This window comes from Meriones unguiculatus, chromosome 1 (assembly GCF_030254825.1).
Source record: "Meriones unguiculatus strain TT.TT164.6M chromosome 1, Bangor_MerUng_6.1, whole genome shotgun sequence".
NCBI classification, from domain to species: domain Eukaryota; kingdom Metazoa; phylum Chordata; class Mammalia; order Rodentia; family Muridae; genus Meriones; species Meriones unguiculatus.
In genome coordinates, this window is record NC_083349.1 from 185,826,818 (window position 1) to 185,970,996 (window position 144,179).

Sequence of the window (144,179 nt, forward strand, 5' to 3'; positions counted from 1 at the left end):
CATTATCCCTCACTCATCATAGCTGCCTCTGTTAACAGAAACACAACACCCAAGCCCCCTCAAAAAGTAGCTACAATTTACTAGGACTCAAAGGAATAACAATGGTGTGCTGTTGTTTTTTTCTTAATGCTCCGAGTCTAAGCGTCCGCATCAGCCATTAGAACGAAAATACAGGCGACCTCATCAAGTGGTTGCGAAACAATGCAGCCTCCTCGGGCTGCTGTCAGAAGTGGGAGTGTTAAAACACAGCCACACTATGACCCATCCATCCCACCCCTAGACACTTCACAGAGGACGTGAAAACAAAGCAGGAAGGATTTATGTGAGTGTCCTTTGTAGTGAGAATTCTAGTGTCTCTAAAAAACCCAGTTATGTTATGAAAACATGGTTCCATCTTAATCACAGGTGTGAGGGATGGGGCTGCTTCAGACTGTCCACAGCAGTGGACTATTTGCCTCGTGAGTGCTCTGGCAGAGGCGTGATTCTGCCAGCTGAAGATAGTTTAAGTCTGGGAACTCTAGAGGGAGTATAAAAACACCAGAGCCCCAAGAGAGGAGGCTAGGCTGTTCCTAATTCTCCTCTTCCTCCTGCTGTTTCTCATGCTGCTGCTGCTGTTGCTGGTTTGTCTATTGGTCGACAGAAAAGGAAACAAGAAGTTGGAGACAGCCTGATGAGATGAAGATTGGATTCGTCCCAAGGAACTCAATGCCCCTAATCAGCAGGAAGTAAGTCTAAAAAGATCTCAACACTCTCCCCACTAACCCATCTCTCCTACCTGGTGTTGGGGTGATGAAAGGAACTGGGGTGGAGAAGGGTGCTAGAGATATAAGAACCCAAATAAAGTAGCTATTTAAAAAAATAGCACCTACAGTTCTTAGCAGCTGCACTCGAATGCTCCAAACTGCAAACAAATGCAATGTCTTTCAGCAGCTGAATGGCAAAGCCAATTCGATGGCAAAACATAAAATGGACTACTATTCTGTGAGGAAAGAAAGATAAGAATCATTAATACATGTATTAATACATGGGCAATAACACAGGGGCAAAACAACATAACCATACTGAGTTCATGAAACTAGACAACATGCTAGTAGATCCAACTTTTATGAAATTCGAGGCAGTGACAAATATTTATTAATGGAAAAAAAAAAAAGCAGAGCATTTCCTGACTGGAAGCAAAATAGACGCTTAAGGGACAGGAAGGGATTACAAAGAAAACACCAGGAAACTGGGAGTGTTTCACGGGGGAATGGTCATGTATGTTTACGATCGTGAATGTAATGATGGTATTATGGGTGCATACCTATATCAAAACCTTGCAAATTCTACACTATAACTATGTGTGACTCCTATACCTTAATTTAAAAAGAAAAAAAAATCTAAATGGCCTTCCAGAGAGAGCTTGGCCCCATCTGAGGAGAAAACAAGTGAGCTAAATGCTGTCATACCGTCCCATTGGACCCCCACCAGCCAGCAGGTGGCTCCAGTCCTGACTGTGGATTTAAACTCCATTTTAACTGTCCTCAGCTCTAAATGAGATATCTATACCACACCCCTCCCCTCGGGGATCAGAAATCTATAGAGAAGTGGGTGGAAAGGTTGTAAGAGCCAGAGGAAGTAGATGTCTAATAGGCAACAATTTTTTTCCAGACATGATAGTACAGTTGCAAGCATGAACTCACGCCCAGCAGCTGGGACCACGTGCACAGGACAGCACACAATCAGGCTAGCAAAAATCTCAGCACACATGCGGGGAGGGGGTTACCTCACAAAATCCCACCCCATCTGAGGAGCTGTGTGGCAATGGGTGGCTTCTGGGGCAGGGACAGTCAGTTTTCTTCGGGAACACAGACCCTGAGAGGCTGTGCTTGCTCCAGCAGGGTTCCCACAGCCATGTACACAAAAGTGGTAATTAATAGACTCGGTGGGCATTTGAGAAGAAAAAGAGAGCACGTGAATCTGGAAAGAAAATTCAGTAAGGGGGGTACGGATGGAATTGCAGGGAAGGGCTTGGGAGGTAAACCTGACCAAAGCACACTACACACGTGTGAAATTCTCAAGCAGTCAATTGCTAGGGTTTAAGCAAATATGCAAAATAAACACAGACTCTTAAAAAATAGATTTATACTAATTATTTTGGTTCTGGCTTTCTCAGCAGATGCTGGTAACAAAACCATGGAGAAAGTCTATTGCTAGTCTATCCACGTGTATTGCGCACCTACAGGAAAGGCACAGGGTGATTCTCTGGGAGTAGAGGGACAAGGGAAAGAGACGAAGAAAATGAATGCACACAACCCGTGTGCCCTCATGGCTGGCAGTCTGGGCTCGGCATTCTGAGAGCTTAATCGATTGTGTGGTAGGGGGCGAGAAAGGCAGCGTGTGTTGGCGGAATTTTTTACATTTCAGATAATTAGATGGCGTCCAACGGACAAGCAGAGTTTGGCACAGGAACTTAAACTGACGTGGTGTTCTCTGAGGGAATAAGCTGAGCAGAAAGCAAAGCCTGTGGAATGGAGGCCATGGCTGGAGAGCCGCGTGTGGGTGGGGAGCGCCCATCGGAGACCACCGAAGGATGTTCTTAGGAGATGTCTGATGGTAGAGAGACAAAGCAGTAGAAGAAAAGCCTTCCGAGGGAACGTGGAGCTTTAAAGGAGAAGGGTGTGGTCACAAACAGTATAGAAAATCGGCATACTCGGTGGGTTGGATCTGCGTGAGACTGAGCTCAGGCCAAGGATTAGGCGGGTTCACGGTCGCTTGGGACACGGCCTGTGAAGCACAGACCTCAGAGACTAACCATGTGGAAATAACAAGCAACCAAGTGTGGCTAGCACTTCCAGGTCCCCTTGGGGGACAGATTAAAGCTGCATTCACCGGGTATTTCGGGCATTTGAGTCAAGAATAAGTTACCAATATTATCCAATAAACATACTTGAAATGTCATCAGTGAGGGTTTGGCATGGGCGCGGAGGCCTGCAATCCCAGAATTTGAAAGCTGGACGAAAGATTCAAGGTCAGGCTGAGCCATATAGAATCACACGCTCACACACACCACCACCAACAACACCACTACCAGTACTATCACTCCACACCACTGCCACTGCTAACACCATCATCATCACCACTAACACCACCACCACCACCACACCACACCATCACTGCCATCGCCACCAACACAGTTGCCACCATTGCAACCACCAGCATCAGCAGCAACAGCAGTCAGGGGGAGGAGGGGAAGTACCATTAGATCATAAGGTGAAAAAACACGGAAACTAATAATTATTTTTAAGCAAGTACAAGAAAGAAAAAGATTGAAGGGATCCTATAGACTCTAACCTTTGGAGAAAGTAGTAATGCATCTCTCTCTCTCTCTCAATATCTCTGTGTGTGTGTGTGTGTGTGTGTGTGTTTTCCAAAACAAAATAATTAAATGTGAAAATGGACCAAAATCTAGAGTTGACTCTAGTCACAAGGTCGGTATTCAATGGGACCAGAAATGCGAAATGGATGCTAAGATTTCAGTCCTGTAGGATAGGAACAAAAAACAACTAAAATGACTGGAGATCATCTTTTACTGAAAGCTGAGACTGAAAGGCAAGGGCTGAGTTCACACTGAAATCTAGAAACTTGGATATGGTTTGTTTTTTCATGTAGAAAAAGAGAGAAAAGTTTGGAAACTAAAATTCAGAAACAGAAAAGTCAATGATTGGTCAGACGTGGCTGCTTAAATCTGTGAATTTATCTCTTTGCATTCTCAGTACCTCTACTAAACTGAGAATAGAGGATTAAAATATTGCAAGCCTACAGGGACAAAGAAGGTAGGCAATGAGAAACGGCAGCAGATGATGAATGATGGGAAGAGAAGGCATTAGCAGACCAAAGAGAGATGAATACCAAGTACACAAAGGAGGGCGTCAATGTCATCTCAGGATGCAGAACACTGGGAAGACCAGGACATGGCTAAAAGATGAAAAATAACAAAGGGGGGAAAGCAGGCATCTTAGGACTCCCCTACCTCTTATGCAGCCAGTTTTGTATGTGATGGTGGGTCACCTCCATCTTCAGGGAGACCAGGCCAGCCATAGACTGAAGAACAGATGTTTAATTGAATCAGGATCTTGTGTTTCTGGCCTCCTTTTATTGTTCACTCTAAGCTGTAATGCTAGGTGGACAGGTCTCAGACAGAAATGAGCAAAGGGCTCTATGAAAGTTTGTAATTTATAAAGTTTGTAAATTAGAAAATAAAGCACACATACATGCACACGCACATGCACACACACACACACACACACACACACACACCACAGGCCCTCTTGTCATCCCTGAGGCACAGTGAGTAAGCACAGCTCATAGGACAGTAAGTAAGCACAGCTCATAGGAAGGGCCAACCAAGGATGTCAAAACCTTGGAAGAAATCTTCCAGAATGAAAAAGGAGATGTGTTGAATCAGGGTGGAAGGAGGGGGAAACAAGGAAGAGAGTAAAACCCAACTCTAACATTTTTAGAGGAATAAGAGCAGATTATATGCATGACACAGAGCAGACAAAAATAGGTTGCTATAAAAAGGAACACTCGGGGAATAATAAAAAGGTCATAAAATTTAAAAATATACATACAGAATAACTGAAATAAAAGAAAATCAATAGACCACTTGAGAGATAAAGTTGAAGAAATGTCACAGAAAGCAGAACCAAAGTGCAAAGAAATGAAAACAAGGCAGAAGAGATGGGATCCAAAGGTTCAGTAATGAAATATCCAAGGGGAGAAAACTAGAGAGAAAATGATTATTTAAATAGTAGTTAAATTCTTCAAAATGGGAAACTGGAGCTTCGAGAATAAGGCGTTTGCATCTCGTGGAGGTTCTTTTGACGCTGTACCAACTGAACCCTAGTGCTAAGGGGAAACTTTCTTGTGCTTACATAGAGGGGTGTGGAAATAGGCCAGGTGTCCCCTCCTGGAATTAGCACCAGTGACCACTAGAATGCAACAGAAAAAGGCCTTCCCAGATGTAAGGGGTAATTATTTCAGCCTAGAATTTAGGCAGATCACCAGTCACACTTGAAATAATAATAAATAGGATCATCAAGTAAATTCCAGGAAACACGTAAATGATTTGCTTTCCACAAAACGCTTCCTAAGAGGTAACTTGAGAATGAACCCAAGGCAGAATCCCTAAGATCCAGAAAACGGAGACTTTGTACTGGAAGAGAGGCAACCAAGGGAAGGACTCGCTTTGGAGGATGCTAAAGAGAGAGTCAAGGGGACTGGACTTGGCAGGAGTCCACCAACTGTGTGATTTACAGTTGTGGAGTATCTGGATAGAATCAGCGACAAGTGACAGACAACTGAAAAAACAAAATTACAGTCAGAGGCCAGCAAGATGGACCAGCTGATATCGGCATATGCCTGCAGCCTGGAAGAGAAGAACTTGCTCCTTAAAGATGTCCTCCGACCTCTACATGGGCACCAGGATACCTGTGCACACACATACACACACTAAAATAAAGGCGATAATAATAAATTATAAAAACACAATCATCATAGCTTGACCTGAGTTGTACTTAAAAACAAAATACAGCTTAGAAGCCAGATCTGATAATTTGTGGGCAGATGTGGAAACTTCCTTGCCATTTTAAACACAAAATTACTACCTGATGTTTATCAATATGCGTAAGTGAATAAAGGGATTAAGAACAGACCAAACAATATGAACTCCCAGTCAGCATTTATCTGCCTGTAAGTACAAAATAGGAAGAATGAACTGAAGTTTGGTGGAGTTTTTTGTTCATTTGTTTGTTTATTTAGATAGTGTCAATGTGCTAAGTGGTCAGGCTGAATTTGAAGTTTGACCCTCTTGACTCGGCTTCCTAAGCACTCAGATTATGGGGGTGGAAGACAGCCTGGTATTTCCTTATATAGCTGAATCTAGCCTTACTCATAAGTAACTGCAATCCTTGTTTTTGGGCCCACAGTTCCGTCTGCTGGTCACTGTGCAGTCACTGCTGTCCTGCTAGTCGACACAGTGTCCTCTCATCGCTGCCGTCTTGGATCCTCTCACTGCAATCCTTGTTTACCTGTCCCTCTAGGTTTCCAGTTCTTGCTTACTTTTTTTTTTTTATTTATAAGAGTATACACTTACCAGAAATCTGTTTATAGGCTTATCGGAAATAATAATAATTGGAGAGAAATTTTAAAAATGGAGAGGTTGAAAAGAAAGAACACAGACTAAGATTCCAGGTGTTCCATGGCAAAAGAATACATACAAGATAAGAATTGTTTAAGATGCACAGGGCGTGTTTGTCTCCCAACTAAACTCACTGGCAGTGAGGGCACACAGTTCTGTGTTGAGGGGAGGAAGCTGAGACTGTGCACAGAAACCCACGAACAATACCTCTCCCTGCATCTTCTCAGCATCCTAAGAGCCATTTCCCTCAGAGAAGTCTCAGCTCTGATTCAATATCCCTTTATGAATGTAATTCCTGTGGAATGAGCTGAGAGCCATCATGTCCAATCCACGAGACCACAGTTCACCCTCTGACCACTATATTCTACAACATGACACTAATCCATCGGTAGGTAAAAACACAGTTCATGCTGCTTGTCTCATTTGGGCATCATAGAGTTTGCATCTTTCTTAAAAAGTTGTACAGTTTGCAATTAAAATCCCAAACTAGTTACCTTGGCTTGTCCCAACTTTTCATATCCAAATAGAGAATTGGCCATGCCCCAAGGAATATTTTGTAGGAAACAGTTAAAAAAAAGCCTAAATGTGCTAACTAGATAAGTAGTCTATTGTTTCCTATAATTACCTGAGGCAGTTTGGTGACAGTATAAATTGTCATCTAAAAGGAGAAAGGAAGAAAAAACTGAGGGGCTGGTGAGATGACTAGGCCGGCAAAAGCACATTCTAGCAAGTGGAAACCCACTTCCATCATTGGGACCTGCATGGTGAAAGACAGAACTGACTCCCAAAAGTTGCCCTCTGACCTTGTACACTGTAGCATGTGTGTGCACACATATACACGAAATAAATAAATATGTAACTAAATGTAATCTAAGAAGCAAGAGAATGAGAAGGCTGGAGAGACGACTCAGCAGTCTTGAGCACTCACTGATCTTGCAGAGCATCAGGGCTGATTTCAGCACCTTATCTAGCAGCTCACAACTACGTATAACTCCAGATCCAAGGGATCTGATGCCCTCTTCTGGACTCCATAGCTACCCACATACATGTGCACATACACATACTCAGAAACACACATACACATACATATATAAATAAAAATAAAAATCTCTCTTTTTAAAAATGAAACAGGGTTTTTGTCAACATTTTCAGTTTCTCCTTATCTTTACTAATTTTCCTCTTTTTTTTTCTATTGAACTACCAATTTACATAGTCTCATGCCAAACCATTGGTGCAAATTATACTTGTGCCGTCAAATTTAAATTTTCCATTTTCTTACTCTTTTTTTGAGAGGTGTATGACTGTTTTGCCTGCATCAATACATGTGTACCACATGTGTGCCTGGTGCTTATGGAAGTCAGAATAGCGCATCATAGTTCTGGAACTGGAGTTTGAGGTGGTTGTGAGCTGCCATGTGGGTGCTAGGAAGTGAACCTGGTCCTCTGCAAGAGCAACGAGTGCTTTTAATTGCTCATCCGTCTTTCTAACGCTATTCTTATTCTCTCTAGCCCTGACCCCAATCTTGAAATTGGCTGCAAAGTGTACACACTTATTGACTGCCCTCTGTCAATGCTACTTAAGCACTATCAAAAAAGGAAAAGGTATTCACATTCTCCCTGCAGAGACCTCTGGAAAAATAATGTAGGCATCATATACCATGATTTCTCCTAAATAAACAAACAAACAAACAAACAAATTAAATAATCTCAAGTAACACATTGAAATGACCATAGAAGGTGGGGCACAGATAAACGCCAGCTTCATTTCCCAAGTATTATACCAAACTCAGTGCCAGGGACAGACCCCAGAGTATCCCTTCCAAGGTTCAGGAATGAACAAAGAAGAAGGGGTGTGAAGAATGGAAGACCCAGAGGATGGGCAGGCATGTTACAAAGAGACATCTTCTGTATATAAGGTGGCCATTGCAGTGTGGTACCTTATAAGCTCTTCACAGCACTGGACCCTCAGCATTTCATCTTGGAAGATGGGAGGGCTCATGAGAGCCCATCCCTCCCTGAGGAACCACTGACAGTTTATGACTGGTAAGTTACCCATGCTTCAGTTTTTGTTTGTTTGGGGGGTTTATTTGTTTGTTTTACTCTGTGCCAGTCCAACAATTCAAGAATAACAGAAAAAAAAAACCTTCAAGATAATATCATAAAATGAAACTACAAAACAACCAAGACTCACAACTAGCCTTTCAACTTTTCCCAGTGGTGTGAGTGAAGCCCAGCATTCATAGGTGTGGAGTGTCCAGTGGGTGCCTCAAGGGCAGATTCGACAAGAGGCAGAGTTCGTCTCCATTCCTGCATTGTAATCACATTGCATTCTCATAACATCTACTGTCAATTCCAGTAACAATCAAAACATGTTTGGTCCATTTTGAATTTACAGCCAGCAAGCCAATTACTTACAGGCAGTTTGAGGCTCATCAGAACCACACACCCACCAAAGAGAAGGAATTTGAACATTTTCATTGATTTCACCCATGGCTAGGACTGAATAGATCCACAAAATATGAGGTATTGTTTTGCCAAACCTAAACAGCTCTAACAAGTATTCCATTGTCTGCTTGGACCCTGGCAAGATTCGATCCACTCTGCACTGTTTTTAGGAGAATATCCTTTCATATGGTGCCTGAACACTTGATTATTTCAGATAAACTGTCTCCTAGGAGGATAGTAATGAGAACATTCAATGTCTTGTAATCAAGAAGCTGTAAGTAAAGATAGCATCTACTTACCAGGTATCACTTCCTCAAACAGCACCAATGCCTCGGAGTAGGAGACCCACTGATCTGAACTGACTTCAGGAGCCTTTGGGGTGCACCCAGCCTCCCCTTGTTGGGCCTCAACTTTCTGAGCAGCTGCTCATCCAGACCATCACTGTGTCCCATCACTTTACCTCTTTCAGCTCAGACAAGGCTAGGCCCTGGAGGGGCAGCTATCTGCTACTGGCCTGCCAGAAGCCGCCCAGGAGAGCTGCCATCCTTAGTGCATAGAATTACAGGTGGGATGCCCCAGACCACATAAAGAGGGGTACAGGACCCTCCCCAGACCACACAGCGCAGAGCAGTGAACTTGTCCAGAGTGTGGTCAATCTCCTACTGCTCTTCTTTAGTAGAACGTTCATCTTTTCCTAGCCAAGTTATGGCCGAGGGAAACTACTCAAGACTTTACGTGAATGATCGTGAGACTGTTTTGATTTGGAATTGTTAATATTGGACTTAAAAGTCACCTTTCTGAAATATAAAATTATCCCTGAGATATTTTTTTCCTCTGAAAGAATTAAAAAACAAACAAACAAAAAAAAAAAAAAAAACACTCATTTCATTTGGCTTGTGTGAACAGTAAAAGCCAAGGTTACAACTCTCAAAAGGGGTTTCTACAAAAACAAAGGTTGACACAGGCATGTTAAAGCAATACACAGCACTGCACATTCAGGTTTCCCTTTGGAGTCAACCCCACTTTCCCAAGCTGCTCCTACAGCTCAGTGCAATGACTTTGATTAAATATCCTCAGAGCTGAGCTTTTGGCTTCCAAAACCTAAACCTTGTGGTGGTTATTTGGTTTTGTTTTTGGCACCTTCCAAACCTTTTGTATATGTGTGTATGTATGTATGCAGTGGGTGTACATATGTATGTTCACATATGTGTGAAGACATACATGTATATGAAGATTACATGTGCACATACATATGTGCGCATCAAGGTGTCTTCCTTGATCGCTCTTTCACTGAACCTGAAGCTCAGTAGTTAGGCTAGTCCAGCCAACCAGCTGTCTCAAGGGATTCCATATCTCTTTCCAAACACCATAATTATAGACAGGCTGTCATGCCCACTATGATAGTTTAAATGGCCCCCATAGACTCATATATTTGGACCCATTGTCCCCACTTGGTAGAACTATTTGGGCAGGATGAAGGGGTGTAGCCTTGTTGGAGAAGGTATGGCTTTATTGGAAGAGGTGTGTTACTGGGTGGTGGGCTTTGAGGTTTCAAAATCCAACCTGTAGATCAGAGTATAAGCTCTTACTTGAGTTACTGTTCCAGCAACATGCCTGTCTGCCTGATGCCATGCTCCCAACCACAACTTCTGAAGACTAGCCTTCTGAAACTGTAAGCAAGCCCTCGATTGAATGCTTTCTTTTACAAGTTGCTTGGTCATGGTATCCTTTCACAGCAGTAGAAAAGTAACTAAGATGTCCACCCAGAATTTACATGGGTTTTGAGCATCCCGTCTCCAGGCCTCACTAAGTCATCTCCCCAGTCCTGTACTGTTTGTTTGGTTTAGGGGCTAGGGATGGGCTCAAAACTAGAAGTCACACCATAAGGTTAGATTAAAGTATTTAAACATATCTTACCAAGGGTACAAAATCATATCAGAAGTGGCCACACAGAGCTAAAACAAGTAAAACAAATGTCAGTCTGGTTTCCTTTGCCCTCATATGTCTTTAATGAGCAATGACATGAAAACACTGGAGCTAAGGCCTCATTAGATGTGAAAGGCTTTTTTCTTGCTTCCTTTCAGCTACTATGCTGTATTTTTCTGACAGTCTGTGCCTATTAGCAAGTTGTTGTCTCTCAGCTGCACATTTGCCCTTCTAAATTCTGCTTAGTAACGGGACTGGGGCCCTGCAAAGCACATCTCTGCTCTGCCAGATGTGGAGCACTGTCCTCTGGGAGTAACATGGCTGCTGCCATCTTGAAATCAGAACAGCTGTGGCTATCCCCATGAGACTCTCATACAATCAGACCTATGAGTGTTCCCTCATAGAAGGGAGTGTGTGGAAGGTCATTAGACCTTCCTGTGGCTTTTCAGCCACTCTTGTCTCTCCTGCGTGCCCCAGCTGCCCATAATCCTTCCCCAGATACATGAAATGTCCGGAGGTGACAGACCCCACAGGCATCAGGAATTTATAAAGCTGCCCTTTATAAACAAAGGACGGCTCCAGCATGAATTGTTCAGGAGGTCATCATCAACACTGAGATGAGCTTTTTTGGTTATGTAGCTGTTTGGGGACACATAAGTAAACAAGCCAAACTCTAAGTTATCTCTTTGGCCTGTCACTGGTACCTTGTCTGGGGTGAACAGATGTTCGCCCTCATCTCCTCAGGGAAAAGTGAGTGATACCATCTAGCCACTTGTTAGGTTCTGCCAACAGGAAGAGCTAGAGAGACTCCAGAAGATGGGAGGAAGAAGGCAAGATCCCCCCATACTTTCCAATTCTTTCCAGGGTGACCCCAGGAGCAAATACTGGTCCCCTCCCCATGGGGGACCAGTATCTGGTTATAATAGGAACCAGCTCCACTTTTCAGCTTCTTCCGTATTCTGCCAGCCAGCCTCCCCATACTGCTCAAAGGTAGCACCACTGCTGGGCACAGATGCTTTCTCAGATCTCAAGATCTGCAAGGTGGAGGCTCTTCTTACAAGCTCTTAAAGCAGTGGTTTTTAATCTGTGGGTCCCTACCCCTTGGGGGTGGGGATCAAATGACCCTTTCACAGGGGTCACATATCAGATACCCTGCATATCAGATATTCACATTAAGGGTCATAAGAGTAGCAAAATTATAGTGATGAAGTTGCAACGATTTTATGGTTGGGGGCAGGGGTGTTATCAGACCTTGAGGAACTGTATTAAAGTGTCATAGCATTAGAAAGGTTGAGAACCGCTGACCTAAATTATTAGCATCAGGCAGCCAGAGTCCCCTCCTCCAGAAACCTGAGTCTCAAAGTATGGCATATTCCCAAAACTCCTGGTTTCAGAGACACACACACCCCACCAACCACTTCTTTTGTTTCCCCAGACCTAGGACGCTATGTACGTCACATAATCGGTGTCCCTGTGTTGCTCCAGCATTTCCTTATTTTTTTTTTTTTTCAGTCCTCTACATCCACCTCTCCCTATGGAAATAACTAATACAGGTTTTGCTTTCCAAGCTCAACACTGCTGGAAAAGCAGTTGGTTTCAAGACTCACCCTCGCCAAGCGTCATGCCACTCATTGTTTCATAGAGTTGAGCTGAGAATCAATGAAGGAGAAAAAAAAGATTGTTTCAGTCATCCCAACCCAGAGATACTAGATACTGCTCAGCTGGCGGGGAAGTGACTAACTGCACACACGCCTAGGGCAACGCCTAGACTGAAGCAGAGGCCATGGAGGACGGTAGCTTAGTGTCTTGCTTAGTCTGCTTCCTTATACAGCCTGCCGAGGGGCGGCACCGCCCACAGTGGGCTGGGCCTTCCCACATTGAGCATTAATCCAGTCCCCACAGACTTGTCTATTGGCTCCTTAGGTTGGAGGCATTTCTCAGTCAAGGTTCCTCTTCCTGGGTGGCTCTGGCTTGGGTCAAGTTGAAAAACTGCCCAGGACACTCTGTAAAAAGCACTTGGGTGGGGGTGGGGTGGAAATAAGCAGGTCCTGGAGCTTGCGGGTCATCAAGCCCGGCCTACTTGGCGAGTTCCAGGCCAGTGAGACACTCTGTCTCAGTGCACACACACACACAAGCACAAACACACCCATACACATATACACATGTGCATACGCAAACACACAGTGACAGGGCATTCAGCTAACAAAGAACTCCTGAATTATTGGGAAATATCCATAAGCAAAAAAATGCCCAACATCTCACCTTCCTTCTGGGGATGCCTTTGCCACCTTGTCCCCACACATGCAGCTCTCTTCCCCAGCAGCCCCAATGTGTTGACCTCAGAATGAGGTAAAGTTTGTGAAGGCCGCAGCTATAACCGCCCAGCAGGCGTGCCTTCTGACTAAAATGAAATGAAATGCAACGTTTCTGGAAAAACCAATTATTTCCAACCTGTTCCATTAGAGCCAAACATGCTAAATGAGCATGTAACATATTGACTTCTGTGCCCCGTGGCATCCGGGGGCCGTAAAATGCCCTGCTTATCATAACACTCATCTCCACAGCTCTTGCCAATCAAGGCCCTCCCTGAGAAGAGCTTCCATGGTCCATTCATAACTTAAGAAGGAGACAGGCTGCCTAATGTGGCTGGAGGGCCTGATCCCTCACGCCCTCAACACTGCCGCACACATGGCTGGACCTGCTGCTTCGACCCACATGACCCGGAGTCAGGGCGCTCTCCCACCTGCATCTAAACAGATGGCAACTGTCCCATGTGGGGAGTCATCCTCTGTGAGGAGGAAATCAGGCTGTCGCCAGGATTGCTTCAGGCTGGAAGACAGCCAGAGGAGTCCCAGCGAAGTGATGGGAAGACTAGTTAGTGTATTTGAATCAGAATGACCTGAGTTTGAAGCTACACTCTGTCTTCATAAGATGCTGGATGAACTCTTTAACTTTCCCAAGCCACATTTTCCTTCTCTTAAAAAAATAAAATAAAATAAAATGAATAGTGCAGCTTCAAAGGCTTATTGCAATAGCTAAATGATGCGAGAGGTATGTGGAGCTGTTTATGTAGTGACCTATATGTCATAAGGACCTGAGAAGGGGACATTATTATTATTATGGTTTTCATTTTATAAAGTTGCTCATATGACCAACTTTTCTGTTTTCCTGTTTGAGGGGATTGGCCTGTCAACAGGTCATTTCCCCACCTCTGCTCTGAATATAACATAAGGAAAAAGGCAGATAGATAAATTTTACAAATGCGAGCTTATTATGGGACCCTTGAACAGATGCACACCTGACACCCTCTGCTCCCTGCCCCAAGCTCCACACCATTCTTTTCCTCCCCTTCCTTTCCTCCGAGCACAAATCCAAAGAGCATGCTGATGCAAGGATGTGAGCATCCTGAAGTCCTGCTATCATAGTACTCTCTGTTCCTGCCAAGTTTCCTTCCACTTCCCATTGCTGGCTGGCTGAATCCTAATGGACCTGCTTCTAATGAGCACCTAAGGACAGAGGCACAGCTTTGTGTAGATCCAGTAGGGGAAACCCTGGGCATCCTGACGGGGTGTGTGCTCAACCCTGCTCTCCCGCCCTGAACTTTCACACAGGTGTGGCACTCGGGATTAGCCGGGAAAGCTGCGTAATTACTTAGAAAGAGTCCCATCTGATTGTCCCTTTCTCTGCAAGCGCAGTCTCTCCTAATAGCATCATCCAACTGAATGCCTCCTAATTCCATCGGAATGCATTTTAATTATCGTCGCTTCTTAGGTTGGTGAGCTGTTGCTGGAGTTTTTGATTTGTGATGGAAAATAGGGAAGCCATAAAGTATTTTGGTGACAGCTCCCTGATTAGGCAGCATAGCAGCAAAACAAGTTGTCACAATAAAACTGATTAATCAAGTTGTCAGAGTAAAACAAATTAATGCCACAAAAACCTTTGCTAGAAATTACCTCCATATCTGGGAGTCTTTGACGGATGGATTCCTTCTATTGGCAGAGACTTTCATCTCATGAGCTACTCTTGCAAGTCTGTGCTTGAGATTTGAGGTGGTCCAGATGCCCTGCAGCAAGGGAGCAACAGAGAACCCAGAGGCCTAGTTACAGCATAGCTACTTACTAGACGTCTAGAGATGCTTTATTTCTGCCTCACTGCTTTGGAAACCATTAGTACCTGCAACATAATCCAATGGCCATTAAATTTTAATGCAAAATAAATACAAATGCTCTCTACCTGCATTCTTACCAAGGAGGCTGCAGTTAGTTGCCAGCGTATTAAGATGTTTAATCCTAATATTCCGGTTGGAAGGGCACTCTGCAATTCTTCTTATGTATTTTTCTGTCTCAAGGAAAGATTTTTACTCACACGAGAGATGACAATGATAGCTCTGTCTCCTACTATAGTTTATCATAATATAGATGATGACATTTGACTATGCAGAATTCTATCCCAATGGTGTCAGCCGGTGCCAGCATGACTTTCTCAAGAAACTCACATCTTTTTTTGTTTGTTTGTTTGTTGTTTGTTTTTCTGAAACACCATGTTTTGTAGCTCAGGCTAGCTTTAATTTACAATGTAACCAACCTTGAATGTGTACCTGTCTCTACTTCCTGAGTGCTTCAGTTATAGGGTTGTGTCACCATGTGGGGTTCACATGAGGCTGGAGATCAAACCCATGGTTTCATGGATGCTAAGCTTCCAACTAAAGTGTATATCCCAAGGGAGTCCCACAGCAATGTCAGCTTTTTCAAATTACCTCCACTATAGAAGAAAGGGAGTTAAAACACCAGATCAAGGAACTATCAGCACAATGGAGTGCAAAGATATTTGTTGCAGAAAAAAAACAGAGTCCAATAGTGGGGTTCAGGTTTTAAAAGCACTAAGCATATTTACCTCCTCTTCTGACACCACTCTTTAAGTGGGCTATGGCCACACTGCTCTTGAGGACAGAAACCTACATATTAGAGGAAAGGAATAGTACAGACTGGGTAGAGATGATGCCATTATGATTAAATCTATCCCAAAATAAAATCCTAGGGTTCTACTTCACCCTTTCAATTTTCTAAAGAACGAACAGCTGATGGCTATACAAATGTGTAGTGAAACTCAGTAGGTGAACAGGCAAGTTCAAAAAGGATGATTATCTAATCTCAAATGCTCAGGTCATCCTAAGCAATGTCCTTTGCAGGGAAAAAGAAAAGGAAGGCATGAGTTTTACAGTCCTCAGGAAAATGAATGCTCTAATCTGCCTCTGCACTGACGAGCAACGTAACACAGAGCCCTGAAAGTCTGTTTGGAAACTGAAAGGTGCAAGGTTAAGCCAACCCTAATTTCAGTAGTAAATCAAGCTCGCTGCCTCCTTCAGAGAGGTGGTAGGAGCATGGACTGGGAAGGTCCAAAGCAGAGGGAAACTGAAAATAACTCTGGTCTGCACAGCTCATTCTACTGTCTCCCCAATACAACTTCATTTTTAGTCCTCTCAACATAACCTCAAGAACCAGACACAATGTTTGTCATCACTTCCACTTTATGGCCAGGAAACAGGTTCTGAGTGATCAACAACTTTTCATCAGAGAAGGACATCTTTTGTGGCACCCAGAGCCTCCCCGAGCCACCTGAGCAGGAATGCTCTCAAAGTCTCATCCTTCCGAGATACTGAAGCCTGCCTCTCACATGCCATCTAGGACCCTAAGCAAAAGCCAGCAGCAGCAGCAGGCCAGACAGGCAGCTCCAACACCCACTGTGGGCAGTGCCCTCAGCCAGCCTGGCAAGCTGGCTGGATCCTACTTGCCTGATTCTACTACTCCATGTTCAGCTCTTACCAAAATGTGGCTCTCAGTCCCTATCCTCACTCCCAGTGCTCCTCCAGCCTCTTCTCTTCCCTTCTCCAGCTGGCCTCCAACAAGCCTGGTCCTCTGGGCCTTGGTTCCATGGTGAAAACCCAACCCTTTTGATGTCTCCTCTTCTTCACAGAGCTAAATGTGTTCCTCCTGGGATGATGACTCCCCATCATACAGAGGCACAAGCCTATTCTGTTGCTTTCTAAACATGGCCTACCTCTGTCTACAGTGATCATCCTGACTCTAATTCTATCTGTAAGCACCAATTCCTTTGTCAAGATGGATACCTTCTCTGGGTAACCCCTTCTGTCATGACTGTGCCCTACACAGATTTCTCTTTTTTATCTTTTTAAGCCTTTGTACTGTTACATGTTAATTATGAGAAATATAGGGTTTTGTTGTAACTCTTTAATGCATGTGTATAATGCACTTGGATCACATTCCCTTCATTACTCTCTTGTTTCCTCTCCCTTTCCTCATGATCTCTTTTCTCTTCCCTAATAACCTCTTTTTGCTTTCATGTCTTTTATGTTCTCTACATTCCACAGATAAGAGAAAATGTGATATTGCCCTGTCCAGTGGGGCTTCAACATGGGTTTCTAAGGGAGGAGAGTGGAAGGAATGGGGGGAAGGGACGAGAAGCGCAAGGAAGGAAGCCAAGTCTGTCTTATCAAAGCTTCATTTATTAGAAATTTTTACCCAACTTATACAGGGAGAAGGCAGGAAAAGGGGGAAGGTAATTAGCTGCTGCAGGAGACAGGAAGAGTGCTTTCATGTGTTAAATAGGGTGCCTGCAAGATACCATAGGGATGTTTTCTCACGGATGCTCTAACAAACGGATGTCCTCACAGTCTATCACCCATGAGTTACGGTCCTAGATAACTTTCATTAAATAGCTTTAGGTCTCCACTAAATGACCTTTGCTCACTATTGGGTTTTGGCCTAGTAAACACCTTTTGTCTCCACTAGATAGCTTTGACTCACTAATTGACTTAGGCTTCAGTAGATAGCTTTTTCTTCACTAGATAGCTTTAGCTCCCGGCAGTGATAGCTATCTTTCTGAGTCTGGTTTATTTTGTTTAACATGATGGTTTCTGGTTCATCCATTTTTCTGCAAATGTCATGACCTATGTAGAAGTATTTGATAGACAAGCTATTCTATCAAAGTCATTTGCTAATGAGCCTCTTCTCCCCTACTTCCAGGCTTTGCATTAGACACTTCCAGAATGCAAAGACTATCCCATCCATCACTGTATCCCCTAGCAGTGCCCAACACATAATACATTTATGATCAATACTCAGTAAATAAGTAAAAGCAGAGATGAATGAATGGATGTTATAATGCAGGAGTCACATGAAAATCTTTTCATGAAGATTCAGTGGTCTTTCCATCACTTCTCTTGGGCTGAGATGCCAGAGACTGAGGAGAATAACCAAGCAAGGAGACACCACTGCTGTTCTTCCCCAAATGCTCACCAGCCTCTGCTGGGCAGTGTCAAAGGCCTAGAAACTGTAGTGCCAACACTGTGGTGCCAACACTGTAGTGCCCCTGCCCCTGACTTCCTATGTCACTCCACATTTCCTGTGCATTGGGCACCTATTACAGAGACACTAGGTGTTCAGAAAGAGAAGAAATGATGAGACATTTGGTACCACCTTCTTGTTTGGAAGATGACTCAGATAAATGAAGGAACCTGTACCAGAACCACAAGCATCTTATGAGAAGATGCTGAAACCTAGTCACTAGCCAATTGGACCGTTAGTCCATCTTCTGTGTGAATGGTCTTTCATGATGTTAGATGTGGGAGGTCATTATCCTAGACTTCTTTCAATCTGCATACCTGTACCATGCACAATTGTCACAGAATGGAACTTTTGCTTTTCCCCAGCCAGAAGTGGGAGTTAGACAGCCTCAGGGTCTCAGTCAGTACCATCTACTTGTTTAGTGATGTGGTACTAATGAGTTAAGCTTTTTGAGCCTCAGACTCCTCACCTACATATACCAGGAGTTTGCTCTTGGTTAACTAATTCGTTACTTCTTCTTGTTGTGATAAAAATACCCTGACAAAAGCAACTTCAAGTAGGGTCTTGGCTCATAGTTCAAAAGGATACAGTGACAGGAAAGGCATAGTGGCAGGAACTTGAGGGGGCTAGTCACAATATGACCACAGTCAGGGAGCAGAAAGCCATGGATGCTCATGATTAGCTAGCTTTCTCCTTTTGACACAATTCAGGACCAATTCTGGGCCAGCTCTAAGTGTGCCTCTTCGCACACACCCCCATTAACCTAATCAAGACAATCCCTCACAAGGGTGCCTAGAAGCTTGTCTCTTCAGAGATTCTAGATTCTGCCAAGTTGGTAATCAATATTAGCCATCAATAGTTAATGCCAAAGCTTTTGGTAACACTTGGCATACACTAGATGCTGAATAAATAAGCATCTTAAATTGATTTTGAGAGATGAGAGTAATCACTTTGAAGCATTCCTTCAAAGGAAGTTTAAAGTCTCCCTTGACGATATTCTGCCAAGAGACAGATATTTCAGAACTTTCTAAATTAGAAAGGTCTCCCATTTTTTACCCCCCAAGTCAAAGAGGTTTTTTTTTTTGTTTTTTTTTTACCCCGATGGTGGCACACACCTTTAATCCCAGCACTCAGGAGGCACAAACAGGCAGATCTCTCAGTTCAAGACCAGTCTGGTCTACAGGGAGAGTTCCAGGACAGCCAGGGCTACACAGAGAAACCCTCTCTCTGGAGGGGGGGGGGAAGGAGCTTCTTCTTTAACATAACAATAATGAACTTTAATAAGTCCCTTCATAAGATCTACATTATCGAAAATAATTTTCTCAATGAAAGCAGAAAAAATCTGTTTCTTGCAGAATAAGAGAGAGGTTTCATACTTTTTAAATATTTTTTCATGTTAAATCAATGTTTACAAACCACTATTTATAAACTAGCCCCCCTCCTCTCTCTTTGCTTCTGCCTGGTTTATTTTCCTTTTTGTAATTTAGTTAATTATTTTATCAAATAAGTACTTGTGCATTGTTTAAGGATTAAATCATTCTACAAAGCTGAAAGTTAAAATCAGCGTAGACCTGCCACCACCACAATCTCCACTGAATCTCCCTTCTCTGGAGGTAAGTGTTTTCCATTCTCTAACCTGGTTTTCTCTTTCTATGCCAGTAAATAACACACTGGTATTTCTTTTTTTTTTTTTATGTATTTTATTGGCATGCCTGGAAGGTGAAGATGTAACCTTCCCCTTTCTCCCTTACAACATGCATAGTGCTCTTCCATCTCCCTGTCCCCATAATGCCAGGAAGCAAACTTGGTTAGGTCAACAAACACTTTCTACAAGACTTTTATTATGTAAATGCTCTTTGCAGCAAACCACTGCTATGTTTTTATTGCTTTTCTATTCTTGCACAGTTTGTTTCCCCTGTGTTTAATAACGGTCTTCTTGGTTTCTACATACTTATCAACAATGCAGCACAAACACACCCCAGTTGTGTAAATCTCTTCTCCAAAGAGCTAAACACACTAGATGTTCCATCAGTGTTGATTTGAGAGAATCTCTCAGGGATCTCATCCTAGATCAGGTATTCTCAAGGCCAGCTACACAATGATCATTTGGGAAACTTCTTTTCCTCAAAGTACTGTGTATCTCCTCCACCTCTGGCTTCTGTTCAAGCTGATTCCTTAGATACTTTCTTTTTCTTGGCTTTTGTCACTCCATCTTGGTACAGCACATCAACAAGGTTATTTATGCCTAGCAAACAAATTGCTTGAGATCTCAAAGTCTTAAGACACCTCTCTTCTACCCTCATGATCAGTTGTTTGGAGATAGAAGTCATGGTTGGGAATTACTTTCCCCTTGGATTTTGAAAGCATTGCTCCATCACCATCTAGCTTCCAGCACAGCTGCCTTTAATGTTCTGAAATCTTATCATGATGCGCCTTGAGGTAGGTGCATCTTTCCCCAGTTTGCTGATCTTAGAAACTCAAATCATTCATCCTGGGGAGGTTTTACAACATGTTCTTCTTCATTCTTTTTCCCTGCTGATTTCTCTATCCCTCTCTTCTGGAATTTCCACACTTTGAATGCTGGATTTCCTGGAGGCTTTTTGGTTAGCTCTGTTTTTTCTTTTTTTCCTTCTTTTCTATTTTTATTCTCTGTCTTTTTGTTCTATTCCAGGAACATGGACTAGAGAAAGTCTTTATAACATGCTCAGTCATTTATTTAACAAATTTTTGAGCACTAATTGTGTGCTAGATAATGTGTAAGGTCCTAAAAATGTCACTTCAAAAGAAAAAAGATAACATGGCTGATCGAAGGTTTTGAATTCAACTATTGAGAATATTTCTCAATATTCAAATTCAAAATTCTGAATTTCCAGGAGTTGCTTAGGGGCTCTAAGTATTCTTTCTTCATATATCCTATTCTAGGTTTTCTTATCTTCTCAGAGCTCTCTTCTCTGGATATTTTGGTGGATTTCTTTGGAACTTTCTTCATCCTATACAAGTTCCAATTCTTGTAAGTTACCTTTGTTTGTTTTGGTTCACATGTTTTATTTTCCTTCCTCAAATATATGAGTATCTGTTTGGTCTTGACTCGAATTTATCACCCCAAAAAGTCATGTGCTAGATAGAAGCTTTGTCTCAAGTGTGGTGACATGATCATGTTATGAAACCTTTAAAGTATGTGGCCTCATCCTAAGTACCAATGTCAGCAGCAGCCTCGGAAGGGATTAATGGTGATCATGCAGGGTTAAGTTAGTTCTTGCAAGCATGAGTTGTTAAGAAGAAGATGAAGAAGAAAAAAAAAAAAAAAGGAAGAGGAGGAGAAAGTTAGTCTGGCCCCTGGATCCCCTTGCCATGATTTTTTTCCCACGTATTCTCCCTTCCATTGTGATGTCATCTGCCATAATACCCTTGTCAGAAGCCAAACAGATTGAGCACCTGATCTTGGGCTTTATTTAGCTCAATACTGGGGCTAACTAGCATCAGAAAATGGACTGATACACTGCTCATATTTAGACATATGAGTGCTACATCATTGGTTAGAGGGTCTGAGCTTATGGCTGGGACCAAATAACCTTGGTTTGTGCAATAAGTATGTAATCAATGCTGTGAGTGTTATCCTTGCAGAGCTGCTTGATACCAGTCTTGTTAGGTCTCTCTTGGACTGGTCAGGTTTCTCAGGGCTGCAGCCTTCAGCCTAGTAATTTTTACTTGATCCTTGGTTTCAATTCCACGGTGCCACCTTCAGCTCCTTGGATCACTGATACAGCAATTGTGTCATCTTACGGTGGTGCTGCGTGGGCACTTCTCTGTCTGCATAGATGTTGTAACAACTATACCGATGATGCTTTTAACAATTACATTAGTTATCTAGTACCGGACAATAAATTTTCCAAAAATGTTATAGCTTAAAACGATGAACATCATCTGTTATCAGGACCAGCTATCTAGACACAGCTTAGCTGCCAGCCTCTGCCTCCGCTTTCTCACAGGCATCCAACAGGTTCTCCCTAGGGCTGTCGTCTCCTCTGAAGGCCCACCTGGGAGAAGACACTAGCAGTGCCCCGGATTTGATTTTGTTTGGAAGTTATTTCTGAAACTGTAGCATTGTTTGCCCTATCCAGAGACTGGACCAGTTTTCAGTTTCAGTACACCCTGGCTCCTCTCTGTTTAGCAGTCCTTCTATTTATCTCTCTCCTCTCTTCTCTCCTCTTACCATAGCAAGATGAACCCAGGAGGCACCTTCAGCAGCCTGGGAATCCCCTTAGCCAGATTACCCAGTTCACTAGGCTCATCTCCTACTTTTCATATGACTTTAGGCAAAATGTTAAGCTTCCACCATGACCTAACAAAGATCACCCTTTGTCCAGGTATCTCTAAGGCTTATATTTCTAGTAGCCATCTGTTCAACTTAAGTTTTCTCTAACTCTTCTGTGCCTTCATCTCCCGACCTGATAAAGTATTCCACTTTAGATATTTTTTACAGTGTCACCCACTGGTGGAAACAAAACTTATACCTGGTTTATTGCTATATAAAACACTACCCTAAGTTTAGCTACTTAAAATATCAAAAACTTACTATGTTAAGTCATGCTTTTGGTCCAGAATCTAGATTTGAATTTTCTGGATACCTCTGCCTCAGGTCTCTCACAAGGCTGAAATAATCTGATGCTATGGTCCCACTGTAAAGCAAAATTAGGAGGAATTTCATTCACGCTTTCTCACATGGTTGTTGGTAGAATCCACATTTCATGACCTATTGAAGCAAGAAAATCCTCTGTTATTTGCCTGCTGCTGGTTGGGTGGGTCCTTTGGCTCCATGCAAACTGAGTTTCTCCAGTGGGAAGCTCAGAGCATGACAGTGAATTAGAGAATAAAATAGGGAAGCTTCAGACAGAACCACCATCTTCTTTATATTACCTAAGCTAGTGTTATCACTTTTGCCATATCCTATTAGTTAACAGCAAGACAAAGTCCAGTCCTTTCTCAAGATAGATGATTATTAGAAAGTAGCATGATATCAAGAGGCAGTGATCACTGGAGATTTGCCTGGAGGCTGTCTCCAAATATATAACGTAATTACTGTAATAGAGCAGAGAGACAGATGACCCAAAATATTGGCAAATCAAAATAACAAGAACACAGAACACAGGACAAAAATCTTTCTTGGGATGATATTTCTAGTCTTTCATTCCACTGTTGAGGTATTTATCACACTGAACTGCTTTGAAGAATGCTGATGTAAACTTCCCTAGAACTTTAAAGATCTAATTATAATACTTATGCAATAATTTTCTGATATTAAATTTGTGTAAGTCAAGTATTATGCAACCAGGAGAATTACTATAATTTGGAGGAGAGGAGAGAGATGCTGGAAAATGTGACCACAGCATCCGTGAACAGGCAGCATTAGAAGAACCTCTGTTTCCCACAGCAACCAGGACAGGTCCTGCTGTGGCTCCTCTGGCTTCCCTGTCTGTCTCTCTTCTTCACAGTGATGCTGGATCCATCGCTGGTTAGCATATAAGCCGTTCATCCGTTCATCGCTGGTTAGCATATAAGCCGTTCATCCGTTCACTCCTCAGCACAAAGCACCAAGTGAGCACCTGCTGTGTGCCAGGCTCTGCCCAGAGCCCCAAGGGAGTCAGTTATGGTCCCTTACCTATCTGGAGCACACAGTTTGTTAGGCAGAGGTAATCAAGGACGATCCTACTCAAAAATAAATAAATAAATAAATAGAAATAAAAACTGAGCTGGTCTCTAAATGTAATTACTGAGTCAACAGGGCTAAGAACAAAGTGTGTATGTGTGTGACATGTTGTGGAAAATTGGTCATTAATATCTACTAATAAACCATATAATTATTACAGTGGTTAATATTTATCCCATTGTCAATCAATAAAAGACATAGAAACCTGTTATATTTTAACATGCCTTATTTCACCTGGTCTTGGCAGATATTAAGTTACCTTGTTACTTCCTAGCCCCATATCCCGTGTCATTTGCTTTAATCATTTCTATCTGGGATGCTTCCCATCCATAATTCCATAAATACTTGCTTATGGCTTTCATCTGGGCTGCTTATCTCCAGCCATGCCAATCCTCAGAGTAAATTCCTCCCAGCCACATGGTTCTTCTCTGCTAACCCATCCTGGTTTCTGCTTCCTTCTTCTCTATGTATGTAGCAAACGTACATAGCAGACAACAAACAAGATGTCACTCAAATCTATTTTGTTTCTTTTTTGTCTTCTTGAACAATGGAAAAGAAAACACTCATTGTGTATTTGTGTGTATGTGTGTGTTAATCAATCTCATAAGGCTTTTGATTATATGAGAATAGATGCCATAGCTTAAAAGGCTTAGATAAAATGTTAAAAGAAGAGTTGTCAGAAACAAATTTCTGACTCAAGCTCCCAAAACATCAAAGCAGGCCTCCATAGACACCACCTTTCCTTTCCCTGTTTTGTTGTTTGTCTGAAACACATTAGTCTACTCTCATTGCTTCCATTAAGCTCTTGTCCTTTTCTTCTGTGCTTAGATCCTTGAAAACACCTATCTTCTACCTGTCCCACCCTCTTCCTCCACTCTCCCTTCATCTCGATGGTTCACACACATCCTCCAGCTCAGCTTGGATGTCCCTGCTTCTGCAACATTTCCCTTGAACACTGACACCCATTAACCAGAGTACCCCATTATCCCCAGAGCTCTTCCTGATATAATACATGTTTGACATTGCCCTTCTGGGTTTCTAGTTTATGGGCTACCTAAAGACAAACACATTGTTTAGCTGCTCACTACCACAGCTCCAGAACAGTTTCTAGTGTAGGCATGTGAGGGGTGTAGGTCAATGTATGAATAAACAGTGTAGCCAATACCCAAGGAACAGGCTACAAGGTCTCATGACAGGACTGTTATACAGAAGATTCTGGATAAGGCAAGAAAAGTGACAGCTATAAATGGAACCCAAGTATTCATAACTGCATTCCAACTTGACAATGTTAGGAAACAGCAAGGAGTAAATCAATAACAGCAGCATCCATCTGGCAAAACCCAAACATTTCTGCAATCTCAGAGAAGGTGTGACAATTTAACATATTCTGTGCAAACCAACCCCCAAGTACTGCTAGGTATCTCTGAGAGTAGGGGCCACAAAAAGCATTTTCTCAAATCTTTGGGGCGGTGTGACAAAAACAGACCTGGTAGCACCAGCCATGAGCATAAATTAAACAATATGGAAAGACCCAAGTGTGATCTCCCAACTGTAAACTTGTGGAGCTCGGGGTGTGTGCTGACTCTATTTGCTGCAGGAACCCAAATAAATATCAGAATGAGAGGGCAATACTTGAGAAAATTTTGATTTTAAAAGGAGGAAAGATAAATGAAGAGAAAGATGGAGGCTTACAAAAGAGAGAGAGAGACTATCCATCCACCACGGGGAGCTGGGACCAAGACAAGCTTAGTTCACCTCAGGCGTGGCCTCCCTGTGATTAGCTGCATGGCAGCCATGGGAGACTAAGCTGGCTCACACTAAAGCTGTTTAACTTGTTAGGATTTTAATCAATAAGAACCAGAGTAACATTTGTGCTTCGTGTTCCTCTTATTTACACAGAAGACAAACTCAAGAGAAGCTCTATTTTTTTCCAGCCAAAAAAACATGTCCTCCGGGGAGCCTTGCTTCTTCAAAGTCAACAGCAAAATGGTGGGGGGTGGGAGTTAAGCACTTGAGCAAGGCTTTTACTTAGCTCCAGCCCAGAGATGGTCTCTTCACTTGCTCCTTTCCAGCTGGTTCCAATCTCAGCATACTCAATTAAATTTCTACCAATTTGTAGTCTCCTGCTGAGGTGTCTGGCTAGTGAGAGAAGGGCAGTAACCAGGGGACCCAAGGTCACATCCAATTCCACACAGCCTGGGCAGACACCCCTCAGGTAATACCACCTTCCGACATTATCCTTCAGGGCCCAGGAGCCTCCTCTAGGCCGTTGCTGGCCGGATAAGAGAAAAGGACACACTCTCAAAGACCTGGCTTTGGATCCCGGGTCTGCTTCTTCCTGTCAGTCACTTTCCTCATGATTGTGACAACTACACCCTGACAAGAAGCGACGTAAGACAGGAAAGGTTTCTTTCCGCTCATCACCTAAGGAGATATACTCCATCGTGGACCGCCAAGGGGTTGGGGGGTGGGGGGAACAACGCACACTGCATTCACAGCCAGGAGGCAGAGAGCAATTACTGTTAGCTCGCTGCTCACTTTCTCCTTCTCCTTCAGTCCAAGGGAACAGGGCTGCCCATAGTTCTTATGGATCTTCTCATCTTATCTAGCTAACCGCTCACAGGTGTGTTTGGACAAAGAGGCATGAATGATCATACATGACATGAACACAGCCATGTTAAGAACACCAGTGCCTCAGACTCATGGAAACGGCAAGACTGGTCTCTTGGACCTAGTTCAGGAGCTGACAGTGTGTGCAGAAAATACAGCTACCTCTGCCCAGATGGCTGCAGGCTCACACTGCTCTCCTGCAGAGACCCCCGACTGAGACTGGCTGACCTGCCTCCTCTCTCAGTTGTGTAAATGAAGTGCTGAGCCTCCCAGCTGCCAGTGTCCCACTTCCATCAGCCCATGGCCCACCCGACACAACTCTCCTGCAGTGTGTCTGTCCTTTCTTCATCCCCTGTCACCCCGGCCAAGTCAATCCCAAAGGCGAGCAGGTTGCAGCAGACATGCTGAGGAGGGTCTTGTGTCCTAGGTGATTCTAGATCACGCCAAGCTGACTGACAATCAGTACTAACCACCATACTGCCTATGCCCCCCCATTAATCTCTCTAAACCCCAGCTCTGTCCTCTGTAAATGGGAGTGTCCAATGTGACAGGTAAGAAGTCTGTAAATACCAGCAACTATGCTTAAACTATCCCCTCCCACCCCAGCATCCACAGAACACTGAGCTATGCACATGGCTCAAGCACTTAGCACATCCTTCAGATAATCTGACAAGCATTTATTTCGTCTCTGCACAGAAAAGCCTGGTCTCTCACTCTGTACCCATCACATTCTGGGTGACTGTAAGAGTTTGGCAAATAATCCCAGGTGAGAGCATGCTACAGGGTCAGCTCATGCTATCAGCATGGGCCCGTGAGAGATCCATGGAACCTACCCAGACTTTGGGAAATGTCTCTGTGCATGATGTTCTTGGTGCTCTGTTCTCTCCTTGATTTGTTTCTTAACCCCCCCCCGGCACTTTAAAATCAAATCAGTCACTTAGTGGGAGGAGCCCATACCCCATTTTAGGACTTGTAGACTATGCAAAAGCTTCAGCAGCCTAGTGGATGAGAAATTAACATTCACAAGGATAACGACTCTCAAGCCAGTGCTCCTGGTGCTGTCCTCATCTGCATGGGCGATAACACACCTCGCATTGTCTTCCAGGAAGGAACAGCCCAAAGAACCACCCAACCGGCCCTAGAAAATGGCTAAATGGCAGGTCAAATTACCCATAACTTTGACAAGGAGGATGGCTGGATGATTCCAGCTCCTCTTTAGGGAGGAATGAAATACAGAATTCGAGCATCAAGAAAAGGAATCATAAAAAAATAATAACAACCCACCCCCATGTGGGATTTATATCCTGCCATAAAATGGGAAGGACTTGGGCTTCAAAGGCATTTTGTATTAGCAGGAAACAAACTTCCCCACAGCTGGACCAAGATGTTTTCCTCCTGACCAAATAACCCAGATTTCTGCAATTGTAGCATACCGGCTTGTCCTTTAAATTATAAATCTATCAGGAAGCATTGTCTTCTGGCCAGAACTATGCTATGTGATGTTCAGTGGCAGTGGCTATGAGATGTGGTAAGATCTCCATCCTGCCTGGGCTCAGGACACAGTGCAGTCAAAGGCAGTATGGGATATGCCTGGAGGACACAGCACAATCCAAGGTAACATGCCCAGATACTCAGTTAAAGCTAGACAGAGGAGGAGAGTGGCCTGACCCTGACCCCAACCCCAAAAAGACACTGACTCTCCCAGTGCCTTTCACAGCCTCTTCTCGGCATGCATACAAGTTGCTAGTGTTTCCTCAAGGAATCCTCACTAAGTGTTTGTGCCAGGCCGTGGGCGAAGCTTCGTGTCTGCTTGAGCCACAGGGCAAGATTTGTGTTTGGATTTGAAAACAGTATTAGTTACTTGTCTGTTACTGTGACAAAATATCACAACCAAAGCAACTCAGAAAACAAAAGGCTTTATTTTGGCTTATGGTTACAAGGGATAAAGTCCTTTGTGGCAGGGAAGCATAGCAACAGAGATGTCAGGCCAGCCTGGCAGTCAGGAAGCAGAAGAATACCAATCCATCCACACACAGGAAGCAGAAAGAGAAATAAGAAAATAAGGCTAAGGCATAAAACCTCAAAGCTCACCCTAATAAACACACTTCCTCAAGCAAGGCTCTAACTCTTAAAGGTTCCATAGCTGCCCCCAAACAGTGCCACCAACTAGGAACCAAGCATCAAATCCCTTATCCTATAGGGGTTATAACTCATCCAAACCACCACACACATGAAGGGCTGGATGAGGAGATGGGATCCAAGAAGCTGGCCTCCCAGTCTCTCAGGTTAGGAAGTGCTTCGTCTCACTGGGAAATCTATCTTATCTTCTGCCCTGCCTTTTCACTCATGCTTCAAGGGCATTGTTTTGTCAGATGGAAGAGCAGGCCTTGCTCCATCACCTAGAGATGCAACGGTTCTCCCACTGAAGTGTCCGTAGACTGACCAGCATTTTGATTACAATCTCATGAGTGTGCCGAGCCTGAAGCATTCCTCAATTTGTATTCCTAGGCACCGTGAAGTTCAAGTATTTATTGTTGTTTTAAGTCATCACACTTTAAGAGTAATGCGCTATAACTAATACACAACAAAATCAATACCCATTTTTCATAGGCTTTCTATCCAGTTATCTATCTGAATGTTTGTTTTTTTTTTTTTTTTTCTGTAGCTGAATATCTCAGAGACTGATCAAATTCAGCACTTCTGAACTAAATGCCCTTTTGACCTCCATGGGTCTCTTCCCAAACATGTCCTTCCATTTGCTCCCTATCTCACTGGATAGCAACAACAGCTCTCCATTTATGGAAACCTGAACCTCTACCACCATCTTTGCCTCCTTCCCTTCTCTCCAAATCCTGTTCATTAACTTACCCTTCCTCATCAGGCCATTGTTATCTCCCTCTTATCTTACCACAGAGTCTCTGCTTTTACCTCACACTTATCAGGATGATTTGAATAAGAGAATAAATCAAACATGTCACCTCCTCTGTGCGAAGCCCTTCAATGACATCCCAATGTCTTTAAAGGAAAGCCCAAGCCCACAGTGGTTGATAAGAACCCCTAGCCTTGTGTTTTGTTTTGCCATGCCCTATCTTGCTCGTTTCTTTACCTGTTGAACTATATGGATTTTCTTTCTCTCCGTTGGTACAAACTCACAGCTATCACCAGACTGACTTGGATTTCAGCCTGAGGAGCACTGCCTCATGCAAGAGTCTTCCCTAAACAACATCAACCTCTGAGGTCCTGCTGCAAGCTGGGTTCCCCAAGATGCAGAGCCCAATACCAAGGTGTACACGTTTCTAAACAAGCAAAGTGTGAGCAGTCAGGAAAGTTAAATTTAACATGCATAGAGAACCAGAGAGATGGTGTGGTGGTTAAGGGTAAGTAGTACTCTTGCAAAGGGTCTAAGTTCAGTTGGCAGCATCCATTTCAGACAGCTCATAACCACCTGTAACTTCAGTTTCAGGGGATTGGATGCCCGCTTTGAACCTCTCAGATACTCACACTTAAGTGTATGATCATGAACATGAGCACATGCACACATGCGCACACGTGCGCACACACAATTTCAAAAATAGTAAATTACTCTTTAAAACAATAATTGTTGCCACCTCTGGAAACTTCTCAAAAATGTCAAGAAGGAGACTTATTACTTTCTAGTTCAACCTATGAGACCAATGTTACCTTCATACCAAAGCCAAGGACTCTGCAAGAAAAGCTGTTGGGACCAGTAAGCAGGCACTTCTATGGCCAGCCACCAAGGGATCTAATAGACCGGTTATCAGGCATTTGTGAAGACACCCTGACCACCTGGAATTACCTGTGCATGCCCTTGATCACCCTATAAGAGAACTGGAGCCCTCCCCTACCTCTCTCTCTCCTCTTCCTCTTCCACTCTCTGACTCTCTCTCTCTCTCCCCCTCTCTCTGTAACCCCCTTCCCCTAATAAACCTCCCACGTGAAACTGATCTCGTGGTGTGATTTGTGGACCCACGTGTAACCTCCACATCAGTGCTTTGGTCCTAACATTGTTGCATTGGGGCTGGGGTAGGTCCCTCCAGTTAGATCACCGAGCGGGTAATGCCGGCACCCACCGGACCTTCTGGAAACCTATTTTTCTCCAAATCCACCCAAGATCTCCACTTTCCTGCTTCCAGTTCGCTACAAAGTCATCCAACACCGACTACACTGGTAAGTTTCCCCTTGGGTCAACATATCCCTATTGCTACACCCCATCTCTACTAGGGCCTCAGTTTCCCTTGGGAGCCTTCTACACACGTTTTTTCTCTACGTGCTCTTGCACAAAGCCCTAGCTAGGCAAAAAAAAAAACCAAAAAAACAAAAACGTATCTTTTCGGCCGTGCCACGGGACACCGGGCCCTCAATCCCTGGCCAAAAATCTAACGAGATATTGACCAGACCAGATCGCTCTCTCCAGAGACTCGCCTTCTTCTGGGACGCCATTAAAATGCCCCATCTCTTTCAGCTCCCGATGGATAACACCCATACGCCGCAGTCTATTCCCCCGACTTCTCCGCTGGGATGTCTTCTACAAAATTTTAAAACTTTGGGTCTATACCCCCAGTTAAAGACTTCCAGACTCATACGCCTCTTTAATAAAACTTGTCCTACATACTCATTAGGTAAGGGTCCAAATTGGCCGATTAACGGCACGTTAAATCCCGGTATTTTACGGGACCTTCTTAACCACTGTCAGCAAACTGCAAAATGGAAGGAGGTGGCCTACATCCAAGCTTTCCTTTTCCTTCGCTCTAAAACTCCTCTCTGTTCCTCCTGTTCTCCTACTAAACTCCTTCTAACCATTAAACTAAATCTAAGGAGTTCTGCCTTTGACCCAGCGGATAAAGTTCCACCCCGCCGCCGCTGCCACCGCCTCACTCCTCCTGCCTCCTCTTCGCCAAGGTAAACAGCCTGAGTCGTGCCAGTCCCGGTGGCCGACAGCGCTCTGAGACATGGAGACACACAGCGCCGTAATTGACTTTTCAAAACTTGGTAGGGAGTTTTACAAAATTTAAAATTCCCACAAAAATCCCTGGGCACAGCCATCTTGGCTTTGATCAGAGGCTTCCACGTGGCCGGTGCCTGGGCGCAGCCATCTTGGCCTTGGTAAAAATGGGCGGGACCTTGGTTACATCAGAGGCTTCCACGTGGCCAGCGCCATCTTTAATTCGGGCAAAGAGGCCCGCCTCCCGTGTGCCTCTCTCCAGAGCCATCCCTCCGCCCCTTTCCCAAGCGGCTTCTATTTAAAAGCTCTCATCCTAATTCCTATATTCCACTCATATATTTTCAAATGCTTTATATAATCTTTATAATTTTCTCATTGGGTTTATGTTCCTGGTCTTTTGGGGTTCGTAAACTGGGCACAATATTTTGGGGGCTCATCTCAGGACCCCAGGACTCCAGAAACCTGACCCGGAAGTTTTTATGCCAGCTGTAAGTGTAATGTTTCTGTGCAATGTTTGTATGTGTAGTACTTTCTGTTCTCTGTTCTAAAAATTCCTCAGAGCTCGAGGTGTCTGTATCTGGGTAGCAAGACGTGATCAAGGTGGTCACAGCTGCCAAAGTTCAGGAGGACACCCCTAACTTCATCAGTATTTTCAATAAATTTGGCCAGCTGGTTAATGTTTTTTTGTCTTAATGTCTCTGTGCAGTATTTTTTTTTGTGTCTACCTTCTGTTTTCTGTTCTAAAAGGCCTCATGAAACTTGTTTAAAATGTGTGCCTATGTGTTTATAAGGTATATGAACGCATATGTATAGGTTACCACGTGGTATGTAAAGTGCCTCAGTGCCTCACCGCCATCTTGACTTTACCATGTAGGTTATAATGTAACCGACATCTTGGTATGGGTAAAAAAATAAAATAAAATAAAATAAACCTTGGTTAAATAATTCTCATTTCCTTCTAGGTTAAAAGGATGAGTTATTTTAAATTGGTATTGGTTTTAGAAATTAAGTTGTTTGCATTGGTAAATTCTGGTTTTAAAATCTGGTTTTGTTAAGATTATGGTTATGCCTTGTGACTTCTCTCCTACAAAAGGGGTACTTTATTTTGATATTGCAAAAACGGGTTTTAAAAATTGTTTAAACGTTTAATGCTATAAAATGTTTAAAGTTTATCAGGCATTTGGGTATGACAATGATCTTGGGCAGTCTAACAGAAAAATTTAAAAGTTTCTCGCTAACACATGGTTAGCCGCCATGATGGTTCAGGGATAGAGAGCACATGAAGCTGTATTTTTGCTGCCATATTTGTTTAGGGCTTCCAGCTGAGTTCAGTTACACGTGGCCAGCCGTCATGCTGGTCCGGAGATAAAGAGGGTAGTGCCATGAGTTTGCGATCACCTTTGTTTAGGTCTCTGAGTTACGTTCAGTCGTCTGATTAGTGCTAAATGCAAAGCTTTTTACTGTTCAATTTTAATGCAAGTGGTAAGATCAGCAAGATTTGCTAGCCTCTCTATAAGCTGTATCTGATTAAAAGGTTTGCTTCGGTTTTAGTTCAGAAAGAGCAGATTTAAAGTCATGCTAAATACTGCAGTTGAGCTATACCTAGTGTCTTTGTTTAGTTTTTTTTAAGGTTAAGCCTAGGATGGGTAACTAAAGTTGCCTTTGTAAATCTACTTAAAATATATAGTCCTAGAACATGCATCTCAGAAATATGCTAGAACTGGAGAGTATAGCATTCTGTTTTTATAGGACACAGTTTAGAGCAGATGATAAAAACAGTAACTCAAATGTGCTGGCCCTCAAGCTTGTCAGAAATCTAAATATGGCATTTTAACATGTGTAAGCTTATTGTGACAGAAAGTCCCAAAATTCTGGCAGTAGCTCTCCAAGGTCTCCGAGAAGATTTGGGCACAATGACAGATGACTTCGACTCTGGATTGTGGTATGCTAACCACTGGGCAATACTGCCTCAACTGGCCCACTGCTAGGGCCCAGCCTAAACTGTGGACAAAACACCTGGAAAGTCAATGTTTCACGTTGCTAAGGGTGAGGTGAGGCCATTCTCTCATTTTTTTCTCCACAGAAACAGTCTCATCTTCTGTGCCTAGCTGGACCACCTCTGCCCATGACGTTATGAGACCCCAGGAGCCAGGGACACTGCCTAGGTGATGGACTAACTAGTCATCTCTGTCATTTTGATTGGCACATGAATTGGTATATTTATTTGGCTCATAACTTATCCTTCTCAGGTCTCTGATCACCTTGACGGCTATGCTAAGCTAATGGTAGCTTTGCAACTAAAGAGCAGACAATTAGATCCACTGTTAGCTCACTAATCAGTTTAAGATATATCACTAAATAAATAAATAAATATATATATATATATATAGCTTATGTAGGGTCTAAGGATAAAAGGAGTTTAGGTTATAAAAATACAAGTTATACATATATGAGAGTCTAAAAATGTGTCTTAAGGTTGGTAATACAATTTATAAATACTTAAAAGTTCTAAAAATGTTTTAAGGTTGGTAAATGCAAATTATAAAGGTTACAAGGTCTAAGGTGATTTAAGATATCTTAAATAGGTAAAAAGGCTTAATATTTCTTCTTGTTGTTCTGCTACTGTTGTATTAACTGTCCAGGGTTTTGACCTTTATCAGTAAAACTCTAATTTATTAATTTGACTTTGATACAAAAACATTCCACTATACCACTATTCCACTATTATGGTCCTAAGCTCAGGATTGCAAGCCTCCATAATGTGTATGTTTATACTAAAGGTTAAGATCAAGTGAGTTTCCCTTTTAATTAATAAAAGGCTTTTGCCTTTTCAGAGTTCACCTTAAAAAATACTTATGCCGTTAACACACACACACACACACACACACACACACATATATATATATACTGCCTTTTTCTCAATGCACAATACAATTGTGATACTAACATGTTTAAAGTTTTATCTCTTTCTTAAAACTTAAAAATAATTCCTATTAGTTGCAGAAAGTCCACCTAAATCTACTACTCAGGACAACTAGATTCCAGATAAGTACTACACTTATTGCCTATCTCAAAAAGTGGGACTCCTCCCCTTTCCTGGTTTGGGATTTCTTTTCCTGGCTACCAGACTGCTATTTACTGCATACAACCACTGGCTGGATTGGTGAGTTCACTCCATTTTCTCAGCATACATGCCTCTCTTGGTAGGGGAAGCTTGACCACAGAGCTCTGACAACTTCCTACTATCTTTTGAGATGGGGGACCCCCCTCAGCCGTACCCCCCCCCAGCCATAGCCTCAATTGTCTAGGTTTGACCCTCTGCTGACTTTCACTTTAGGGCCACACTATCCCTTGGGCAGTACACCCCCTCTACGGGTTCCTTCCCCCTCCCCTCACTCGTGCACGAGCTCGCTCGCTTGCTCATGGGAAGGTCCCCTCTCCCACATGGCTCCTCTACTTCTCTGCCCCCAATGGGAGACGCCCAGACACCCGTCCCTCCAGACAGGCTGGAGAATTTCAGGTTTCTACACCTAGTGCCAGCTGGCACCAGGGTCTCTAAGTTTACAGGCTCCTGTAACCAAACCTCACCTCAATGACAGATCAAAAACAAAGCCTTCTTTAATATTGCCAGTGATTGGGTAAATAAAGTCCTGTCCAGGTAGACAGAGGTTCCCATGTACAAACCTCATCGATCCAAACCTTTCAATGCCTACCTACAGGATTTTCTCTGTGTTTCAGTGTCCTGCCAGACACAGATGTTTCCTACAGCCACAACAGCACCAAAGCAGCTACAGGTGTTCAGCTCTGACCTCACGGACTTCCAACAAGATACAGCTGTTCGGCTCTGACCTTACAGACTTCCAACAAGCTGGACCTGCACCTTCCCTCCCAGCCATGGGCATTCTCACAGACCTGGAAAAGCATCAAAGCAGCCTATTCTTCCTGGACTTGGTCGACACTTCAGCCTTTTGACCTCCCTACATCGCCCCCAGTGTCAGCAGGATGTAGCCAGAAGAGAATCTATGCCTGTTATTCACTTGTTGTTAACAAAAGGCTGAAGTGGTGTGTTCAGGACCAGGACAAGCAGCTCCAGGTTCTCCCAGTGTTCCCCAGTCCTTCCCCGCCACCTTGCATGGCTGGCAACTCTCTGTTCACAACCCTCTACCCTAAACCCTCTACCCTAAATTTTCCAGGGCAGAGACTTCTCTTATTCTTAACCTTGCAACCTGACCATTTGTTACTATAACTCTTCTCTCTCTCAACCTCTTGCATGACAACCAAGAGCTTCTTCCAATGAGCCTAAATTTATATACTTTAACTTACCTTATAAAAGGCAGCCCAAGCTCCCTATTTTTAATTATAGAAAAAGGGAGGAATGTTGGGACCAGTAAGCAGGTACTTCTATGGCCAGCCCCCAAGGGACCTAATAGACCGGTTATCAGGCATTTGTGAAGACACCCTGACCACCTGGAATTACCTGCGCATGCCCTGGGTCACCCTACAAGAGAACTGGAGCCCTCCCCTCTCCCTCTCTCCTCTTCCTCTTCTACTCTCTGACTCTCCTTCTCTCTCTCCCTCTCTCTGTAACCCCCTTCCCCTAATAAACCTCCCATGTGGAACCGCGTGGAACCTCCACATTGGTGCTTTGGTCCTAACAAAAGCAAATTTCAATATTTACTATGAAGAAAGATATAAAAATTCTGCAAAATAATGGCAAACTACATCCACAAGAAAAAGAAATTACAACTTGATGAAACAAGAGACATGAAAGAAATGTAAGGTTGGTTCAACATCTAAACGTCAACCAATATTATATTAAGGTACAAACATACAGTCATCTCAACACAGATAGGAAAGTCATTCAACAAAATCCAAGAGCCCATCATAAAAATTTTTTTTAAAAAATTAAAAAATATATATATAGAATCAGCAGGGAGTGCCTTTGCAATCAACACCAATGGGAGGGAGGAAGCAGGTAGCAGCAAAAGAAGGTAAGCTAGGAGGTAACCTCCCCCTTCAGAAGGGTTCTGAGTGTTCAGTTAACTCAGACCCCAAATTGGAAGAAAACAGATGGCCCTTTTGTTCCCTGAGTCACAGAAAGGTGACAATTTGAGAAGGAAGTCTTCATGGGGCTCTGTGGGCTAAAGGCACTCCACCCATCTCCGACAGCGGCTCTACAAAATCTTCCTTCTAAAGAGGGCTCTGCGGACCTCCAGAGGCTGATATCTGATTCTTGAACCTAACTACAAAAGCAGAAGTCTAGCCTGCGCGTTCTTGAAGTTCAGTTCAGTGCATTTCTCTCTCTCTCTCTCTCTCTCTCTCTAGCATTTAACACTGCCTGGCTTACAGTAAGTGCTCAGTAAGTCTGCTGCATGAATCTGATGGCCCACAAGTGAGCATCGGAGACCTTAGCTCCCACCTGAACCATGATGTGTGGACCCCCCAAAGGAGGGAGTGTTAGAGTAAAGAAACAAGGGAGGGAGCAGGCCACACCCACTGGGTAAGCTCTTTGCTGCTGGAAATACAAAGCTGGAATTACTGGTCTAGAGCAACCGGATGTCCCAAAGGAATTTTTTTTCTTCCTTATTTTATTCACACTTATTAAATTTTAAACAGGCCTCAAAGATTCCAGCCTAACGTAGAAATCAAACACAACAAAACAAAGGGCTTGTTTTCAATTAATATGGTGGAGCAGACAGTCCTACTGCTGCAGAGCTGTGAATTATGGTGGAAATTAACTGTCTGGCTGCTCTGTGTAGATCCTGAACTCTACCCACAGTGGTCCCAGCTGGGCCGGGCATTCCTCTCAGGGGTCAAGAATCCAAATCCCAGGAGCCTGAGATGCCTGCAAATGTACTCCCATACAGGCAGCCCTCAGAGAGATGTTGGCTGCCAAGGAAAGCCAACTGGGTCAAGAGACTGTCCCCAGAATCGCTGATTGCCAGAATAAGTTTCCTGATGCCAGCTATATGCCCCGGAGACTCGAGAGCCAGAGAGGGTTCTTTAAGATTTTCTTATAGGGGGCTGAAAAGATGATTCAATAGGTAAAAGTGCTTTGCTATACAACAGTAGGACCTGAGTTCGGATCCCTCCCTGGGTGTGGCACTATACTCCTATAACCACAGCACTGGCTGGGTGGAGGGAGTCTCTGGCCAGCCAGTCTAGCTGAAACAGTGAGGCCCAGGTTTAGTGAAAGACCTCATCTCGAAAACTGTGGTGGAAGAGTGATAAGAGAAGATATGTAGCATTGGCCTCTGGCCTCCGTGTGTCCACACATAGACACACTCTCATACATGTGCACTGTGCATACATCACACACACAAACCACCACCAGTGACAGCAAATGCCAATAAACATGTAAATAATCCATGAACAGAGAGTCCCTAAAAAAGAACCAGAGAGGGCCTACCGGGATGTCTCAGGTTCATGAGTACCTGCTCTCTACCTTCCTCGCCTCAGCTACACCCTAGCCCTGGATAGGAGGTTATCCAAAGCAGCATTTCAGACAGACTTTCTTAGGAAATATGACAGCAAGTTGGACTGTACTTTTTGTGTTTTGTATTTGGTACTTTTGGGGCTTCAGAGAGTCCATGCTAGCCTCCAACTCACTATGCAGTCATAGCTAGCCTTGTTCTGTTACAGGTGTAATAATGTGCATGCTTGTGCATTTGTATGTGTGCTTGTGTGTGTTCACTTGTATGTATCATAGTATGCTAGCATGTTTGCATATGTACTGATGTGCATGCTTATTTGCTACTGTAAGTGTGCTTGTATTTATGTGCTTACATGTGGGCTCCTGTGTGTCTAATCTATACGTGTTAGTGTTGCGTTATGCTTGTGATTGAGCATCCATGTGAGGTGAGTCTTGATTCTTGCTACAAACACCCAAGGGAACCAGCTTTAAAGGGTAAAGGGTGGCTTTAGCTCACTATCTCAAGAGATTTGGGTCCAGGGTCAGCTGGTCCCATGGCTAAGGTAAATCTGAACATCAAGGCTGGGTGTATACACTAGAAGACACCTGGAGAGACTGTAGTGAGGATTTTGGTTTCTTTAAAAACCCAGCTATGTTAGGTAACTATGTTTTCGTTTTCACCCCAGGTGTGGGATGTGGGGCTGTTTCAGACTGTCCACAGCAGGTCACTATGATTTGCCTCATGCTCTCCTGCAAAGGGATGGCCTTGCCAACTGCTGATAGTTTCTGAGAGTGTGTGACCTTCAGAATTCTGGGAACTTTGCAGAAGGAATAACTGACAGAGCACTGAGGAGGGGCAGGGGTGCTGGGAAGAGAGGCTGTTGCTGTGGCTTTTGTTGCTGTTGGTTGGTTGCAGCTTGTTGCCTTTGGTTTCAGTTGTCACGTAGTCTCCTGCAAAGAAGAAAAACTTGAATATCCTGACTTCTAAGGTCAAACTTGCCCTAAGGAACTTGACCCCTGAACAGCAGGAAGTAATCTAAAGAGGTCTACATCTCCTTTCTCTTCTAACCTTCTTTCTCTCCTACCTAGTGTTGGGGGATTGGGGGTGGTGAGTATGGAAGCCCAAATAAAGTAGCCAAAAAAGCCCAGCTCCAGAGACAAAGACAGGTGGTGACATGGGGCAAAGTAATATCTCCAGGCTTACGCCAGGGACCTACTTTCTCCAACTGGTGCAACCTGGTTTTCCCACAATTTTTGAAAGTAGTGCCACCAGTTGAGGGCCAAACTATCAACATGGGACTTCCTCAAGAGGGTGGGGACATATGAAGTCAGCCCAATGAACAGAACAAAGACAGGGGCTCCTATTAGTAGACGGAGAGAGACTTACCTGAAACAGAGTTGAACAACTTATGTCTTTCAATTCTTTTTTATTGTTTAGGTTAGCATAGATAGTAATGAACTTCATGATGGCATTTTCATACCATGGGTCCTTTGTTCTCCCAGAACCTGCTCTTTCTCATCAGAAACACCTGAAGTCAAAGCATGACCACAGCACTCACCAGCTGAGTAATATTATCCAAGTTCTTTAACCTGTGTGCCTTTAATTCATCTCTGAACTAATCATCATGGCCCCAGGGTCACCAGGTGGTCACAAGGACCAAATCAGCTAACACTGGTGAAGAGCCACATCCAGCACACATAACAGCAGCACTGAATATTAATTCATTAATTCCAGACATTTCACTAAATTGTCTTGTCCTTAACTCCACGCCACCTCCCTTCTGATTCTCAGCCAGTCAGTGAAAGGCAGACATTTCGGCAGAGCCAAACAATGATTGACTTCCACTTCCTGTGCTCAACATCCCTCTCCCTGGGATTGATGATATGGAACTTAAACAAAAACTGAAGTCAGCATACAGATCAGAAAAAGGCATACATGTGCATATGCACACATATAAGCTCAGGCATGCTCATGCGTGCACTCACACAGACACACACACACTCCTCTTTATAAAGAAGGTTGCCATGGAGATGAAACAGAGAAACAGCAAAGACAGAGCCACCGAAATGGCTATAATTAATTTAAGTATTGAAAACAATTAAAATTGTATTAAAGAAAGTTCATTTGAACAAGCATAAATTGGGTGAGAGGATCACACAAAGCATGAACAGAACAAAAGCATTGCTTTGGGGTGTTGGGACAGATACCCTGGCTGTCTTCAAAGAAGAGAGATAAAGTATTGCACAACATTCAGGCACAATACAATATGTAACCTAATTTATCTAATGTTTCTAAAAACAAGGCTGTTGTCCAACAATTCTCTCTCCTCTATCGTCCTATGCCAGGTTGAGAAACATACCTCTTACCACATCTGGGCTACCTTATCAGTCACTGTGACCACAAATTACTCAGCCATGAAGATGGGGAAAGAGAAGGGTTGAGTATCATGGTCTACACACTGTAGATCATCCACAGCCCTAAGTACTTGTGACCTTTCGTGTCATTTAACACTATCAACAAACTCCATAAGAGAAGCCTGGGGGTGGGGGAGTTCTGTGTACCCAACACTGAACTCAGAAACATTTGTAACTCCAAAAATCCCCACAGCTAGTTGGTGGTGGAAAAAAACGCATCAACTCAAACCTGGTCTTGAGTTGATTCCAAATCCATGCCTTTACCTTCATACTGCCCTAACACTCATGCTAGGGACCAAAACAGTGCAACCAGACATGTTTGACCACCACAATACAGCAGGCATGTGGCTACACACTGTGGGATTGGCCTTTGGATTGATCCTCTCCACTAACATCTGTTTCATACAAAAGGAAACATAAGCTCTTGCAAGGCACAGCTTAGCAAATGGTGCAGCCAGCTCCAAGATCAACCTAACCCACTTTTCTTTGTGTGTGTGCATATGTGTGCATGTGTGTGTGCGTTTGTGATATGTACATGTATATTTACAGGTGTACATGCACATATGTATATGGATGTGGAAGACAGAAGCTGATGCCAGGTATCTTGGGTTGCTCTTCCTCGTGTGTGTGTGTGTGTGTGTGTGTGTGTGTGTGTGTGTGTGTGTGCATATATTCAAGTATGAGCACACAAGTGAGTCAACCTTAAACATAGTTCCTCTCCTTCTACCTTGTTTGAGACACGGTCTCTCGTTATTCCCCACTGCAAATGCCAGGCTAGCTGGCCTTCAAACTTTGGAGTGCTCTCCTGTCTCTGCCTTCCATCTCTCCTGTTTCAGAAGTACTGGAATTATACATGCTCACTGTGGCCTTACACAGTCCTGGGGATCCAAAATCAGGTCCTCATGTTTATGTAGGAAGCACTTTGTGCATTGAAATATCTCCCCAGCCCTCCCTGTTGTTTAGACACACTATCTCTTGCTGAGCTTGAAGCTTGTAGATCCAGCTAGATGAGCCCCAGGCTTCCTCCAGTCTCCATTTCCCAAGCACTGAGTTTACAGAAAGTACATCCAGTTTTTTGTTTGTTTGTTTGTTTTGGTTTTTGGTTTGGTTTGTTGGGTTGGGTTTGGTTTTTTTGAGACAGGGTTTTTCTGTGTAACCTTGGCTGTCCTGTCCTGGACTTGCTTTGTAGACCAGACTAGCCTCAAACTCACTGCCTCTGCCTCCCCAAGTGCTGAGATAACAGGTGTGAGCCAGTTTTTTGTTTGTTTTTTGTTTGTTTGTTTGTTTGTTTGTTTGTTTTAATACAGGTTCAAGGAAATCAAACTCAGTTTCTCATGTTTACACAGTAAGCACTTTACCGACTGAGCCGTCATCACAGCCCCATGTAACTCTTTATCACATGACCCCACACGGGCCACCTTCCCCTGAACTCCCAGGACACTGAGGACTACTGCTGCCACGTCCTGCCCTAAGTTAAGCAGCATTTTTGCAAGAAGGAGAAGGTGGAGGGAGGCTGGATACTTCATTACAAAAATTGACGATAAAGCTTTCCAAAGGGGACCTGAACAGGGAGAGCCCATTCCCATTCATGAGGCCACATGAATGTGGACACTCATGGCCCAGGTTTATGACCCTTAGTACCAGGATAAGGTCTTTCTTCATGGATAGCCCAAAGCTACAGAGTCTGGACTGAGTAACACACCGACTTGTCCAAGCAAAGCGGTGTTGATTGTCATAACCAATGTCAGGGAGAGGATTCGGCAGGCAGAGTAGGTCAGATAGTCCACAGCAGGTTGGTCAGGTGAATGACAGAACAACAAGTCAGGAGAGGAAGTCATGAGAGCAAAGAAAAAGAAGAAGAAGGAAGAAGAAGAAGAAGAAGAAGAAGAAGAAGAAGAAGAAGAAGAAGAAGAAGAAGAAGATGATGATGAAGAAGAAGAAAAAGGAAAGAGAGGAAGCCTTTATTATTTGGTGTCTTCTAGCTTACAGGGAGGTAGGCAGGAGAGACACATTCCAGCAACTTCTTTAGCTTCCCACCAGCATTGTCACCAGCTTGGACACATAAGCAGGTAGGTAGGTATCTGTGGCTCTCACCTTATAACATGAATATGATAAGGACTTCTCAAAATCTTTTAATACCTTGAATCTTGATCAAAATCATGAGGTAGACCTATGGGATGATCTATATTAACAGCAAAGGTTTTTAAGGACTTAAACAAGAGCCTGAAGAAAGTAATCATGGGAAGGAGGGACTAGGAAGTTGGCAAGAGTACAGGAATGAACCAGGAAAATGAATGGTGGCATCTGTTTTCTTGGTGCTCAAGGAACTGAGCTTGGATTTATTTCCTATGGGTAGGGTTTCTTTGGGTCACAGGGGGAAATACCAGACCATAAGCTGCCAAGGAAGAGGCCATCTAACTCAAGGTTTAATTAGCCCGCTCCCTGGGTACATTCAATACAGATGGCCAGGTTCCAAAGATGAATTTATTGATCCTAAGAAAACTCAGGGTTTGAGGGAGGCCTCAGTGGCACACACAACAGCCCCCTGCCTGCAGCGTCATAAGCAAATGAGGGAATAATGAGCCCCCTCCCGCTCCTGACAAGAAAGATAAAAGATCTGGCTGAGTAACTTGCATCTCCAGAAATATTTACTCCTCCGTGTAATTCATTAGTGCCCACAAATATGGTGTGCTAGCAATATGCACTCTGAGCTATAATTTTCAGAAGGGTAATTTGCTAGGTCTTGAGAGAAAGCAAACCACTCACCATGGAGGAGCCTGAGCTAGGAGACACTCAGGCACAGAAGAAGGAACAGGCTAGATCTCCAGAGGCAGAAGGTAAGCTGTCTCGAGTGGTAGGTTGTCTCTCATACATTCAACAAATAGTTTGTAGTTGTGTCAGCATGCCAGGCTCTATTCCAGGTACTATGGAGGATACAGTTTCTGCCTCCCATGTTAACAAACTACATGTTCATCTCCATACTCCTCACTCGAGGATGAACAAATGACCCTGAATGACTTCTAAGGCTGTGGAGGAAGCAGCATACTTGGTGTCAGAAGATGGCCCCAGCCACCCACAAACTCAGTGGCACTGGGGAAGTCACTGCCTCCGGCTTCAGTTTCCCCCATCAGTAAAATAGAAACTTTGGGTCCTTGAATTAGCTATGCTCTTTATCGCTGTGACAAGAATATCCAACAAAAGAGACTTAAGAAAGGCTTTGGTTTTTTGGTTCGTTTTGTTTCTGTTTGCTTCTCAGTTTGGGGGTACAGTCTACCATGATGGGGAACAAGAGAATGAGGTCGAATTGCCCTTTTCCCCAGCCCATAAAATAATGCAACCCACCCTCAGGATGGGTGGCTCTACCTCCTTACACCTCTCTGGAAATGCCATCCAGACAAACCCAGAGGTCTCCTAGGTGTTTTCAAATCCCATTGGGTTGACAATTGCAGTCTTCACACTATTACCATTCGAATAACTGAATTAATACATTATGACATATGTATTAATGCTCATGCCTGTGGAGCTAATAGTATTTCCTGGTTCCAGCAGTCTACTTAGAAGTATTTTGGAGGTTTTTGGTTTTTTTTTTTTTCCCCTCCAAGATCAAATGTAGATTCCCCAGGAAGGATGGGAGATTCTTATAGCCCATGTCTTTCAGACCTGAGGTTCAGGTGGTAAGACAAAGGACACTGGGGTGAGAAGTCGGGGTCTGGAGTGAGGAATGGTATGAACCCTTCCCAGGTCTATAAAGGGAGGATGCTTCCTCTGCCCTCTGGAGCAGCTGAACCACAATAACTGGTAATGTTCACAACATGACTTACTCCTCCCGAAGTCCTTCCAACAGATTGCTTCGCTTGGGCCCTGAACAACCCCTCAGCTAGCTGTTACTACTACCTCCATCTTAGGAAATCTGAAGCTTAGTTAAACCACTTTCACAGATGTTACACTGATAAGCAACAGATCTGAGTTCAGGCTCAGTCTAACTCTCAACAATCACTACCCAATAGAAATGCAGTATGAGCTACAAATGTGCCTTCCAATTGTCTGACAGCCACATCATTAAAAAGAAACAAGTGGAATTGATTTAACCTCCCTGGTGAAATTTTCATTGATTTATTTTGTACGTGAGTGTGGGTGCACTTGTGCCATGGGGCACATATGGAGGTCAAAGGACAATCATTCCAGTGTTGCTTCCTACCTTCTCCTGGCTCAGCAGGGTCTCTTGCTGTTTTTGCCACTGTGCAGCAGCATATCCCAGCTAGCTGGCCCGCCAGCTCTGGCTGGTTCTCCAGCCTCTTCAAAGGAGTGCCAGGATTGCAGAGGCAGCCAGCGTCCCCAGCATCTTACATGAGTTCTGAAGGTTAAACTCAGCTCATCAGGCTCGTGCAGCAAGCATCTTCATCCACCAAGCAATCTTCCTCTGTCCTCCTACTTCCCTTTACTATAACCCCATATATACAAAAGCATTGTCAGTTTAACATTAAAGAAGGATATTTTTTTCATTGTCTTTGCATATAGTATTTGAAACCCAACTCATAATTTATTTTTATCCTTTTGTTGTGAATTTTAAATCAGACAGATCTCAATCATAGCCACATTTCAAGCCCTCAATAGCCATGTAGGCCACCATGTTAGACACATCTAGATCAGGGGTCAGTAGATAGTTTTGTAAAGATTCAGATAGACACCTCAGGTTTTGTAGGCCACATACACCCTTTATTGCATTTTTTTTTCTTTTTTCTCTTTTTTATTCAAAGCCATTATAAATGTAAAACTCTCTCCATAATATTCTTTTCTGTGCATACAAGTTGTGCATAAATGGGCCAGGAACTAGCTTTGTCCCATCTGCTAATTCCTGCTGTAGACTCGAAGCACACATTGGGCAGGGGACAGATCTGATTTATAGAGCACCGCAGCATCCCCCAGTACATAAAGCATAGCAGGTGCTGACTAAATATTTGTGGGACTTCGTTTAGCTGAAGGAGGTCAAATGGGATTTATTATTTCCACTTGAGAAGTGACAGAAACAAAATCAGAGAATTGAAGTGATTTATACAAAGCACATAGCTAAATGCAAGCCCCAAGCTGGGTTACTACCCGCCTCTGCTCTGCCCCGTGTTGCCTGCTGCTTTTAATACCTGCCAACACCCTGCTTCATAGAGGCATTGGCCATCACAACGACCCCCGGTGTCTCCGTCTCTTTGCCTCCGGGTTTGATCTCAGCACCCCACCCACCCAGCAGCATGGATGAGAATAGCAGTCAGGGATCCTACATGGTTTTGGAGCTCCCGCTGCATTCCCAGCGGGCAATGGCTGTGCACGATGGAGAGTCCATCAAGTCATGTCATGTCCTCCCTCTCCAGGCCAGGGTCTCTCCGGCAATGAGTGTTTTTGAAAGTTCAGAGAAAAATGCATTTCCATTCTCCTTTTCAAGCGAAAAGTATCGTCCTCCTTCACAGGGAAGCTAGCGAACCAGTTATAATTACACTCGGTACACTGGGGAGCGTGAAAGTGACATTTAGTAACACTTAAGCCTGGGCTGTGTGGTGACTGCAGTCAACATTATATAATTGCTGCAGCATCGATCCCAGCAATTAGCACAGGGAAGTAGAGATAGGATGGAAGGTCTCCAAGAAAATGCCACAAACTCAGAGTAAAACGGAGCCTAAAATCTCTCTTGGAGACAACTTAGCCTCCCCCGGATGTTAAGACTTTTTCCTTATTACTGCCCTCAAAGTTTTTACTACAATTACCCTGGGATACAAAGGGCCTTGAAGCAGAGCCACGGGTGGAGAGAGAAATGCCGGAAGCTCTCTGATGGGCTGTCTACCCTCCAAGGTCTAGCCCAGGAGTAAATGTAGGCTAGGGCAAGGTTCCTGCAGCTGGCTCGTGGGAGGCAAGACAGAGAGAATAAGGCTGGGAGGGTTAAGGCCAGTCTTGCTGCAGGCCGTGCCATCATTGGAAAGGGGTGTGATGACAGAGAGCATGGCCACTTTCTGCTTTGAAGAGAATTAGGAACAGAGGGGGAATGCAATGGCTAAACTAGACATATGTGGGGGATATTTGAGAAGCAAAGTTGAGTGACTGGCTATAAGGGTGATTGGGTTATTCTCAAGTGTCTGGCTTTCTGGCTGGAGGACTGAGATATGGTTGGTATTAATTGTCAACTTGGTATAATTTAGTCTCAGCGTGGGAGACATGCCTCTGGGTGTGTCTGAGGGCAGTCCCAGTGACGATTAACAGACGTGAGAAGAGCCTTCCCAAAGTGGACAGAAGCTCCCCAAATTCTGACAGCTGTTCCTGGACCTGTGAGAGAGAGCTAATTTCTCTGGGGAAAGTTGACCCTGAGGAGAGGCTTGTAGGAAGCCCCACCTGGGGTCTTCATTACCGTCTTCCAAAGGAACAGATGTCTCCAGCCAGTAGGCAAAGCCTCTCCTGTAACTCTGGGGCCCCAGGCAGAGCCCCAGTACAGCTAGGGAACTATGTACTAGCCCACTAGGGTTGCTATAGCAACAGTCCACAGTCTAGATGGTTTAAACATTTACTTTCTCACAGTTGTGGAGTCTAGAAGTCAAAGCTTAAAGTAGTGATGAATTTAGTCTGAGGTAGCTCCTCAGCTTGCAAGTCATAGACTTCTTACTGTGACATCACATTGTGTGTGTGAGTGTGTGTGTGTTTATGTGTGTATGTTCATGTGTGCATGAATCCTTGACATCGCTTTGCATCCAAATATCTTCTTCCTATACAGGCATCAGCCAAATCATTTTAGGGCACCTCAAGTTCCTCATCTTAACTATCTCTTCAAAAGACCATTCTCCAATTAAGTCCTATTCATATGTGCTGAGGGTTAGGAACCTGAGATAGAGTTGACATGATTCAGGCTATAACAGAAGGGAAACAATCCTTTATCCTTGAAAGACAGACAGGTAAACGTTCTCAGCCTTGGCTGTTAGAGATCTTTTGCCCCTGAGGAAAGGATAGGACCATTGAGATAGTCTTCCCACCAAGATCCATAAACAATACTGTGTTAGTTAGAATTCAGTCTGTTCTTCTAGAGTGAATACGTAAAAAGGTGGTATTTATTAGAGTGGCTTACACAGTAAGGGCTGGGCAGTCTAACTGTGGCCATCTGCACACTGGGGAGACAGATAACCCAGAAGCCTCTCAGTCAATGAAGCTGGATTCCTCAGCAGCCCCAATCTGGTGCTGAAAGTCTGGATGACTCCTAGGGAGCTGCTGGTCTTCGGGCCGTGCTGGAAGACTGAAGAAGGTGTGTCAATGAAAATGGCAGCGGCTGTGGCTACAGCAAGACAGATGCAGGCCACTCACAACAGGAAGAAAAGGCTGGCTGTTTCCTTGGATGTTTTCAGTATCTTGGCTGCCAGCGGCGGGTACTACCCATCTCAGGGGCGTGGCTTCTCCCCTCAGTAAACCCTTCCTGAAAGTTTCCGCTTGTTAGCAAATCTTGCCTGATGGGTCTGTATTATAGGTCGGAGGGTCCAATGCTGGGTATGACCACTGCTGTTTCTTCGACCCCAGCATCCTGCATGGCACCTTTCAATACTCTGAAAGCTAACCACCAGGCCGAGTCTCCTGGTTGGAGAAAGATTCATTTTTGTGTCTTATTGTTTCAAATTTAAAAAGAGTGGAATAGACAATTTGTGTGGCAAGAAGCACAAAACAAACCTAAATAAATAAATAAAGGGAGCCAACATCATTAGGCACCAGGGAGATACAAATTCAAACAACAATGAGACACCACTTCACAGCCAGCACAGTGGCTAAGATGATTTCTAGTTGATTCCTGCAAGCTCCGGAGAGACCGAAGAGCAACTGATTGGTATACACGCATCTGATTCAAATACAAAATGATAGGACCACGTAGGAAAACAGTTTGGTAGTTTCTCATAAGGAGAAACAGCCCCTCATCAAACCACTCACCCGTCTTGCTCAAGCCATTTAGCCAAATGAAATGGAACTTACCTTAAAGAAGCCTGAGGGTGAATGTGTGATTGTCTTGTGAGGGCACCAGGTGGGAAAGCTCAGCTGTGAGTGTCAAGACCACACTGTGCCTACCAGATAGCACCACATAGCTCTGCCCCCAAGTAGTCAGCACTTACATTCCTCCAGTCCCCTCTCCCACAATGCTCTCTGAGCCACAGAAGAGGCTATATGGTGAACAGTCACTTGTTCTCAGCACCGTGAGTCTCCGCAGTAACCACAAATCTCTGCAAATAGATGCTTCATTGACCAAGGCTTAGGGCAGCACTACCATGTGGAAATCAACATTTAAGGGACAGCTGGACAACTTGTCACTTGGCAAAGCAGAAAGAGTAAGCTCACTCCTAGTGCCTATGACCTCCTCAGCCATGGTCACCATATCATGGCCTCTGAGCTCTTTACTCACAGATAAGATATGAGAATGTTTAACCGAGGACTCTCAGCCTTTGAGGTCACCTTCTGCAGACACCAGAACTCAGTATCAGCACACGCATTCCAATGTGACTTTGCAGCTTTCTTTACAGAGAGGTATTTACTTATCCTCTTTGATTCGTTTGGAAGCTTTTTTCTTTCTTTTTATATCCTTCCTTTTTTCCTTTCTTTTATTCTTTCTTCCTCTACTTCTTTTGAGGCGTGGTCTTACTGTGTAGCCCAGGCTGGCCTGGAACTCATAACCCTCTGCCTCAGGCTCTCAAGTGCTAGGGTTACAGGTCTATACCTGTATACAGGTATATACACGCCCAGTTCTTACTTCCCTCTTGAAGTGTCTTCTTTAGTTTCCACATTTCTGCCTTTCTGATATGTTTCATAGTTTCTTTTGTACCCTGATGAACTTGTACCTATCTGCACTTATAGGACCAGGATTAGAATGCTGGCTTTATCACTTTCTGGCCGCAACCTTGGGCACCGTTATCCTCTGGCCTTCGGGGTTCTCCTCTGTAAAATCTATGTATTGAGATTAGGAATACATCTCAGTGGTGTCTAGTATTTTCAAATCCCTGGGAGACAAACACACAGAGAGAAAGGGGCAGGTAGAAAGAGGAGGAGGAAAAAGGAGAAGGAAGGAGAAGGGGAGGAAGAGAGAGGTTAGGAGAGGAGAGGACAGGAGAGGAAAGCTAGGCATGGAGACACACACTTGTAATTCCAGTGCTGGGGAGGTAGAGACAGGCGCATCCCTGGGGCTCACTGACCAGCCAGTCTAGTCTACTCAGAAAGCTCCAGGATAGGGATAGAGAGATTTTCACAATAAAACAAGGTGTGTGGCACTTGAGGAAGAACACTCAAGGTTGGTCTCTAGCCTCAACATGCATGAGTGCACACATATGTGCATTGCATCTACATACATACATACAACCACAGATGTGCATGCACACACACACACACACACAAAGAAAAAGGAAAGGGAAAACTAAATATATGTAATGATTTCTACCTCATTGGATCATCACAAAAGTGAAATTGAAAGAGACTATGCACAGAGGGAAAATTCTGCATAATCCTTGGCATAGATCAGAGAGGCAAATGTAGCTCCTAGCAGTATAAAATGTTTCCAGTAGTAATTCTCAACAATAAGGACGTGGCTAATAAGTTAAGCTATATATGCCATGATTTATTTATAGAATGCTGTATAATACAACCATTAAAATAATGCTCTGAAGAATAGTTAATGGCACAGAAAAATGATCACAATATAATTTTAAGAGAAAAAAATGAGGCTATAAAACTCAGGTCTTAATTTTGTTCTTAAAAGAGTGGTGTGTGTGTGTGTCTGTGTGTTGTACATGCATCTAGAAAAAGAAAAAATACAGTGAAATGTTGATTGGCAATCCTTCCTTTTATACTTCTTGTTTTTTATTCTTCTGCATTTATAAGTTTTCTCTAATACACCTGTATTATTCTCATAACAATACATGTGTTTTTAAAAATTCAGACACCAACTTCCTTATTCAACAAAGCTTGGGGGGCTGTTAGTTTTCATCTTGTTTTGTTTTGTTTTGTTTTGTTTTGTTTTGTTCTAGCACACAGTGTGAATTAAGCAACATTTCAGACTCTGTATATACTGTGTTGAGAAAGTTAACAGGACAATTTTCTCAAGACACCCTCTAGCCTGACATTCAACTCCTCTAACCATTTGTTGCATGGCTTTCTTCTTCTGTACCTTTAATTCATTTACTCCCGTGGGAAGGGACCATGTAGTCCTCTTCCCTGGCGCCCTCACACATGAGGCAGAAACTTACATTTGGCAGAAACTCAATAATAGATCTCATCTTAACAATCTGATGCCATTTGACAATGTCCAGTTTCCTAAAACCAGTTCATATAGGAAGAGCACATGTGAGATGCCTTCCCATGCTCGCTTATTCCTGTGTTGTCCCATTCCTCCACTGTCGTGGAAGTGATGGGATTTAAATATTCGCTCAAGGTCCCAACCTGCGATGACATCATGGTTTGAACATCAAATTCTTTCAGACATAGACCGGACTCCAAAATCCAGGTGTTGAAGGCTTAGTCTCCACCTGGTGGTGCTGTTGAGCCTGGACCATAAGGATTCTTGTCTTCCCAGATGGATTAATCCATTGTTGGAGTCATAATGTGATGGCACTAGTGGGAGGCGCTAGAGACGTTGGAGAGAGTCTGTCAGAGGAGGCAGGCCACTGGAAACGTGTCTTTGAGAAGTATTTCACCCCTGCCCCTCTCTCCAGCTACCGCTATCTCCCTTTCACTGTTCCCATTTCCTCTCTGCTTCCCTGGCTTACTGAGAGGTAAGGCAGCTTTTTTCTCCCACCACAATCTTTTCCTCCCCAATCCACAACCTGAAAAGAATGGAACCAGCCCGCCACAGTCTGAAACTGTGAATCAAAACAAACCCTTCCCCTCCTAAATGCTGTATCTCTGCTATCTGTCACAAGAAGCCAGCTAGGACATGCTGCTTGGACCTCCTGAAAGCACAACCTCGAGGAAGAGGAGATTTTTCTCTCCCCAGACTCCACAAAATATATGACTAATATAGTTTTCCCACAGTAAGCAGATTGTGGTACATGGCAGATTTTTTCCACTGTTGTTTTGTTTTGCTTTGTTTTGCTTTTGAGACAGAGTTTCTCTATGTAGCCCTGGCTGTCCTGAAACTAGCCTAACCCTGTAGACAAGGCTGGCCTCAAACTCACAGAAACCCTTCTGACTCTGCCTCCCAAGTGGCGTGTGTGCTACCCCTGCCCAGCTTCTCCACTATTTTTGTTCCCCACATTCCTTGGGCAAAAGACAAAGTCTATAGACCTTTCCTATAATAATATTTTAGTGTATAAACAAATACATAGGATTACAAGAAAAACTACTTACACTGAAGCACAACTCTTGAAATATTATGTCTCAAACATACGCATAATATAGGAATAGATTTGCTCCTTTGAGCCACATTAAAAAAAATGTAACACTACCATTGAAAAAACAAGCAATTAAGTTTTATTTTTAAAAGACATAAGGACTGTTTTGCCCCGCTGGAATATTAACGAGAAACAGTGGGAGGTAATGCATTTGCCATTTTGTACAATTAAATTGATTTTGACTTTGTGTGTGTCCAAACCTTGCTAAAATCCTTAAAGATGCATTACTGCAAGCAGAATTAAGGCTTTCATGATTTTCACAAATTAGAGATTTCTCTCATGAAGCACCAAAATTCATGCTTTTTAGTTAAACTCTAGTCAACTTGGTTATTATTACTATTATCATTATCATTATTACTACATGTATATGTGCATGATTCAGGGCAGGGAAGGAACATGTTCATGTAAGGGTCAGAGGACAGCCTAGTGGAGTTGGTTTTCTTCTTCCATCTTTGCACTGGTTCCAGAGGTTGAACTCTTGTCCTCAGGCTTGTGAGGCGAGCACCTGCTGTGACACCTCACCAGCTGTCAGTTTGGATTTTGTCTGCCGGTGCATGAGCTTGTGTCTGGTGAGGTCAACGCCTTTAAGAGTTTGTATCAATAAGGAAATGTGACTCTGTGATTCAGGTTCAATGCTATCCAAAGACAAATGCTTTTTGAAAGCGTTTTCATTTTCAGGGTGTTTGTAGGCCTTTGCTTTTAAACAGTCTGACAGGATCTTGTAGCTCCGCTGTGATGAGGAGAGTACTTCTCCTAGTATTTGCACATTTTCAGGGATATCAGTCTCAACGCTCTTTTCACGCCAGAAGCTTAGCCAGGAAATCTAGAAATGTTTTCAGGAACATCCCTGATGGCTACATCACAACCTGGAATCAAGATTCTTCTCGCACAAATAATTAAAAATATCTGCATTTCAGCCAACCAGTCGGCAAACTTCTGCCATTCAGTGCCCTGGCACCAGGTTTTCTTCTCCTTTAATACAAAGAATAAAAAGTAAAACTTACCCTTTAATGACAGCAAGCTGCTTCTCTGTAGGGGTTCTTAGCAATTGTAAAGGGGTCCTCAGGGTGTGGCCCCAGCTCTTGCAACCCCTGTAGGTCTAGTTCCAGAAGATCCAATGGCTTCTTCTGACTCAGACACACACACGGTACACAAACACACATGCAGGAAAAACATACATACACATAGAGTAGAAAGAAAGAAATCTGAAAAGAATGTTCCCTGTAACTTAACTGTTGATACATAAAATACTTCACTTTCTGCTATTGTTTTCTGATAAAACCTTTACACGCTATTTTTCAAGACCACTTTTTGAGAAAATTAGTGACTTTTTAATCAAAACTTTCTGGATTGTTGGGAGAAGCAGTAAGACACAACTGTTCACTCAAAACAATCCCCATAATCAATTCTAAGGCATCTCCCACAAGATTGCAACTTGGCCCCATCTCCGAAAGAAAGATCCCACCATCTCCCAACAGGCTGGGGACCAACTCTGTAAGCACATGAGACTTTTGCAGACACTTAACCAAACCAAAACACGGTTCAAATACACCAGCCATTATTCATAAAGTACCTCCTTCAACTGGGAAACCAGTTTTTCCTCTTGTTCCCACTAACAAATCTGCTCACGAATTCTGGAGTAGATGGCTTATGGTCAAATTTCCTTAGTGGGCCTCTTTTTGTTTAGCATCTGATAGCAAGATTCAAAATCTGCCCAGGAGGTTTTCATGAAATTGTGACTATGTGTTGGAGTCACACACATGTGTGCATCTACCCTGTCCTTTTATTTGGGAGTCTCTTTACACACAGGCAGGATGCACGCAGTCTCTGTGCCTTCTTGCCTCCAAAATTACATTCTCACAATTTTTCCATGAAAGGAAAAAAAAGCAATTTTGACTTTTCCCCCCTTTTTGGCCCCGTCACTTCATTAATGTAAATGAAACTAGACACATTTTTCCACTAGACCTTCCTTTTCTTTGCCCATGCAAGATAAATTGAGTCTGTAAAAAATAAATAATAAATAAGGTTAATGCAAAATATTTTATTCCGCTGACATTCTTTGGAGCCTAATAGTTTATTTGTGGATCATAAAGTAATTTGTTTGATAAATTTACATAGGAGAGAATAATTTATATGTTCAGTAAAGTGTAAAATATTCATTAAATTCTGTAACGAGTAAGTAAAGTAAGGCAGATTTTATAAGTCAGGAGTTCAGCACTATTAGTGTCTTTTGTCTTGGTATAGATGGAAGATCATAGCAATTATAAAAGAGTCCTGTCTTTCCTGGAATTCAGCTCCTGTGGTAAGTGACTGTCTTTCTAGAAGTCATGGCTGTCCTTTCTGATTTTGTCAGTGTTTTTCACAAAGGTGTTTTGTAAATGTGTAGTATTTTCACCAAATAATAGCATAAGAACATCAATAGCACACTGTGCCTGTAAGACTAGACTACGTAACGCAGATGCTGTATGGATAAAGATCAAAAGGTTCTTCCTCTGCTTCCACCAGGTCTTATCACACTGTGCAAGCCCCAGATCACTGTGCCCTCGGTCGACAGCCACAAACACTGCTGGACATGTCACACTGACCGCCCAGCAGGCAGAAACATGACAGCCGCACAGAGCCACCCGAGGCTGCACTCACTGCCTAGCGAGAGTTAAATTCAATGAGAAAGAATCTGATTTGTAGAACTTCAGGGAACTTTAAAAATAACTCCACCCACCCACCCCACCCCCCCGTGTTGAACTACAAACAACTTCAGAGAAGAAACATTGGAAGCTGTGGTCCCCGCTCTCTGGCTGCCCCACTGATGCACACAGCTGCCAGGTAAGAGCCAGCCAGCCAGCTGCAGGAGAATCTGAGTGACAGGGTGATCTCCAGCTGCCTCCCAGCCAGTCTCTCAGCTGCTGCAACATCAGCTACCAGTGGGTGTAAATAACATTCCAGATATCTACACTGACTGTAATGTGATATGAAAATATTTGGGCTGTCTGCTGATGACAGGATCACAGGCCATGATAATCCTACAGGTTGTTTCTATACTTGTAAATTGGAGGAAATTCCACTTCTCACACAAAGCTTCATCAAGAGAGAGTTGGGGGGAGGGGCTGAAGGAGCTGGAGAGCTGGCAGGCTCAGTGGTTAAGAGCATAAATAAACTGCCCTTATGAAGGACCAGGATTCGGTTCCTAGCACCACATCAAGCAGCTCATAAGCACCTGTAACTCCAGTTCCAGGGGACCAGATGTCCCTAGCCTTAGGAGCACCTGTATTCACATGCACACACCCACACACAGATAGCACAAACATGTTAAAAAAAAAAAAATCTTTAAGAAATCTCTCTTCTGTACTTGTGGATCAAGATGTAAGTTCGCAGTTACGACTCTGGAACTTTCTCGTCTGCATGCTGCCATGCTCCCTGCCATGACGGTCAAGGACTACCTAGTCACTGTTCCGTTGCCAAGAAGAGACACCACAACCAAGGCTATTCTCATAAAAGAAAGCATTTAAGTGTGGGTTTGCTTACAGTCTCAGAGATTTAGTCCATTATTATCATACGTGGAGTCATGACAGCACACATGGTATTGGAGAAGTAACTAAGTAAGAGTTTTACATCCTAGTCTCTAGGCAGAGGAAGAGAAAATGAACCTGGCATAGGCTTTCGAAAACTCAAATAACACCACCTTGCAGTGGCACACCTCCAACAAGGCCACGCCTCCTAATCCTTCTAATCCTTCCAAAGAATTCCACTCCCTGGTGACTAAGCATTTAAACATAGGAGCTTATAGGGAACATTTTAATTCAAACCACCACATGGACTCACTCTCTGAAACTGCAAACCCCAAATTAAATGATTCCTTTTATTAAGAGGGGGCCAAGCAAGCTGGAAATTTCTCCCTGAAATTTCATGGGCTTTCTGACTCCTGGTCCACTAGCCCATTGAAATGGAGGTCCAGGGGCCCCAGTTAAGAGCCACTATGTTAGATGCTTCTTCTTGGTTGTGGAATCAAATCCATATTTCAGATAGGAGAAAGAAAGAAACAGGTGAGCATTTATAATGCTAAATTTAGCTTAGGGATTTTTTTCTTCTTTGCTCTTAAAATGATATTTTAGAGAAAAGATAGAAGTAGATAAATTTTAATGACTTTGCTAAAACAACAACAACAAAAAAAAAAACTAAGTAGTCAACAGCCCTGTCAGTTCTTGACACACACATTTTAGCCCTTTGGGTACTATGAGTAGAGCTCAGGCTTCACACATGCTAAGAAAACATTCTACCATGGAGCCATGCCCAGCTCTGGTCTAAAACACAGTGCTTGAGATTTGTTGTCCCTGGATACCATGACAAACCCGCCAAGCTCTACTTTCTACTCTCTACAAGACATAATGAGTGCATATCCTCACTCTTTTAGGAGAGAGGCCCCTCCCTAGAACAGAGTGAAGTCCTAGGTGATCTAATCTATTTTGGGCAACCATTCTCTTAGCAGAGAGATTGATGTGGAAGGTGGGGGTTCTATCTACCCAGTTGAACCTGCAAAGAATCAAGTTGTGTATGATGTCTGGAAATGCTAAGGTCACATGCTATTACAGGGAAAGATGATTTCCAGATAAGGATAACAGAATGAAGACTGGGGGACCTGAATCCTTGGAACATCACAGAGATGATCCTACCAGGAGCCATGTCAACCCTGGACTTCATGCCATGTGAGGTTATAGCCAATTGTTTATGACCATTAACTTTTTTGATTGATACTTAATAATTAGATTATTTAAGATGTACGATGTCATGTGACAATTAATGTACACCCTATGTACTTACCAAATCAAGGTAATTAGCATATCTATTACTTCAAACATTTGTAATTTCTTTCTGATGAAATATCAGAATCTTTTAGCTAATTTGAAGTATTCAATGTGTTATTATTACCTGTGTTCACTTAGGGTGTTTTTTCTCCTTCTTTGCTTTTAAAATGACATTTTGGAGAAAAGATATATAGGAGTAGATAAGATTCCAAGCTTCTTTATGGCTAAATAGTCTGCTGCATATGTGTATCAGATTTTCTTCACTTATACATCAGATAATGGACACTTAAGTTAATTCCCTAAGTTGGCTATTGTGGCTAATGCTGCAGTGAAGAGAAAAGTGATGGTGTCTACAATGTATTGATTTTATTTCCTTTGGTATATACCAAATAGAGTGTTCCTGAATCATATGGTATGGTGGTTTGAAAAGAATGACCCCCATAGAATCATATGTTTGAATACTTGGTTCTCAAATGATGGAACTGTTTGGAAAGGGTTAGGAGGTGTGGTCTTGTTGGAGAAGGTGTGTCATTGGGAGTGGGCTTTGATGTTTCAAAAGACTTACCTCATTTCCAGTATCCACTCAAGGCTTCCTACTTGTGAATCAAGATGTTAGCTTTCAGCTGTTCCTGCTACATTTGCTCTGCCAGCATGGACTCTAATCCTCTGAAACCATAAGTCCAATAAATGCTTTCTTTTATAAGTTGCCTTAGTCACAGAGTTTATCAAAGCAATAGGAAAGTAACTAAGATAGATGGTAATTCTGATTGCAATTGTTTGAAGAACCTCTGTATATTTTAGGGAGTCCTTTAATGTACAGGTGATGTCATCCTATTTGATCCAGCTGGGCACCTTGGGGAACATTAAGAAGGCTCCTTGTCTTTTCAAATGCACTCCTATATCATAGACTAAATGTATGAGCTCAGTATATACAGATGACCTCTCCTGTAACCTCAACTCAACCCACACACCCCACCATGTCCTGCTTATTTGCCCTCCTGACTGTGCCACTAATCCTTCCTGCTTTTCTGGCCATACTGCTGACTTGAGATCAGTAACTGCCAGATCTTGTCTGGTCTAATTCATCGGCTCCCCAACTTCTACTAACAACTTTTCCAAACAGAAAAGACAAAGGAAATTTGTTATGATGAAGATCAGTTTATGTTACTTTCCTCTTTAAACCCTTGTCGTGGTTTTCTATTGTATGTAGAATGCAAAGCAAACTGCATAAATTATCTACAAAAATATATAAAAACCTGGTCCTACATGTAGCCCTCAGTTCCTACCCTGCTGCCTCCCACTTTGATCCCATCTGCATGTCCATTTAAAGCATTCTGACCTTGGATCTCAGCTTGGCCTTCACTTCTGCAGAGAAAATTCTCATGGCCACACTCTTCACCTGGCTCCTAATATAAACCCTCACAGGACTCCACAGTGTCCTGCCAATGATTCAGAAGAGTGTTTTGGCTCACTATTGGACGCACAGCCTGGGATACAAAACATATTTGTGGGAGGAACAGAGAAGTGTTCACAGATCAGCAGTCAGATGCACCCCTTGGAGGAGCTTAGCTCTAGCTGCATCAATAGTACCCAGAATCCCTATTCCCCAGCTCCGTGTCTGTTCACAGACAGCAGCTTGCACTTAGAGTCCCTCTAGCAAAGTGCTGAAGAAAGAGCTACCTGGCTCCTGCTGTGGTTCCAACAGTGACCCAAAGCAACCCCCACCTTTTCTCCAAACTACTGAAGAAGAAAATACTGTGTTGTGTACATTATATACTGGATGTGTGTGCCCCTCAAAGTAGAGGTATTAGGGGGTAGGAGACTTTGAAAAGTCGTTATGTATAGATGTAAGGAAGGTATTTGGACTAAGTAGATGAAGTCCCCATGATGAGATTACTGTCCTTCTACAGAGAAAAAAAATCTAGAGTGGCCCCCCTCTCTCTCTTTCTCTCTCACTCACACACATACAAACACAAAGAGAGAGGGAGATTGGAGGATACAGCAAGAAGGCAGGCATATCCAACCAGGGCCATCACCAGATTCTTTTTACCACTTGACCTTGGACCTCCAGCCTCCACAACTATGAGAAAATGGATGTTCATTGATAAAACTACCTGTCTATGGTTTTTCAATGTAGCAGCCCATCTTAGTTACTTTCCTGTTGCTATGAGAAAACACAACAACAAAAGCCAAACTTACAGAAGACTTTATTTTGTTTTATTGTTCAGAGGAGCAGATTTCCACATGGAAATGCGGAAGGCATGGAGGCAGAAGCAGGAAGACAAAAGAGCACATCTAAGCTATACACAGGAAACAAAGAGAACGCCTGGAAGTGGACACAACAAACTCTCGGAGTCCATGCCCGATGACATACTTTCTCCAGCAAGGCTGCTATCCTGGAAGTTTCGTAACGTCCTCCAGACAGGGCTACCAACCGGGAACCAAGCATTCATGAGCCCATAGGGGACCTTTGTCATTAAGGCAACCACGCATCTTAAGCTGCACAGTGCATAAGGAGTGTGAGCCACAGAATCAGAAACACAGTCTACTGTCGCTCTTGCTGGCTATGCATTTTTCTAGGGCTTCCGCTTGCCAGCAAGGTATATTACAGCTCTCAGCCCCAGCACCTCATCTTTTAAATGGTACAACAACAGCATGAAGTGCATAGAGTTGCTGCGAAGATGAAATGAGACACCGTATCTAAAATCCTTAGCAGCAAGCCTAACACACTGTGTAAACCTTCAGCCATGAGTGCTTTTATTCCCATTTGGATTCCTGTGGCAGAGCTGAGACCAACCTTTGAGATCAGGAAGTAAGCAGACTGACTTCAGCGACGATGAAACTAGTCTAAGGAGGCACTAGCGGCAGAATGAGCAGAAAGAGGCCAGGCAGCACCCACAGGGCGCTGTTTTCTATCACATCTTACACCCACATTCGTTCTCTGGGGCCCAGCAGCTCTCAGAAGATATAGCACTAGACATTTTCCCCCTCTGGACTAATGATGAGTTGAGCTACTTGTAAATGCAGAAAGAAATGGCTTCTAAGTTCCCTGAGAATGTCTATTGCCCCAGGAACAGGAGTGTATCCCAGACAGAAGTCTCAGAGAATCCAGCAGCACCCATCTCTTTCAACAGCCGTTACTGGAAAGGACACCCCAGAATGTGCATCGGGGTGTGGGGTACGTGTGTGTTTGCCCTGCTACAGACCAATGGCTTTATCTCTGCCCTCTGCCACTGAGCCACATCCACAACCTCAGTGGGATCCCTTTCAACACAGTGGCAGCTTTCTCCCTGTCCTAGGACTCCAGGCTGGTGAATTTCATGACAGCCTTATGAGGTTGATCGTGAAAGACTGTATTGCAAGAACACGGTTCAGAAATAGCTTCACAATGTGCACGCATTTGAAAAACAGGAACAGTAACATCTTCTTGATACCTGCCTGATATTTAGCTGAGAGACGCTACTTAACAACAACCGAGAGAGAGAGAGAGAGAGAGAGAGAGAGAGAGAGAGAGAATGTAAGATGTGTGCACACCAATGGGGCAACTCAATCAATCACTTCTAAAGGGCACGCTTCCCCCGGAGAACAGGTTTAAGGAAATAAGCACGCAGACTTAATGGAACATTTTCAGAGTCTATTGATTGAAATCTGTTGCATTTTCTTCCTATTTGAGAACACATAATTTTTGCATTAGGCAATTGGTTTATGACTTAGGTAAATAGAAGAACACAAAAACTTTTCAGAGATGGGAGAGTTTAGCAAAGATGCCTCATTCCATCACTCTGTGGTACTCATATCTCCCTCCCTGTGGTCTTTCTGATGAGTTTCCTCCAAGCTCTTTCAGAAGAAAGTCCCCTCTCTGCCCCACTGCTGATAATAGTAATCATGATGACAACAGCAGCTGTTCCCACAATGCATCACTCTCCTTTGTCTCCTTCCTCTGCAGAAACCACCCCCTCCACCTGCCTGGAATCTTCCTTCCCTGCCCTCCTTACCCACCCCTGTCCACCATCATCAGCCTCAGAGGCAGTCTCCAATACCATCTCCCACAGGAAGCTGTGTCTGGTCCCCAGCCGTAGTAAGAGCCTCCCCAATGGCTTCCAATGGTGCCTTGTTCCTACCCCTGTTGTGACAATGATCACACTGTTCTAACTACCCCTTCCAAACATATTTTTATGCATTTTTGTGTTCTCATAAGGCTAAGTCCCACCCTACTGTGATAATGACCACTCTGTCCGTATTGCTTCATTTTAAAACATTTTTTTCATATTTCAACATTTCTAAAATCAGGGATGCTTTGAAAATAATGTATACACTGAGTGTGGTAGTGTTTGTGATTTTTTTTCTTCTAAGAGGGTGTTATTATGTTGAGAGCATACCTTAAAATCGAATAACTATGTTTCATGTGCCTTGACTGTAAGCTCCCAGGGAGCAGGAATGGTATTTTAGTCATCTGTGCCTCTCCACCCCTCAGAAGAGCACCTGCCATGCAGCTGGTGACCAGCCACTGACTGGAGGAGGTGAGGAATGGGGGTGCGTTAGTCCTCTCTCTGCTGCTGCAGTGGGTAATTACACAGAGAAATGCATTACCTCTACACTCTGAAGCTGGGAAATTGAAGGTCAAGGTGCTAACAGATTCAGTGTCTGATCCAGCCATTCTCCCTTTCCATGATGCTGTCGTGTAGGCTGTGTCCCTGGCAGAGGGTAGAAGGGCAAGAGAGAACACTCTTTCCAAAACCCTTTTTATAAGGGCATTAATCCAGTCTTTTTCGTGAAGTCTTCATGATCTAGATAATTCCAGTTAGGTCCTGTTCCCAGCAAACTGGGACACAATGATACCCATAGCAAGGAGGCAGACAAGGAGAAAGGGAGGAAAAACTTCCTAAAACCTAGGGAGCTCCTTTGCTTACCTTTTGCATTTGGCTTGACTTCCCATCCCACTGAAACTCTAGGGACTTCTCCAGAGGATCTTCCTCCTTACCACCCCCTACACTTCCCTGGGGGAGGAGGTGTCACAGCAGCACAGAGGTAATCTACCACATAGGACATGCTAGGTGTTTACTCCTGCCATCTTCAGGAGACTCACACAGGCAAGACTGACCTCAGCCACCGCTACCATCTCGTGGTGGCTTCAAGAAAAGAATCAGAGCTTTCTATTTTTCTATTATTTCTACTTTACCCGAGAGTTAACCTCGGATTTCAAGCATGCTGCTCAAGCCCTCCAGCACTGAGCTGTATCCCCCAGTGGCTTTAATTCACTCCTTTTCTCAGAGATCTTTGAGGCCTGGCATCTGACTGCCTTCAAGGCTCGTTTTTTTTAAAGTGGCAGTCATGCCTAGCAATCGTCTATCACCTCATCTCATCCCAGCTACTTACACAGTCCTCCCTGTTTCAGGAAATGGTGCCATCATCCCTAAAGTGATCAAGCCAGAGAGGCATTCCTGATGACTCTTCCCTCTTAGCCCCAAGACTGGGCTTCAGTTCCATGTCTTGGCCGTTGATGCTACATCCTAAGTTAACTGAGTCCTCGGGCCACTGTTCCTTCCCTAACAGCCTTACCTTTGCATGCAATCCCCCTGGCCTCTGCATTCTGCCCTCCTTCATCTGTTGCACTTCTTCTGCACTTCAGACCTCTACCTGCACTTTATTTCCCTCAGGAAGGCTTCTCTGTTCAGTAGTTTTAGGTCAGGCCACCTGCCTCCAGCTTCCCCAGCATGACACTATCTCTGTCTTGTCCCAAAACGCTGCCTGTTGTTTGCTTGGCTACTCTTGCCACCCAGATACAGCTAAATGATATGAGGACAGGGAAAGAATCTGCTTCACTCATAACAGCCCCAACATATAAGAGATGCTCAATACGTACTTCTCGAATTATTGAGTTCCATGAAGGAACTGTGAACTTGATTGGGCAAGGTTTAGTTCACTGGCAAATTGTTTGGCTCAATGCCATGAGACATGAGGCGTAGGGAGAGACCAGCTCTGATGACACAGCAATGGGACTTTGGTCATCCCATGAGGCTCAGGTTCTTCGACTGAGAAATGAGGATGCAAATATATCGTATGTGACTGTCACAAGCTAAACGGACAGCATGCAGAGTAACATGTCTCTCGACTACTATGACTTCTGTCCAAATGCACCCCTGGTCACCTCATCTCTGAGTGACCTCACCCTGGCTGCAGCAGCTGTCACAAAGGCCATGGAGACCCAGCCTGGAGAGCAGCACTTACCAGTGGGGCTCAGCAGCAAGTTAAGCACGCCTACTCTGTCTCCACCTTTCCTGTTGTCTCATAGCAATAGGGCCACTTCCAGAAAGCCTCATCACTGCTCCTTCCAGTACACTGTCTCGGTGGAGGATTTCACGATCCTGAAGGCCTGGGAAATACACTGAATTAAAAGACAAAACAGATAGCATTGTGCATTTTAGTGAAACAGCAATTAGGAGCAGCAGCCACCATGTACTCAGGAGGGCAAGAGAGATGAGGAGAAAAGGGATAAAGTGACCTCATAAAGACACTTAATTTCATTACCACCAGACACAGTTTCCCATTATTGCTCTGGCTGTTTAATGGTTTTATGATTCCATCTATTGATGCTTAGCTAGTTCATTAACTATGCTGCTAAAAATACAATTATCTCCAACAAACCTTTCATCACTAATAAAAGGAGGTATGGGAAACTCCATCATTACCAGAAAGCAATGGTGTGGACACACGGGTATAGTAGCACCTTGGCCCCAAACTAAGAAACTAAGACTATGCTACCAGTTCAAACGTGAGCCAGGCAACTTTTTTGTTTTTTAAACTGACTCCAACTAGTCTATTGAACTAATTTTGCACACCCATTTGGCACTGACTTTGACTGAGCCAGCTGAGTAAATGTACATCAGGTTAGTGATGACTCTGAGATGTGAGATTCTACTAAATGGCCCCTTCATTCATCAGGTATTTAAAAAGCCTTTCAATCCCCATCCTGAAAGGAAAAGAGGATGGACATCAGAAGAAGAAGAAAACAGGAAACAAATTAGGAACCTGCCACAGAGGGCCTCTGAAAGGCTCTGCCCTGTAGACTATCAAAGCAGATGCTGAGACTTATGGCCAACTGTTGGGCAGAGTGCATGGAATCTTATGAAAGAAGAGGGAAATAGTAAGATCTGGAGAGGACAGGAACTCCACAAGGGTGAGCAACAGAACAAGAAAATTTGAACACAAGGGTCTTTCCAGAGACTCATACTCCAAGTACCATGTATAGAGATAACCTAGAACCCCTGCACAGATGTAGCCCATGGCAGTTCAGTGTCCAAGTGGGTTCCATAGTAATGTGAAGAGGGACTGCCTCTGACATAAACTGATTAGCTTATTCTTTGATCACCTCCCCCTGAGGGGGAAGCAGCCTTATCAGGCCACAGAAAATGACAATGCAGCCACTCCTGATGAGATCTGATAGATTAAGATCAGAAGGAAGGAGAGGGGAACCTCCCCTATCAGTGGACTTGGGGAGGGACATGCGTGAAGAAAGGGAAGAGAAGGTGAGATTAGGAGTGGAGGAGGGGGGGTTATGGGGGAATACAAAATGAATAAAGTATAATTAAAAAATAAATAAATAAATAAATAAATAAATAAATAGCAGCCTTTCCTGGATACCATGCTTTGGTCAGCCAATACTGGACACATAAAAGAGGTAGGGGGCACTGGGATCCCATCATCAGAGAGCCTAAAGATGAACCAAGAATATGTTTGTACTACAATGGGGGGGGGGACAAAGCCCCAGTTATTGAGCTGAGCATCAGCATAGACCTCCAATCCTGATTTGAAGCAGTAGAGGGAAAGGTGGATGCTGAGCAGAACAGGAGGAGGGTGATGCTCTCCATCTCACTTATCATAAAAGCCAAAATCAATATGATGACTTTCACCATGTGGTGGTTTAGATGAAAACAGCCATCATAGACTCAAAGGGAGTGGCGCTATTAGGAGCTGTGGCTTTGCTGGAGGAAGTGTGTCACTGGGGGTGGGTTCTGAGGTTTCAAATGCTCAAGCCAGGCCCAGTACCTCTGCCCCCCGCCTCTCCTGCCTGCTGATCTGGTTATAGAACTCTCAGCTACTTCTCCAGCACCATGTCTGCTTCCCACCATGATGAAAACAGACTAAACCTCTGAACTATAAGCCATCTTCAATTAAATACTTTCCTTTATAAGAGTTGCCATGGTCCTAGTGTCTCTTCATAGCATTAAAACCCTCCAAGTGGTCTGGTCTACTCTCCAGCCATACTGTTTTTACCTTTCTGGGGATCTGAAGAGGAAGGAGAGGCCAGGGCATGTAGTCTGGGCCTATAATCAAGAGGATTAGAGAGATGACAAAAGTCTGTGTAATGTTATAGACAATCTGTTTGTCCTAAGGATGATATTTATGGATAGAATGTGAAATGTCCACCTCTGGACTCACGTCTAAACATTTGATCCCCAGCTGGTAGCACTGTTTTAGGAGGTTGTGGAACCTTCTGGACGTGAATAATACCTGGAGCAAGTTGGTTCCTGGGAGTGGGCCTTGTAAGTAATGCTTACTTCAGGTGTGAAGCCCAGCACTCTGCCCTCTGATTGGGCAGGAGGTGAGCAAGCCACGCAAGATCCCACCACCAGCACAGACAAAGCTGCTTCTGCCACTGTGCCTCCCCTGCCATGAAGCCTACTTTCCTAAACCTGTCCTGCTAGAGTTCCAGTCACAAGAAAAGTACCTTATACAAAGGAATCCCCATCTATTCATCTAGGACCCAAACTACGTACCCTATCTCCTACTGTTCCCCTGTGTCCTCCATGTTGGCATCTTTACTATTCCTTGGCATGGCAGTCACTGCACTTGCTCTGTCTCTGTCTACAGTGCTCCTCCCATCCCTGCCCCCTTCCCTATTGCCTTCTTCTGTATGTGTCTTACTGCCATTTGAGATAGTATATGGTTTACTATCATATTTCCACTGATAGTCTTCTCAGCAGAAATGCTGGCTCCTAGATCCCAGGGATTCCTCTGTTTTTCTCACTGCTCACTCCTCAGCACCACACACTTCCTGCCATTTAAATGGTATTTAATAATCTTTTGGATGAGTTGATGTTACTATTTATTGTTTCCCAGCCCCAAGTGTACCCTCTGGATACGTAATGCCAGGGTCTATCTGGCAGATGACTTCCTCAGATGATCTCTCAACAGAGATTCTGGGAGAATGTAAAAGACTAGAGAAAAAGGGAAGCCAATGTTCTCCCTCTATGTCCCATTCACTCTCCTTCTATTGATACTCTAAAGTAGGGATGTGTTGTTTCCATCTTCCCAAGTCTAACAGAAACAGAACCCCATCACAGCCAGTGTTCCTTGTGACCCATTACTCTGTGGGTACTTTGGCTACTGAGCTCTCGCTATTGCAGCCACTTCCTATGAGAAATAAGCTCTGAGTCAGTTTAAAACTTCACCTTGCCGTCCCATGCACCTATTCTTCCCATTGCTAGGGTTAAATTCCTTCTCTCTTTGACTACCTAGCATGGTGTCTATATCCTGACAAATCCAAGGACTCAAAGGCAGAGAGGAGAGTCAAGACATAATCTTGGCCCAAGGGAGCCAGACAACCCGGGGAAAGGACAGCACTCCAATATAGATGATTCCTCCCCTCAGCTCTGAGAGGAATAAGGAAGCTCTGAGAAGTGCAAACTTGTCCACCAACAGCCAGCAGCCAAATGCAGGCTGACATCCCTTGATGGTGGAGTGATGCCCACCCTCTCTCCTCCCTCCCTCCCTTCCTGTGTGTAGATGAAATGTGATCAGCCAGTTTCCTGTTCTTGCCACCATGCCATGTCTTTCAAGCCAAGAAGGCTCTCCCTCAGCAACCATCAACTAAAGCAAACCCTTTCTCCCTCAGGTTGCTCTTGGTCAGCGTGCCTTATCACATCAACTGTATGAGTGGTGACACAGTCACACCTGAGGAGGCGCTAGGGGCCACTGGCATAGGGATACTTCCCAGGCTTGAGGTTAATGGCTAGCTTTTAGCTCAACCTCTGCTTGCTGGAATGAAAGAGCAATGGCTGGGTTGGAAAGCTGTGCTCCCAGGATTCCAGAACTCCTCATCCAGAGGCTGTGCTTTCCCTATAAATGACTTCTGGATTCTGTAATTACTCAGGAAATGTCATGTTTGCCACTGTACTGTTAGTATAGCAAACAGCTCCACACCAATGTAAATATTTTTCATGGCATCATTCCAGCTGTAACGCATTGCTTCCAGATCATCACACAGGAGAGCACAGCATCGTCTGCTATGGGATGTGATTACAATAGGCTGCCCAGAAGCCAGTGCCACTCTACTGGGAAATCTAGGCTGATCCCTGCATTAGAACCAATGACTATGTTCTCTCACTAGAGACTGCGCACTGTATCTGTATGGACTAGGAAATCAAGAACTGGCATTTGAGCAATTTTCACAGCATCTATTAGTGCAAGTATCACAGGGACAAAAACATGAGAGAAACCATTTGCCTTCAAGCAAGTCACTGGACTGCACAGGCCTCTGTTGCCTAGTCTGTAATATAAGAATATTGATCTCATCACATAAACAAAATGAGGATACTGTCATTAGTTACTGTCCTCTGAGCCAACCAACTGCCATCTTGGGGAGTTCATCTGTGTCTCCTTGAAAAGATCATCCCAGCTGGGCTGATTGGCAGTTTATACTCCCCTCCAACAGACAAATGGATTGAAAAAAAAAAGTGTTGCATGTATTTGATGGAGTCTAACACAGTCATAAAAAAGAAGAAAAATGCATAAAATTGGATATAATCATGTGAAATAAAACAAGTCAAAGTCAAGACAAGTACTACCTATTTTTCTCTCATATGTGGAATCTAGATTTAAACATACATGTATATATTTGGCATGTAGATTGAATATATTGTACATCATACATATCACATTGTAAACAATGTGTCATATCATATGACAAATGAAAGTAGAAAGGGAACTACAGTGAGGAGAAAAGAAAACTGGAAATCTGGTAGGAGAGACAGAGTAATGTAATATAGAAACCAAACATAAGCAAAGTACAATGATACAAGAATATGAAAATGTCATAAATAAGTGTAATATTTTATATGCTAATTAAAAAGTTATTTAAAACTAAATAGGTCCAAAGTTTGTTGGAACATTTCACTGATGAGAATGTTTCTTACATTACAGTGGGAAGGAAGGTAGTATGAACTCTCAGAAGCAGTTTGGAATCTTCCAGAAAGCTTTCAGATATAGGCCTGGGCTCAGGCCATGTGGATAATGGCAACCATATACGCCTGGGCTATATAAGAAAGGTTGCTGAGTGAGTGGAGAAAGCAAGCCAGTAAGCAGCCCTCCTCCATGGTCTCTGCTTCAGTTCCTGCTTCCAGGTTCCTGCCTTGGCTTCCCTCAGTGATGGAACAGCCTGCCAGCCAAAACTCCCTTTCCTCCCCAGATCGTTTTTGTTCAGTGTTTTATTATAACAACAGAAAAGCAAATTTAAAAAAGTCTTGAACTTAGCAATTCTACATCTAATTATAATACTATAACAATTTTTGGGTTTTCATTTTGTTTTTGCTCTGTTTTTTCAGGGGGGGGTACATGCTGGCTAGTTTTATGTCAATTTGATACAGGCTAGAGTTATCTGAAAGGAGGAAACCACAATCAGAAAAAGAATGCCTTCATAAGATCAAGTCGTAGGCAAGGATGTAGAGCGTGTTTTGTTTTTGTTTTTGTTTCTGAGACAGGGTTCCTCTCTGTGTAGCCTTGGTTCTCCCGGACTCACTTTGGAGACCAGGCTAGCCTCAAACTCACAGTGATCTGCCTGCCTCTGCCTCCCTGAGTGCTGGGATAAAAGGCATGGACCACCATACCTGGCTTAGAGGATTTTCTTAGTTAGTTAGTTACCTAATGATGTGGGAGGGCCCAGCCTATTGTGTGTGGGGCCACCCCTGAGCTGGTTATCCTGTGCTGTATAAGAAAGCAGGCTCTCTGTGGGGAGCAAGCCAGTAGGCAGCTCTCCTCCATGACCACTGCATCAGCTCCTGCCTCCAGGCTCCTGCCCTGACTTCCTTCAGTGATGGCCTGTGATGTGAAACTCTTAATCCAGATAAACCCTTTCCTCCCCAACTTGCTCTTGGTCATGGTATTTCATCATTGCAATAGTAACTCTACCTAGGTTGGTTGGTTGGTTGGTTGGTGGGTCGGTTTGTAACAGCACAATTCTAGAGACAAACCAAAAGTGGTTCAAACTGTATAAAAAAATACATATGCACATGTATTCAATGTGTAAAGACTCTGGAAGGACACACAAGAAGCTACTGTGAGGTGGCCTGCCCATCTGACACAGCGGTGGGCAGGGGACTTGGCTTTTATCCTATCTCTTCTTGTGCCTTTTGGATCTCGTACTAAGTATATATTTTACTTACTATAAAACATCCAAGTAATACATAATGAAAACCTTAGCCCTGCCCTGAATCTGGACCTTGCTTAATGGTCTGTATCCTTTCTACCTATGTCGTCATAATTTATGACCAATTTATAGTATTTTCTACATCTCACTGTTTGTGAGCACAGAATTCACGTAAAATATAACTCACATGCTTGAATACATATCTTGTGCAAACCCCCATCTTTAATACTTTACATGCATTGCTCCACTCATTTTTCTGTGGCCTCTGATGGTAGAGGCAGTTACAGCCCAATTTCACAGGCAGACGGGGGACACTAAGCGTACATATTAGCAGTCTCCTAAGTGTCATGCCTAAGACCACTGGCTGCAGGCTGGCGATGTTGTCTGACTCCAAGACTACTCGACCCCAGTTCCAAGTGCCTTCAAGTTGGCCTTTTCTACCTTGTACTGTGGCTCACTCTTCCAACCCCCTCAGGGCCCCACACACAGTACCTGCAAATTTAGGAGGAACTCAACGGTGCTTTTGAATGGATGAATAAGTGAATGAACAATGCCCCTGCCACAAGAGCCTGCACACTATACTTGTAGGTCCTGTGCATGCTGTTACCAGACACAGAGAGGAATGGAAAAGAATAGAACTGCTTATAGATAGCCACAGGTTTCCATTACTGCCTGGAGAAAAATATGAAGAAGGAATTTACCAGCTTAACAAAGACGAAGGGGCTGGTTGTTTCAAGCAGGAAAGGAAATTTTTAAGCAAAGGTGCTATAGCTTAGACAAGATCCCAAGAGCCTAATCTATCACTTGCACATGAAAGAGCTTATTTCTTAGGAAATGTCAAAGAGGCAAATGCATGGTCCCTGCCAGACAGAACCCACAGACTTCCTCCAAAAGCAGCAGCCTAGGCAAGCTTACCCTATAGCCAGAGATCTGGAAAGCAGAGAGTCCCATATGGAATCCTTCCTCTTCAGCAAAGAAACAAAAGTTTCTGATATCCATGACACACCCCAAAACGCTGGCATGTTTACATATACGTCTCTTTTACAACCTTACAGCAAATGCCCCCTCAGGCTTCCATTGGCAACTTGAACCAAGGCCACGATTCTTGTCTTACATGATTTATATATGGGGTTTAAATAATGAATTGCATGGATGTTGTGGAATTCATAGTGCTCCAAGTAGGTCATTAAATAGATCAGTATATAATTTATATAAATGAACTTAAATCGTGTGGTAAAAGTATTTCATTAGAAAATGTATCCTGTGGGTAGCTAAACAAGAGGACAGGTGAGAACAGGCTGCTCTGGAAAAGTCTCTGCACGTGTGATCAAAGTGAAAGTGCTCTCTGTGCTTCAGGGCCATTCAGTCCCGATTCTCACCAGCACTGCTGTCTTCAGGAAGACCTGCTTCTTTGTAGCACAAGTCAACATAGCCACAGAGACTGAATCAGCTACCAAGCAAAGCCAGCCCCTTACCATGTCCAAGGCAGATCCCTGAATCACAGATGTCTTATGCATTCCAAATGAGGGAACCCCTGGGGTCCTTCTGCCAACTGCAAGCATGTCTCCTGCTTGAACACAGACCAAAAAACAAATGCATGATTCTTTGCCTGCCAGGTATATTCACCTTGCCATGGGCAAATGTCTTGCCTGATGCTGCTAACTGCCAGCTAATGCTGCCCCTGGTCTCCTACCAGAAGCACAGTCCAGCCGCCGCCTCCTCCTCCTCCTCCTCCTCCTCCTCCTCCTCCTCCTCCTCCTCCTCCTCCTCCTCCTCCTCCTCCTCCTCGTCTTTTCCCTTCTTCTTCTTCCCCTCCTCCTTTCCCTCCCTCTTCCTCCCTCTCCCTCTTCCTCTCCTTTCTCCCTCCTTCTCCTCCCCTCCTCCTCCTCCAAGGTGCAAAGGATAGACTGACTAGTCCATTGGGCAAATCCAGTTAGGACAGATTATGCTCGTCAAGGTCCTCCACACCCTCAGCTGACGACAAGAACCCCCAATCATTACCCCACAGGGAAAAGACATCGTTAACCTAAGCCTCCTCCAACCAGGACTTGGATCCTGAAGGCTGACCCCTGGCACAGATATCATAGGAACCAGAATTTCAAATGAGAGGAGAGGATTCTGGACTCTTTTTTTTTTTTTAAAGGAGCCTTTGTTTTTTGAGACAGGGTCTCACTGTGTAACCCTGCTGGCCTGGAGCCCACTTTATAGACCAGGCTAGTTTCAAACTCACAGAGATCCGCCAGACTCTGCCTCCTACATGCTGATTACAGCTCTGAACCACCAAACCCTTTTAGTCCTCTATTCTCTTAAGTAACATAAAGATTAATAGAATGGACCTAGACAATGTAAAAGATGAACATAATATTCCAACAAAGCCCTCCAGGAAAAAAAAGAGAGAGAGGGAATCTCACTAATCTACCAATCCCACTATCCCCTATCTTAGTTAGAGTTTCTATGGCTGCAACAAAACACTATGACCAAAAAAGTAAGCTGGAGAGGGATGGGTTATTTCTGCTTACACTTCCATATCACTGTTCATCATCAAAGGAAGTCAGGACAGGAACTCAAGCAGGGCAGAAGCCTTGGGACAGGAGTTAATACAGAGCCCATGAAGGGGTGCTGCTTGCTGGCTCTCTCTTCACAGCTTGCTCAACCTGCTCTCTCACAAAATCCAGGACCACCAGCCCAAGGATGACACCAACCACAATAGGCTGGGCCCTCCCCCCATCAATCCCTAATTAACAAAATATCCTACAGGCTTGCCTACGGCTCATCTTATGGAAGCATTCTCTTAATTGAGGTTCCCTGTTCTCAGATGATTCTAGATTGTGTCAACTGGCATAAAACTAACCAGCACATTGCCCAACCTACTTTCTAGTTTTGTTTTGTTGTTTTCTGTTTTGTTTTGTTTTTCTTGCCTCGGTACCTGGTTATCTTGTTTGATTGGTGTTATTTTTGGTCTGATTTGGTGTGGGATTTTTGTTGTTGTTTAGTGTTTTGGTTTGGGTTTGGGGAGATTCGTCTTGGTTTTGTTTTGTGGGTGTTTTGTTTTGTCTTTCGCTTTGCTTTTTGTCTGTCTGAGACAGGATCTCACGTAGGCCAGGCCTCCAACCGCTCCCTATACAGTCCAAGATGAGCTTGAAATCCTGATCCTTTCCCTCCACCTCCCAACAGCTGGAACTGCAGATGTGTACACCACATCACACATTTATAGTTAGGGTTTTATTTTTCTATTGTCATTTTGTAGCACTGGAGTTCAAACCCAGGGCCTCAAGCATGCTCAGTAAGTGCGCCTACCGTCGAGCTCCACCTGCAGCCACGGACCCCACCTGCTGCCCTCTCTGAAGCTATTCCCCCTACACCGCCTGCCTTCCTGACCCCGCTCTGGGAGGTCTCCTCCAGTTGCTCTTGGGCTTGCACTTCCATGCCACTGTTTTGGCATCTAAGCTATACAGACACTCCCGAAACCATGCCCAGTTTACCAGTTCTCTCTTTTCCAGAAGATGTACAGGAATGATTTGTCAGTAGCCTTTAAATAGCCTCATTGCTCCCCATGCCTGCCTGAAGCTCTTCCCTAAAACATACGCATAGACCTCACCATTGGTATTGCCATGGTAAGGCTGTTCAAGCCACGGCAGTAATATGATTATCAGCCATGCATGTCCTGCAACTATGTATTTTCAAATGATTAGTCTTTTCTAAAACACCCATCCCCTCCTCTCCATTAGCCCATGGCCCTGCTTACCCATAAGTCCTGGCCCACATTCATTTTCCATGGAAAGCTTTCTTGATGAGTCTCATCCAAATTATCCAGCACCTCCACTTCCAGCCCCTGCTCAGTTTCCCGTTCCCACAGCAAACTGCTTCATGAGGGCACACTCAGTAACACTAGTCCTGGTACAGCTTTCAGATATGTGTCCTGACTCAGGGACGTGCATCTAATGGTCTTCCACAACAGATGTGGTAACATCATCAGGATCCTACAGCCTACAAGGCAGTAACTCCCCACACAGTACATACTCAATAAATTTAATACAGAAGAAGCCCTAAGACAGCATCCAAGCCCCGTCCCCACAGGCCTCTAGCTGCCCGCTCTGCAAACGGCAGGCGTCAGGAGCTCCAGGCTCTCCACCTGCTCCCAACCACACACAAATTATAGTGCACAGTTGCGTGACTGACTCACCCTTTGGCATGATCTGAGTAGGGATCAGGTGATGGTCAGAGCTAAGGGCTGCAGGGCAGGATCTCAAAAGGTCAGGCCTGTCACAGAAGGCTCTCAACTGAATCCCCAAAGCAGTGTGGGAACAGCCTGAGATCAGCCCTGGCAGCAGCATGCCATGAAGCCCCCCGGCACTTCCTACCACAAACCCCTCCCTGCTGTCAGCTTCAGGGACTTTTCCTGCATCCTTCCTTGATCCCCATCCCCATGGCTTTTATCCATTGCTTTCATTTGGATCTGGAGTGTCCTCCAAAGGCCTATGTGTTAAAGGCTTAGTCCCAAGTAGTGCTACCAGGAGGTGCTAGGACCTCTAAGAGTAAGTCAGATAACTGGAGGTATGCTCTTAAGAGGGACATTGGAACCCCTGCCCAGGCTGTCTCTTTTCCTTCCTGGCCCCCACTAAATGATCAGGCCTCTGCTTCCACCGACTCTCACCACCATATACTGACCTGCCAGGAGCCTAGAGCTGACAAGGCCAAGCAGCTGAGACCAGAGGAACGGTGAGTGGATATAAACCCCTTTGCCTTGGTTATTACAGTTATCTTTTTTTTTTTCAACAATGCAAAATGACTGTGCAACTACTTTTAGCAAACATGGAAACAAGAAAAAACCCATGTGGCTGCTATATACATACATATATATCAAAAAGTACTTTCTTTTTTAACCAAAAATAAAAACTAACACTGACTTAAGGCTCATGTTTTATGTCCAGAACTATGTAACTCTTACCTCACTGAACACACACAACAATTCCATTAGGCAAATTCCCACCATCTACTGCTGTTTTAGAGAAAGGGGAACTGAGGCTCAGAGAGTAAGTGTCTTGAGTTGGTAAGTTCTCCTAAAGCCATACAAACAGGACTATAATTGGGATTGGAGTCTACATGGTGTTCGTGGTAAAATGGCATTTTCATACACCCTGCTGCCTCTTGAGAGAGGAGCGCCCTTCCAAACAGGAACATGAGCCCCTCCTGGACCCTACCCAGTCAAGGAGACCAGCAAAGGGAAGGGTGGCATACTGAAAAGAAACCAAACACCCACCCCACCAAGGGAGTTTGCGATTACTAATGGCCACAGGGCTGGAGAGAGTAAGGACAAGCACTGCTCTCGAAAATTCAGTTCCCGGCACTTACTGCAGCCATCTGTAACTCCAGCTGCAGGAGGACTCCAAGCCTCTGGCCTCCTTGGGCACCTGAACTCAGGCTCACAGATACACACAGACACACACAAATACACATCATTTTAAAATAATAAAATAAATTTTGGAAAAATTATGTTTACCAGACTCTGGCCCATCCCAAGTGCTTTGACCACAGGTAAGATAAAATAGCTCTTTGGTTTAGACCCTTGGCTTATCTGACAGAGCTGCAGAGGTCAGCTTTGAAAGCAACGCTACAGTGCTGTGAGAGGACACAAGTATACAACAGGTCCACTTTACCTCCACTCATTAGTAAATACCATTTAGGCTGTGCCTGTTGAATGTCGTGCACGTGGTATGGGTTGTCTAATCTGTCAGGGGATGTTGCTATGTGCACTCACATAGAGTAGAGGCGCTGCATGCATGCTGAAGCCCAAGAAAGGCATTGATCGGGGCGTTGGCCGCACAGTGATGAGCACAGCTGCATCCCAGAGCTGGCTTTTACGTGTCTTTTATTACTCTCTACCTCACTCGTTTGAACTGGAGTCTCTGACGAAACCTGAAGCTTGCCACTTGGTCTAGACTGAATGGCCAGCGAACTCCCAGGATTCATGCGTCTCCTCCCTGCAGCATGTGTTTCAGGAGCACCTGGCCACGCCTGGCTTTTACATAGGCGGTAGAGATTCAAACTCAAGTCCTCATGTTTGCACCATCATCTCTCCAACCCCGGTTTATCTAATTTAATCTGCACAAAAACCCAATAAGGGGTATTACCAACCCACCTTCAACAGGAGACCAGGACACAGAAGGATGCAACAACTTTCTCCAGTCTTCATAGGAAACGAACAGAAGGACAAGAGTGAAACCCATAGCTGCTACCTCTAGAACATGAGTCTGCAGACACAGTCCCAAAGAGGATTTTATTAGTCAGCACCCTGGGTGGCTCCAAGGTCCAGACACAGGCTCAGGTCATTGGGGTGTTGGTGAGCATGGATGAACACCTCCCATGGAGAACAGAGGAGACCTGGGTAAAGAGGGCTGGTCAAGCATCAGCCATGGATAGTCTAGAGGGATCAGAGCAAGAAGAAGAAAGCATCCTGGTATCAGCCTGTAACCCACAGGCCTCTGAAGGGCCAGCAGCACCTGGAGACAGAGTCCTGAGTCCTTTCCGTTCATATTTCCAGCATTCTGGTTTTGTCCAATGTTCCTCTCAAATAGTCATTGTCCTGTGTGAGTAGAATTCTCTCAAAGCTGTAAGTTCTCAAAATTAAAACTAGCCTCAGGGAGAGAGCTTGAGCAGTGAAGAGCAGCAAGCACGAGCATGGAGACATGATATGCTCTCCAACAGTCATGAAAAAGGCCAGGATGGAAGGGACAAATGCACTTATAATTTCAGCACTGGTTAGGATGAAGGAGAGCTGAGACAGGAAGATCCCTGGGGCTTCCTGGCCAACCAGCCTAGCCTAATCAGCAAGTCCCAAGTCCCAGGGACAGAACTTTTCCAAAAACAAGGTAGATGGCTCCTTAGAAATGAGACCTGAAGTTGACTTTGGCTTCCACACACATGCACACATACACACATACACACACACACACACACACACACACACATATACATACACACACACATACATACAAACACATGACACAAATACACATGTACACACACATAAACACAAATACACACACGTACACATACACACATACATGTACATATCACACACATGCACACATATACCCCCCACACATACACACACACACATAAACACACACACACACACACCTCAATTTTTGATTCATTCTTCGTGCTACACAAAAGTCTTTTCATCTAAGGAGGTTATCCGACTAAGCGTCTGAAAGCCTATTGAGAGAAAGAATTTACACCTCTTTCCACGCCTTAGAAAGAATTGTCATTTTGGTAGGAAAGGCATGAGAGCTGATTGCAATGCTGGGCACAGGCAGGGCTTGATGGCTGCACAAACGGTCTGTTTGCATTAGGACACAGGCCTGTTAACCAGAGTAAGTGCTGATGACTGCATAGAAATTAGAGTGAAATTTCAGCCTGGAAGATTGAAGTTGTAATTGATCTCCACTTTCATATTCTGTTGGAAATTGCTGTAATATAATTATCATGAAAAATTCCACAAATGCATGCGAAGTATTTGCAACATCAAATAATTGTGCTAGTGTCTTAAAAATATGCCAGGTTTGTGGTTCAGTAATCCCCCGCTGTCCACAAATTCCAAGACTCCCAGGGGATGTCTGAAACAGCAGCTAGTGCCAGACACTGTGCGTTATGCTTGCATACATATGTAAGTATTATCCACTTATAATTAAACAAACAACGACTAATGATAAACTAAGGCAATAATTAATATGATATTGAAATGGCCATCATTAGGCGAAATAACTTGGAAGCGGCCCTGTGATACCATGACATGCTGCCAAGTGACTGATAGGTAGCACAGATACCGTGGTCCACTGGACAAAAAATTAGTCACATACCAGGTAAGATGGAGTGGAAAAACATGAGATTTCATCAAGCCACTCAAAATACCACATGATTTAAAAACATTCTTTAGTGTTTCTCTTTTAATATTTCTGACTGCTGTTAACCAGGGAAAACTGACACCACAGTTTGTGTTGTGGCGAAGGGCACACTGCAAAGATCTGCTCTTCCCCATATGTCATACAGGAGAGTTATGAGACCTCCCTTTCTGTCTGTGGCAAAGCCAGATGAAGACCATCCAAGCTCCCATTTGTTGCTTCATATGTGAGCCACTGAACTGTTTTATCCCTGACTGTTCAACTAGAATAGGAGCAAAATGTTTGTTTGAGAAGCCTAAGTCATAGCTGGGGATGTGGCTCAGTCCAGAGCGTGCTTGCCTAGCACTCACAAAGCCCTGAGCACAGCTCCCAGCACGTCATGGACTGGACATGGTGGTGTGCACCGGTAGAGGCAAGAGGATCAGAAATGCAATGTTATTCCCGCCTATATAATGAATTGAGAGCCAGCCTGAGCTATATAAGACCATCTCAGAAAAAGAAAAACTTGAATTAAGAAGTCATTTCTTTTTCCTTTTCCCAGGTCCTTGAACTTAGAAAATACTCAGCCTGAGCCAGCAAACAGCCCTTCAAAGACTTGGGTCCCCCTGGTAAAGTGTGTCTAAGCCTGTCCTGACCCTTCCAGCACACAGTGAGCTCCTTATCGAATGGCAGAGAAACACTTAAAGAAATGCTCAACATCCTTAGTCATCAGGGAAATGCAGATCAAAATGACCCTGAGATTTCACTTTACACTCATCAGAATAGCTAAGATCAAAAACTCAAGTGACAACACATACTGGAGAGGTTGTGGAGAAGGGGAACCCTCCTCCATTGCTGATGGGAATGTAAACTTGTACAACCACTTTGGAAATCAATCTGGGCACTTCTTCAAAAATTAGGACTAGTGCTACCTCAAGATCCAGCTATACCATTCCTAGGCATATATCCAAAAGATGCTCAAGTATACAACAAGGACATTTGCTCAACCATGTTTGTAGCAGCTTTATGCATAATAACCAGAATCTGTACACAACCCAGATGCCCCTCGACTGAGGAATGGATAGAGAAGTCATAGTATATTTACACAATGGAAAACTACTCAGTAATTAAAAACAAGGAAATCATGAAATTTTCAGGCAAATGGTGGGATCTAGAAAAGATCATCCTGAGTGAGGTATCCTAGAAGCAGAAAGACACATATGGTATATACTCACTTATAAGTGGATATTAGACTTATGATAAAGGATAAACATACTCAAATCTGTACACCTAAAGAAGCTAAGCTAGAAGAAGGACCCTGGACAAGATGCTCAATCCTCATTCAGAAAGGCAAATGGGATGGACATCAGAAGAGGGAGAAAACAAGAAACAAGACAGGAGCAGAACACAGGGGACCTCTGAGGGACTCTACCCACTGGAGTATCAAAGCAGATGCTCAGACTCAGAGCCAAACTTTGGGCAGAGTGCAGGGAATCTTATGAACGAAGGGGGAGATAGAAATACCTGAAAGCGACAGGAGCTCTACAAGGAGAGCAACAGAACCAAAAAAGACCAGAGGTCTTTTCTGAACTGATACTCCTACCAAGGACCATGCATGGAGATAACCTAGAACCCCTGCACAGACGTAGGCCATGGCAGCTCAGTTTCCAAGTGGGTTCTAGTAATGGGAACAGGGACTGTCTCTGACATGAACTCAGTGGCTGGCTCTTTGCTCCCCCCCCCGAGGGGGGGGAAGCCTTACCAGGCCACAGGTCCTGATGAGACCTGATAGGCTAGGGTCAGAGGGAAGGGGAAGAATACCTCCCCTATCAGTGGACTGGGGAAGGAGTATGGGAGTAGAAGAAGGAGGGAGGGAAGGATTGGGAGGGGATGAGAGAGGGGGCTACAGCTGGGATACAAAGTGAATAAACTGTAGTAAGTTTTAAAATTTTTTTTAAAATAAAAAAATTTTAAAAAACAAAAGCAAAAACCCAAATGCCGCTTTACCTAACTTCTGAGGCACTTGTGTATAATGTGATCAGAGCATTCTTCCTTTAGCAGTAGGCCCTCTCCATCCCCACCCCAAATCCTTGTAATGGTTCTTCAAATAAAACCAAGAGTGCATTATTTAACAACCACAGGTACCAGTGACCTATGCTGTCCATGGGATGACCCTGACGATCTCAGATGCACAAGTGTCTTCTGAAAGTCCCCAGAATCTTAGAATGACCAAAAGAGTGGTAACACACCTCTCTTCAGCATAGTCATTGGTCAGGATGCTCCTACTGCTTCAGGAGTGCTTCAGGTCACTCCTGTGGCCCATGAACAAAGGCTAGCCATGCCTTCCTTTACCTGTGCATTCATTTTCAAAGCCCTGAGTGTCTATTTGGCCCAGCCTAGGCCATGTTCTTGGGTCCAGAACAGGAAGATATCCCTATTGGCATCCTAGGAATGAAATGACACTCCACATTCTACCAATATTACTCACAGGTTGAAGAGAGCTTATGAAGAGAGAAGAGTAAAGAGTGGGGAGAGAGTGAAATGTCTCCCATAACCTCTTGTTTAGATACTAGATTTTGGCTTGTTTTTCAGTGTTGTTATTAAATGATTTGCACCTACTCCAGGACATCGATATAAAACATCACAAATGAAGGTCTTCCCAGAGCAATATGTAGATTCACCAATGACACTGCTCCAGCTGCTCCACCTCCCTCTGTCCTTTGCTCACACCTTTGCTTTTGATGAATTGGCCCAGGTGCTAAGACACACAGGCTTATTTTGCTAACCAACAAGACCTTTGGTTTTTGATGCCCTTCCCACAAGCCTGAGCCACTCGTCACAGAAGATCCAAGCCCCATGAGATAGGAGGAAGAGAAGATGTCAGCATTACCCTGCTACCTGCTACTGCTGGGACTTCTGCCAAAGGCCAGTGGGGATGGGCAATAAATTGTTGTGCAGCATGCCAACATAGCAGCTGGTGACCAGCCATTAGAGTAAGCCACCAAGCATGGGAATTTCAAGGACCCCTCAGCACACGGCAAAATGAGAGTTATTGCAAAGCCAGGTGTTCGGGTCTAATTGCACGAAGAAGCAGTTTGAAATGTTAATCTGCTCCTGCAAACTCCTCTTCTCTCATGAGGAGTGAGAAACAGAGACTCCAGGCCAAGTCTTAACAGGGAAGAATAAATACCTTGTTCCCTCATTTCCTTACTCCTTTGAGGTTGTGTGACGGTTTATGAGCTGTAGATTCACAGAGCTGGGTGGCTAGAATTGACCTTGAGGGCATCATCTCTATGTCCCACTCCAGCCTGTCAGCAAACTGTGCCAACCTGGCCCCTGGCAGGGTGAGTGTATGCTTCTAGAAACCTGTCAAGTGATGCCTCTCTCATGACACAGCAGCCAGGCATGTATGCAGTTCGTCCATGGGCTCCCTTTAGTGCCAGATGAGTCAAAGACACCTGTTCCGAGAAACTGTTAACCTTGAACATCAAGTGAACCTCAAAATGGAACTGTCTTCCATTCTCTTCTATGTTCCTGCCAACTGTATGACCTGGGGCATGAACTATAATCTAGATGTTGAGTGTCCCGCAAAGTCCATGGTTAAAGGTTTGATCCCCAGGGAGATGTTATCAAGGGGTAATAAACCATGTAGCAAGTCCTTGGGGCATTGAAAATACACCCTTGAAGGGAATTATGGGATTCCTGCTTCTTCCTCTATGTCCCCTTTGCTTCATGGCTATAGGTTGTGCTCTAGCCATTTAATGCTGTGCCTCCCCACAGACTCAGTCCCTGAGGCAAGTCCATCTCGGAGTAGTGTCTCCAAAACTGTGAGCCAAAACAAACCTTTTATCTCTATAAATTCATTATCTCGGGTATTTTCTTATAGCAATGGAAAGATGAATGGCAAGGCAAGAGTCTTAACCTGTTCATGTTTCTTGGAGGTTTTTTTTTTTCCCTCCTCTAGAAGAATGGGGATAGTGACATGAACTTCATAATCTAAGGTAAATATCAACGCAGTTCCATAGACAAAGCACCTAGCAAAGTCTGTTTCATGAGTCCACAACACAAAAATAACCAAGTATTCTTAATAACAGGGTTTCTTTCTCCACTTCTCAGCCATTGTTTCTAAGAAGTATTTAAGGTTGCTTGGTAAACATACATCTTGTTATTACAATACAAAGTTATCATAACTCAGGCCTCTCCTGGGTAAAGAATCCAGGGGAGAGTGAAATAAGTTCTGGGTGCCCTTTCAAGCAAATCCAGCTCTGTATAATATTGTGGGCCAATTCCCAGAACTAAGAGAGTGAGGACAGAACCCAGCAGACCTCCAGGGCCACAGGTAGACTACAGTGGTGGCAGTTCTGTGTTTACTCCATCACATGGACAAGGTAAAGTATGACAGCACCCCCCTCCTGCTTGCCGCTGCCTCTTCACCCAGTGTCTCTGCGGCTTAGAAGGTGCTTTCCAGGGAGGGTGATACAGTAGGAGGAGATGCATTGACTTGCCTCTGGTCATGGAACTTTTGTTCTATTTCTGAGACAAAATGAATTAAAAAAAAAAAAAAGGAGAGAAAGAAAGCTTGGGTCTGTTAAAAGGTGGATAGCATACCAGACCACCCCAGCAGTCACCGAAAAAGAAATTTTAAAAAGTGAAAGAGACCTGAGGAGACAGCTCAGCGGGGAAAGTGTTTGCTGCAGGCATGTGAGAATCTTGGTTTGATCCCCGGCACCCACATAAGAAAGCCTGTCCTGGTGGGGTAATCCATAATCCTCATATCCTGAGGTGGAGGTGGTGATCCCTGAGGCTCTCTAGACAGCCTGGCTCACTACTCACCAAGCCTCAGGTCCCACTGACACTGAAAGGCCCTGTATCGCATAAACAAGCAAACAGACCCGGAGGGATGGCTCTGGGATTTGATGCACAAGCATGGAAACTTGAGTCTGATCCCAAAGACCCATGTAAAGTTAAAAGAAAACCTCCCTCACAGAGTTGTCCTCTGACAGGCGTGGCAGGGCAGGCACACGCACATTTATGCACCACGCGTACACACACAATTTTTTCAACCAGGGTAGGCAAGGCCTGAGTAACTGTATGTAAGGCTCACCTCCGAGTTCACAAGCACATGTACACACAACACCCACACACACACACACACACACACACGCCACAAGGAAATTCATTCACACAAATACTGAGAACAGGAAAAAGAAAATAGTGAGAAAACCCAAAGAAGAAAGTCACAATGAATTAAGTCATCCTGACAGCAAACAGCATCCTCCAGGGCCACAGAGAGAACGGAGACATCTTTCAAATGAATTCCATCCCCGAATAGTATCTGGAGACCTGGAGGAGGTAAGAGAGCCAGCCACCAGAGAGGCCCACTGAATTTGTTTACGTTTCTTGGAGTTTCTGTTTTCTCCTCTGTGGGAATGGGGATAATGGAGGCCCTCTGGAGACTTCAAGAGTCCACCTCGCCAACATTTGAGAAAACCACAGTTCTTCCCGGAAACCAGCAGGCTTTCACAGCATCTGGCATCCCAGTGGAGGGCCATCCTGACTGTGCACGAACTCAGCCACCGTGTCGCTTACTTGTGCTGTTGCGATGACCGAATCCCTGACAAGAAGCAACTTACAAAAGCAAGGGTTAATTTGGGTTTACAGTCTGAAGGGGCGCATTCCATGGTGGAGGGGAAGGCTCCGCGGCATCGCATTCCCTAGTGCGGCAATGGGGCTCCGCACGCGCTCACTTCTCGCCCCATCGTGAACACAGAGTCAGCACGCAGCCTAGGACAGTCCTTCCCAGTCACGGTACATGTTAAAGCAACAAAGTCCCAGAGGAGTCTGCTTCGACCCACCAACCCCCATTCGCTTTGCCCACCCTTTCACCCACAGCCCCTCTGATTCCACTGAAGCCTAGAAAAGGATGAAGAACATGAGTTGTGGACTCAGTTTAGCTCAAGCCACAGTTAAGAGTCTTCGTTCTTCGTTAGTTCCTTAGCTAAAAAAAAAAAAAACACCTCTCCAGACATAAGCAAGGCCCAAGCAAGCAGTCATGGACCTGACCTTGAACAGCCAATTCTCTGCCAAACGCCTTAACAGTCCCTGGCAGGCAGGCTCTTCCAGAGCCCAGGGTGCAATGAGCTCTGAGCCTGTGAGCCCCGCTGGAACCCTCTGGACTCTGACACTGTGTCAGATTCAACGCTGAATGGGACATCCCTCGCTCCCATCTGGCCCACGCTGGGGAATCCAAGAACACCTGTCCTCAAATAGCCAACTAACCCTACAGAGACGTCTGATACGAGGCTGTCACACAGGGATGGCTTTAGCAGCAGCTTCCAATGTCACTACTGGCTAATCAGCCCAACTTGGACCCGCGCCCCCACCCACCCACACCTCACTAATGCAGAAATCGTCCTCATAGCTTCAGGGTCTGAACTTTTTTTTTTTTAAGTTGTCCTTGGGCTACACAGGATTTGACAGAAAAAAGTTTGGGGCATAAAACTAGCAAGCAAATCAAAGGCCCGACGTTCCCTCCTGTCTCTGACGTCTTCATTTGAAGCAGAGAGTGTAGTTCAGAGAACACTGACAGCTGCAGACCCTCCAACAGGAGGCCGGGAGCCCACGGTCCCTCCAAATGGCAGCTTCGGCTGTCACCTGGAGCCTCGCTGGCCTTTGTCCTCGGATTCACAGGCAGCCAGGCCTGTTTTCTGCTGACACAGGCAGGCCCCACACAGAGGAGCTAGGAAGGTGATACAAAGTGAGAAGAGGATCTCGTAGGCACCTGCTTCGGTGATGGGAGCATGACCCCTCCTTCCCTCTAAAACATCCCACCGCCCTGGCAAGCGTTTAACTGCTCTACCTGAATTCGGGGAGCATGCACCACTGCAGCTGTGCAGGCCCTTAACTCCCCTGCTTCTGCCTCCCTCCCTTTGCAGCCCTCCCCACCCCACTGTTGCTCTCAGTACTTCCAGTGAGGTTTAGTCCCAGGAATCCCCTGGATGTGAGGAATCCTTTAAATCAAACCTGAGAGGGCGGTGTGGCACAGTTAATAGAGTGTTTGCCTGCCGTGTGTACAGCACCCTGGGTTCTATTCCCCCCATCCCAGAAACCAGGTACACACGCCTGCAATCCTGCCACTCTGGGGAGGTGGAGGCTTTACAAAGTGTTAAAGCTGATTCTATTTAAGTGCTGGCTTCTGAAGCATTGGTGGGGGTTGGGGGTTGTCATTCATCAGTTTCTGCAATTTGCACCAAGAAACTCAGAAGGCAAAGACCTGATCTGAGGTAAGAAGTTTAAAGTCGTGTGCCCCAGCCCACCTGTGGTTTCTGTGGACCCAGCTTTGGAGGTAATCGCTAATCCTTTCTCTGATCATTAAGGACACTTGGGACCTGGTCTCAGGATCAGCAGACTTAAAAGAATCCCTTTCTCACCCACTATGTGTGGAACTGTTTTCCATCAAACCTCTCGAGTACAGCCACCCCGCAAAGAACTATGATGTGAGACAAATTGTCTGTCTCGGCCCAGGAACCCAATATCTCCTCTTTCCAGTATGTTCTCTGTAACCTGGAGTCACTTCAAAAACAACTCAGTAAAAATCAGTGAGCTTTTTATCCTCCTTCACAACGTTTGTGCCTTTGTGTTCTAGTTTTTAACTCTGTCATATTTTTTCCCCTGGTGGATAAGTGCACAAACATGTAATTAATCAAGCACACACACACCCCCCAAGTGAAATACTGTGGCTTCAAAATGGCCTTTCTAATTGTGTAGGAGTTCACTGAGATGTATAGTTTGGGACAGGACAAGCTAATCTAGCTGTATGATGTTTCTATTGGTGACTTCATTGCAAGAAGGCTGTTTTTATATTTAAAAGCTAGTTTTAAAAAATATAATTGTACCGTAGGAATATCAATTCCAATAACATTCAGGAACCAAAGTCCATTTAAAAGAACTGACATAATGCACATTACAGAATATATGTGTGAGTGTCAAAAATATGAATTAGATCTGCAAAGCTGAGACAAAAATAATCTCCAGGATATACTACTTAGCTTGTGGCAAAAGTCCAGTTGCCCTAAGGGGACAAGGTCATCCCCTGCCTAGCAAGAAGGGCTACCCATTAATCACCAGAACTAATGCTGGCAAAGCATGCCTCTCGGCTGACAGCCAGATCTAAATGGTTAAGCACAGTGGGACAGGCTTTGGGGATAGTTTTGTTCCAGGAAAAATCAAAGCTGTTTCCTTCTGAACAGAAACCTGACCACAGTTGAAAAGAATAAAGACAGGCACAAAATTTTTGTGTATTTATGCTTCTCGGGGATAGAAAGCAGTTGGCTTGAGATCAAAGCTAGACATTTCTAAGCAAATGGCGGCTTTGGGAGGTGGGGACTATGCATGTTCATGTGTGCATGCATGTGAAGGCAAAGGTTGGCATCAAGTGTTGTTTCCTTGAGTGCTGTGGTTTTGTAAGATGTGTTCTTAATATTTACTTATTTATTTGTTCATTTACTTATTTATGAAGGCGTGTGTGTGTGTGTGTGTGTGTGTGTGTGTGTGTGTGTGTCATGTGTGCACAGATAACCTCACAGACCAGATGAGGCATCGTATCACCTGCACCTGAAGTTACAGGCAGTTGCGAGCAGCCCAGTGTAGGTGCTGGAAACCAACAGGAGCAAGCGCTTTTCTCTTCAGCTCACTTCTTGGCTTTTGACACAGGGCCTCTCATTAACACCTGAGGCTCCATGATTAGGCAAGACCAGCTGGCCAGCAGCCTCAAGGGTCTACCTGTCTCCACCTGCTCCGAGGTGGGATTTCAGGTAGGTATCGCCATGCCCATCTTTATATGTGTGTGCTGAGGATTGAACGCAGGTCTTCACTTACACGCAGAAAACACTTGGCCATCTGAGGTATCCCAGCCTCCAGTCATGTTTATTTCCTTCTCTCTAGATCTTTAATTTAAAAAACAAACAAAAAAAATCACAAAGCCTAGGAGATCCCCATTCCTTAAAGGACAAAGAGTCACTGTGTTGCCTGGGTCTAAATTTCAAATGAAAGTTGTACACTCCCAGGGGAGATTTGAGGAGTGAGACCCACAGCAGAAGGGGTTCTTCAAGAGCCAAATCTCCCTTTTACTGGAATCCAGATCTTCTTCTTGCATTTCTTCTGCACTAGAAATCCATGGCCACCTCAGCAAGGCCTGACATAGACGACTGCACATTTGCTTTGAACCGTGTATATTCACTCTCTTTGGTCAGATAAATGGGTGTGTGGAATAAAGACCATATTTCCCATATGCCTGCTAAGAGGTGTATAAAATAGGTAAAGTCAAAAGAAGGTAAAAGCTGGTGAGATGATTCAGTGGGTAAAGGCACTTGCTGATTTCCTGAGCTCAGTCTCACGGGATGGGAAAAATGGCTGCAGGCTGAGCAACACCTTGGAACTACATATCACTGGGCAGGTGCCATCAAACCCCTGGTCCAACTAGTCAAAAACTGAGCTGTACGTGTAAACACAAAACCACAACTATTTTACGAGTTTTAATCCCAGCACTTGGGAGACAGAGGCAGGTGGATCTCTGTGAGCTCAAGGCTAGCCTCGTCTACCGAGTGAGTTTCAGGACAGGCAGGGCTACACAGAGAAACCCTGTCTCAAAAAAAAAAAAACACAAAACAAAAACAGCAACAAAGTTGACTTCTGTTCCCATCTTTTAAATGCAAGGTCTCATTCCTGAAAACAAAAAGCTATGGTTTGGGAAAACACATTATTAGTTGCTAAAGGTTTCAGGTGAAGGGGATTATGACTATAAAGGGGCAACATGAAAGAGTCTATAGGGCTAAATAAACAGTTCTGTAATCTCCTTGTGTTGGTGTTATGACATGAATGTGTGATAAAACTCATATATTGAAAGCTCGAATTTACAAAATAATTCCTTGAATTAAATTTCAAAAGGTTTCTTCTAAGTAATCAGAAAATAAGCAGGCCCATGGGGTTGTTCGTTGTGAAACTAACCAGGAATATGTAGCCACTCCCTCTAGATTCTGCTGTCATCTAGGAATCAGGAATGCCAATGCCCATACCCACAGAAGTATGACCCACTGTGTCATTCAAAGATGGCAGTGGGAATGAGCTCTTAGGTCATGGGTCCAAGCCACTGGTAACAGTTGGACAAGAGGAAATCCCAAGAGCTGTTAGATCCTGTACTGGGACACTCTCTGTACCTGGTGATTCACGGGAGACCTTCAAAGTAAACAAAATTAGCCAGCAAAAGAGAAAAGGAAGGAGAAATGCTATTTCTTTACTCTAAGGAGCTGACCCTAAGAATTCTTCCATCACTCCTCCATCTCCACACCCCAAAGAAGTATAATGGGAGCATTATGGTCTGCCTTCTATATATATATGCTCAAACACTTGTAGTGACTTCCAGAAACCTAGAAGCAAGCATGGAGTTAGACAAGAAGCTGGGACACAGGATGAGACATGCGTGGGATTAAATCCTTCACCAGCTCAGGACAATGAGAACAGAGTTAAAACTGGGGATTAACGAGAAAGCCCAAAATCGGGGTTTTCTTACTCATTTATGTTTGGGGGTTGAGATCAGTGCCCACTATCTCAATACTCACCTTGTGCCATCACTCATGATAATTCTATAGATTCCTCCTCCTCCTCCCATGTTCCAGGAGTAATGTAGCTTAAGATTTAGACCACTACTCAGCTCACCAAGAACCTCAGCCACATCTCTGAGAAATAGGGCTCTTGCAAAGTCCAGCTAGCCACCTGAAGCACCCTTCTTGTCTTGCCTGTCTACCTCTGGACCTTTCCCCCACTCTCTTCTAGGAGCTAAGAACTCAAGCATCTTAAAGGCAGAGAAGAGGCCTCAACCATCAGAATCAAGAAATAGATGGGAAGGGGTGTCTGAAAAGATGGCTCATCAGATAAGAGCATTGGCTGCTTGGGGGGGATTCAGTTCCCAGCACTCATGCAGTGGCTAACAACTGTCTATAATGCCAATTCCAGAGGATCTGATGACCCCTTCTGACTGCCTCGGGTACTACATACACATAGGGTGTGAGCATACAGGTGAGATACCCACAGACATAAATGGGATTAAAAATAAACAGGATGAGAAAGAAAGGAGCAAACACACAGCTCGCCAGTGGGGTGATAGCACTCCCGACAGGACTTCAGCGGGCCTGAGCACAGCGCCCACTTGAGCCATCAGCCACATGCCGCCCCCCACCCCAGCTCCTTTGCACAGATAAACCACAGATAAATCCCAAGTCCTTATTTAAGGCTCCGCCTCCAGTACACATCAACTAAGGCACATGGCTGGACTACTCCTCCCTACCCCATCCCACTCACCCCTTTGCGTCCTGAGAACCAGCTCTCGGGGCATAATTGGACATTTCCATCAAATGCCAATGGCTGGAAAAACTGAAACCTCTTAATGTCAGTAACTAGGTGAAGGCACTTTGGCTGTTTCTAATGAGGAGGCTACAGCTATTTCTCTTTGCCACCTCAGGAAGCTGCAGGTTTCCACTGTACACCTGCACAGTCCTCCAGCCGAGGCTGCCCAGGGCCCTCAGCTCTAACCAGCAGGTCCTGACCACCTCTCTCATCCGCCCCATTTTGTATAACAGGCTCCAGGAGACCAGCACACTAAGCCTTGCAGTGGCCATCCGAGGGCTGGAGTAACTCTTTCCCTAATGAAGGAGTTGCGAGGGCTGCACAGAGCATCCTTCACCAACATCCAACTCCAGCCTGGCACCAGGTGGCACCTCCGTCTCCCCTCCCTCACCAGCCTGTTCCAGCCTGCCGCCTCCCAGCCACGACTGCTCAGGTTAAGAAGCATCAAGATGGAAACTTGCCACTTGATTAAGATAAAAATAAAATAATCAAAATATGTACCATGCTCCCTCCTCTGAACAGATGGCCGGGGAGCTTGCCTCATAACACTGAGCATCAAAAATGAATCAGAGGCTCATCTTCCCGTATAATCAAGAGCTCGCTCCCGGTTTGTGCAACAGCCAGGCGGGACTTAGAGACGCTATCGGCAAAGGTTGAGAAATGACAGGGAAACTACGAGTGTCACAAGCCACTCAGTCTGTGGGGTGACACTGGCCTACACCAGACTGCCTGTCAGTGTGCTCAGGAGGCGACGGGAGCATATAAAATAAATGACAGATGTTTCAAGAGGGCCCGGAGCAACCCTTCATCACCCGGCACCCATTAATGTTCCCTCCAAAGAAAGAGCATTCCCACTACCTCGTACTTTTTATCTCTCGGAGACATCCCAAGTCTAGACACCTGTCACCTCACCCCAGCGACAACACCCAAACCCATTGTACCACGATTTATGTGTTTGCGTGTTTTCACTCCCTTGAGCTCTTTGAAAGCAGAGATCATTTCTTACATGGCTTGATAAGCCAGGGCCTAGCAAACACCTAAATCAGTGTTTGGTGAATAAATGAATAAAAATAATCAGAATTATTCAAACGATCTCTTAGTCTGGCTTCCTCTGCCATATTCACTCAATTCCAGTGAAATCTTAAATCAGCTTAAATCTTTTCAAACCCTTCAATAAGACAGATCTATCTATACTATAAAATTATCTCTAAAATATATAGAAAAGTAAAAAAAAAAAAATAGGTACAGAATAACGTGTGCTAAAGACACAGATAATTGATTTAGAATGAGGGCAGAGATATATCATGCGCACACACACACGCACACACACACATTCAATATTACTGAGTACATGAGTACTCATATCCTGCCCTCTCCCTCTCTTGTGTGTGTGTGCGTGTGTGTGTGTGTGTGTGTGTGTGTGTGTGTGGTGTGGTGTGGTGTGTATTTCTCAATATTCCCATGACATCTAAGAGACTGAAAAAAAAAAAAAAAAAAACAATTCTGAGGAGGATCCCAAGGAAAGTAAAGAATCCTGGTTTTATTTACATATCCCTCTGGGCCCTTAATCTTAGCCTTGCATATGAATTTCTCCTTTTCAATTTAAAAGCCAGTTAATAATAATCATTCTAAGAATCGCTGGTCAAAATTGCTCCCCTGTTCAAAAATATTCACTGACTGCCCATTTCCTTCACGTTAGGTATGCTCTTAAACCCCAACTTGATTTATTAACCTTTGCCTGATGAAAAGTCTCCATCGACCCTCTCATCAGTTAAGCCAGTCTCTATGCCATGGGAATGCATGTATCATCAGAGCTCTTCACAAACAGTTCACCTTCCAGGCACAGGGCAGGATTGTCTTTCTCTGCTTCTCGAGAGCTAACAGTGTCACACCTGGGCATGGAGAGATGTAGCATGCAGAGCTTTCAGGAGACGCCTCCTAGAATATGTCCTTGACCCTTGCCTCCTGGTATCTGTCCACTAGTGTGATCTCCTCTCCTTGAGCGTAGGCTGGTGGCTACTGTATAGTGAAGAGAATACAGCAAGAGCAACACTCACTGTTCCTCTCTCTCTTCTTTCCCCTCCCTGCATCCATGCTTACCCTAATGAAGGTCACCTACCAAGAAACAATGGTTATTTAAGGTCGCTTGTTTTAGGCTATTGTGCTGTACAGCAACAGGGTCACTGTCCCTTGCTCTCCTCCTGATGAATATTTATGAGACAGTCAAAAGGATTGCTCATAGGATCGTTTCAGCAAATGAGAGCACATATACAGCATAGTTCAGATGACCATGTGGTCTGTAAAAACTTTTCAAAGGTGGCTATCACAAAAAAAAAAAAAAAAAGGAGAAGAATGGAAGGGATCCTGCTGTTGTTTAGTTTTTGTTGTTTTATTTATGAATGTGCATGCATGTTTGTATGTGTGTTTGTAAGTGTAAGTGTGTGTGTGTGTGTGTGTGTGTGTGTGTACATGCAGAGATCAGAAGAGGATATCAGATGCCCTGTAACTGGAGCTACTGACAATCATAAGCCACCATTGTGGGTACTGATAACTGAACTCTAGTCCCATGAAAGATAAGCAAGTGATCTTAATCTCTGAGATGCCCTTCCAGCCCTCACAAAAAGCCTTTTCTCTTCCTCCAAAGACAATTTCTATGAAAGTCTTTTTCCCCATTCACTCATGTCTTCTTTCACATGGTATCCCTACAGTTGGGGCTTTAGGACTTCAAGAAATGAATCTTCAGAGACAAAGATCATGTGAGGAACCCAGGGTCAGGTCCTAGCTCCATCCACAGCTCCAAAGAGGACATGAGGAACCCACTCACAGATCAGCTTCTCTTTCAGCTGAGGCCCATCCCAACCTATCCTCAAGAAAGGTTATAATATGTCAGAAGCAGGATCAAATGAAGAGTTGGGGTCTGGGTTCAATAGATGCTTAGGTTTTCAAGACCTAAGCATCTTGAGGTTTTCAAGCAACAGGGAACATTAAACTAAGCTTGGGTCCTTCTGAACAGATGGTCTATAGGGCCTCAGCATTTACCCATGAAACAGTCCTTGTCTTCAAACCCCTCCAGTGGGGGCCAAAATACACCGGAAGAACTGATGGGCCATGAGCCAAGACATCTCCCACGTGACTTCTCCTTCCAAGCAACACCTAATATCCCAAATTCGCATTCCTAAGAATCACCTCAGTATTTTGATTCAAACCCACAATAAAAACTTGTGGGTTCAACAAAAGAAGAAATTGATGTTTTAATACAACTCATTATGGCACCTTTATTAACTGTAGAAATAAAAATAGGATATAAAACAGAAAGATTAGTTTAAAATCAACACTGTGCTGGTAAGGGCAGGGTGATTCTGTGAACATTAATTGCTAGGTAGCCTCATTACTGATTAAATAAGAAATCTCCAATACCATTAAACAATTGTGATTAAATGTGCGTCATCCTAATTGAATGTGTGGTCTATTGCCTTCCTCTGAATCGGCAGGTCACCTTCCTGTTTTGTGCCTTTGAAAAGGGCACACCTATGCGGTGACAGCACAATGACATTATCTCTAAGAGCCTGAAACCCTCAGAGTTGTATCCTAAAATATGACTGTCTGTGCAGGTGGTGAAGAAGGGTGCCACACAACAGGGAACCTGAGACAATGACAATAAACCCACTTAACGTCACAGCTGGGAGCATCATTACTCAGCTCTGCCTCTCTGAAGCCAGTGTAGCTTCCCGTCTATCTGCCTTTGGGGTTATTTGAGAACTAGAGCAGTCAGTATCTTCACAGATCACAGAGGGAGCTCTGTACCCTGGAAGCTAATCAGGAAGTCCTAACCAGGTGAAGACTGTGGGGCAGTGGAGAGCCTGAGGTCTGCTCTCTCCTCCGGGCAATTATCATCTAAAGCTCATTCTTTTGGGTTTTCCAAACACAAGGTTACAAAATTAATGCTTTACCCTTTCGGGCTGGGCTTTATAGTTCACATGTATGGGTCTCTCCTACTCCTGACGTCACTTGGCTGAGACTAAGTACCAAGGTGAGATGAGAGAAATGTCTTGACTTATGTGCCTGTGGCTACATTGTCCCATGTGACACATCATCCTGTAAGGCACCTCAATAGCGCCAATCCCAGCCCCGACCTGAAGAAAATTACACAGTAAATTGTTCTTGCCAGGAGAACAGAGAGACAGAGAGAGAGAGAGCAAAAATTCTAAATTTCAAGTCTGGTAACATCACTACTCTGTGTTGTCAGTAGCAGCTCAAGTTTCCCCACTTCTGGACCCTTCCCAGCCTCTCCCTCTCTCACACTCTCTACCTCCAGGTAGCAATCCACAATGCACCCCACCTCTCTCAGTAGACACCACTGTGTTTGGCTTGTGCAGACTCTTCCCCCGTGGGATGTTCTTGTCACAGGTGGGAAATTACTACTCTTGGCATTTCTTCAGAGCTGCAGGTAGGGACTTGTTTCCTCTGGGTAGGGCTGCCCTGCCACAAGGGGTTAGCAAACAGCATCTCCTATGCTGGATACTAGAGTGGTGCACCCTGACAAGGTCTGCAGGTGAGTACTGATTTTGTAGGCAGATGACCATGTGGTGCCAGAAGATAATGGTGCTGGCATAATGTCCCTATACTACAGAGTAAAGGTAATGAGACTGAGCTACCCCCAAAAGTTGTCCGCTGTCTGAGAGGTAAGACTAGCCTAGGCAGGGCGCTATAGAGGTGCCACAGTGATAGATGCTGAACACAACACCTAACCTGGCTTAGAAGAGGCATCAATAAGTGACTGATGGAAGAGTGGATGGATGGATGGATGGATGGATGGATGGATGGATGGATGGATGGTACTAACTTTAGCTCTGCATGCAATGCTATACGAGCCTGTGGAAGATAGAGATGGTCCAAGGGCTGTGGATGATGTCAACATTAATTAAGACTGCTTGGTCAAGAGCAAGCCAGTTTATGATGGACTGGGAGAGGTGAGCAGAATCAGCAAGGAAGCTGGGGCCTTCTTAGCATAACCCAAAATAATAGGATGGAGGAGGCACTAGAAAGGGACAGAGAAGGAGGCAGCTGCATCCGCTTTCCCCTTCCCTCCCATTCCTCAGCTGCAGCTCTCTCATCCCTGGTTACCTCTGCCTCCCCCACACCCCACCCCATTCGCAGAAAGACACAGCAAGGCTGGGGAAAGGAAGTGCCCCAGGCCACGCTCACTCTTTTTATGTAGGCAGACACAGACAGAAAAGGCATAAGCTAAAATAGCTGCTACTGATTTCCTGGCCCGCATTCTGGGGCAGAGGAAGCCTCGGCACTTCTGTGAGTCTGTGAGGAAGAAATAAATGATGGAGGAAGGACCGCGGCTCAATTGACAGGCTGCTGCTAGGTGCTCACACAGGAAGGCTCTCTTCCCGAGATCATCCATTCTGCCTCGGTACGAGACAAAAATCAATAACAACTCACTTCAGATTTACAACTTTCCCAATTTGGAAGTTCAAGTTTTAAGGCTGCCTTAAATATTCTACCCTAGGGCCCCAAATCTGAGCACAGGATGTTGTAGCCTGAAAATGCAACCGAGAGAGGATCTAGCTGAATCCGATGCTTCTCCATGGTAGACTCTGAATTCAGGGAGAGGTTGAGGCAAGAAAAATCCTTTGTGTGCAAGGCTAGCCTAGGCTGCATAGGAAGTTCCAGGCCAGCCTTGGCTACATAGTGAGACATTGAAGATTTTGAAGTCGAAGGCCCCAGAGCCTAATTCCAAAGCCTCTAATTCCAAAGCCTCTGCCCTGCACCACAGGCTAGGAGGCATGAAAAATTGTCTTATCTTTATCTAACCTTTGTTGGACCCATGCTTGCTTCAGGGTTTAACTTTAATATACGGCTTCAGTTTAATAGCAAAATGGTTCTCTTAAAATGTCAGGCGATAAAATGCTGAGTCACTCACAAAGAAAAGCTCGGGCCTGAGGAGAAATTGGAATCACTGGGGTGCGAACACTGACACCACATATCCTCGGCCTAAATAGAAGGAGACAGAGCTTAAGTTCAGATCAAATTTAGGAGGTGGTGTTCAGCCTCGGGGACCGTTTGCTCTGAAAGACGAGAATGAATCAGAATGATCCGGCATCGGGTGAGATGCTGTCACCCAAACTGTAAACACAGCCGTGTACATGTGACAGTCAACACTGCATACTTAACAACTGCCTAAGCTGTACCAAACAGAACCAAAACTATGAAAAGAATCGGGCAAACAGCGTTGAGGGTGCACAGGGTGCTGCTCCGCTGCAATAAGCCCTAGAAAGTTGGTTTGTTTTCGTTGATAATTGTGTTGTCTTTAGAAGCGAATCCAACTGCACAGTAATAATTGATCCAAGCAGAATCATTAATGAGTCCTAAACTCACCACAGAAAAAAAGAAACACAAAGAGAAAAGGAGTGTTTATGTCATATTCACTCGTGAAATACACAAGAAAGGCTAAAATAAAAATTTACCCAGCTAGAAGGACCCTTAGCAGTTACACAGGGAGGAGACCCTTGTCCTGAAAAGCTCCTTTCCAATCTCAGAAAGAATCTTGGCAGCTGAGGAGAAATAATAGAAAGACCAAAAAGTTGTGGGTCTGCGTGCAGAGCAGTTACCTCTCACACACAAAGCCCCGGGTTCAGTTCCCGTCGTTACATAAACAGGGCGTGGCGGCAGATCCCTGGAATCTTGGCACTCAGACGGTAGAGGCAGGAGGATCAAACGTTTGAAGCCAGCCAGGACTATGTAAGACCCTGAGTTTAAAAGGGGGGGAGGGGGGAAGCATCCATACAGAGTTTGTTTCCCTCCTGCTTGTGTCAAATACTCAGTTTTCCCAGATAAACAGCACAGCTTTGGAGCTCCCAGAGCTCGTGGAAGATGAGACCAAGTGTTTTCCCGCAAAATCAAGCCGACACCTGCACGGTGAAGCGCCCTCCATCATTTATGAGATATGTCCATCCTGCACCTGCGCCAAGAGGTAAGATGGAGCAGTGTGGAGTATCATTCTCTGTCCTGGTGCACAGCAGGGCGTGACTGTGGTGTGCAGGGGGGTCATCACGGCAGTCACTCTGCACTTACCTGGACATCAAACTGAGCAACCAGTCACACTCCAGAATAGTGCATTTGAAGTCTCCATTCAGACTCTCTCTCTCTCCCTGTAGGATTTCTTCATCCCACGGGGTGAGGCTGGGGATAGGTGAGAGTCCTCTGTGAAAGACCAGACCAGCCCCCGTGGTGATGACAGTTATCACCACAGTCATCGTGCTCCGGTCTATGAGGCACCTGCTTCCTGCAGCCTCAGGATCCACTCAGCATGCTCCCCACTGTCAGCTTGCTGCAGGAGACATGATTTCCCCTCTCTCACCAACAGCCTGGTTCCACCACGCGTGCAAAGGCATGGGCTTGAGAAGCATGCGCGTGTCTGTGTGTGTCTGACAGAAGAGGCAGCTGGAAGGGGTCCCCCCCCCCAGGGCTCCTTTGCACGGAGACCAGCTGGGAGCCCTACAGGTGCCATTCCCACGCAGGCCCCTCCAGGGGGGGGTTGGCATTCATTCCCCACTCACTGCATCCGCTGCCATCTTCTCACCCTCATGCACACAGACATTCCTCTCCGTGTCGAAGAAGGGGCAGGAGGACGCTGTTCCTGGGGACCCACACGCTCCTTGGCTCACAGGCAAGCAGGCAGTGTGTTGCTGTGTGGCCACTGAAGTCACTTTCCAACTTGCCTGTTCACCTCTTTTGGGGTGTGTGTGTGTGTGTGTGTGTGTGTGTGTGTGTGTGTATGTGTGTGTTTGGTTTTCCAGACAAGGTTTCTCTTCGTAGCCCTGGCTGTGCTGGAACTCGCTCTGGCCTTGAACTCAGAGATCTGTCTGCCTCTGCCTCTGCCTCTGAGTGATGCACCACCACCAGCTGCTGCTCTCTCTCCCCCATGCCCAGCCAGGTTCGTCACTGCTTCCTGTGCTCCGTGGTGTGCCCAAGAGATCTCCAAAAGACTTCAATGTTAGACAAGCCAGAAGCAAGCTCTGGCCCTGAAGCTTACTGGCTATCCATCCATAGATGATTTTTGCCCTCTCTCTTTCCAGTTGCCTCGGTTGTACCAGAGAGAATGATACCACAGCCTTGCCTCCCTCATGTCTTCTAGTACCCCAGAAAGGGACTGAGGCTGAGTGCTAAGCCATCTCCTATTGACGGTGTGCTGGTTAGTCACAGAGAGCTGGATGCCACCCAGCGAGGTGGCACACACCTTTAATCCAGCCTAGTCTACACAGTGAGTTCTGAGCTAGCCGGAGCTACATGGTGAGGTTCTGTCAAGAGAGAGACAGACAGAGAGAGTACTTATTTCCAATCTCCTTAGTAAAATATAATGACTGATTGTTGAGCAGAACAGTCTGTGATGTGGGCCCTTTGTCCATATAGTCACACTTCACACTGCTGGTCTATGAGGTAACAATCTTCAGGCCCTGATGAGCAAGGACCATGCTCATCAGAAGTTGGAGAACTTGCTCAAGGGCAAAGGTCTAGGAGGTAAAGAGGTCAGAGCTCAAATATCCTGATTGTACACAGCAGGCTTTCTAACCTCCACAGCCTCGACTCTCTTGCCCTGTATATCCCAGGATGGGACTGACATTGACTAATGAGGCACCTGCAGACAGTAGATCCTGGAAGCAGATGCAGCCAGGTCCAGGATCCATGGGAGCAAAATCAGTGACAGGAAAAAGAAGCTCTTGAGCTTGTGTTGGGGCTGGAGCCTCAAGCAAGGGGTGGTGCAGTTTTTCCTAAGATGCATAGCAAAATGCAAGCTGCTCTGGAAGCTAAGTCCCGTGAGACTAAGTGTCCTGCAAGTGGTCAGCGGTGGCCACATTGCTGCCTTTTCCCAGGTGGTCTCCAGAGCCACAGCGTCACCTGTGAGACTATTCCAAAAGCAGAATCTCAGCCCCCGGAGCAGACTCTGAGGTCTATCGTGATCCACAGTCACATGAAGAGAAGCAACAGATCATCGGGAGCTGGTCCCCAGCCGCTGATGTGGGGAGAGCAGGCATCTGTACCTCTTGGTTGAAATCACCTGGGAAGCTGTGAGAAGCCCAGCAGCTCCGCTAAATCAACCTCAGTGGGAATGCCATGTATTTCAAACGTCAGTATAACAGACACTGCTGTGTAACTGTTAAGAGGAGGAAATCTGGTGACAAGTGGACTCAGGTTCAAATCCTGACCCTGTTTACTGACCATTTCACCAAGGGCAGGTCACCTCATGTCTCAGAGTTCCGAGGTCCTCGTGCGAATAAAAGCGGCAATAACCATTTCTAGCCCACATAAACTATAAGCACCCTCATAAACTGTGAAGTGCTGTGATGGTGGTCCCTACTCTTCTGGCCTTCCTTGTCACATTTTCCTGCAGAACTAAGGAAAGAAAGGCCTCGTCTCTTTTAGTTTTGTCATTTAACTTCACCCTATTTCAACCCACAGTGTCCCTTGAAGGCACAGAAGAAAAGAGTCATCCCCCGGTCGTGCCTCACTTAGTGCGTACTGAATCTCCTGCCTGCGGTGGCACATCTCATTTCCCTCCTAACATCCCATGGCCTGTGATACAGTGAAGGGGAGAAGAAAAAGCAATCGGGTCGGCTCTCACAGGCTCTGCAGCCTGATGGGCCAGCAGCTTTCAACTACCAGTTCGTCCGGGGTCCCCGCTAGCATCCTCGCCACATGGATCGAAGCCAAGAGCTCATCTTCAGTTTCAAGATCGGAGACCGAGAGCTGAGGTGGGAGCGTGTGATGGAAAGAGCCGTGCAGACAGCGCATGGAACCCTTAACCGCAGCTCTGCGTTTGCTTAGCTTTGCGACTCCTAGGTTGTGCGCCTGCTCTTCCCATCTCTCCTCCTGCAGAGCCCCAGCAAACCATTGCAATCTTGTTAGAAAGTTCCAAGTAGCCCACCCAGGGTCAAGCAATGTGCAATGCCTTCAACTCGTGTATTAAATTACATGATAGACAATAAAAAAAGAAAACATTACTATCCATCTACAGGTTCAAAACTGAGGTTTGTATCCATGTTGAAATTGCCCTTGGGGGCTAGAGATGTGGCTAGATCCAGTAAGAGCATTGGCTGCTTTTCCAGAGGACCCAGGTTCAATTCCCAGCACCTCCATGTTGTCTAACAGTGTCTGTAAGTCTATTTCCAAAGTGTCTAATTCCATTTTCTGGAATCCACAGACACTGAATGCAAAAGGTGTAAGCAAAACTCCCATACACACAAAATAAAAATAAGAAAATCTTAAAAGAAGATTACCCAAAGTCCTGGAGTTTTACCTGAAAGGCAATGTCAAGAATAAAATCCAAGACAAAAGTTTAATATATTATGTTATATGTTATTATATCAAGTTGTATAATGTTATAATATATAATAACATACTATAAATTAAATAGATGTTTGGCAATATACATGCATTTAGGAATTTCTAAACCAGGCTAATTAGCATATGATGTTGCCTCACATAGTTTAGATCTCTTGAACTTACTCCTCCTGATAATTGCATCCTTTGACCAAAATCTTCCTTTACTTAAGGCCCTTTTAACACCATCTATGGTCTATCTTTATGAATTCAACCAGTTTAGATCCCAAGTAAAAGAAAGGTCTAAAGCAGTGCCTGGATTACTTCACAAGGTAACACCTTCCATTTCATCCACGTCGGGGCGAAGTACAGAGTTCTCCTTCTGTGAGGCTAGACAGTATTTCATGCTACCTCGTTCTTACCGAGCCAACCACTGATGAAAGTTTACATTATCCTATATTTGACCATTATAAAAAGCTACACAATGAACATGGGGATATTGGCATCTCTTGAACATACTGATTTACATCTTTTGGACATGAATGAAATTGATGAATAATATGATAGTTCGATATTTGATTTTTTCTCTTTTTTTGTTCTCTTTTATTTATTTATCTATTTATTTATGTTTTGTTTTTTGATACAGGGTTTTTTCTGTGTAGCCTTGGCTGTCACTTTGTAGAGCAGGCTGTCCTCAAACTCACAGCGATCTGCTTGCCTCTGCCTCCCTGAGTGCTGGGATTAAAGGCATGTGCCACCATGCCCACTCCTTGCTTAATTTTTAAAGAACATCCACATGGTTTTCCAGAATGGCTGTACTAATTTATATTCTCATCAGCACTATACATAAATTCTAATTTTTTCATGTCTTTGCCAATACTTTTCTTTCATCCTTTTTATAATAGCTACTCTAACAATGTGGGTGATATCTTTTGTGATAACTAATAGTCAGCCTAGTGGGTTTGGGGAGAAGGAAGCTCAGTTGAAAAATTGCCTCCAGCAGATTGTCTTGAGGATCTGCCTCTTGATTGTGAACTGATGTAGAAGGGCCCAGCCCACTGCTGTCCTTAGGCAGGTGAGCCTGGGCTGTATAAAAATTAAAAGTTAAAAAAAAAGGAGCTGATGTGAGCTAGGGAGCAAACCTAGTTCCTCTATGGTGTCTGCTCCGGGTTCCTGTCAAATCCCTTCTCTGACCTCCTTGGTGATGGACTGTAGCCTGGAAGATGAAATGCCCACTCTCCTCCCCAGAAGGGTTGTTGATCATGACGGTTCTTAAAGCAGCAGAAAAAAAAAAGTAGAATACTTGATTTACATTTCTGATTATAAGCTTTTCAATATACCTATTGGGTGTCTGTAAATAAAAAATAGAACTTACTAAACAGTCAAAAGCTGTATGTGAGAAGCAATACATGAACAATACATGAGTAGAGGGGCTATGATATACAATCCAAGATGCATTATGGGTGACAAATATTGTCAAAAGGGTCTTACTTCCTGGGCTTTGCGGGGTCTGTTGTCTACACGTTAATGATTCTGAAAGTGGGTGGAGACACGCAGACAGTGCCTCTCACAACCACAACGCGCCAGGGAGCTGTCACGGTTAGGTTGTCATGGCCCAGGCTCGGGTAGACTTGGTCTCAGCTGTGCCTGTTGTGAGCTCTTTAATTGAATTATGTACATTGCTGTGATTACATGTGAATTTAATTGCCACTTAAAACATCTTTTAAAAGATTCCGCTATAGTTTGGCGCTGAAACAAGAAGTTACCGCACACATAGAAAGGTGTAGAATTAGAGCAGCAGGATGTAATTTGGTATTCCTGAAGCAAAAGAATGTTAGAGGAGTCATGGTTGAAAGCCACACTTTGGGGTCTTTTTTTTTTTTTTTTTTAGCTTTTTAAGGGGAAAAAAACATGTTTTATAAGACCTAAGAAAGGAAGCTATTATGTTTTATCACTGAGATATATGCAAATATACCACACATGTGTATATAACATATATATTCAATACGTGTCAAACAAAGCAAACAATGACAAAAAAGACACTGCCAAGCCCTCAAGAACAGACAAAACAGGTCAAAATGAGAGGCTGGTGCGATCAACTCAGCAGTTCCACAGGGCTGTAACATAGCAGTACGTCATAGATTGCACCGTGATTTTATGAAGTAATGAAGGCAAGTACTGACAAAGCATGCTTGAGGCAGGTGAGGTGGCTCACAGGTATAGTCTCGGCCACTCAGGAGTCAGGGAACAAAAGGATTGCGTGATCCTAGGAGTTTGAGGACTGGGCTAAAACCAATTCCAAAGAGAGATCATCCTAAAGTATTTTGAGTAAGATTACAAGACAGTGGTTTCAAATATATAATCAGTACTAGAAGCATTAATTCTGTGAGAAACAGTGATTATCAGAAGACAATAGCAATATAAAATCAAGAAAAAAACAACTCAGCCTGAAAATTATGTTTCTGAAGAAGAATTCAGAATGGGAAAGAGGAGCAACAACTGGAGATATAATAAAAGAAAACATTCCAAAAATAAACAGTAAGAAAAGGTGTGAAGAAAGACATGTTCATAGTACAAACAACAAAAAAAAAAAGAGGGGGGAATAGATGTCACCTTTAGTCCTAGCTACTTAGGAGGCTAAGGAAAGTGGATTGCTTGAGTCCAGGTGTTTGGGGCTAGCCTGGGCAACACAGGGTGACCGCCCCCCCATACTTCAAAAAAGGTGGGGGTGAGGTGTGGAGGAGAAGGAGGAAGAGAGGATAAAAAGGAATCAAGACAGAGTTATGTCCAGAAATACCCCAGCAAACTTCTTAAGTCTAAACAGCAACAGTAATAAACAGTACCGTGTACATCCTGAGCTGACAGTAAGAGAGAGAGAGAGAGAGAGAGAGAGAGAGAGAGAGAGAGAGTGCAATGAGCACAAGGCATAAAAAAATAAAATCATACTGGCCCTGGTTCCTTTCTGCAACAATAAAGCTACTGAGCTCTGACATGAAGATTCCAACACAAGAATTTACTCTGCAATAAGCTCTAGTGTTTCAGAGGGTACCACATTCAGAAAGCCGGCCACTCACGTTTTCCTTAAATAGCCTTGTCAGTTTGCACTTCAACTTCCCAACTGATGGGTTGACATTAGGAAATAAAAAAAAGAATAAAATAAAAGGGAGCAGACAGGGGAAAAAAAAAAGCAAAAGCAATGGCAGCCATGGGATCCAATTCAACAAAGAGATCAGTTAAAGTATGGTTACAAGATAGAGTGATTTAAAAACATGCTAGAATGGAAAGCCATACAACACCAAAAAAGTAATTAAATAGTCACTCAGACCCCAACCTCAACCAACTTCATGAAGGCAGGAGAGACAGGGTAAAGTGAAAACACACCAGTTTCTTCATTGTACGCAGGTGAGAGCCTGTCAAAGACTATCAAACCCCTTTATGCTTTAATAAAAGAAATAGTATTTGGTAACGCCATACATTTAAATTCTTATTTATTCTTGGGTAATTTCAGACATGAATACAATGTGTTGAGATCATAGCCACCCCTACGCTTCCCAGATATATCCATACCAACACACACACACACACACACACACACACCCTGTTTTGTTTGTTTGGGTTTTTTTTGTTTTGTTTTTTTAATGGCGCACTGAGTCCAGTCAGTGCTGCCTGTATGTGCCATGCCATCGCCATCGCTAGAGCATGGGCTACGGACCATAGCCACGCCCCGTGCATACATTACATAGGAGAGCAGGGGCTGGCCTTTAAAGGAGAGGTAACTAATCCACCCTGCCTCAAGGCATTCCCACCTAGCAGACAAGAACGGTTTTATTTGTTACAAAAAGAAAATGAATGTTAAATTCCTTGAAGAAAAGTGCAAAGAACCTATCTTCAAATGGAATGCAGGCCTTGCTGCCTATCAGTTCTTTCCACTCCTCTGTAAAGCTTCCCGAAGGTTGATATCAACGGACAGCAGAATTGCTTGTCAGTGTGGTCCCCTCCAACCTGCGGGCAGATCCTCCTGATGCCAGCATGATGAGCTTGTCCAGTGTCCCCCCCCAGTATCCTAGGGATGGCTCTCTGTATTAACTATTGTCACACACCGGGGCAAGAACCATCCCAGTACGCAACATTTGTTTCCAGTTTTACAAATGAGTCTGAGAAAAATTATTTTTCGCAGTTATGGTAATGAATGGCAGGGAAGAATCAATTTCCGGCTTAAAGTTCATTGGGCTCTACCACTCCATTTCCCTAATCCAAGAAAAGAGAGTGTAGAGAATAAGTCTGTGATTTACTGAAGTGTGAGAACAGAGCTGCCTTTTTCACAAAATAATGAGAATAAAGCAATGCACCAAGCTAACCATCCTGTCCGCAGAGCTCACCAATCGCCCTGAAACCTTCACGGATTGGAGGCGCTCCTCCAGGAGCAACCAGCTTTTTAATTAAAAAAAAAAAAAAAAAAAACAAAAAGACAAACAACAAAAACGATCCTGACCTTCCCAGGAAATGTGCTGGTCTCAGGTTTGTCTGGCGGGGACCAATTAAAGGACATTTCATCCTATTAGGTCTCCAGTATCTAAACGAACCTTTCTCTTGCTGAGGATGGCCCGATTAAGTCACTAACTCACCCTGAGGGACCCTTGGCTGGGGTCTTAAAGAAAGGGTAGTATATATGATTTAAAAAAAAAAAAAAATCATCATCATCATCATCCTCTCCTCCTCTTCCTCCTCCTCCCCGACACACACACACACATACCAAACAATTCTTCCAGCCACATCTTACTGAGCGAGCAGCATCCTGGGGACCCTGGCTTAACCTCAGGATTACCTAGCTCCATAATTGGCTCCCTACAAATCTTAAGGACTAAATCAGGGTGTGCCATGCCCCGCGCCAGTCCTCCAGGAGACATCCGGGCATCCGGCTGCCTGGCATTGCACCAAAGCCCATTCTCACCCACAGGACACCCCCCTCAACCCCCGGCCGGGCCAGCCCCAGTGCCCAGGAGACGAACCACGCCCACCCAAGCCCTGGTGTTGTGGTCCTCGCCAAGGGGCTGCGCCCTGGCTGCTTGCGGATCGCTGCTGCCACCTGTCGGCCGCCTGTCTAGAGCGTCACTCTCAAGGGGGCCCTGGCCCTGAATGGAGGAAACCGTCCTTGTAAAGGCTTCCTACAGGAGACATCTTCCTGTCCCCTGGCTTCTTCCAGACACGCACTCCTAGCCCAGATCAAGCCCTAAAGAGCACACGCCTGGCTCCCAGGGACCCCACGAGGACCCACGAGCCTGGACGAGCTAGCCCTTAGCTGGGACATCCTGGGGGCACGAAGAAATACAGGGAAGGATCTTTCAAACCCAGGTGCAGATGTCAGAATCCCCCAGAGCAGAAACCAAGAAGCTGTTAATTAACTCATTAATAGTGCCATAATCGCCCCCCCAACCCAGGGGTCCCCAATAGTTTGGCAGCTTGGAGACTCACCTGATCAATACATCCAGGTGATCTTTTTAGCCATGCACACACATTAGGTAGAATACCAATGCCAGCTTTGAGACCGCTTACTTACAAAAGTCTATGAGGAAAAAAAAGGGGGCGGGGACTCTGCAATGGAATAGGAAAGATTTTCACCGTCTTTCCGATCGGTCTCAAACCTCGCATGGTTCTCCTACCTAATTAATCCAACTCTAAGAAGCCTGTGTTCTAAGACTAAGTAACCACTAAAAAAAAAAAAAAAAAAAGAAGAGTACATGCAAACTGGAAAGAATGGTTTTGTTTCATTCCTAAGTCACCACAACTATTTTGAAACGCTATGGGAGTGGCTAGTGGGTTCTGCAGGGCTTCTCAGACCCCGAAAATAAGCTAGACGCTGACTGCCACCCTCTGTTTCTATACTGACTTTCCCGGGTTTCTTGTTGTGGTCCTTAATGCTGTCATCTTGACAGAATCTAGAATCCCATAGGAGACACAAGCCTGGCCGCATCTTGGGGGTAAATGTCTAGACTCCCTGGCTGTAGCTGGCATCATTCCGTGGTCTGGACTCTAAGATGGAATTAAAGGAGAAACTGAGTGGAGCCCAAGCGTCCTGCTCTCCGCTTCCTGGCTGTGGCTGCAACCAGACCACATGCTCCGCGCTCTTGCCGCCATGTTTTACCCACAAGTTCTTTCTTCCTTAAGCTGCTTTTGTCTGGTGTTCCATGAGAAAAGTACCCAGTACACTTGCCTAGCCCTGCTGATTGCCCTATAGGTAGCTGGTACCAGGCGGGCCTCTGGCAACCACATCTTCTGGCCTGGACCGTGTTTCCCTCTAAACTCCATAACAAGTGTGACTGGCATGACTGCTCTAACTGCTGTGTTCCTCCTGATTGACAGGCAGGAGCCTGGCAGACACAACTGCAGTAAGGGGCTTGGCAGGCACCGACCGTGTGCCCTCTGCTGTACTGGATGCTAAGGAGTCACATGTTTAGACAGTTCCTCAGTCGAACAGGGATTATCAGGGACCTCATCTACAGGCCACGGTGGATTGGGGGTCACCTCAGCTCACTGGGAGGAGTTTCAAAGGAGATATACAGACCAGGGTTTCAGTGGCTGAATACAGCTTGGGACACTCACACAGGATATGGGTATGTGGCTCCTGGATAGCATGACCCAACTTGTCTAGCATGCACGCTGCTCCAGGTTTGATTCTCGGCACGAATAAGCCAGGCAGACCTCTAATTTCAGCACTGAGGAGATAGACGTGAGGATCAGGTTCAAAGCCAGCCTGGGCTGCATAGTCAATTCAAGGCCAGCCTGGGTTACATGAGGCCATTTAAAAGAAAGAAAGACAGGCAGAAAGGAGGAAGGAAGGAGTGAGAGGAAGGGAGAGAGAGGGAAAAAGGAAGAGGGAGAGGGAAGGAGAGGGGAAGAGATTGAGGGAAAAGAAGAGAAAGAGGGAAGGAGAGGGGAGCGAGGAAGGGAGAGACTGGCTCTGTTCTGTTTCCCCTCCCTGCAGCTTGGTTTTGATCATGTTCCTGTTAGACCATGTAGCTCATGTGGGGAAGATAATTTGCCTTCCTCCTCCTCATCACTACACTTGCCTTGGCTTGGCTCATCTAGCATCTTACTCTGTGAGGGATAATCATCTGTGTAGGTCTCTCCTTCAGGAAGTTTGTGCTGACTCAAAACCAGGCCAGGTCCTGCTTTTCTGTGTTTCAAATAGCCTCTTTACAACCCGACCCTGGAACGTGCCTGGCTGCATTGTAATGACCTGTGTGTGCTCGGTCTCTATCCTGAGGCCATGAGCTGTTCACATGACCTAACAGGTGCTTTGGCAGACGTGGTCAGCTGGGGTCTGACCTCTGTGCAGAACATGTTCTCATAAGACCTCAGACATGGAAAACCTGCATCCAGAGATGGCTGATGGGAGAAAGGTAGCCTGGCATAACACAAAACATTCCTAGAGACCTAGGAAAAGCTAGCCTCTCTCCCCCAGGAAACCATCTTTCTGAAGCTCTCAGTCTGTACCACCAACTGTTTGGAACAAACTGTTCATGACTCAGCTTCATTATTCTTTACCCCTGATCAGAGAACAAGCCTCACCTCAGCTATGCGTCAGGTCATGGTGACTGCCTCCTCCACAAGCTGCAGCAACCCCAGCCTTCCATACTAGGCAAATAGCTTATGGAAGAGCTCTTAACATGAGGCTGAGGAGCAAGAAAAGAGAAGCACTTGGGAACAGAGGAGACGCCCCTTGTTTTGCCTGTTGCAGAGGCTTGGCACTAGAAGGCCTTGGTAGCAGGCCTTAATCGCCAGCCTTCGCCACAGTGCCTTGGTTCATCAAAAGCAGGAAGCATGCTAGCATAGGGCTTGATGATACTATCTGAGGCGGACATGAGAGAGAAGGGCTGCAGCTCCGGGGTTGGCAGATTCCGCCGTGGCCTTCGGAGGACTGGCTGCTTCCCTGCAGATAAACTCAGTGGGGTTAGTGTGGGAACAAATGTTTCAGGAGCTCCTGATGACCAAGTGTCTGTAAGCACAGAGAACACTGAAAGGTCACAGAGAAAAGAGAGAGAGAGATCTGGCAGAGGAAGAAAGCCAAGCAATTTTTCTTGGAAGAGATACTGGAGGGAGAGATGCAAGTAATAGCCGGGCTAGGTGGTCCTGCCATGGAATAGAAAAGCAGATACAAAATAACAGGCTCGGTGATGCACGCCTGTAATCCCAGCACTCAGGGAGGCAGAGGCAGGTGGATCTCTGTGAGTTCGAGGCTAGCCTAGTCTACAAATCTAGTCCAGGACAGGTAGGGCTACACGGAGAAACCCTTGTCTTGAAAAAGAAGGAGAAGGAGGAGAGGGAGGAGAGGAAGAAAGAGAAGAAGGAGGAGAGGAGGAAGAAGAAGAAAAGAAGAAGATGAAGAAGAAGAAGATGATGATGAAGAAGAAGAAGAAGGAGAAGAAGACAAAGAACTTAATGAATTCATCACTAGAGCCTGCAAACTCAGGCCCTTCGCTGTCATCCCCAGAACTGGGTCACCGGAGGCTGAAAGCCGCAGCCCCCAGCCTCTCAGTTGTCAGCAGTCCAGGTTCTTCGTAGTCTTGTCTAAATAAAAGCTAAAAGGGAAGGCCAGACCCACTGAGGTTCCTCTTCCCACGTAGACAGTGAGGTCTTTGCACCGGAGCTCCAAGCTTTGCCATCACACCTCATGACCTGACTCTGCCCAGCCTCTCCAGCCCACCTGCAGCTACCTCGACACAGTCAGATCTTTCTGTACCCCACCCACCTCCAAACCTTTGCTGTTCCTTCAGTCCCAACTCTGGATTCATCCTTCTCCTAAAACCTGCCCGCCCCCAACAACTCCCGGGGAGACATTGCTGCTTCTGCGAGCGGACTTGCTTTGAGTCCTCCAGTCAAGACACGCCTCCTTCGTACAGAGGGGGCTGCCCACTAAGCCTCCTGACTGGAAGAAGCGTGAAAGAGGGTGAGGAGATGGCCCAGATGGTATTGAAAGCTAAGGCTGAAATGTCCCGAAGTACAAAGAGTGGGACCACAGTTGTGGGACTCTGCTGTTAAAAGGTCAAAGTCGGCGAGGGAGGGGGCCGCAGCCAGGATACCACTACATATAAATCAAGTATCCCTAGCATCTTTAACCCCAGTGAATCAAACACATTCACCCTTTTCACCCTCCCCCGGCCCAAGGCTTATATATATCCCTGATTCCACATGAAATAAACGTGCTGAGTGTTTTCCACCATAGCCGTTTTATTTGCGGGGAGGAAGGGCTCCCCTCCTCCCTGGAGGTTCATCGCTGAACTCCCAGGGCTTGGCTGCCAGCCAGGGCTGGCTGGAGCCTGCCCAACCTCCACCAGCTGGGTGTTGACCTCCAGTGAAGCATTCAGTGTGCCTGGGCCCACCTTCTGGCCGCTGGGCCTGTGTCTCACCAGACCTGCCTTCTGGTCCACAGCTCAGCACATGCCCTCGATCTGTACAGAAAGCTGCATAAGAATGGGCCGTGGTCGGAGGACATACCCATGAGAACCACCTGTTCCTATAAGCCGGTGACTGTCGACAGTTGCTGGGAAAGGGGCGTGTCAGCCCAATGGTGGGGGACTGGGTGGAAAAGAGTTCAGAGAGAAAGGAAGGAGTAATTACCCGGGGGTAATGAGGATTAATATCATCACAATACAGTGTATATGTGTGTGAAATCTTCAAGAAAGAGAGGTGAAGAAAAAAAAAAAAAAGGCCTGGTGGCGTCAACTGCTAGGAGACAGGAGGAAGGCGTCTTGTTATACAAGCCGGCAGCCACTAGAGGGCGATGCTTCCTCGTGAAACATCTCACCAACTCAAGGGCATACAAGGGTAAGAAAACCACATTCCATTCATGCAAAATATGTTTTCTTGGATGTGGATGGCTCCATGGCATATGCACCTATAAAGCTGTCGCCTTATCTGGTAATTCTGTAGTGCTAAATATTCCTGATTAAATGTGATACCTCAACGAGACAGCATCTTAGCGCCAGTTTTACCTAATCAGTTTCTTCCTAATCTGAACCATCAGACACAAAGAATTCATGGGCGGTGGACTATGATGAAATGGAGCACAGAGTAAAGGAACCCAAAAGCAAATTCTGCCTACCTTAGACCTCACCGAGTTTGGGATCTTTAAATCTCTGAGACATGAACTCAAAAAGTCAGAAAGATTCTCTGTAACAGCCTTCTGTCTCTCTGCCTTCTAAACCCTCTCCCTCTGTGTCTCTCTCTCCCTCTCTCTCTGTGTCTCTCTCTTCCTCTCTGTCTCTGTCTCCTCCTCCTTCTCTCTGTCTCTGCCTCTCTGTGTCTCTGTCTCTCCCTCCCTTTCTCTATCTCTCTCTCCCTCTCTGTCTCTCTCTTCCTCTCTGTCTCTGTCTCCCCCTCTTTCTCTCTGTCTCTGCCTATGTCTCTGTCTCTCCCTCCCTTTCTCCATCTGTCCCTCCCTCTCTGTCTCTCTCTTCCTCTCTGTCTCTGCCTCTCTCTGGGTCTCTGTCTCTTCCTCCCTTTCTCTATCTCTCCTTCCCTCTCTGTCTCTCTGTGTGTATATGTATGTATGCATCTATGTGTTATGTCTGTCTGTGTGTGTCTCTGTGTGACTCTGTCATCTTTGTGTGTGTGTGTGTGTGTGTGTGTGTGTGTGTGTGTGTGTAGGTCTGTGCATACCATAACATGCATTTGGAAGTCAGAAGACAACTTTGGGGAGCCAGTTGCTGCTTTGCATCCTGCGGCAGCAGCGTCTCTCTCCTTTCTGCTGCTGTGTAGGCCACTGGCTTCTGGCTGGCACTCCTCTCTCCACCTCCATCAGAAGTGAGTGCCAGCATTAGAGTTCTGTGCTACCACATCTGGCTTTTTGTGTGGATTCCTAAAAGCAAACTCTGGTTGTCAGGTTTTCAGGCTAGCACTTTTACCCACGGAGCCACCTCCTGGGCCCTGCTACGAATCTTTGATCCTGTATTTGCATTTCAATAACAAGCTAAAACCTTTTATTAACATTTGGGATCAAGCAGATATCTATCTTACAACCAAATCAAGTACCTGAATCTGAACACCGCTGTGCACCCCACTGAGAAAAGAGGCCCCGTCCTGAGCCTCTAGAGCAATGGTTCACATAGAGGAGGACCCCAAGCCAGCCCACCTATCTAGGCGCCAGGACGGCAAAGAGTGCCAAGCCCATAAAATGGATGTTACCCACTTGAGCCTTATTGGGTTTCAGTCTTGCTTTTGCCTTTAGATTTATGAGGCATGTATTATATACATCTATATGTATGTATTCATGCTTGCATGTATGCATGTGCATATTTGTATATATGTGTGTTACATATATGGGTATATATAAAGGAGTTATGGGGTTGTTTTTTTTTTTTTGCCTGATTGATAAAAAGGTAAGTTAAGAAAGTAACAAATTCAAATAGAATCTAAAACAAATGAATTCACTATCAAATATACATTTATAAGTACTTTTATTAACCATGCAAGTACCGGCCTACCTCTGAAAAATATAATTGGCATTTGATTTATTTAACACACTCCAGAGAATATGTCAAAATACTATTAGATCTCCTCTGTAAGTCAATGGTAAGAGGGGGGTGGTTAATCATAGTTCTTTAAAGTCTGAAAAGAAACTTTGGTTTTAAAAATGTAAAGGATCCAGAGGACAGTAAAGACACCCGAGAAAGGGTCCTTACCGGACCACTGCACCCTTGAACTCACAGCAGCTGAGGTCCTGGACATGACAGGACCCACTGTTTCCCTGAACGCACAACCCCCTGCAGCTGCCTGTGTAAGCTCAAGTCAGCCCACACCCCAGCACAGACAGGGGAGGGCCTCGGGAGAGTCAGCCCCTATCTGAGGCACTGTTGGCTGCTGGGGGCGGGAAAGCCCGTTTTCATCAGGAGAGTGGCCCTGGTAGGTTACCCATGTGCTCCAGGTGGTCCTACACTCATACTTGTATGAACAGTGCTAACTGGACTCAGGTAATTAAGAAAAGGAAAGGACATAGAGTTTGGAGGGAGAGGTGTGGGAAAGGGGCCTAGGAGAACTAAGAATTGAGAATGAGAGGTGGAAATGATCAAAATATACTGTATGCGTGCATGAAATTTTCAAAGAGTAAATAATTTTCAGTGTGCTTTCTTGACCTAAACTACTTTAAGTTCAAAGTGTGATGGTTTAAAGAATAACCCTATAGGCTCATAGATTTGAACACGTGGTCACCAGAACTACTTGAGAGGGATTAGAAGGTGTGGCCTTTGGAGTAGGTGTGACCTTGCTGGAGAGCATGTGTGATGGAGTGGGCTTTGGGGGTTTAAAAGCGAAAGCGACGCGCAGTGTAGCTCTCTCCCTGCTGCCTTTGGCTCTACGGAGAACCCTCAGCCCCCACGCTCCCTGCTGTGAGGACAATGGACCAAACCTCTGAAACTGTCAGCAAGCCCCAATCAAATGCTTTCTTTTGTAGGAGCTGCTGTGGTCGTGGCGCCTCTCCTCAGCGATAGAACACTGACTAAGACAAAACGTAAAACGCAAACAGAGAAATGTCAAACGCAGGCAGCACAGAGGATGTGGGGTGGAGGGGTCTTCAGGCTGAAGAGCAACAGAAGACTGAAAAAATGCAAACTTAGCCAGTCAAACGACTGAGCAGGTTTGAAGTCTATTATTTAGATGAGCTGTTCTTTAGAAAGCAAGAGACAGGAGAGCAAGGAGAAGCAGGGCAAAGGCCAGTGCTGGGTGAGGTGATAAGTACGTGATGGCAAACTGGACCCATCTGCATTCAAAACTAGTAATCAATGAAGTCCGTAGAACAAAGTCGGAATCAAATAGACTCAAAATTTAATTCCTCCTGCTTCTCCTCACCTCATATAACAAATCCTAAACGGGTTCTTCTCTTTAATCCACCCTAATCCGGCCAGCACAGATTGTGGCTTTTTTTATTTATTTACCCACTTGTTTATTTATTCTGTGCATGCACGTGATGTGTTTGTGGGCACAAATGTCACTCGTGTGTGTGTGTGTGTGTGTGTGTGTGTGTGTGTGTGTGTGTGTAGGTCATGGGATAATGTGGAGTTGGCTCTGTTTTTGCATCTTTATGTGTGTCCAGAGGATGGAACTCAACATCACCAGGCTTACACAGCAAGAACCTTTTCCCCGTGAGCCATCTCTCCAGCTTCAACATAGTAGCTTTCTGGAGATAAAATATAAAATACATTAAATATAGCGATTTTAAAATGAAATTAAGACGTTTTGGTGAAAGGACGGGTTTCAGTGATCTTTTTCTATTTAAATGACATACAGTACTGACTTTCCAATTTTTGAAAGAAACAGACATTTTTTTTTCTTTCTTTAAGTTCTCTGATGACTTTCCCAGGCTCTTCTGGGCTCTGTAGTTATTACGAAACAATACAATGCAATCACCACAGATACTTCACCAGACAGATTCAGCGTGAATCATTGATACCTGTTTACCTCCCGTGAGAAAGCCCGACTGTGTGAGTCTAGATTCCCAGCCCCCCCCCCCCCCAAGAGACCGGGTGAGTAATTTATGTTTCTCATCATCACAAAACTTCATTGCAGGGAGCTGAGAGAGTGAGGACAGAGATCCCTGGGCGGAGCAGGCAGGGCGCCCCACGCCCCACGCAGCGCTGGGCCTGGGTGTGAATGTGGAGGCGGCTCTGAGGCCTGTGGGTGGAAACGGCGCAGCTCACACACCACACAAGAGCGCTTAGGAGCGCGCAAAGCTCGCCAAGTCCGAAAACTCATCCATGGTGCAGAAAAGGGAAATGCAGCTGAGCGCCACGGTTTTGCTCGTGAATTTTTTCAACGCATTTTAAGGGGGGAGGGGCATGCGCTGACAGTTTTAAGTTACTGTCTGAAATCTTTTCAGATTTGATTACTTACAAGTATTTACGCCATGATGAAACCCGTTATGTATACAACGCTCTCAAAAAAAAAAAAAAAAGTAATTTCGGTAAAATTCGTGTTCTGAAACGAACACTGTTCTCTTATAAACATCCGTGAATTCTAAACACCAAAGGCACTGACACTGAAAAGTAAAGTCTAAAGAAATTCCTCCTAATCAGAGAGCTTTTTTTTTCCCTTCAGTAACCTCCGCTTCCATTTCCTGGAACCCCCCCTCCCCCACAGATTTGCATCTTAGGGTTTTTAATACGAATTTTCTTTTTAGCTATGCACACGTGTCTGTGTCTGTGTGGGACGTGTGAAAATATGAACAAGTTCCCGAGGAGACCAGAGGCGTCGGGCTCTCTGGAGCTGACGTCACAGGTGATCTGAGCGACCCAGCATGCGTGCTGGGAACCGAACTCCGGTCCTCTGAGAGAACAGCACACCCGCTCTTAATCACTGAGCCGTGTCTCCTGCCCCAGTGCCTAAGGTTTTAACCATGAAAGGCTTTTATTGATCACATTATCAGTGTGGCTTTCTACAACAAAATGCTATCAGTTTTACCTTTAATTTCCTGTGTTCCTGGGCTGTATTCTCAGACTGGGAGATTATTACATTGCAACATATCTGACAAAATGAACAACTGCTGGGATTTAATAACCATTACACAGAAATACAGTGGGTTGTAGACATCTCTCACTGTGTAGCTCCCCTGAAGCTTAGGGCTCTCCTACTTCAGCACACGTTCCTAAGTAGTTACCACAGACTGCCACACTGGGGGGAAGCTCAGAATCACTGCATTCCTATCTTCTCTAACATGGGCACTAAGGAATGATGTTCACATAAACACAGAATATTAATTCAAAGACAGCTTAAAATTTCTGACTTCTTTAATATATGCCAAAAGTCACAAGGAAAGGCAACCAGATGCTAAGAGTAAGAACTTTAATGGTACAATGCCTGTTGATGGGTCATAAGAGCCATTCTTTTTTTTTTTTTCAATAGAAAGACCAGAGTCAGGAAAGTTCTCTGATTCTAGGACAATGTACCAATAAGAATCAAGGATAAATGAACTCATATCAGTTTATTACAAAGAGAGACAAAAGGCTGCTGTGAAAGGCGGGGGTGGGAAGAGAGAACTCACAGGCCACAGACATCTAGACTACTATTAGACATCCATACAACTCGGTGAAAAGGGAAACGAGAGCTCTTTCCATATATCACCCTGGAGTGACTCCTAGGCTCTACCTTTAAGTAAGAAACAAGTAGCAGACTAGGACATGGCAAAGTAGAATTCACCTAGGTAAAGACATGCAGCACCTCAGGCACCTCTGTGCTTAGTACCAAGGAGGAAAGACACAAACGGAAACTAGAGAAATGGTTAAGACACTATACCAAAGTCATGAGCCACAGGAGGAAAACTGATGCGTACACCGGGCTCCAGAACATCTACATTTTAATTCTTTATGACAGTACTACTGAGGGAATAAGAAGATAGGCCACAGAATGCAAAGCCATGTGTTCAGGTGACACACCTAGCAAAGGTCAGTTCTCAAGTACGGAACAGAAGATGACCTCCTACGACATGGTGAATGAGGAGGATGGGGATAATAAATAAGAGTCGGTGGTCTGTAGGCACATTTTAAAATCTATCTCCATTTATTGGGGTTTCTTATATCTCTTTCTCCCTTCTCCACCCCAGTCCCTTCCAATACCCTATCACCAGGTAGGAGAGAAAGGTTAGCAGGGAGACGGAGCACAGCTCTTTTTAGCTACTTGATTAGTGTCTTTAAGATCCTCGGGGAAGGTCCAATCTTCATTTCTCCAACTTCTCCTAGTCAAACTGCATCAGCAACAACTAGTAGCAGCAAGGGGGAGTGTCCTCCCCCCACCCCCACCCCCTGCACACCTTCTCTCTGGGCTCTGGCATTTATCCCTCTCCAGAGTCCTGTGAATTAAACTCTCTTCTCAGAGCCCACACATGGCAAATAGTCTGCTGCTGTGGAGCAGCCCCACATCCTACACCTGGGAGTCAAACAAAAGCATGTTTACATTACATAACTGAGTTTTTAAAAACTCACTACACTGTTTCAAAGAGGACACTGGGAGAGGATTACAAGTCACAAATAGGACTGCTAAAGAGTAGAGATGGAGAGCAACTCAGCAGTGAAGCAAGCAGCGCATAGCTCCCCAGTACTGACTCTGTGGTATGAGTGGAAGTCCAAAACATAAGCCAGGTGGCCCTGGTGAAAAGAGAGAGACTGCCCACCCACAGGACACACAGGCAGGGGGCAAGGGGTTCATTTTGCCACTGCCTGTGTCTCAGAGACCTGTGACCCAGGTACTGTCTTGAGAAGGAACCTATTGTACAAGAAACAATGAAAAGTCAGGGAGCTTGACGTCACCTGCCACAGTCCCTGGGTGGGAGCCAGCTACACAGGGCAGTCACGGATGAGGGAAGAAGGGCGGGGCCCAAACGCACGGTGAAGCTTGCGGGCCTGGAGGCCCCAAGAGTGGAGGGGTCCTTGCTCAGTGGCCCCCAGCCACCAGAGTGAGTCCTGGGGCCAGGGGTCAGTGCAAGGCATGAGCTCCTTGGCAAGTCAAATGGTTTCCATTCCAGTGCTGAGAATCCCTACAGCAAAGTCCCAACAGACACTCCTGAAAGGACAGGGGTGTTTGCCGGGGAAGACCCAGAAAGAGGCCAGCCCCGAAGTCCAGTTGCCAGGTAATATCTGCAGAGGAAGAGAGAAGAGGGCTAAGAGACCACTGTTATGGCTAAAGAAGCTCCACTTTTATGCTAGGCATCCATCTGGGTACCCACTAGCTGTTTGTCTCTGACTCCAATCCCTGAAAGATAAGTTCCAAGTGATCCTGACTCAGTGTCCCCACCCAAAAATGTACAGCTGTGACCATCCTCTTGTTATGATATGACTAGCTGCTTTTTTTTGCCTCTGTAACTTGCTTACATAGATAACCAACGATTGTTTTGAATTGCCTTAATCATTTAACGGAGCAGGATAGCACAGAGCAGTTTTCACTTGCTTGTATAGATATTGAAGGTCTTCATGTGGCTTCCCCTTTAAGAGTCCTTCCCCATACCCCTCCTTCAACCTCAGATTTTCGTCCTGCCAGCAGATAATCTATAAATCTTTTAATTATAATCAGATTGAGTCTATGGTCTTTTCCCAGGGTCTTTTCCATAAGGACCACAATCACTTTTTAGCTTAAATCCAAAAAAGAAAAAATGTCCTGTAAGGTAAATAATGGGCCATGAAATACAACAGAATCCTCTCTTTAGAGAGAAACACCTGCCCAGGTGGACTCCAAAAGAAAGTCAAAACAGAATTTTATTAACAAACATGAACTACAAAGAAATTCTTGAAGCAAAAGAAAAATTATCTAATGAAAGTTGGTGACTGAAGAAGGAAATTTTGATAAGTCAAAATAAATAATGATTTTTCCAATGAATAAAGCAGCTTCTCTGGCTTAAAAGATGTGTGTAATTAAAATGTGTGTCTGCAAAGTTAAACTAGCAGGAGGTCAATTGACTTTAAAACCATATGCTGCTTATGAGGGGACTGGAAAGATAGCTCAGTGGTTAAGAGCACTGGCTACTCTTCCAGAAGACCAAGGCTTGATTCCCAGCACCCACATAGCAGCTCACAACCATCTGTAACCCCAGTCCCAGGTGGTCCAAGACCTTCTTCTGTCCTCTGCAAGCCCCAGACATGCATGTGATCCACAGACACTCATGCATAGAGGCTAGAGAGATGGCTCAACCAGTACCATGCTTGTCTCATGTTCAGTCCTTCAGAGTCCACATTAAAAAAAAAAAAAAAACAAAAAAAAAAAACAAAACAAAAAAACAAACAAACAAAAAAAAAACTAGATGTGATGGTACAGGCTTGTTACCCCAGGGCTGGGGAGGCAGAGACAGGCAGATCCTTGGAGCTCATTGGCCAGCCAGCTCGGCTTCCTCAGCAAGCTGGAAGCCAATAAGAACCCTTGTCTCAAAACAAGGTAGACAGCATTTCTGAGGAACAATGCCCAAGTTGGTCCTCGAACCTCTACATACACATACATACATGTATATGCACACCACACATACACATGTACACACAGAGAAGATAAAGGAACATTTTAGACTACTTGTATTCAAAATAACGGTAAATGTAATACTAAATCTCTACTGGTCGATGGCATGCTCAGACATTTCCAATGTGAAAATTTCCCTAATTCCAAAGTTGTCGTGCCCTTCACATTATAGAGTACATAATATACTCTATAATAGATTAAAATACTATGTACTTTGTTCTCTGTGGTGTGTATCCAAAGGGAAGTTATGAAAGGGGAAAGTCCATAGTAACTGTGCAAAGTTGCCAACAGCATCTGCTTTGTGATGCTTCTTAGACAAACCAGGGGACCAGTCTCTCCTTCCCGGGACACTGCAGGTCAACCAGTGTCACAGCACTGTCGACATTAAAAACCGCTCAGTGTTCCCTTCTTCAAGTTCTCGTTGTGAGCCCTACTTCTGATGGTTCATTATCCTATGAGAAAGGAAACATGTTTGGGACGGGGTGATGTTACTCCCTGATCTTAGACCGCTGTTGGACTCTTCCTAGCTGTCCTGATGCCTTGAACAAAACACCTGGCAGTTAGGCAGCCAACACAACTACCCTGGCCATTTTGAACCCTCCACTGACCCAAAAGGAAACGATGTGCCTATCACAGCTGCTTGATCTGCCTCCTAAATGTGAGGCTTCACACAGGACTCATTTAAGCCATTCATACTAGACCATTTAACTATCACAAAGTTTGGTGAACTTTAAATGATGGAATCCACTTACGCCTAGGCCAGAGAAAGCACTGTCCCAGTGCCGACTAGGAAACGCCACGGCTGATGCTGAAAGGACATGACTGGTGCGAGCACAGCAGTCACTTCCGTGTGTAGTGTGCTGTGATATGGTACAAAGCCTCCCTCTCTTGCTGGCTTCGCGGCTCACTTGGTTACTCACTGCTCACAGTAGACACCCTCCTGAGCTTCCTCCCCTGGTGTTGCAATGTTAGGCCCAATAAAAGGCTTCTCTTGAGTGGTCAAGAGGCAGTGGAGTGTCCGAAGCAGCCACAGCTGGGCAGACAGAATAAGCTGCAAGGCTGGCAGGGCGGGTAGAAGTTTGGTGCCTAGAGCAGAGTCAGCACTAAGCAGCCGCAGGTTGAGCTGCAAAAGCAGCAAGGGACAGCCTGCTCGGCTGTCCGGACAGTTCCGGTAGGGGCAGGAACAAGGTGATGACAAAAGCAGAAAGGTCAGTGAGCTGAAGCTCAAGAATAACAGAAGGCTGTAAAGACCCAGAGAGGAAAAACTTCAGAGTTTTTCACTAGCAGAGTTCCAGAAAGCTGTAACACATTTAGGACAAGGGTCTCAGACACCTTAGTCCTGAGAACCTGCTCTAACAGTGGCCATAACCAGGCATAGAAGACGGAACTCTCAGGAATCTTGACTTCCTAGGCCCGCACAACATGTATAACACCTGTAAAACTAGGAGTTCTGGTAGCCTGGGCCTGCACAAGAGCTCTCTGCCACTTTAGCTAAGGATCCCAATGTGCAAAGCGTGCATGAGAATGTGACACTAGAGGGCGCCACGAGCCACCACTTCTGCTCCTGCCTGTGGCTCTCTGCTGTCAACACAGAAGGATAGATACACTGTGCCCCCAGCCAGCAGTCGGAGAGCCTCTCTTTGCCTACTCACAACATCTGGCTAGCAAAAGGACTCCAGCCAGCTGATCACAAACACTCCTAGTGACTGCGGGCTGGCTGAGTCGTGCAGTAACTGTAGAATAACCCACAGTTGTATAAATTATGCTAGGTGCACATCAGTCTTCTTGAAATGTTCTCTGAGAGCCACATTTTTACAAGTTACAAAATCCCCTCTCGAGTCAAGTGTAATATAAGACCAAAGTCTTTGCATCAAATTTTTGTGAAATTATCTGATCAGCAGATAACCAGTCCCCTTGCCTACTGCAGCTGGGGTAGGAATATAAGTAGTTTCTGGGTAACTATGTCTAGCTGATCTTATTACATTATTTAGTTGGAACAAAGTTTTAATAACTGTGTCAACCAAATGTGAAAGAGCCAAGCCTCCTCAAGAGTAACCCAAGGAAGAAATTATATCTTCATGCATCTCTAGCTATCGAATTCCCTGGTTCGTGCAGCCGAAGCTATGTGCGGGCCAGTGGGGAAAGTGCTTGCCGCGTACACCTAGTCACCTGAGTTTGATCCAGAACCCGCTTAAAGGAGGAAGAAAGTGGTCGACTACACAGTCAGTCTTCTGACCTCTGCACGCATGCCCTGGCAAATACACACACCACACCCTCACAATCATAACAAAATCTATCTCAAGGTTTATCCCATTAAGATCACTCGGGACAGTGGAGTTCAGCCTCAGACTCCTTTCAAATCCTTTAAATCTTACATCTGCTCAACCAGAGTAGCCTGAATATTAGCAGTTCCTGTAGCTAAAGGCCTTCAAACAGGATAACACAGATCATGTTCATAACTGTTTCTATTTAGACTAACACTTCATAGCAAGAATAAGTAGACAAACAATGATAGACTTGAATCCCTACTGACATCTCCACAGAATCGACCTTCACTGGAAGGTACTTCCTCAAGAAGCCCATTACATTTCTAATCTGTATTAATTCACACCACACCTGCCCCCACCTCCAGCTGTCATATCAAAATACAACTTAAGACTTATTTCCCCAGTTCTTTACTCTCCAATTTTCAGTAAGAGAAAGGCAAAATCGCAGGAACCATTTTAAACAGACAGGTGTTTGGTTGAATGTTAGCACATTTGCTGTAATACAGCCCATCATGACTGCACACTGCTCAAGACCGAAGTTCTGTGCTCTGTTGATGCAGGCACACGTCCATAGTCACCCACCTCACGGCGCCCAGGAAAATGTTAGGAGGTCCAGAGGGGACTGGCTGGGGTGAGCGCGCCTGTATTCCCAGCTTTTTCGGCGCCAACTCGACAAGACTTCAAGTTTCCACATGGTAGAAGGAAAAGAACCAGCTCTCACGAGTTATCCTCTGACTGCTGCACATACACCACCACACACATGCACACACACACACGTGCACACACATACACACACGCACACACGGCTACAAAATGTAATTTAAATAATTACATTGGCGCTGCCTTTTTCAAAGTAGAATTAGAGAGGCCCTTAGTTTAGTGGCACTTGGGACAAGATTGTCACTTTCCAGGGCCTATGATTCTGGGGAAACCATGAGAGCTAAGAAGCATGAGATGTATGTGAACTCCTCCTCCACAGTTCTACCACCGATATTCCAGGAAACACTTAACAAGCACCCAGATCTCCTTTACGTGAGCACATTTCAGCCTTACCCTAGCCACGTGGCAAATATAAAAACCACTGGCAGGCTTGCAACGGTGAAAGCTGAAACAGCTTTGCCCATCAGGTCTTCTGGAAATTGTAGCAAATGAAATAAGCCAAGCATAAAGACAGAACAGGACCGCTGTAAACTACCACAATGGAATCCACCTCCTTCACAATGCAGAACGGTCATTCAAAGTAATAAATGACTGAGTGCCTTCCACAGACAAGGCACTGAGACAGGCACTAAGGCTGAGAGCAGGAAAAGAACAAGGTAGATGTGGCTCCCGTCTGCCAGGAACTCCAACAACTGTCCACACAACTATTTGTTTCCTTGTAGGTAGAGAACCTTACAAAATTACATAACAGAGGCTCTGATCCAAAATAAACTTACTTCCTGGAACGGAAAAAGCCAATGTCTTGCCGGATCCAGTTTTGGCAGCTCCCAAGTGCGTCTTTATGTTGCAGAGCCAACATGATGGTCTGCTTCTGTATCTCTGTTTCAAGCGGTACTGGGCTTCTTGCAAACCTGGCAGTGTGGAGAGGAGAAGGATACTTAGGAAAACTCCTAAAGGATGATGCTACAGGCAGGACTGTGTGTCCTTCCGTCTCAAAGTTCCTACATTGGAAGGGTGGGTGGTGCAGCATGCCTGCAATCCCAGAATCTGGGAGGCTGTGGCAGGGGGACCACAAGCTTCAGAGCTACCTCAACAAAACCGTGAGGTCTTGTCTTAAAAGAGAAAGAGAAAGGAGAAGAAAGGAAAAGAAAAAGAGAAAGCCAGGCATGCTGGCTCACACTTTTAATCCCAGCACTTGGGATTCAAAGAGACAGGAGGATCTCTGTGAGTTTGAGGCCAGTCTGCTCTATAAACTAAGGTGCAGAAGGACAAATGCCTCATGATCTTACTTGTGTGTGGAAGCTAAAGAAGCCAAATTCACAGAAGCAGAGTTGGATGGAGCTATGAGATGGTGGGGTGAGGGCAGGGAGACTCAAGACATGAACTTGCCAGTTAGACAAAGTTCAAGAGATCTATTGTACCTCACAATGACCACAGCTAATTATAACACGCTGGACACTTGAAAACTGCTGAAAGACTTTTAAGTGTTTTTATCATTAAAAGTAAGCATGGATCTGGCGAGATGGCTAAGTGGTTAACAGTGTGTACTTCCCTCCCAGAGAAAACGTATTTGATACAACTGTCTGTATCCAGTCCCAGGGGCTCCAACACCTTCTTCTAGCCCATGCCAGTGCTCCAGATACATTCTGTGTACATACATAAAGGCAAACAAAATACTCAAACACAGAGAGTTAAAATAAAAAAATTGTGTTTTTAAAACTCAAAGCATGTGCTGCCTTGAACATCTTCTACCTCCAGAATGTTAAAATACTAAGTCACCACAGTGATTGTGGAAGGAAGAGTCACTTTGATCATCCTTCAAGGGCTAGTTTAAGAAAGAGCAGGCAACTATGAAACACCTCCCAAGGAATATTGAGGAAGGCTCAAGGAACATTGAGGAAGACGGGGCTGAAAGATTGTGAGAGCCAAGAAGACTGGAGAGCTTGCTGTGAGCTTAGCTCCTCGTCATGTCAGAAGCTACACACATAAAACCTCATAAACATGACCGTCACACTTGAGCTGAAGAAAGAACAACAATAGACATGCCAGAGAGGAAGGGGGAAAGCCCATGAGTCCTACGCAAAGAATGACAGGCAACTAAGAAATGCTAAGCCTGGGAGAATTAGCCTTCCCCAAGGAGGAGCACACCAATCAGTTATCAAATAACAAATAGCCCTGAAAACATACATAGAGGTGGCATACAGGCTGAGCAGGTTGTATTTAGGAATGTATGTGTATATTCACATATGTATTTAATAATAATTAGTGAAAGAAGAGACCAGGAACTTGAAAAAGATCAAGGTGGACTATCTGAAAGGGTTTCTAGGCAGGAAAGGAAAGGGAGGAATAGTATAATATTTTACAATCTCAAAAATAAAGAAAAAAAAAAGACAAAATGACCTCAAACCACAGCCCATGGTGAAAACAGTTCTGTTTACACACCTTATAAAAGAGATTGGAATTAGCTGAAGAAATAAATTCTGACAGCATGCTTCTCTCGAAGCTGCAAGCACACATTCATGCTTGATAATTCTTGATTGATCATTCAACTTGATAATTCTTAATTGAAGCAAACTGAAGGAGGGGCATTCTCTTAGTTTGCTTTTTTCGTTTAAATAAAAGTAATCAAAGCAACATGGGGAGGATCGGGTTTATTTGACTTGTGTGTCCTGGTCACAGTCCATCATGAAGGGAAGCCAAGGCAGGAACTAAAGCAGGAACCTGGAGGCAGAAACTGAAGCAGGAGAGACCATGCTGCTTACTGGCTTGCTCTCCATGGCTTTCTTATCTGACCTAGGACCACCTGTACCTCCCAAAGTAGGGTGGGCACCCTCCCTAGGGTGGGCATCAATCAGCAATGACAAAAATGCTCCCAAAGACTTGTAGACCTCCAGGCCAATCAACTCAGGTTCCTTCCTGGCTTGCTCTCCATGGCTTTCTTATCTGACCTAGGGCCACCTGTACCTCCCAAAGTAGGGTGGGCAAAAGTAGGGTGGGACATTCAGTTCAGGAAAACTGAATGTCCTGAACTTCCTTTCAGATATTGAGGAGCTGGTTAGCACAGAGGCTGGAGGCAAAACTATCATGTCACTCATGACCCAGCAAAGGAGAAAGCTGCGTGTGTAATTTCTACTAAGGTTCACTGTAGGTGATAAGGGGGTGGCTGCTGGATTTCACTGTACAATCTACATATTGCCTTTTTCACAACTTTCCTTGGGATGTGGGAAAGGTCTCACTATGTTGTCCAGACTGTCCTTGAACTTGAGATTCAACTGGCAGATCCTCTTCTGAACAGACATCAGCACCTGTTCCCCGTTCTGCGCACTTCTGGTAACATCAGCTGAGGAAGTGTTCCCTTGAGTAATGGAATACTCAAGAGAGGAAGGATAGGCAGCCAGCTCTGTGATCTCCAGCAGATATAACACAGGCAGTTGGGCGGGGGTGCTATCAAAATAGAAAGTTTGGCAGCCTGTTAGCCTCTTAGAGGGACAATCAGAAGATCAGGATTGTTCTAGCCAACCACTGCCAACCACAGCCAACCACTGTGGTACAGAATATGCACACACTATGAAAAGAGAATGCCAGGGCAAGAACAGAACGTTTTCACTACCCTGCTGCCCGAGAATGGGTTTCAGCAAACCATGGCTGAATAGGCCCAAGCCAATTTGCTACCTGGTTTCAAAAACCCTCACCAAAGCACAGCTGCAGCTGGTCACGTATACACCCTCATAGGTGTGACAGGCTCCACATCCCACAAAGCCTGACCCTTTTCCAACTCTTCCCACCTCCACTAGAAGATTCTGTTCAGAGGAATCCTTGAAAACCACAGCAGAAGACAGTCCTGATTCCCACAAACAGAGTCACACTCTCTCCTTCCTTTACCATTTCTTAGGAACAGCAAAACAACCTCCACCCCTGGCACTATACCTTCCTCAATAAGCTTAATATCCAGGTCTGCATTATACACACACACACACACACACACACACACACACACACACTCACACTCCCTAGGATGGCCTCAGGAATACAACGCTCAGATCAAGTGCTTCAGGGAAAACACTTGACCGGAAGTGCTGGCTGTCTCCTCCATTACTCGGAAAGCCTTCCTTTCCCTCACCTGCTCCGTCAGTACCAGAGCTCAGCAGCTGTAGCTCCCTAACCCCATCATGGTTTCACTTATCTATGGCCCAAAAATATTACCTAAAATGCCAGGAACAACCCCTAAGTGCTGGGCTACATTTATTATAGCACACAGTCAGCATGATTCCATTTTATTATTGCTGATCTCTTACCGCACCTAATCTTAAGTGAACTTTATCATAGTTGTTTATGTATTGACAGGAAAATGTGGAGTTTACGGTTTGGTGTTTTCACATTTTAGATATCCACCTCAGTCTTAAAATTCATCCTTCACAGTAAGGGGAGGCAACTCTCCCATGGCTGTCCCATTGTTGTGTGGGGGACGGGAGGTCGGAGGGAAACTCCTTAGACCGGTTAAATGTAATGCCATTTATTTGAGCAAAACAATGTATGATTCACTCATCTCTAAAACTAGGGCAGGTCTGGGAACTTCAACAAGATTAAACAGCCCTTGGAGGAAAACAAAAGCAAACCACTGAAAATGACCCATACAGCCTGGTCAACGTGAGCCAGTGAGTGCCGCTAATTTTTTAACTATTGACAGTCCAACTCGTTCTGCGGCTACAAAGATCTCCGAAAGCATCCTGACCTGTTATTAATATTAACCGATTAATATTAAACTATGGCTTGACATGTTGGCCCAGAGCAGGAAGTCAGTCCAAACTATGGCCTCCTACAAAGGCTAATTCTATCAACCCTGGAACCAGAGTCGACATCAGCCTGGTAGAAATGGTCTTAAAATCGAGCTTCAGGGAGTAGGAGTAAAATTCAGTTGGCAGCGTGCCTGCCTAGTGTGCATGAAGCCCTGGGTTCTGTCCCCAGTGCACCATAGACAGACATGTAGGGCACACCTGTAACCCCGGCACTCAGGAGGTAGAAGCAGGGGAATCAGAACGCCATCACCAGCTACATAGAACTATGAGATCCTGTTGCAAAAATAAGAAAAGTTCAAGTACATATTGAGTGAATGTTTGATACTTCAGAATATAGAGCATTGTTGACATTTTCCAGAGTTGGTCGACATTTTGATCATATATTTGCCAATGCTGGGATTCTGTTTCATGTAAAATAATAATAACAACAACAACAACAACAACAATAATAATAGCAGAAGTGTGGTCAGAGCCATTTCAAACCCTATTGAAAGTCCTGTCTTAATCACAAGTCAAAATTCATTAGAAGATTTTTAATGAAATTCAAGTCACCAAATCCAGCAGCAGATTCTCAAATCAAATATTCTAACACAACACAACCCCAAGATGTGTTGACTGACACTAGAAAGCTAAGACATCATGGTGGGGAAAGAGTAAAAGCCTTCATTTTCCAAAGCTAACCCGTTATCTTTCTCAAAAACAGAAACTGGACGTACAGTAAAAACACCACAGCTGGTAGCGTACAAAGATTGGAATCTGAGCAGAGGTGTGCCAAGCAGCATTTGCTGGCACTCTGTGGTGTGATAATGGCGTGTGTGTATGTGTGTGTGTGTGTGTGTGTTGACTGTCCAGAGCTGCAGTGCCGTCCTTTGATGAAGATGGAACAGCATGTCCAGAAATATTGAGAGTCACTGCATGGTTTTTGATTGACTGCTGTACATAAAGGCACCTTTTACTGTTCCCAAGCCCCCCTCCACCTCCACATGCAGCTGTGCAGTGGGTCACAGCCCAAGTTTAAGAAGCTATAGACCAGACCAACACTCTAACCAGCCTCCCAGCCTCCAGGTCCCTCAGATCTTGAATGACTCTCCTGAGCACTGCCTGCCTCTGTAGACATTTTCTCTTCTTACTGTAGTGAGTGTTCAAGGTGAAGAAAGCCTAACTACAGTTCTGTAGGTTCCAAGTCAGGAAAAGGTTTCACTTAGCTGAATTCAAAGTGCCAGTAGGCCTGTGTTCTTTCTAGTAACTCAGAGGGAACTCCATTTCCTTCCTCTTTCCATTTCTCTTGGCTATGACCTTTTTCTCTCTCTTCCGTTTTCTTCCCACCACCATACCCTTTTTGAGTTGAGGTCTCACTGCCTCACTACGTTTCCCAGACTGGCCTCAAAGTCCTGGACTCAAGGTACCCACCTGCCTCAGCCTCCCAAGTAGTTGGGACTATAGGGAAACGCCACCAAGGGCCAGCATCCCGTACCATCTGAAGAAGTCAAGGGTGTCTCATATGGCATGACTGTGACTCTCCGACCCTCCTCTTCTTCCACATTTTAGGGCCCTGTTGATCACAGCAGGCTCACTGAAATGATCCCTCTTCTTAAGTACTGTGAAATGATAAATCTGCTAGCGTCCAACACCTTCCCAGGTCCCAGGGATAAGAACAATGCCATTGCATGGGGACATTATTCTGTCCACCACACACCACAGTCTCCAACACCATTTAGGGTTCAGCACCAGGCCCCACTCAGGACTGCAGGCCATTCCAAGGAACATTTCCTCCCTCAAGAACACCATGGGTTTCCTCTTCCTTTTACATTTTCTTTTGCAAAGCATCTCCACAGTGAAATCCTCATTGAAGAACAAGTTCCACTAATGGTCACCACAAGCACTGGGCAATCGATGCATTGCAGAGGCACTTAGAAAGGCTTGAGCATGGGGGCTGAAGTCCACCCCACAGCCGGCTCTCCAGCCTACGGCCAGCCAGCTCTTCACTTTGCCCCTGTGGAGCATCGGGAGGAAAAGTACCACGCCCAAGGGGAATAGCTTCTTTCCAACACATCTGGCCAGGAATGCCATACAGAATACTTCAAGCCCTTTTCCTCACCGCGCCATCCTCTTTTAACTCACTAGGTTCCATGCTTCCTGTTTATTGTAATGCATTATACATATTTACTATTATAGCACCTGTCAAAACGCATCAGCCTCAATGTCCTCTGGGTTGCCTGGGGACTCGGATATGTACATTTTTGTCCATGTGTATTCAAATAAGCTTCAATTAGCACTTGTCAAGTTGTTCCCATTTCTCTGCATCAAAGGGTCCACTATTTCTCCAACAGGGCTAGGGAGCACCATCTGTGTAACATGGCCCCATAATAGGTGTTAGGCACAAATGGTACCATCCGAGGGAACAGGACCTGAGGGCTTGCATCAGTGACCATGGTAATAAAGATGCTCTTCAAATGAATGTGCACTAGCACCGCTCGCTTGACAAGAGATTGCACTCTGTGTTTAAGTCTTGCTCAAATCAACACAATACTGAGAGAAAAAGGGAACTTAGGGAAAGAGGATCCTTCAACTTTTTAAGATTTATGTTTTACTTTTCATTATGTGTACAAACCATTCTTATAATAAACAGAGATCAGAGGGAGCTCTCTACCTGTGAGTGCAGGTGTCTGAAGAGTCCAGGAGAGGCCATGGGATGCCATGCAACAGGGGCTAAAAGATGCAGGAACTGAAGTCAGTTCAAGTGTGGTGTGTGCTCTTAACTGCTGAGCCACGTCTTCCACCCCAGCTACAGTATCTCACATGCAGTGGTTTGGAGGTCTGGTGTCCTCCAGACCCGGGCTATTGCTCTGTCACTCCCGGTTAACCTTGCTGTACCTTGACGATTTCCTCCCCTGTGCGCTGGGGGCAATCTGTTGGAGTGGGTGTTGTGAGGACCCGCCAAGTCAATGTCAAGGCTCTGAGGTGGAGACGAGCAGGTAGACAGGAGGGCTTCTCTTCCTTTGGAACCAAATAGGCTCCTTCAAGGAAAGGTCATGTTTCACAAGGTTCGTATGATAACACAGATTTCACAGAGCCAGACCACTGGCATGGACACTGTGTGGAGGGTGAGGGGAGAGTGAAGAGGAATCCAGAGCTGGGTTACCGAGTAAAAGGCCTGAAGGCCTGAGTTTGAACCTCAATCCCACAGCCAAATGTGGTGGCTCACATCTGTAATCTCTTCGCTCGTGGAGCAAGACTGGAGGTGGAGACAGGAGAATCTCCTGGAAACTCATGGGCCAGCTATGAGTTTCAGAAACAACATGAGCCACCAGAGTGACAGAAACAAGAGATACCCTGCCTCAACAAGGCAGAAGGCGAGAAGTGCTGCCTGACACATGTCCTTTGACCTCCAATGCCTGCCATGTGTGAGTCCACACACACGCACACACCATACATACACACCATATATACATATACATACCACACATGGACCACACACACACCCATATACCTACCATACACACACATCATACACACCATACAAAAACACATTACACACACACATGTATACCATATATATACATACCATACATACATACACCATAAACACACCTCATACACACACACAAATAAAATATATTTTAAAGAAAAATAAATCTGGAGAAGAGAAGTCCGCCTTCAAATCACTGAAAGCATATAGGGAAAGGTCAAGGGTACCTACAGTTGCTTGTGCGGGCAGAGGTAGACCTATAACCAAGAGATGCAAGGAGGAGCTTGGCTGCTCAGTGCAGGAGTTGTTAGACCGAGAGCTAATTGGGCTGCCATAGGCCATCATTTGGCTGTGGAATACACGGGGCATGTGATGGGTAAGCATCATTGCCAGCTTGGCTGGATTAGAATCAGGATATGCCAGACACCCACGTCTTCTTGTAACGCTGAGGGCGGTTCCAGAGAGCAGCTAACTGAGGGGGAAATTTCACCTTCCATGTGGGTGGCACTATCCCACGAGCTGGAGGCCTGGGAAGAATGGAAGGAGGAAAAGAGCCGAGCAGGCTGCAAGGGCATCCCCCTTCCTCTGCTTCCTGGTTCCTATGACACAAGCAGCTCGGCTCTGCCACCTGCAGCACCCCACTCTTTGGACCCTCTGAAGCCCTGAAGCAAAATAAATCTTTCCTCCTTTTAAACTGTTCTGTCAGGAATTTCACCAGTCATAAGTAAAAGCAACTAGAACAGGATGTGAGAGAGCTTCAGCTGGATTGTGTGGGAGGCTTTTCTCTGGGTCTCTGGGGCCCTCCAACCTCTGAGAAGTGACTGTAGGCCTGTTCCTGCATGGGTCTTTAGAGGCCATACTATCATTTGTCACCAGAGGACTCAGTTGCTCCAAAAGAAGCCGCAGACTTGGATTTTGCAAACTTGTCTGAAAGACATGGTCCCGCCCTCAACCAGAAGACTACCCACTGTGAAGTCAGGGCTTAACTGGCTGCTTTACTGCTTTCCCAACACCTTGCAAATGTGGGTGGAATGTATAAAATAAATAAATAAACCAAAGAAGTAGTTAGTTAAAGGGTTGGGAAGAAATCTTGGTCGGCAAAGTGGATGCCATGCAAGAATAAGTTCCTGTCCCTAATGTCAGCACTGGGGGGTTGTGATGGGAGAGGTGGGTCCCTGGGGCTCGCTGGTCAACCAGCCAGACCTGAGCAGTGAGCTCCAAACCCATAAAGAGACCTTGTCTCAGAAACAAATCAAAACAAACAAACATATCCAAGTGGATGGCGCTTGAGAAACACCAGGTTGACCTCTGGCCTCGACATGCACACACATGCACACAGAAAACAAAGCACATTTGTGGTTCCGAAATGAGAGGGAACCCAAAGCAGTGAATGGGACTGGGCGGTGCTGTAGGACTGGGCTGCAGGATCTGTGCAATCAGTTTTGACAACAGAAATGACACAGAGAAGAGAGGATCCACTGCCGCCCAGTGGATGGACACACTTGTAATCCCAGCGCTCAGAACCCAGAGGCAAGAGGATTACTCTTAAATTCCAGGCCAGCCAGGGCTACATAATGAGACCTTATCTCAAGCAAGCAAAAGCACAGCATTGCGTTCCATAGTATTAACCCTGGGTGGGGTTGCCTGCAATGTACTCAGCAGGATGGAAAGAAAAAAAAAACCAGCTACCAAATGCTGCCTGGGGTTAGACTTTGCTAAGAAGAATGGAGAGGTGGAGACAAAGCTTCTCCCCAGGAACTGAGCCAAGCCACCCTCAGTGCGTGCCAGTGTCAGTCACCAGTCATCTGAAAGGCCTGTTCCCAGACCAACAGCTCAGAGGAACACTAAGGTGCCTGGGACTGAAGTTCCAGGACACAACTTCAAAACTTCTAGACAGGGTTGAATATACAGGACAAGAAAGGGAAAATCCACAATTCCTCCATCTCCAGTAAGCCCAACGGGGGTTAGAGAGAGAGCTGCCCTTGCAGTGGACCCAAGTTCAATCCAAGCACCCAAATGGTGGCTCAAAACCACCTGTCTGTAACTCCGTTTCCAGGAATCACACACCCTCTTCTGACCAGGCATGCATGCTTTGCTGCACACACATACATGCAGGCAAAACATTCATACACATAAAATAAATAAGTCTAAATAATAAATAAATAACTAAGAATAAGCCTACAAATTCAATATTATTAAACACATTAAGAATTCTCTTGCTAAGTGTTAAAAGGCAGCAGCAGCAGCAACAGATAAACCAACCCAGATGAAATGAGTTCTAGGTAGCAGCCTGCAATCCTACCCAAGGGTGTGCAAAGGAAGGTAAACTACTTCCAAGCAGCTCACGCAGCATCCGTGGCTGAGCCCACCCACTCAGAGGACCAGCAACGCACATGGCCAGTCCCTGCAGCCCATTTCTGCTGGGGGCCACTGAGGGAGGAGCAGGCCCTAACTCTCAAGCTGTTGACTGAGCAAACACCAGCCTCTTCCTGGAAGAACTGGAGGTGGGGGCAACATCTGTGGGGAATGGCAGGACAGGGCCCCCAGTGTTCTCAGCGTGGGGTAGTGCAAACATTTCCCCCAGCATGTAGATCCTGAAGAACCAGCCTTCCGGTGGCAGCTGCGTGATGTAGCAAGATTGTGGCGGGTATGTGGCGGGGATGCAAGGCAGGAAAAAGCATCGTGGGTTCTCCTCCAGACATGGTAGGCGTTGTGGGCATGGGGCAGGTGATGGTTCTTATTGTCACCCAGGATTGTCTACTGCAGCACAGCACCAGTTCCTGTGGCTTCCCGACAGAAGCAAATGTAGGGAGGGTTCATCTATAAAGAATCAAACGGAAGCAAGTTGACCCTCTGGCTTAGCATCCACTAATAAAACAGGCAGATTTTTTTTAATTAATTTTGGAAAAGAAAAAATTGCCACTACATTTGAAAACAAAATAGTTGTTAAAAATCTCTACAACGCATGCAATCAGACATGCTCTTCTCTGGGTCCAAAGCGGCTGACCCTGAGTGCAGTGCTTAGCCTCGCATCCTGAGCTTAACATTTTAGCTTTTTATGGTAGCCAACCATGCTTGGGGAGAATGTCCTGCTTCAATGGCTGTAAAGGCCTGAATGATCATGGCTGCATCACACTGTTGTGAGACTCTAATCTTGCATATATACCACAGGCAAACCAAGGAGACCAACACCAGAAGGCCTGCTAACGCTCCCATGCCCGCCCATTCCTTCAGATGATTCATGGCTGCAGCAATCCATGATGATAATCCTGTGGCTAGTCCTGCGTCCACTCTGGTAGAATTTACTGTGACAATGGCCACTCTCAGCTGCTCCATTGTAGTGTCTGATTGCATGCGGGTTGATACCCCAGGTCCCGCCTCTGAGAAAAAGGTATTGGACGGGTCTGATGCTCTTTGGGTGGATGACACCTAAATGAACATCGGTACAAAGTCCCAATTTATTTCTAATATCAGAGATCAGACCTCTACTCTTGCCTGATGCGTCTAAAACAAAAAGGGGGAACTGTAGAGAGCTGCGGAATGCTATGCCTTAAAGATGGAGCTGGTTTCCGCCTTCCACCTTCCCGATGGTGAGTGCTCTCTGTCACGAACAATTCCACATTTGGCTAAGGCTGAGGATCTGGCTTGCTTCCATGTATGTGGACCTATCTGCATTGCCCACGTGGCACGCTGGGGTTGGCTACCCAGAGGCTATTTAAGCTGTGGGCTGGCTTTCCCCAGGATCAGAAGATTGTTCAAGGTTCCTGAATAAACTGCATTAAAAAAAAAAAAAAAAAAAAAAAACAATGCAGCCATTCCTGATGTGATCTGATAAACTAAGATCAGAAGAAAGGAGAGGAGGACCTCCCCTATCAGTGGACTTGGGGAGGGGCATGCCGGGAAGAAGGGGGAGGAAGGGTGGGACCGGGAGGGGAGGAGGGAGAGGCTTATGGGGGGATACAAAGTGAATAAACTGTAATTAAAAAAAAATCTCTACAATGGCCAAGTACGGTGATGAACACCTTTAATCCTAGCACTCAGGAGGTAGAGGCAGGAGAAGCTCTGTGAGTTCAAGGCCAGCCTGGTCTACATAGTGAGCTCCAGGATAGCCAGGGACTCTCTGAAGAGAGATCCTGTCTCAAAAAAAAAAAAAAAATCTCTACACTGGTCAAAATCAGAGAGGTAACTGATATTTTTTAAGTCAGGCTAGAGAGATGGTTCACCAGTTAAAGGTGAATGCTGCTCCCCCACCCCCAGAGAACCTGAGTTCAGATCCCGGCTCCTGCATCACTCAGCTCACAGCTGCCAAAAATAACTCCAGCTCTAGGGGATCTGATGTCCTCTTCTGGCTTCTGAGGGTATCGAAACTCATGAGCACATACTTCACACATATACATAATTTTAACAATAAAATAGGTCAATGAAGAAAATGGGCACGATAGAATCACCCAGAATTCAACCACAGAGTCAAGGAGGTAAAAGCGTGCACAGCTCAGGTGTGTAAGGTAGTTCCAGCACCTGGGGGGTGGGGTTAGGTCATCCTGCTCTAGCCGGACCACGTAGTGGTACCCAGCCTCAAGAGAGAAGAAAAGAACATCCAAGAGTGGCCAGAGGATCAAGATACTCTCACAGCCATCCAGGAGAAGTTCCAGAAGAAGATGGAAGGAAGGTTGAAAGTCCTCACCCGCCACATCCAATCCACTAGCTGATTTTCTTGCCTCGCCCTTCAAAACGCAGGACTTCAAAAAGCCGGACAACCTCCCACACCAGCTGCCACTTTAAAGAAGAAAATAACTTTCTAAAACATAACTGAAGAAAAAAATGCTTTCAACTTAAAACAATACTGACCATAAAGTTAAAGATTAGAAATGCGATTATGTGGGAATTAAAATGCTTATTCAAAAACATATGCCACAAAGTGAAGTAAAAATAAGCCACAGTAATTAATTTTTTTTTTTTTACAATTTCATACGTGAATACTGTTTTTACATCATTTTCTTCCTTTTTCTCTCCAGCTCTTCCTGTGCCCACCCCACTTCTTCACATCCTGGATTCCCTTTGTAGACCAGGCTGCCTTCAAACTCACTGTGATCCACCTGCCTCTGCCTCCCAAGTGCCGGGATTAAAGGCGTGCACCACCACACCCTGCTGACTTCCTTTTTATTAGCGTTATATACTCTTTCCACGTACACACCTAAATGTGTGTATTACAATACTAATAAACATCTGTGTGTGCATGTGTGTGAGTGTACATATGTGTATGTGTGTGTGAGTATATGCATGTGTGCATGTGTGTGTGCATGTGTGTGTGCATGTGTGTGAGTGTACATATGTGTATGTGTGTGTGAGTATATGCATGTGTGCATGTGTGTGTGTGCATGTGTGTGAGTGTACATATGTGTATGTGTGTGTGAGTATATGCATGTGTGTGTGCATGTGTGTGTGTGCATGTGTGTGAGTGTACATATGTGTATGTGTGTGTGAGTCTATGCATGTGTGCATGTGTGTGTGCATGTGTGTGTGTGCACGTGGCTGTGTAGTCATAACCTACAGAGTCCATTTAGTGCTGTTCTGACTAGCAGAAGGCTTCCAGCCCTCTGACTTTTACAAATTAATCACATTTTAAAGGAAGAAAGAACTCACAAATGTTTAGTGATTGGTATCCAAGAATAATAGTAAACAAAGGTATTTGTCTTGTAAAACAAGAATCCAAACTACAGCATCCCATGGCAGAGAACATCAGAAGCATGTATTCACTAGTGTGAAGAAAATTCGCTTTAAACAATGCAGTCCTACTTTGCACGGGATTTCCAAAAATTAAATCCTCAGAGCTACGGAGTGCCGCAGTCGCTCCTGCGAGGAAGTGGCTCTGCACCAGAGACCTGAAAACTGAGAAACCTTCACTCTGAGCAGCTGAGGGAAGAGCTTCCCAGAACTCCATGTGAGAGGCCTTGAGCTCTGGAGACACCAAGAGAAACAAAGTGTCTCACACTGGGGACACAGTGCACAGGGAAAGTCTGTGACTGTATGACAGACCCATGACATGTTAATGGGGTTGCTAGTGACATGCTCCCCTAAGCATGTCCCTTCTCACTTCCTCATTCTGCACCTCTCAGAACCGGCAGCCCCCAGGTGACAGGAGACAACCTAAAAGACCTGCCTTGCTTTAGAAAAAGATTCCATTTCATTCAGTCGTAAAGAATGGAATCCTGTTGTTTATAGTTGTTTGGAAAGAATGGAAAGACATTGTGCTAAATGAAATAAGCCAAGCACACAAGATGCATGATCTCTCTCATATATGGAAGTCACAAACCCAGCTGGATGCCACGGGGAACACCTGTAAACCTACCACTCAGCATGCTAACACAGGTGGATGAAACTTTTGAGCCCAGCTTGTGCTACAAACATGCACTAAGAAAGAAAAAATAAAGTAGTCACATGATGTGGAATCATACTTTCTAAAGTCTAGGAATGGGCGTCTTACAAGACAAAAGGAGGCTAGATTTCAGGTTTGAGGAATGCATGCTGTATGCATGTCAACACACTATCACACTGGACTTAACTAATATGTTCAATTAGTACATGTTTGTCAAAAATAAAAACAGTTCTTTAAACTTCAAAATCACAAATTCAAAACAATTAAGCCTGATGCAAGCGAAGACCCTGAAGGCAAGGCACCATTATCTTCATGATAAGTCTGCTTCTGTCTCTACACACCATAGGTTGCAATGAAAGTGTTATTTGTTTCTCTGCACCACTGCACTGGATGATCCTGCTGGGGAGCAGTTCTGTTTTGCCCCGCCCCACACAGTGCTTTCCACAGCAGACTGGGTGAGTCTTGGGGCCTAAATTACATGGACAGAGACTACCAGCCCCACACAGTAAAGTAAAGCCTTTGGGACCTGTCTCTACACTGCTGCTCTTTCTCAGACGCCCATCCCCAGGCCCTGAGCTCTTCAGTGCAGACAGCCTTACCCCACTGGTTCTCAGACCTGTCCTACTTTCCTCTGTGGTCTTCTGCTACCACCCATCTTGCTCTCTTCCCTCTGCCAGAAGACTCTCTGAACATTATCCCACCATTGTCTTTTTACCAGTGTTCCTTGGTACCAGGAATTCTTCCCCGCTCCTGGCATGCCCATGTCCTATACTTCCCCGAGGGCCCAAAGCTTCCTCCTTCTCTACCAAGCACTCAAATCATCCTTCACCTACCCCCACTTCAACGACCATTGCTCTCTACCACATTTTATTGCTATTTGTGCTCCTTAGGGCCCTCTTGAGTAAGTCTGCATATGCTGTGTCTTTACCCTGCAGCACAGTGACCCAGCATGGAACAAATCATGAGGGCCGGGACCCTGCAGCAACTTTATGATGGCCAAAGGCCCCCAGAGACTAGCCCAGACACCCACTGTGTGGGTTTGATGGGTTTGTTGTTTGTTTGGTGGTGGTTGTTGCTGTTGCTGTTGTTTTTACTCCTGGTTTTGTGTCCAAAGCAGGAAACAAGAAACTCAAGCCCTCTCCTCTTCCAAACTGGATGCTATGCCTTATGCTGCCATATTCCTGTTATTCCGAAATTAAGGTATGCAAAATAAAGAAGAATACATACAAAGATATAGTCATCACTTCGTGACCTCTTACCTAAGAGCAAATATTGAGATACGGTTCTATAAATACAGATGTCCCTCTCCCAAGGACATGTTCCCTGAGAAAGGCACAAATGTTCCTCTGTTTCCTTCCACCTTAACCACTAGCCATATGATGAGGGTTATCTTAACTGTGGGAGTGCTGAGTGAGAGAATGTTTGAATAAGTGGCCACTGATGCACCCAAGGACCTGGCTATTTATTTATTTCACCCTATTTAAAGTTGAGTGCAAGAAAGCAATAAGCAATGTTTGTCCAGGAAACTGGGAAAAGTACTGAAAAGGCTTTGGTATAGACCTGGAACCTTGGGGAAAAGCCTCAAGGACATACCACTGAGTTGAGCTACTGGGTCAAAGTGAAGCTGAAATCATCTCAGGCAGGAGCCTGAGGCCTATGCACCATTGTCCTTTAGAACTTGAAACCAGGCTGGAGGAGAGTTGCAGAAACACAAAAACTTTCTTACCACCCATCCAACCCTGACCTTTCACAAGGTAGTCACTTCTTGTTACTAGCCCCAAGGTTCTAGCCAACAAGGAACCAGGAACATAGAGTTTCTGGGTAAATTGTTGAGTTCAGGGGCCAGCACCACCTTCCCATCAATCACAGTCTCCAACGGTGAACGTTGATCCAGCCCACAGTGTGCAAGGCCCCTCTAGCTCTATGCCCCGCTCTGCAGCTTCTCTTGGATCATCCTGTGATACACAAGTCAAGCCACAGGAGACCTGTTGGTTTGAGCATTGAAACAGAAAGGTCAGTCTTTTCATCGCTACCCGTAAGAACCGAGTGGCAGAAAACAATAAACAAACAAGATGTGTCTGTCCAGGAAACTGGGGAAGTACTGATAAAGGGCTTTGGTATAGACCTGGGACCTGGGGGAAAGCTTCAGGAACATATCACTGAGCTGATCTGCTGGGTCAAAGTGAAACTAGGGACATCCTGGTACAAAATAGACCAAGAAGTCAAGCCACAGGACTTCTGTCAGTTTGGCCACTGAAACAGGTGGACCTGTCTGTCAATCATTTCATCTACACCCTTAAGAACCATGCATTCTTCTGTCGATTTTTGCTAAGTTATTTGGCTACCACTTCCTATTAGTGCAAAGGCAGGATTTAGCTTCTAAGCATATCCCTCTGGAGGAAGCAGGACAGAGTTCTGCATGTCTCAAATTTGATAACATCAGCAGACTCCCTCTTCACCGCCTATCTTACACCAGGAAATGACCAAACACATCCTCCACTCAGAACACTCATGATAGTTTACCTGAAGGCTAAGACCGAGATGCACACGAGAATTATGTCACACTTGAAGCCGCTCACCAAGGCAAGAAAACCCTGACTCTCACACTGAGGGTGAGAAAGCTGATCTTTCCCCAAGATGACTCAGTGATAATATAAAAAAATATAATTTCCATGCCTTAATTTCTGCTATAAAACATGACTCTGCTTTTTCTGTTCTTAGAGAGACAGAGATCCTTGAGGATATGAAGCTGAGGCAGCTGACCTAAAGACTAGATAAAGTTTACGTCACAAGCAGACACCCTGATCTCTAATGCTTGGTAAACACACTATTGGGTTCTTCAGCTGCCCTATTTCGAAATGGGGGAAATGTCTGTGCTGGGAGCTGAAGGACAGGTGTGGGGAAGAGATCTCTGGCAGATGGGAGATGTTGGGAGAGATAACTGATGGAGGGATTTGTGGACTCTGTCTCAGTGTCTGGATGACTCTGTAGACCTTGTAGCGCTGCAGGAGGACTCATGTGGGTCTGCCATCAGCTTTGCCTCAGAAAACCCTCTCCTCTTGGTCTGGATGGGAGTCAAGAAGGGACTAAAGGAGACACTGTTATGTAGACTAGGCAAGAAACACTACTGAAAACACCAAACACATAAAGTCCGGAAGACAGCTCCGTGAGATCTTAGAGAGCGGAGGCTGGAGGCAGCCTCCTGAATTCTTTCTTTCTTTCTTTCTTTCTTTCTTTCTTTCTTTCTTTCTTTCTTTCTTTCTTTCATTTTTTAATGATTCGTTTTCTTTGCCACACTGAGGATCAAATCTGGGCCTTGCTCTAGGCAAGCACTTAACAAAAGCCTCAGCCTCAATTCTATTGTATTCTTAAAGTAAACCCAAGGTGTGTGTGTGTATATATATATATATATATATATATGTATATATATGTATATATATGTGTATATATATGTATATATGTATGTATATATTACATGTACTAATTGTAAAAAACAAAAATGGTAACAGAGAGAACTCAAAGGAAGAAATAAAAATCACTCCCATAATATCCAGTTAGAGACAGCACCCTAACATCCTGCCGAGACTGCCTCCTGTCTTTGTGTCCTCCTCTCTACAAACTGGGGAATGACACCCAGAAGCTAGCCTCTCTGCTACCTGTGAAACACTGAACTTCAATGTTGCACAAACATATGGCTGATCCTCGGGCCAACACCGCATGGGAGAGATCCTGGGCTCCTTTTAACAAGAATACTGAGCAGGGAGGTTGCTGGTGCACACCTTTAACCCCAGTGCTCAGGGAGACAGAGGCAGGCCACAGGGCCAGTAGAGAACAGACCAGAACCCCTGCCAGCCAGCTTTCTGTGCTGTCTTCTTTGTAATCTTTTTACATCATCTTTAACAACGTCTCACTCTTCAAATACTTGCGTGCCACATTATTACAAATGGCTCCAAGCTATTGCCCACATAGTCCCCGACTGGTATGCATCTGAGATCTTTTCCATTTTCACTGTCTTGGAGAGGACAATGGTTGCCTTCCTCATATGTCATTCTGTCCACTCAGCAGTGGTTATTTCTTTAGAGCAAATTCATAGAGTCTGAACATGTTGACCAAAGGGTTTGTGCATTCTCAACACAGTTCACAAATAATATCAACATAACTGAATGGCCATTCTTCCTTTTATAATTTATGAGTTCTATGTGGTGGTAATCCTGTTGATATTGAGAATTATCTTATTTGTATTAATATTCACTGAAGTTATGAATGAAGTTCTTGATTTCTAGGATCAATAAAGAGTTTTTTAAATTCTTGATTCCTGATGAGTAGAATTTTTCTAAAGTCATTTACCATTTCATAATTAATTTTAATAAGTATTTACATACACTCTTTGGAGGATTTGAGAATTAGAAGAATGTGATCTGAAAAAAATTAATATCATTCATCTAACAACTACAACAGAAAAAAAAAACCCACACACAGCCAGGTAACACATACAGGGAATGTTCTATACCTTTTTGGTATTAAAATGAATATAAATAAGCAAATATTGGACACCTACATTATACTGAACACTTATTCCAAATACCAGAGGAACTACAAAAGAAGATAAAATGTCTGTGCTCCAAGAATTCAAAAAATAGTTAGGAAAAAACCAAAGCGGCAATAGGAGAAGGTTTTTAAACCCAGTTGCCCTCTCATCTTTTCTTTCATGGACTGACTTTCCACCTCCTTTATGGCCTGGTTGGACCAACCTCAAACCACTGCTGTTATCCACATGCCTCTCAGCTCACGTCACCTGGAAGCTCAGGGGCAGGGATGGCGTCTTACTCATAGATCTGTCACATCACGCCCGTGAGTGGTTTCATAGTAACTTCCTAATTACTCAGTGATGTACATGAGGGGCAAATTGTCATGTCCTCTGCCCACTCTCTGCAGCCCACTTCCATATTATTAGTTCACTGTGCACCTGAGAGCACCAGGAGCATGGGCCAGAAGCTCAGACATTCTGTGATAGCAATGGACATCAAATTACCATCAACAGCATCGACCTTCAGTTTTGCTGAACCCCTTTGCAGGGTCAAGGGATCTCCATCCAAAAGCTGTTCTTGCTGCAGATTCTGGGGGATTAAGAGTTCTGGTTTTTACTCTTTCTTATGTCTTGCAGGCTTCCACAGCTCCTAGAACACGTGATTGTCACAAGGGTGATTAGGAAAGGAGCTCTCAGACTGAGTCTATTTCACTGCCTTCACTGCGGTCGTGTTTACCCCTCTTCCCTGCTCAGCTAATCCAGGCACCTCGCCAGCACTATCTCTCTGTCCTCTCAGAGACACTGTGGCCCAACCCCTTTGAGGTCTCCTTTCCTTTTCTCTCAGTCATGTCTCACATCACCACAGACAAGTTTCCCCTTAAGTACTTACTAATGCGTGGCCTCCAGGACCAGCTTTCTGAATAAACACCTACTTAATTGAAACTCAGTGAGTTGCTTCACTCGCTGCTTAGAATGACAGGACATTAGATAAGGAGGTGAGAGAGAAACAGGTCGGGGGAGGGACAGGGACAGGTCGAAAAGACTGGCGGCTAAGGCAAGACTTGAACACAACTTACCAGTATAAATAAGGAGGAGGAAAGATGGCTCAGTAGTTAAGGGAATCAGGGTCCCAGGACCTACATGGGACAGGGTTATAGTGGCTCATAACCTTCTGAGACTCCAGTTCCAGAGGATCTGACACTGTCTTCTGGCCTCCAAGAGCACTTCACACATGTACACAGACATACATGCAGACAGGACACCTGTACACATAAATTTTAGAAACAAAAATATTTTTAAGGGTAAATTTGATTGAGAGCTTAATAATAATGTGAGCATTATTATGTATGCTTTCTTTGCTTCTCTCTTCCACCTACTTCTGAGAGGCCCTCCACGTGGAGAGAAAAGGCACCAATGCCTGCTGACAAATAGTCTACTGGAGGATGGGAGGCAAGACAGGCGGTCTGTGTGCCTTGCTCATGGTCCACTGTGAAGATAAGGAGCCTGAGGTTCCAGGCATGCACATGCCACACAAGTGATCTCATCCCTCATAGAACTTCCCCCCTCCCCTCCCCCGCCCTTTCTGGAGAAGCTTGCAGCAGTGAAAAACTGAAGACTGTGGAAGAGCGAAGACCTACCAGAGCAGGAAGCCAGTTCCCAGGGATGTGACCCTGAGTGAAGAAAAAAAGAGTGGAATCGTCATCCCCATCCTGTAATGTGCCTCGGCAGAAAGTGAAGCTCTCTTCCTGAGAACAGTCTCAGACACCTCACCTGGGTCCCAGGGCATGTCACAGCCACCACTGACCACAACAGCCCCACACCAGGCACTGTATCCTTGTGACCTCAAGGACATCACTAGGCATTGTGTGTCTCAAATCCCTCCTTGATCCAACCCAGGTCTGGCCTGTGTTCTTTCTGTTTGGGACCACTCTTCATCACTTCTTTATCTTTCCTTCAGCAGTAGAGTGTTGTTTTGTTTTGTTTTGTTTCTTTTTGTTTTGCTTTGAGACAGGGTTTCTCTGTGTAGCACTGGAACTCAATCTGTAGACCAGGCTTTGAACTCACGGAGATCCACCTGCCTCTGCCTCCGGGAGTGCTGGGATTAAAGGCGTGTGCCACCACTGCCCAGCTTCATTCCTTATCTTTCAATCCCTCTATAGTATTTCCTTGCCACACATCCAAGAGGTATGTTCCAGTTAGCACCTAAAAGCAAATACAGCAGCTGGAGAGCTAGCTTAGCGGTTAAGAACACTTCTTGCTCTTGCAGAGGACCCAAGTTTTGTTCCCAACAAATTTTAAAAAGAAGGAAAAAAAAAAAAAAAAAGCAAGTACAACTTGGCTTAGGAAAGCACACCCACAATCCCAGCATCCAGAATGGCGAGGAAAAAAAAAATGTTCGATTACAGCCAGCCTGATACAGATAGAAGACCTTATCTCAAACACGGATGGAAGGCTGGATGGATGGATGGACAGACATTCAGATCAAGTAGAATCTGAAGGTGGGAATGAAGGAAGGAAAGTTAGGCAGCGAGGAACTGGCTCCAGTGTGACTCTGACCCCAGTCATCTGGAAAACTCCCCCGATGCCAACTTCAAATGCTCCACGGATCAAAGCCTTCCGCTTAAGGAGCTCCATGGATCAAGGCACTCTGCTTGATAGCCTTTAGATAATTGTACTAGCTCATAACAGAGCTCCAATGCAGGGAAGAAATTCCGCATCTTGTACACCAGGAGACAAATCACCTTCTCAACAGCGACCCACTGTTGTTTCCTTTGTTCGGTAACCGTTTAAAGACACTTAGCCCTTTCCGCTTGAATGATGTTCTCTCTTGGAACCCCTCCTGCCTTGGGAGTGTCTCTTTCCCTTTCATTTCTAATTAACTGCAACATCTTCAACAGAGTTGGTGGAAACACTCAACTCTAAAGTATGGGGGCTCCGTTCAGTTCTTCATCGTCCACAGAACCTGATCCTCGGGCCACAGTAGCTACAACCCCTGCAGTTTTCTGTCTGTGCTGTTCCATCCCCAACCCCTCTTCATCAGCTGCCTCCCACACCTGCTCTCCCCGCTTCCCTGCTTCAGCTTACCAGCTCACGCCGCTGCTGTCTGAACTTATAATCACCCCGGGTGAGGCCAACACCCACCATTGTCAGATCAGTGAGAAAATTCGCTGCATCCTATGGTATTGTTCACTCTCCGTCTTCAAACTGTCCACGCTCTAGTGAGTATAATGCTACTTACTCTCTGCCACTGTGGATCCCTCTTGGACACTGCATCCAACTGCCATGCAGTCATGAACTTTCCTGTCAATCAGTCCTTGTACCATTGTTTGTTTGTTTGTTTGTTTGTGGACAACAGCACTCCTTGCTGAAGTCTTCCTAACTCCCAGACTTATATATCTGGCTTGGACTTTCTTCTGGAATGACACATTTGCATATTCAACTGCAAGCTGCCCCGAGGTCACCTCAAGCTGAACTGTCTCAAAACGAATTCACAGTCTCCACCCTGGCCCTAGCCCTGCTCCTCCTGGGATCCCTCTCTTAGTGGCACAACTCACCACCCACCCATCCAGGCAAACCCGACAGACACCCTGCGTCATCCTGAACTTCACCCTCTATTTGGCAGTCTTCCTCTAAGAGCTGCTCCTTCAATAGCCCCATTCTTTTCCGACAGTTAACAGTCTTATGCTCGGCCTTGACTATTTTGTAATCACCACTCGAGAGTATTGCTGCAACCTCATCATTAGAGCCGCTGGTTCCAGAGTTACCACTCCCACACCCATTTCCCTATACACAGTCACTAGGGTGATTATCTGACCCCAGATCTGGATATGTCATATTGTTGCTTGAAAACTCCCTATTGTCTGTGGGTAGGATTCAAAACCCTTGGCATGACCAGCAAGGCCTCCCATGACTTGGTCCATTCATGCACCAGCACCGGCACCGGCCTCTCTTTGTCCCGAACATTCACCTGTTAGTCATTCCCTGCTCGCACCATGCTATTGCACACCCCACACTTCTCTCTTCAGGAACACTCACCCTTTCTTGTCCACCCTTCAAACCAGCTCACCTACTGTTTATTCTAAAAGGCATCACGGCCTGCCCCTCACACTCCTGAGGCATCTTCTGCTTACTCTAGATAGACCTGTGGTACAACATCAAACCAAAAGCAATTGAAAAGTCCTGCCAAAGGTTGATATATACCTTTCATGTTACACCCTCAAAAATATGAAACTGAGTAATTCTTACAGCAAGGAGGTGCTGTTACACGTGAAGAGAACGAGTCTCCGAAGGTCAGGGAGCTTCAGGTATAACCTGGGAAACACGAGCCAGGCCCAAAATAGAAGTGAAAGTGAGATGGCCCTGACTCAGAAAGTCGGTCTCCGTGAGAAATCTAAGGAAATGAAGCGAGGAAGATTCTAGCAAATGAAAAAAATATAGAATTGTGGCCTGGGTATTATTGGTTCCTTTCCTTTTTCTTTTTCCTTTCTTTCCTCTTTTTAAAGACTGCTTTTTACCATGCAGCCTGCAAGCAGGCCCGAAACTTGTGATCCCCCTGCCCCAGCCTCTCGAATGTTGCGATTACAAGCATGTGCCACCATATACAGCTAACCTTATCATTTCCAGGTAGAGCCCTGAGACACTAAACTATCAGACGAGGCCTACTCACTACCTAACTCTAGACGCTGCCAGCTCACATAGCCGGTGTGCCCGTGAACATCCACAGATCTGAATCATAAGCAGCTTCTCCCTTGCACTTACTCAACCTCTGCTCAATAAGCAAGCAGACATCACCTCTGTGACACAGGCTTCCAGGAGATTCCTAGTTTAGATCATGACAGGGAGTGTCCACAGATTATCCCATGGATAGAAGGTAATGCACAAGGGTTGCCATCCCTCAGCCTCTACTGAGAAGGCTTTGTGCCTCTCCTACTTACTTTCCAGCAGCCTTCCCCTGCTGCCTGAACACAGCAAGAAGACAAGAGGGGCCAGGAGGCTGAGACATGAGACAACCCAAAGAAAGCTGAAGCCTAAAACCTCAGATAGTGAAGCAACACTGTGAGGCAGCGATAAAGAGAGATAGTTAGAGCCAATGACCTCCTACACCTGCACATATCAGAACACCGCCCTTCCCTGCACTCCTTCCTCCAGAGGTCCTAAGATGGAAGGTAATGCTCCTGGATGAGGAAGATAAGGGTGATAGGTTGGTATAGTTACATCTAAAGAAAACTACAACTATTATCTGATATCTACAGAATACAAAAGGCGGGGGTTGCAGATAACAAGGAATAAAAATAAGGTCCCCTTCTCCAGTAAACCCCAAACCAAACACAAATGAAGAGCCAGAGGTCCTGGTGAGAACACCCTACCTACCCTCTGTCCTTACTTAATTCTCTGACAACCAACCCAACTTCTCACCTCCTCAAGTGATCCTATTCTTGCTTTAAAGCCCAAGGTCCTAGGAGCAGAGAAGGTGTTTCCTGCCTGGGGAGGAGACTAATCAGAAGATTTCTGGGGTCCTGCAAACAGCCCTCAGCCCTGCTCACATTTTTCATTCACCAGTGGAGACCTTCAGACTGCTATCCCCCTCCCCCATTGTCCTCTGAGACTGAGATAATGGCCTTTTGTGGACAAAGTTTCACAAGGAAATGGAATTTGTTGTCCTCCTTTCCACCTCCCTTTAACCAGCTCCACCCCGTGTCAGCTGCAGGGGAAGGCACCAGCTGCCTGAGCCACATGCGGGTGTCCTTGAGGAGGACATACAGCCCTGACTCACCTTTCGTTGCTCAAGAAGGGAAAGAAGCCTGGGGCGAAGGAATGGGCAGCTTGAAGGCACCAACTCAATAGAATCTCTCCAGTAATAAGA